This window comes from Lates calcarifer, linkage group LG8 (assembly GCF_001640805.2).
Source record: "Lates calcarifer isolate ASB-BC8 linkage group LG8, TLL_Latcal_v3, whole genome shotgun sequence".
NCBI lineage: Eukaryota > Metazoa > Chordata > Actinopteri > Centropomidae > Lates > Lates calcarifer.
In genome coordinates, this window is record NC_066840.1 from 19,926,396 (window position 1) to 20,057,636 (window position 131,241).

General features: G+C 38.1%; 1 long non-coding RNA gene across 1 annotated transcript; it reads left to right on the top strand.

The window, feature by feature from the left end:
* The first annotated feature begins 53,486 nt into the window (after nt 1-53,486).
* On the top strand, nt 53,487-120,685 carry LOC127142741 (uncharacterized). The gene is made up of 7 exons (XR_007813774.1): nt 53,487-53,575; nt 53,654-53,713; nt 56,272-56,355; nt 75,700-75,845; nt 118,211-118,274; nt 118,754-118,939; nt 120,159-120,685. It is a non-coding gene; the product is annotated as an uncharacterized LOC127142741 (long non-coding RNA).
* The last annotated feature ends 10,556 nt before the right edge of the window (nt 120,686-131,241 follow it).

The following is a 131,241-nucleotide window of genomic DNA, read 5'->3' on the forward strand; positions in this document are numbered from 1 at the left end:
ATCAGTACCACCTGTGCTTTTATTGTTAGAACAGGTCAAAGTGTCTGCGGTGAAAAAGGTCCATGCAGGTGTTCAGCAGGTGCTGGTCCAGGATGAGACTCACAGCCCTTGTTTTATAAGAGACTGGACTGTGGCTCTCTGTTCCTGTTTCCTGAAAAAAACTTGCCAGCTATTGGAGAGGAGAGCTACAACACTGTGCCCTCTGAGTCTGTGGTAACACAATTTTAGTCAAGCCAGGTTGTCAGTATTGTATTTTTTGCAAGACATATCCTTTCCATGTTTCTGTTTCTTTACCATCAGAATTTTAACTTTAAGATGCATGTATGAATCAAATTATTCTCTAACATGTCAGTTAGATGTTGGTTAAATGTCAGTAAAGATTAGCTAGTCTGTTAGCTAGCCATTTAGTTAAGCTTCTACCTAACATAAACCCTCAACTGAAAATTTCACACCATGCCAATAAGACAATGAAAGTGGATGCAGCGTGTTAATCTTCATTTTACTAATGTTAAAGTTATCAAAGGGACAAATTGTAAGTTTTCTCTGCTGACAAATGTGGTTTCTTGTCAGCAGCGGGGGGTGAATCTTGCATTCATGACCATTAACACATTTATGTTAAGTTACATTGCTGTTATACCAGCTGATAATTCATGAGAAAAAAACTACAACAAAACAAAGAAAAGGCAGGTAGATCAAAGTCTCAATGTCTTAGACCTAACATGCTTTTTTTGGATTCTCAAACAACCCTGTCCCAGTTTGAAGCAGCCTCAAGTGATCCAGCAGTGTGCAGGGAATAATCGACAAGCATCAAATTCAGGTGAGACCTTTGCAACAGTGAAGAAAAAAAAAGGAGTCAAACAGAAGAATGCCTTGCTGAAACTGCTTGTAATCTTTGTTGAATGCATTTATTTTCATTCTTAGTAAGAAAAAGAGTACACTTACCAGCATCTGCTTGTATGACCAATGAATCATGAAAAATACCGTATATATGTGTACATTTGTTATTGTTACTTCTGCTTTCATGGCACAGGGAGAAATATTTACATCCACATGTATAAATGCAAAGGCTGATGCATTTGAATGGATGGATTTCTGAATAGCACTCTGCATTCTCAAGGTTATCTATCATGCTCCTTATCATACTTGTCAAATCTGCTGAACTCGCTGTTTGCTTTTCAGAGCTTTTTCAAATGGAGCTGAAGGTTTTTTTTTACGTTGCAAAACCCAAAGCCTCAGCTAAATGAAGGAGGCAGTTTCATTTTTATTCTTCATCCAAATGCATGTATTCAATCTGTAGTTTTTGGGTTGCATTACTGTGGAAAGCTGTTAAAATGTCACTATAAATCAAGTCCCCCCCACCCACCTTTTTTTTACATTGCAACAATAATGGGTTATATACATTAATAATATCAAATGACTAGATCCAAAATCACATCAGCAGGACAGCCCCATCTTACTTTCATGGGTCATTTTACTTTGAAACAAACCTGTATCCATGAAATAGTGCAGACAAAATGCCTTAATTAATTCCAGTGTAGTTTCTATGTAACATAAAAATATAATAACATCTCATATATGGAAGTCATGACCAATCAAACACTCTGAAGACACTGGCTGTTAATAGTTTGCAATAATTTTCAATTGTTAAACTAATATTTCAACAACAAATAAACAAAATTATTTTGAATTTTCAAAAAACACTGTCAAAGTGCATATGCGGTTTCTTTAACCCCACTTCAGAGAACTCAGTGCTGGATGCCGGAACAGATCATACACAATCAATGTCTATCCTGCAGGGAGTGAGAGGGTGCAAGGTCAGTCAACAAAGTAAACATCCCCTGTTCTCTCTGCAACGGGTGTTAGAGCCCATTATGTGTGGAAACTCCCTTTGGATGTGTCCTGCTGTCCAAGACTGTGTGCCCTCTGGCCCTCATTTAAAAGAGGGACGTGACCTTCAGGCTGAGGACTGAACACAGCAGCACTGAGCCTCATACATTTGTATTATTCATCACAGTGATGAAGCAGAGGAAATCGTTTCTTATAATTCTAAAATGTACAGTGTGAACAAATGACACAAAAAACCTTAACATTTTGAGGTGAAGGCATGTTTAAAGGCAAGGTCATGTTGAGGTTAAGGTTATGGTAAGGGTTAGGGTTAGGAAAGTAGTAGGTAAGGTTAAGGCTATAGTCCCCTGAAATTATGTGTGTGTTTACTTAATGCCATTGTAGTCACATTGTAAGGATTTTAATCATTAAATTTCATTGTTACGATTTTGGTTAAAGTTAGGGTTGGGGCATGTAGTGGTAGGATAAACTGTTGGGAATTAAAGTAATCAGTTCCAAGTCTCTGTATGTGCTTTGTACTTAACAGTAGTATCCTGTGTTTAAAAAAAAAAAAAAAAAGTTCATCCATCCACCCCAGCCATCTCTTAAAGCAACCTTTGTTATTCTATAAAATCTGTCACCTAACTTCCACCTTTAAGAATGTATTTCTTTGATTGTGTTAAGGCTGTCTGTGTTTGTGTGTGCTTGAGCTTGTTTTGGCCTAGTGTTGGGTTTGCTCACCCCTATCCCAGAACAAATATATCTCAGTTTAGGTTCAGTGCATCAGTGCCAGTTTTTTAAAATGCTTATTTTCTACAGTGTCTGTGTGTGGCAACTGTGATGAAATTAACAATAGGGAAATATTGTGGCTATGGAAAATAAAATTAAAAAAAGGCAAATGTTAAGTGCAAGATTGTGAAGGGACACAAACATGAAAGTCAGATGTGTCTCCCATCCACCAACTTTTTTTCAGCCAGGAGTTGGATGGAGGAGTGACTACTTTTTCACATCCTCTGTAACAATCAGGAGTGATAATAATTTTGTTGTATTTATTATATATTATAACATATTGTCCAGTGAAGGCCTGGCAAGTACTAATATTTCTCAAAACAGACTTGAAAAGTTTACAGTTAGCATATAGTGTGCAGTCTTCAAATAGATATTTTTCCAACAGATCACGTACATAATGATATGTAACTTAAGTTTAAAAGTTATTGCATGCGTGTGCAATATGCAAGTTGATTCATTTCTTCTCAACAGATTTAGTTTCTCAGTTAGTATCCATGTCACATGCTCAATTCTGGATTTGCCCTTTTAGGATAGTATTAATCATTTTATGGAGGAGGAGGAGAAGGAGGAGGAGGAAGGTGTCACTTTTTTGAAATGATATAAAGCTCTTCACTGAGTCATATGCACAGTTTACCAGCTGTAAGTCTCAGACAGTTGGTGAGTTGCTGTTTATCTTGTGCCATGTTCTGCATGCTAGGCACAGCTCAATGTGGACTGTGTTTTTTGTTGGGCATATAGTATATCTTTTGCCAACTCTATTGAGGTGACTTGTTTTATGCATTCTGAGCTTGGCAAATACAATAATTCAGAATTTGAAGTGGAGGAAAAGGGGGAGACATCGCGGACAGCAAGATCTCATCAAGAAGGTTGACAGGCAGAGCAATCAACCTTCCAAATCATTCAACATGATGGACAGCTAATTTTCTTTTTACATCTTAATGATTAATCCCCCTGCAGTGTATATTTATATTTTCTAACAGCCATGCGGCATTCATGCTGATGTTGATAGTCAGACTAACAGTGGCACTTATTCAAATTAGCCCTGATGTCCCACTTCGACACCAGCATCAAAAATAGATGCTGGGGGAATCTGCAGTGGCAATCCAACAAGCTCATGTGCTACAAAAGCTACTAAGAAGAGTTACGTTTGCTGCCACTCCAAAGTCACCGCTGGGTATTTTTATTGGCAGAGGCATGAGCATGAAGGCAATTATACAGAGCCGTGGGGTGAACACTTGGTGTGACCCTGGCTCACATCTGAACAAGGTGTTTGTTTTGATTAAACTCCCCTTCTCTTTTTACTTCAGAATATTTTTGGCTGATACTCTTAAAGGGTGATTGTACACCAAGTGTCAATTGGGATGTTGCAGGCAAAGAAAACATTATGAAGACTTTCTGTATATATTATAGCCTCTTTATGGCTAATATCAGTTTTAGCCTTTTTAAGTGTTTTTCTAGACACATTTCTGGCACATCTGAATGTGTAAATCTGATACAGTAAATTACGATTATAAGAGTAAAAAATACTTAAGGAATTGATATATTTTTTTGTGTGTGGCAGAACTGCCGCTCTGTATTTCATGTGATGTTCTGCACTTTAAGTTCTTTTTTCTAATCAATTCAGTGTAATTCCTCTTTACTACACAGGAGACAAAGGCAAAATATATCAAGTAATCTCATGTAAAGATTTATTTAAAGCACATTAACACATAAAAGTGTCACTACACTTTATAAAAGGCAACAGAAATACTGACAGTTTCTTTGTTGTTGTTTTTTTTTTTTTTTTGAAGCGGTAACAAATGCAAATACTTTGACACGTACTACACACAACATAAAAACAACTACCGTCTATTATGAGCAACTGGCAGATAATGTGTGAGAATTGGACCACTATAACTCTTTAATTGAAGTGGTGTTAATATGAGAAAAATTATTTTGATTCTCTCCAGAATTACACCTTCCACAGGTGAAAACAGGAGAGGTGACATCTTCAGCTGAATCTGAGATGTCTGTTGCCATTTGATTCAAGTGAAAACAGGCCTAGTGAACAGCTGCACAAGTGCCCCTGCAATCAGTTTGTCAGGTGAAAAATTACTGCTGTGCCTTCAGTTATGTCGTAAGTATGTCACCCCCTTCGTAGTATTTTTAAATTGCAATAAAACAAGATCCATGACTGTTATGTTTGGTATTAAATAATAAAATCAGCATATAAGCCCATGAAAAGATTGTATTCTTAAACAAAACTGAAACATATCCCTTTTTTGTATGATTTTTAGAAGCCAACTACACTACTACACAACTAACATGTCTATGAAAGAAACACTGCAATGCATCTCAAAGTGTTGGGTATCCACACTAATGTTTAAAGTTGTTCATTCAAGTATCAGTGACATGGCACACCAGTAGGGATTGGCAACACAGTGAGTTGAGCGCCTGTGCTAATTTTCAAAGCTGATGCCCAGAGTGGGGACTCAGAAACTCAGGGAAGGGGTGAATGAGTGCAAAGGAAACTTGATGGTGTAGCTGCTTTGTTCATTAGTGATATTGTCACCTGGTTTGATGCCTTTCTGTTGCTGATACTTTATATATTGGGAGCTGACTGTTGCATACATACTACATAGTGCATTATATAGCTAGATGATGTGTATATAGTTAGTAGTATTTTAAACATTTATTGGATACGTGAACCTGGAGCACAGGCAAAACTAAAGTTAGGCTGGAGTCAAAAGCAACATGAGGAAAGATGAATTCAAAGCTTAAGAGTTTCTGTGAGGAGCTGGGGTTTACAGCAGGAGCTTGTTAAGTAGATGAGCTGATCTGAAGCAGGTGTGCAGGTGGTTTGGGAGGAGCAGGGGTACAGAAGGCCACGCCCAGAACACACACACACACACACACACACACACACACATACACCAACGCAGACAAGGACAAACTGGGGACAAACATAAGGAAAGAGGAACAGCAGGAACAAAAGGGAGGATAGGAAAGGCAAATCTGATACTTATCACCGTTGCGCTGTGTTGGTACAGTAACACATCTATAGGACTTAATTCAAGATTCAGTTTAATTATCATTATGCAACACAAGGTCATACAACAAAATTGAAAATGTAGTCCCTGTATGCTACTCACAGACAAAAGTTATAAGAATGTATGAATAATTAAGTCATAAAAATAAAACTATTTTCATGGTCGAGTGAGTGACTGTGGAGGATTCAGCAGTCTCACCGCCTGAGGAAAATAAGCTGCTCCAAAGTCTGGTGGTACGGCAACGGATACTTCCGTGGCACTTGCCAGACAGCAGCAGGGTGAACAGGCTGTGGCTGCGGTTGGTATTGTCTTGCTATAATCTTGTACTACTGAACTCGTACAACTTTCTGTGAATGATAGTATCAACTAAATGCTCAAGATGGAAACACACAGCTATGTTATAGAATTTATGACAAAATTTCAGCTGACTTATAACCTCATTTTCTCTATTTCTCCTAGATTTTACATGTTTCACATCATCTCATTTAACATAGTATGTGATGTGGAGATGATCTATGAGTCAGAGTGAGACAGATACAGCACTGTGTTTTGTGAGATGATTGAACTGCACAACAGACAAGGCTGAAATGCTGTTTCTAAACTCTGCTTAGATCCCACTTATATTACCTAGCCTAGTATATCACCTTGCCATTATAATTAGTTAATAATAGTATTTAATCCAACATTACAAAGACAAATGCTCTGTTGTAATTACTGTACACATTAAAATAAGTTAATTAGCTATGATCACATTGGGAGAATACATTTGTAATAAATTGCTGCCATTTCAGAGATGATGAATAAAATGATTATTCATTTGAATTTTTAAAAAAGTTTCTGTCCTAATTGTCAATTCTGAGAGGAGATACCTCAGTACTTTGGGTGACAGATCGCAATATTCAGTTAATGAACCCTCAGAAAACCAATCTTGTTGTGAATAAAATTTAGATAGCACCAACTGTTGTAATATGGGGATCATCACTGGTGTCACTAAGATGCCACACAACTCTCTGCTCCCTGTTGATGAAAATCTCCAAGAAGAAAAACAATATCTAGCAGCTCATTGCAGAGATGATAATTGTTGTTCCTAACAGAATGTGCAGTGTGTGGGAGTGTGATTAACCAGCTTGGCTTGAGAGCTGGCACAAGGGCCAGCTTCAGCTCAAAAACAACAGCTATAGAGTCCAGTGTGGTTACAGGTTATTCCTGTGAACAGGGCAATTTAGATCAGTTACCTACAGAACACAGCATGGTTTGATTCTGTATTTCTTCCAGTTCAAACAGCTGGCCAGTGTTTTGTTGAATGAAACAATATTCAGGTGAAATAAATGAGAAGCAGATCACAATCATTCAAGGCCTTCTGGTACTTTCCGATTTCAGATTTTTAATGATTAGAGAATGAGACATGAAGCATGGACAATAGCTGTGTCTGTTCTGCAGAGGTTTCAAACAATGTTGAACATTTTCCTTTATTGGAATTGTTACCAGCTGCCACTAGCATCAATTCCCACAACACAATTTTTACAAGCAGTGAAAAATGTATGTTGTATTTTAGCGGAACCCAAACTGATCTTTTACCAAACCTAACCAAGTAGTTGTTGTGCCTAAACCTAATCAAAATGTGACTTTTCCATAAGTTTAACTGCATGTTTATTATTGTAACTATAATGATGAAAGTCTGCTACCTGCCACAGGGGACGCTATTTCAGGAGACGCTCTTATGCGTCACATCAGAGGGTGTGGACAAACAATCCTTTTAGTCATTAATGTAGGAGGGCTTGTTGGTAGTTACATGAGGCAGGTACATTGTTGATGAGAAGTTATTTCCGCCCCTTACACCCCTCCAAGTTCTCTGCAGGAATCATTACTTCTAACTAACTAGAAATATCTGAAACAAGAGACATACATAGTCTTGACCTTCAATAAGGTCTTTCAAAGTTTTTTATATAAAGATCAAAACTGACCTTGTATATATTGACAGAGGACCATTACCTTATTAAATATTCTCTTTATTAGCAGTGGTTTTAGTGATTCATCCCTCCTCTGCCCCAGAGCTCTGTTTACCGTAAGTGGTTCGTTTGTAGTTCTCGGATCAGATGGTCTTGGACATGAACTCCACAGCTGAATATTTTCTCTCTTTTACTGGAAAGATGTGGGCCTCTGGCCTGCTTCCCACCTCCTGTAGGAGATACACAGGGAGAGCCAGGTAAGGCTGGAGAGCCATCTGGAGGAACCGCTTGGCTTCATAGTGTGAAGACTCTGCTGGACATTAATGACGGCATTGTCTGGAGCCATAATGAGCCTGAGGTCTGGCTACTTTCAAAATGTCTTTGGCACAGTTGCCCTTGTAGGTGTGAACAGTTGGTAGGCATAAACACGCTTTTAGAGAAGGCTTCAAAGACAGAAAAACACTTAAGTATTAAATCTTAGTGTGAATGTTTTCCAGACTAAACTTATGCTCTTTAGCAGTGAGCTGCTCATTAGCCACACACAGATGCATTATTCTGGGGACAGAATGCAGAGAGTCACACTGAGTCTTGCTGTTGGCGGCTGTGTGGGTTTTATAACCAGTGGACTTTGTGGACATTTACTATCTACAGACAGCTAAGACATAAAACCCTGTTGTAAAGAGTTCACTGGTATATGTGACTGAGATCAAAATGTAGTAATTCTTACTCCATCTTTCATAAAGCTTTTAGTTTTTTCAAAAGTTGTTCTGTGTGGTTAAAGCCTTCTAACCATTTTTTCTCTGAAAAAAAAAAAGAAAACCGTCTGTCTTTTAGTGCATTACAAAGGGTTTCTACAATGCTCCCACAAAACCTCTCCTCCAAATAGGAGTTCTTAGGGGAAAGTGCTAGTCTCAGCCCCCACTGTTGCTATGCAACCACAGAAAACCCAGTTAAAGCATGGCACCTTTACTCAAGTTTGAGTGTTTTATATTTTTTTAACTTTCAGCACCCACTGTGTTGAGTTTTTAAACACGCTCAGCATTGTTAGGAAGTTGCAAGAGAAAACTCTTTCTATTGAAAAAGAAATGTATTAATACAGAGGGAGGCCCCCAGCGGACACAGAGGCATAGCTGTGTTTGTCTCTCTTTGGAAGATATTCTGTGTGAAAACAACAAGAATGTGCTCCCATCACCTGTTTCTCAATATTTCCATCTTTTTTTCTGTATTCTTTGTTCTAAATACCTGAAGGGGCCACAAAGGACAAACGCTGACACCAGTTTTAACAGTCATTCTTCTCAGAGCTTCACAGACAGAACACTACAACCATCAGTGACAGGAAAGGAAGCAAATAGTAGTGATCCTTGAAACATCCTGTTGGAGAGTGTCTGTTCATTTAACCAAAAGTCCCACCATAAGGTCCCGGAGGCCTCAGTTTTCATTACATCAAACAATTGTTTTGAGTGAAACAAACAACAAACTGAATATTTTTGCTATTTGTTGCTATGCGTATTGGGGACTAAAAATGTTTGCTCTGAAAAAATGATGCATATAAAACTTTAATTTTCCACAGAGTCTTCCAGCCAAAACATGTGTGAAGCTTTGGTTTTATTGTGATTATGTGCCATTTAAAGACGCTTGTGACTAAGTGGTCATTTTTGGGTCTAATCCCACTCCTTGTTGGGAAACAGGAAACCCTTTTAGTTCCACCGCTATACCAACTGTGAGCATAAATGTCTTTTATGGATTAGACTGGGGGATAGCATGGGACAAAACAATTACTCTAACTCGATCCCTTATTTACATGACAATAACAAACTTTTTTTATTTGGTAGCAGTTCAAATTCATTTGGCTTCATTTTATTCACTTTAGCACAATAATCTGTATTTACTGTAGTACAAAATAAGCTTGGTTATATGTGGCATAGGTGAAACAATGGAAACAAAGATGCCCTGTTCATCTCACATCTAAAGTCAAAAACAAAACTCACATCTCAGGATTTAATCCCCCACACATCCATGGTGCACCAACACAGGTGTTCTCAGTTATGGTGACTGATTAGACCTCTTCTCAGGACTGTGTTAGCATTTCCATAACTCCCCTGTTAATTTTGTTGTACCTGAACCTGTACCTGAGGTTAAAACATCTGTGTGGGTTTGAACTGTTGAACTGTTGAATGCTTCCTTAACCTCATAGTTTAATGCAAACATTTGTGTGCTGTTTACATGTGTTCCCTCTGATGGCACCACTTTCACTTTCACAAAATCAAGAAGGAACAGGTTCTGCCTCTAACCACTAAGCTCCTAACTGCAAGGTTGACACCTGGCAGCAGCACAAAAGAGTTCCACCCATTGAGGAAACAGTCGGGGTCTTTGTCCTTTCAAGAGACAGGAGAGGCTTTGACCTCTGGTATGCCAAGAATGCTCAAGGACTAACAGAAGCTAGCAGCCTAGCCTTTAATGTGCTCCCTCAGTCTTCTCACTTATCAGGAGACTCAGTTCGAGTCAGAAGAAATTGTTGCATTTCAGAGGAAAGTGGGCAGCCTGGCCACACTAGAAAGTCGCTCAGTGAAATTCATTCATGTGATCTTGCAGAGTAGCCAGTGCAGGAAGCTTGGCGTACTGAAGAAGTGACAGCTTGCATTCTCTGTCGCTAACCAGACAGAAAGTTAAGACATTTTATTCATGGGAACTTACCATCCACTCCTATGTCACAACTGACGAACTGATCTTTTTTTATATTCTGGCAGAGCAGGGTTATAAGTGGATGGTGTGACAAACTTCTTCCATTTTTGACTTTTTGTGCCTATAAAGTTCAGCACTGTCAAGACAGTTTGTAATTGGTCAATGTCATTGTATATTAAAGTTTACTAAAGTTGAGCACGATGTGAAATTACAATGCAGATTTATGATTTATGAACTGATTTTCATCAGCAATTTCACTGTAGTAAATGCTAGTGTGTCTGGACCCTCAGAATGTCTCAGGCCTTTGCTATCAATTTCAAAAAAACTATATTTGCTGTACAAGTCAGCATAAACACCCCAGCAGGAATGGGGTGGCATCTGGAACAGGGAACCTCTTTGCACCCAGGGGTGCCGGCGTCATGTTTGATCAGAAGCCAAGATCTAACCTGCAATGAGAACTGTGAGGGATTAATCCTCTGTGACAGTGACTTCCTCATCTCTCTCCACTGGCGCGAGAGAGTGGTAAATGAAGCATTTCTTTCTGTCTGTACTTCTCTACAGAAGTGACCCTTTTTGCCAGAACCCACATGTCTCCCTCCTCAGTGGGAGAAAGATGGCAGGTGGGCCCACAGAGCTTTAAACTCCTAACCCCACTGTGTACCCACTTTCACAGCGTCACTTTGTGTGGCTGGAGCTCTGTGCTTCACTCTCTTCTTGGCCAGACAGGATGGATATGTGTTCCAATTCAGCTGTCAACCATCTCCCTTATGGGTCGTCTTCCACACTGCTATCTCCAGCCATGCTGAGATAGAGGCACTGGAAGAGGAAATAGCCTCTCTCCTGAGGAAGAAAGCCATCACTGAGATTCCTCCCCAGGAGGTACATGTGGGATTTTATTCCTTCTACTTCCTGGTCCCCAAGAAATCAACAGGGATCATCCTGTCTTGTGCTTGTGCATTTAGGTCCATCATGGTGCTAACTAAAGACTAATTGCATTTTAATTTGCTAAAACGCTAATCTTAAGTGACAAATATGAAGGATGTAATGGAATGAAGTTTATGCTACATAACTCCCAGTCTCTTAGGCACAGGTAGGTGGCTGCACACCCCCATAGCTGGTGGTCCTTCATTGTGTAATCACCATCCAGACAGGTGCTAGGGCCCTGTACATCATTGTGTGTTCTGGTCCAACATCTGTTATGTCCTTCGGTTACAGCTAACAGTGAAATCCATCAGAGGGGCAGAGCATGTATGTATGAAAATTTAAAGGGAACACAACCACCTAATTGGGCAGTCAATGCATGCATCTTTCTTAGGTTGCTGAGCAGACCCTTATTACTGATTGATGACTGGACTATGCATATGCCCATAAAACTGGAGTTACATCAAAAGAACATCTATTTCCTCATTATTAGTGGTTTTAAAAAAGTAATTATCCATTTTCCCATTTTGTGTGAAATACATGGTCCTCATAAGTAAAAAACAATAATGGAACAAAGATATAGATACACATTATATAATGTGTATTATAAGAAATATGTTTTATTCTGAATGCTCCCACATATTGGAACACACTGGTAGTTGCGCACAATGAAGTGATCCTCAATTAACCTGTCAATCAAATGCAGCTTCTGCCACATTCAGGATTCATTTCTCCCATCAGTCCAAGGTGAAAGGTCTCATTTTGCCATTACTTTCTCAAAAGACTTCATATGTGCAGCAATTTAAATCTAACAGGCTTAATAAGGGAAACTGAGGACCACACACCCCGGAAACTGACAGACTAATGTACAATCCCAAAGCTTTTGGTGCTGAAACCGTAATTAATTGAGAATAATTATTGCTTTCACAGACAGAATTACAACAGAAAATGGTATCAGAACCTTCTAAATGACTTGGCGAGAGCTTGGTTTAACACCCCTTTGAATATTTTTTCGATGACTGGCGAATGGGATAAAACTTTACCACTTCTTTATTCATAACGCCTGGAAATGAGTTACAACTACATGGAACACTCATGAATACTGTTACTTGTCTGACCCCAAATGCTAATACAATGGAAATATAAAGTGACACTTTGTTTCAGCCTCTCTTGTAAGGTGATTTTTTACTTTGAGTAAACAAAATCAAAAATCATGGTTCATCTTTCCTTTGTTATACTGCATGTCATCATTTAAGGAAACCAGTAACTGTACATTATTTTACATCTGTTGTCTTTGCATTTTTATTATGCATATTTATGTTAACAAATGAGCTAACAGTTCAGAGTCAAGCAACGGAAAACACATTATGCAACCTGTATTTTGTAATAAATAGTAATAAAAATAGCTTGCTTCTGAGAGTGAGCAGCTATGAAAATACATAAGGTCACATAAGTCCCCACCTGCGTGAGAAGAATTAAAAAAAAAAAAAAAAACAAATATCTCTGAAAGTATATGCATGCCAACTCCCACAAGGCAGTGATTATGTTGAACAGTATGCTGAACCTTTATTCTCAAGTGAGCACATGCATGTAATTGCATATGGTGTTGACATGTACCACAGCCCTTGCTAAAAAAGCTAATTAGAGACAGACAGTAGACCTTGCATGTATTAGTGCACAAAACACCAAATGGAAATTAGATGTGTGCTTTCTAGAGAGGGCAAAAAAAAAGTTAATTCCGCTACCTTCAGATGCCTTTACCAGCCTACACCTCCGGCCCAGTCCCACTGCACCCACCTTCAAGGTTATTTCATCAATAGCCAATCAGCACATAAAAAAATTCAAGCTGTAAACATCACTCAACCAGACTCTCCCTCTCTTACTCATATTCATAGATGATGTCTCAGCCCACACTACTGTGAGGGTCAGTATGAAAAACCTGTTTATAGAAACAACCCTTTACAAGGATTTTTGGAGATCTAAATGTTTTATTTTGGCACTATAAAGATCTTAACACACATTGAGAACCTAGGAAGCTAAATTTGCTTTAGGAAGCCCTAAAATCAAGGTGCTTTTTATTTCATGAAATTCAATTACCTTGTTTTATTCATTTTAGCATCTAAGTAAGTTGTTGAAATGAGATAAACCTAGAATTTGGCAGCACATTTGGCATCAATTGCCATTCAAGGTGTCTGCCTGATTGGCCCCGAATAGATTTTCCATATAGCCTGAAAAAGCTGCAGAAACAAATCCTCGCTATGCACTGAAGAAAATTTAAGGCATGACCTCAATTAAGATGAAGATCTCCAGGAAGAAGAAAACTCTCATGGAAAGTAAGAACTCTGAACTATATGCAAATATAACTTACAAAGGATATCTGTGATCTCCAGTATATTTTGAAAATGGTGATGCAAAAATGATGTCTATAGAGTATATGAAAACTACAGAAAAACAAAGTATGTTGAAAAGGAAAAAGATTCAACATTAATCCTCTTTTCTGCCCAGGGATGTATTCAGAAACAGAGCGATGGAAATCACTCTTTGGCATGGCACAAAAGTAAGTTTAAAAAGAACATGCACTATTTGAGTAAGAACATTTTAGAAAAAATAGTAGATTTGGCTAAACAAGAAGAAGCAAAGAGCAAAGATGTGCAAGCAGAGGTGTAACTGGACATCATTGTTATTAAGACTTAAGTTGGAGCAAGCATGAGAGAAAGAAGTTCTCGATGGAAATAACAATAAAGCTTTGAATTTTTATTGTCAAAAGCAACCCAGAGTGACAAATTGCTGATTCAAACAACTTTGTTCAGTTCAGTTCAACGATTCATAGTCACTGACTAAGCTCCTTTTTTCCTGAAGCTAAGCTGTCTCATCACCATTCAAAGGCACTTCAGTACATACAGCAGTAAGTGAATGTATCATTGCTCACACAGCCCGACACTGAGTGCTGATTCAGACTGTCTTCAGTTCAGTAGTACATCCAGTCTGTTGCTAGTCTGAGCTGTTAAGTTCAGTACAAAACTAGCCTATTCAAGCACTGCATACAAGGTTAACAGCTCAGCAGCCTGTTATTTACAACAGAATTATATTATTATGATGTGTCAATTTTGCACTTTCATTTTTAAGATTTAGATTTGTTCATATATATATATATATATATATATATATATATATATATATATATATATATATATATATATATATACTGAACACCTCTACACAGAGACAATTAGAGTTATTTCAAATACAGTTGGTAATTGCAAGACTGACAACCATGGTAGCAGCTCTGTGAGGCCAGACGAGTACTTTGAGTAGTATGCTAACATTTAGCTCCAAAGTAGCTCCAAAGCTAAGGTGATGGGGACTCAGGAGATCACCAGTTAAAGCAGTTCGTCCTCTCTGGGGAACATGACAGTCTGTACCAAATTTCATAGTGGCTGAGATATCAAAACCAAAAATCTTAAAATGGTAGTGATGCTAGAGTTGAAGTTAAGGGCTCACCAAAGTCTTGTGTTAGACAAGGCAGAGTCTTTTAGGCTAATCATAGCAGAAAAGAGAGATGAATGATCATACATTCAATACATATTTTTGCCTGTTTTCATTTCAATTCATCTTGGAGCACTGTAGTAGATTAAATGGAAACACTAACAGAAATTTTGCTAATCAATATTAGTAAGACTGTTTTTGTATTAGTATATTTCCCACACCAGATTTATTGATTCAGATAATGCAGGTACTGCTCAGCCCACATTGATAAATTAAAGCCTTGGGTACAGATCTGTCAGCAGGATCATGATTGGTGTTTCAAACTAAATACTGGAAGAGGGAAAACAGATTTAAAAAACATGTTATAGATAGATATCAAAACCCAGCACTAACATCAATAGATCCTTGCTAAAAGCTGCTTGGTGTGATTTGCACTTAAATAACATTCAATATCTTATCTACACTGAAACACTGATTAGACAAACTGTGTGTGAAGTGAAATACTGTATGATAAAATGACAAGTTGTGGCGCACATAATTTTTTACAATAATTATAATGGCAACTAATTTTGAATAGCTGTCCTTGGAGAACATTTGTGTATGTACACATGGAGATAGAGTAGGCGTCCTTGTTGTAAGAGGATTGAATAAGCAACCTTTTGCAGACTAGGTGGATTAGCTCATCTGCCAAACAGTACTACACAGAGAGAAAGTGTCAGTCAATGCTGGTCATACAACTCTGCAAACAAAAGAAGCTTTCTCACACAAGTGAAAGGACATAAAGTTATAGTGACAGTGGAATTGTAGTTCTGACTTCAGTGAGGAGGACAGAAATGTTTTCATCTTTCCTCACTTTATTTGATAAATGAGGACAGTGACATATTTTTATTCACATACTGTCTGAAGGTTTAGTATGTCTCCAATCATGTGCGTGTCATATTTGCAACAATTAGGTGACATGAAGAAATCTGTGTTACATAAACAGATCTGAGCAGGTTTTTCCATGCAAAGAGGTATTGTCTCAAATGCTGTGTTAACTCCCACACAGATGTAAGACAACTAAACATCTCAGTTGTTGATGTTGGACAGCTATCACTAATGATTCAGTGAGTTACAAGTTTTCACTTAACGATGTGAACGCAGTGCAAAATCATATCTGAATGCACAAACTTAACATTCTTCATTATGTGTAATGATTTGTTCTTTTGGGACTGATATTTGTCACACATCACTTTAGGCACTCTGCATGTGAGAACTTAAATTAAATTCACAGCTGGACTTCTGAATGTTTTTACTGATTTATTTGTTGGAGTATATAGCTATGTTTTGTCTTTTTAACAGTATTTTCAAAGTGCCAGTGTGCTGCTGTAGAAATTACCAATTAATACAACAAAACAAATAATTCTAAAGGAACCGAGAGGTAAACAACAACAAGCATTTGTAAGGAAGGTAATAAAATAAAGGATGATCATGTCCATGGTTGAGAGATTAGCATCTTAGTTCCTTTGTATATGGGCAGGTATGTGCTTTTAGTTTAGTCACCACATTCATCTGTCAATGAGTGTTCTTGTTGCATTGTCAGCGACTGAATCAGCTTCTTTGAAGGATCAAAGCCAGATGCACTTTAATTCACTTTTGTTTACACTTAGCCACATATATCAGATTGCAAATCTGATTGCATCTGTCATTCTCCATGCTGACATGCAAATCAGCGCAAGTCCAACTTCAGTCCAGATGGCGGTGGTAATGCAACTGAGGCTGTTTCACAACTGCTTAGATGGCACAGAAAGAAGAACATCCTCTGCTCTCAACAAGTTTAGCTACAACTATAACACTTAAGCTTAGTAGCTCACAACCATCCATGAACTTAACAAACACATGGATGAATCACATTTATAGACTTAAGAGCAACAAATATTCTACTTGTCTCTAGTGGCTTTGATTCATGTCCTCTGTATGTTTGTCTATGGTGAAATCTCTGGAGCTGCTTTCCTGTCACCTTTATTCTAGGGCTTACCATAGTGTCATTTTAGTATTACTTCAGATGCCACTACCACAGGGGACAGACCCTGTAAGTTGCCTGTAACAGACTACTTACTAACATATTTACAGTTGAAAGACCTCTATGTATATGTCTTGGAGATACTGATGCATTTACACCTTTTTAGTACCTGGCTAGAATGCATGTCAAACGACTTCCAATCTTGAATGCTTCTTGACTGCATTTATCTATAGGTTTTTTGATATCCCATTGTCATCCAGTCCACTACAAATGACTGAATGCAGATGGGATCCTTGTTGGTGGCAATACATGTCTCTGTTTCTCTGTCTGAACTAGTTTCTGTTTATGCCTACGTGTCAGTACCTATATCATGGCCTGTAAGATCTTGTTGCCAGAGTCTGTTTCTAATCTTATACCTGTTTCTGTCTCTTGGTCTGAGCTGGTTCCTGTTTCCCTGCCAGAACCTGTCTCTGCTTCTCAGCCTGTGCCCACTCCTGAACCTCTTTGTAATCTTGAACCTGTCGTGTCCCTCTCCTTTCTCTCCAGCCTCAGACCCAGTCTCCTCTCTTGATGTGTCCCAAATCCACACCACATACAGTACTACATCTACACAGTATGTATTATACTGGTCATCCTAGTATTAATGTTTTAGTGTGAACACACTACATTTATAACCTGCTAAACTTAGTATGTAGAATGGATTTGGTACACACCTCATCTGCCTACACAGTTGTCTACAGTTTCCTCATGTACCTCACAGTATATTACTCTGTCTAGTGGTATAAAAATGCAGCATTGCAGTATAAATAGAGACACACACAATCCTGCTCCCTCCTCTGACTATGTGAAGGCTATGGGTGTGCAATGCATGTATGCATCATTCAGTGTGACCTTTGTTTCTGCAGAAACTGTCACTTCATATGCTGATAATTGAGTTGATCTCATTAGAGTCAGAGACCTCCCACCTTGTGGAGCATTCCCTCAACAGCACTTAAAGTTTTCTGAGGCAGTTAAAGTGGAGAGCATGCTAACAGGGAAAAACTAGAGAGGGAAAGATGAGGTTTATGTGTGTGACTGTGTGTCAAGTTGCAAGTCAGCCTTTACCTTGGCTGACAGTCTGGAGTGAGAATTAAATGGCCAATAGGTTCTTTTTTACTGTCTTGTTGTACAAAATCACCATAAATCTACATGGGTTTTAATAGGGTCATTGATTAAGTGGCTTGTCCTACAACAGTCAGACAACTAACTTTGGGCATAATTTACTCTCAGGGACCTGCCTCCTTATTAATCGGAGTAGGTCACCATAGTAACTATGCTGTATCACTAATCTAGTTCAATTAAAAAGACATTGATTGCATAAAATGCATCACCTGTCAGTCTTAAGGATATTGTTAGACTGTAAGTTCTACTCACAATTAGTAACGTTTCAGACAGTTTTTAGCTAGCATTGATGGCAACGACCCCCAGGGAACCTTTGCCAATCATATGAGGATTGGTCAGCCAGTGCTCTGGTCTTTAACTTACTTTTTACTTGAAATGTGCAAGAATTGGGATTTTGTGTTTTATAAAACTGCACGGTACAAAAAAAATGATTTAGAGATCCTTATTAAAAATCAAATAATTGTATAATTCTCTTAATTCTACACCCGCAATGTGGGCACAGATGGCGTAGCCTTGCTCCAGCTTTGTAAGCCGCCTTGTGTTGCACAGGAAACACATTAACACAGGAGCTGCCTGGCTTTTTTCTGGTCCTAGTTTCCCCAAGGGCTACGTTGAACAGTGGCTGCATCCTTTTGTTGTCACTATTAGGCAATCAGTGCACCATCATCAGTGTGGTCTCCGAGCCCCCTGCAAACCAAGACAGCATAACCTTTTAAATCACTGGTTAAGTATGTACTACAGCCAAAAAACAACCTCAGATAAGTGTTTGTGCAGCCAACAAACAGCCTTTTTAATAATCAGGAGAAAACATTTTAAGAAATGTACAAAATGAAAAAAGTGCAGCATACAAAAGTGCTCTTCAACAAATATTTTACATGCTACTAATTGCTATTCAACCTAACCAGCTTTGTAGCACTGTATGACAATGTTACTAAAGATTTCAGTTACGTGTTTATGCATTATTCTGTGTACTAATGTGCATGTGAGATATAGCTCATTAGCTTAGCCTTGTTGTAGTGTATATGGGGATACAAAACACTTTTCTATCTTAATTTAACCTGGCAGGATGCTACAAAAACAAGCTTTGGACTCTGATGTTTTCACTACCTGAGGCTGGATACACAGGAGCTACTCAATTACTTGAGAACCAGGCAGTTTGTTGGCACTGATAAGCTTGTAAGTAACTACACAGATGTCCAGTTTAGCTCAGGTAGGGCAGTTATATTGACACATTTATTGACCAAAAATAAGAAAGCAAACTGCAGTCTAGTGCTGAATGACACAGGGTGAAACAATACCCAGAGACACTAGCACAATACACCACCACATGTGTATGCAGGGTGATTGAGTTGAACTCAGCCACTGTGTGTGGCCAGGCAGGAACAACCGATGCTGTAAAAAAAAAAACATAGTTTTGTCCAAGGTTTTGACCCTGCCAAAAAAAAAAATAGCTCAAACTAAAAGTGGCAAAGAAGCCAGTCCATTCTCTAAATTCCCCATTCACGTACTGTCCCTCTACTAACACAGAATCTTCACCAAATGCAAAACCAAAACCAGAACACAAAATGGGCATCAGAGCACAGGGGCAAAGTAGCAATGCAAATGTCCTGAAACTGCAAGCAACTGAAACCAAACTATCCCACTGAGACACATAAGATTCATTGGCATGTGGTCCTGCATTCTCATGATAGAACTCAATGTTCTGCTAAAAGTTTTTACTTTAACATTGCAGTAATCAAAATCTCTGGTGGTATACATAGGGCAGTAACTTCTGTTTTAAACTTCTACCTGAACATAAGGACATCAGTCCTTAACAAGACATCTGCTTTACTCATAAAATCAGTCATCCAACTTTAAAACATAACCAATAGCTTAAAGTTCCTCCTAGTTTGCAAATAGGGCCCAGGAAATGTAAAGTCTGCTGATAACAGCTGTTATAAAAATCCATCCATCTATTTTCCAAGCCTACTTTTCCTGCAGGGTCTCAGGGGACTGGATTCTATCCTATCATGCATTAGGTGAGCGCACCCTGGACTAGTCACCAGTCTATCACAGGGCTAACACATATAGACAAACACATTCACACTCCCATTCACACCTACAGGCAATTTAGTTTCCAATTCACCTAACTTGCATGTCTGTGTGTGGACTGTGGGAGGAGAGTGAAGCACCCAGAGGAAACCCACGCAGACAGGGTGAGAACATGCCAACTGCACGCTGTTTTTGTTAAAATGTTGTATTAAAGTATCAAAGATAAAACTAATAATTTTCGTATCACTGTTTGAATCGGACACTGCAAAATGTCCTTTTAGTGTGTCAGTGCTATTGTCCACCATGACAAGCCATAATGAACAACATTAAATGTGCCAGTTTATTATATTCCACCACATGAATGCTCCTCAACAGAGACAATAAGACAAGAAAATATGTACAAATTAGAAAAGATGGTTAATACCACCCTTGCAAATAATGCAACATTAGACCATCCAAAAAAGGTGTAGTAGCTGTGAAGTTACACCTTATTGTGCCTATATCCTTTTTACAATATGTGTAAACAGCCCAGCACAATAAGAGATGCATTTAAAATAACGGGAAACATTCAGTGATATGGCTTTTAAACCATTAATGAATTGGTAGCCTAATTGTTTGTGTACACAGAGCCCATATATCTCACTCCTCTTTGCCACAGAGCACCACTGATGTCCACAAACTGTTAAAACCAAACCAATTAGCCGCACTTCCTGACATGTTTCTTCATTACCTTTAAATAGGAGCACTGTAGCTTGTTTTAGAAGGTCCCATATACACCACCCTGCTGTTGAAAATACCCATTAGAGCACGAAATGTGTGTTATACCGCAGCTGAAAATCGACACCTGTTGAGGCATTTTGTGAAAACTACAGTCCCCACCTGTTTGAGAAAATTATTTTCTTTAAAAAATGATAATAAAGAATACTTTTTTAAAATGTCTTCAGTAGGAACAAAAGGGCTAAGGGCTGAGTGCCACAGACAGTGTAGGGAAGTTGCAAAGTACTAAAGGCCTAAAGGTAAAAGGAATAATCCAGTGTTGTTGTTTTTTTTGTTTTTTTTTGTCTTTCTGTTGGATTTGTTGAAAAAAAGAAAAACAAAGAATATCACAAGCATTATCCTTTTAAAACACACCTCCAAGCAGAAGGAACTGGTCACCTAACTGAAAGCAAACAAACAAACAAAACATTGCAAAATCATAAAATGACATTCACATGTGCCCATTTTGAATTAGTACACTGTGGGTAAGTGTAATGTATTCAGATCAAAGCAGGTTAAAGTATGATCATGATTAATACCTTTAAAACCAGCTGTTTAAGGGCGGCATGGTGGAGCAGCGGTTAGCACTGTTGCCTCACAGATAAAGCCCCAGTTTGCCCAGGTCTTTTCTGTATGGAGTTTGCATGTTCTCCTTGTGCCTGTGTGGGTTCTCTCTGATTACTCCGGCTTCCTCCTACAGTCCAAAGACATGCAAGTTAGGTTAATTGGTGACTCTAAATTGCCTGTAGGTGCCAATGTGAATGGTTGTTGTGTATATGTACTGGCCCTGCTGACGATCTGTCCAGGGTGTACCCCCTTCTCGCCAAATGTCAGCTGGGATAGGCTCCACCCCCCAGCGACCCTTAAAGGATAAGTAAATAATGAATTAATGTTTAAGGGAAATGTTGTGATCATGGCTAAATAATTACATTGTGATTGCTGGCTGAGAAACAGAACCTGAGACACTGCTGTTTGAGGCAAACATTCAATTAAACAGAAATACATCACAATCACATTTTGACAGACAGGAACACACCAGTTATACATAATGAATTACATCCCGCAGTCACAACAGACATCAACAACTAACAATAAACGGTGTTATTGTGCTCATGGTTAAATGTCAACACTGAGTGGCATGAGATGTAAATACAAATTGTATAATTAAAGCTGGACCACCACATCTCTGTTTGTTACTGCATTAGAATGATGTCATCTCATCCCTGGAACTTGGACTGAACTTTGCCTTTACATTTACAAATGTGATACAGAATAGTTACAAATGAATGGTGTTAGGAGATAGAATAGATTTTATGTACAAGGAAAGAGAGAAACTGGTAGTAATTGAAACACAGGAAATAAAAACTTAGACTTGTCATCCAAATATGCTTAGACCAAGGAATTTTGGTTGTTCAAAAAAGACATTTGTAGTAATGGTATTTAATATTCGAGACAACCTGCCTGCTTAGGCTAGATATTAGTTTTTTAAAGTGATAACATTTCTTCTCCAGCACAAACATTGGCGGTAAACCAGCAATTACTCACTGACTTGACTCTTTCTACAAAACCTGAAATAAAATCAGTCAAAGTGGCAAATTTGGAGTTTCATCAGCTGTTCTGACAAGTTGAAAAAAATTCTTTTGCTCTACCTAGATTGCCAGTGAACTTCACTCGGCCACTCTTCTTCTGTCGCCTGCTTTGAAGTGCTCCCTCTCCATTATATTATTTCTGCATGTTTCCGCTATTTTTGGCTCCTTCTCGTTTGGGGACAAATTCATAGAGAACACTGTCAGGCTCTTCAACTTCAACAGTGAAGGGGAGAATTAATCTTTAGCTGAGGAGAGCAGATCGGCAGGCTACAAAGTAGCACAGCCATTAGGGCTGCGGAGGAGGCCAAATGCGCTTGTGGTCGAAGATCGACGCAAATGACTGCGCCAGGGGGACAACAATTCCCCTCCGCCGGAGCTTCTGCTAGATGATCATTAGTGTGCTGGGTTTGATTGATACGCCACATTTCCGATGGCAGGTGGACGACTCATCTCAACATGGCAGTCCCCGGTGATTAATCTCATTTTAAGATGCATCTGGAGGAGTTGACTCATTCTAGATGGGCTGGTGTAAATTAAAGTGTATAATAATGCAGCACAGCCTGAGCTATCGGAGTCAGGCTAAACTGGAATGTCAGCATTTTGCATCATTCAAATCAACTGTCAGGGCGGATTGTGGGTCCTGATGAATGTATATGAAGTGGCACAAAGCAAGTGTCGGATTAATAATTCAACCCACCATTGTGACACAGAAGTGTACAGTGTTGAGCCATGCAGGTGCAAACAACACTGAGAATGATTCATCACTTCAGGCCCGACTGAAGCAACTGCTCCCAGCACAGGCAGAGCATTGATTAAAGCTCTTGATCAGCCATTTTGAAATCAAACCTTTGAAGTATTCTTCACTTACAGGTAGGAGCTGATGGCTGAAGAGGTATTATGAAGGAGGCGAGGAGTGCACATCAGTGCATGGATGTGAAATATGATGTGAAACGGTAGTGCTGATAAAGAGCTTGTGTGGTCAGCAAAACAATTAACCTTGATAAATAAAGGTAAAAATATAACAGCGGAGGCCCGGGTGTGCAAGGTTAATGGTTTGGGAGAAAACTATTTCTACCCTCAGGAGATTATAGCAATTATAGGTTCTAGAATATGTACTGTAATTCCACAAGTGAAATTAAATGCTTTTTTGCTGTGGTCCCTATAATCATGGGACTATATGGAGAGGATAGAGAATCTCTTAATATGAAAAGCAGTATGCTCATTCCACACTGTCTAAAACGATTGGACTTGTTCTGAAGTCTTATTCAGCAGGGTTCAGTCAAAGGGCTCCAAGGCTGCAGAGTTCACTGGTAACCATGGATTCTTTCATTCATTTAATGCCTTTTGCTTGAAAGCGAAGTGCAGCCTAAGAAGTCATTGTCTGCGGCAGATATTTAATTGAAATGGAGTAGGGGGAGTTGTCATTTGCACTCTCATTCTAAAGACTTTTTCCAGTATTGTAAAACTTTCTGTGGAGACTTGATGTGAGATTATTTCTTCTTCTTTTTAACTAAGTCTGTCTCTAGGAGAACTTTATATTGAGCTAACAACCCTGTGTTGTAATGCACATTGTTACCCTGTCCTGGAAAAACTAGCATAATAATCTATTAACGGGGATGGATACTTATGCAGACCAGTATTTTCTATTTTCTATTTGTAATTAACTTAGATTAATTTAGATCAGATAGAAGGTTTTGATAGAAGCCACATTAAATTGACTTGAATCACTGTGACATGATAGAATATGAAACTTCAAAGAGTGAATAGTTTTTAAATGCACTGTTGCGATTGAACATGAGAAAAATGTTGGATCAAGACAAACTATACTGGTGTAAATTTGGATAAAGAAAGAATTGTTTCTGTCATCTTAATTAGACTTGTAGGTGTGTAGTATTTGTGTTTGATGTTATGTATATTCAAAAATAATTTAAGTGATGGAAAACAAACAAATAAACAAAAATCATTTTAGATTAATCATGAAAAACCTGTTAGTCAAGTAAGGTTCAGCATTTCCTTCTGTATTTTGATGCTGAAGCTCTTTACATTTGGAACAGAGATTGTGCTTTTATCTATGTATGTAGGTGAAAGTCTTTTCAAATCAGCAGAAAATGCTCTATGTGTCCACTCACGTTTTTACAAAGACAAACATCAAACAGAAACAATCTAAAAGTTGTGCACTCACAAACAGCTATACCTCTTTGAGAACACTGTGACACTTTGCTTTGTCCCACTTCTCCATTGTCCCCCACTTCATGTACTATACAGCAGAAAAGACAAAATATTAGCCTCTGAAATTCAATAAACAACATCAAAGACAAAATAAATTAGCATACTGTTGACATTTCCCAAAACAGTTTGCAAAATGCAACAACTTTTTAAAGTTAGTTTTTGCACAGCTGTTGTGTAGGATTGCATTAGATTGTATGTGTGTCCATATCCTGTATATCTGATAATATACAAGATAATAATGTAACCAGATGAACAAGACCAAAATTTAACATAAAGTCACTGGGGAATTTAGGAACAAATTTGTAATGGATGGCCATGAATTCCTAAATGAATGCACTGGGTTTTCAACAGACCTCAGGGTCCCAGAGGGCATGAAACTCCTGCAATACATTACTGACAATGTAAAATTTTAATTTAAAGCTACAATATGCAACTTTTCGCCTTCGGGCAGAGAAGTGAAATGCTATCCCTCTAAATCCCAAACCCTCAGTGGGGCAGGTTCATGCCCCAACACTTGTCATTCATCCTGATGAGCTGTCGACTTTGAAACAGTATCCAGCCTGAAGCTAAGGTAACTGGAAGTACAACTGCAGTGCAAATGTTGTACCTGTGTGTCATTACATGCCTTATTCCTGTGTTTTGTTTGCTTATTGTTGAGCTCCATTGTTGTTGTTGGCATAATTTCTTCATTAAGGGTCACCTTGAAAGCCATAGCCCAGCTCATCACAGAAAATGGCATGATCACTATAGCTAGAGGTCTCAGACATCATTACTTGAAAATATAATCTCATAAAAAATAAATAAGTCAGCAATAAGAGATAAAGTAGCACTAACAGGATCTTGATGCAGCTTTCATTTATACCCACAAGCTACAAAGTAACCAAAGATTTCTAATTGATTTTAGGGAGCCTACTAAAAACAATTACACTCCCTTTACAAGAAAGAGTCAATACAGGCTAAGATGCAACATACTGCAGAAAGTGTAGTGTTCATTTCATCACAGAATCCCTTCCATCATGTGTCTGGCACACAGTCCTAATCAATACACAGGGAGTAGGGAAGGTGCCCCTGATTGATCAGGTGGTCATATTGGATGTAATCAATACAAAGACTTACTGGATCATGAACTTAGGAGGGAGTCGCCCAAAATTAGGTCATGCATTTGCATCTCATGAATCCGCCAGAGATCATGTATTATATTGGAATCAATCACTTAATTTGCCCTATACAGTAAATGAGCAAGGACTTACTTTGGTGACATTGGTTTGATATTGACACTTTTCAAGGACTTTCAAGGACACACAGTGTAGTGTTAACAGACAGCACAATAAATATATTAAAAGCACAAAAGGGACAAGATGACAAAGAATTTAGTATGTGATACTGTGCTTGTTCTAGTTTTGTAAATAGTCTGTCTTGTGCAATTTTTCAGTCTGTGATTCGATACATTCTTTTGATGGTTGTCTTTTGATGTTTCTGTGGTGGCAGGTGGGAGGTTTAAACTATCATAAAAATATGCCTTACGCATACAGTAAATTGTAAAGAACATAGTCTAAAGTTGACATACACTATCATAAACTGAACTTCTTAGATTTTATGTATTAAATAGAAAGCTAATAAAAAAAATCATCATCTGTTTCCTTGACTTGCTTTAGGTCATGACTTGGGTATAATTATTATTTCATCAAGACATTCAGATTAAACACTGATGCAAAGAAATGAAGAATCCTGGGGGTGTCTATCAATGAACTTTATAATGTATATGAATATGAATCAACCATCAAATACATAAGAAAATATAATCATGTATGCTTTACCTAATTTTGTATTGTAAACTGTAATAAGTACAGATGTGTTAACCCTCAACCCCACATTGCACCACCACGCTTGTGGTCTCTTCTGGTTCTGGGGTGCTCCTCTGCATGCGACCCAACCTGAAGGTTGTCTAAGCAAAAGGAATTATCAGACACTCTGATCATATTCTCTCTAGTGAGTTCACCTTAATGCCATCAGGGCTCAACATTGACTGTAGTCTCTTTTCAGTGAATGTTCTTTTAAATTATACCTTATTTATTTCTTATTTATTTCCTATTTTGCATTTCTTTCTTGTGCACTATATTTTATACCTGTGAATGTTACCCCTCTTGCCGGACCCTTGTGTGAGTCAGTATGCACGAGTTGTCAGTGTCCTTTACTTATTGTGTCTGACACAGTCCACTATGCCTGTTTGTGTGTGTGTTTTTCTTTTCTTTTGGTTTGGGTGGATTGCAAAACTGAATTGCCCCATTGCCCCACAGACAAGTTGTCTGAATCTGAATCTGAATCACATCAGTCTTCAACTTTTCTGATTTAGTGTTTCTTTTAATGGTACCATCTTTTGCTGTTGCTCTTTTGCTCAATTTACTGTTTTTTGTTTGTTAAGCATACATAAATCAAAGAGATTTTAAAAATGTAAACTTAAATGTAGCTTTTCATACACTACAACTGATTGGCAAACCTTGATGGATTTCCTCTATCCTCTATATTTATTTCCATGCTCACAGGTTGAATAACTGACCTGATGTGTTCTGACACCGTGCGTATTGTATTTATTCAGTTGGACTAGATGCTTATCAAATTGTGAAATGGAATTTTTGGATCAACAAACAAAGACATCTGAAATGTTTTCAGTCCTAGTGCACATGACTGTAGCTTAAAACAACTTTGGTTTTCCTGATGCAGTTTTATTGGAAAGTTGAGCAGGTGAGGACACATCTATAAACTGTTTAACTTTTCTCCCTCTCACTCTCCGTCTACATATATAGGCTGTGATGTATCTCTCACCCGCTTGCACATACACAAAACCACACAATATACACTCAGCTAATGTGTAGTTACTTTACAAAGGATTTTTTTTTCTCTCTCAATTTCTCTCTGGGTTTCTTCTTTCAAATTCCTCTTATGTGTTTCCTATCCTTTCATGGTAGGTTGAGCTTTTCAGGCATTGTCAGGCTTGTTTAAATTTTTAATAAGCGGGGGGAAGAAACAAAGAGAGTGAGACGAGGAGAGAGTCCCTCATCTGAAACTGAAGGTATATTTCCCATGAAATGTTGTGCAGTGACGTGGAATAGTCTTCGCCTTTTGTGTCTTCTGATGCCTTTGGCCCCTTTTAACCAAATGGTGAAGACTATGCATGCTTGAGCTTTCACAGACTGGGTTGGTCCACCAAGAATAACTATGCCCAGGTGGTTTTCAACTGAATGTGCTTCTTTAAATTTCTTTAAATCCACTCCAAGTTGGTTTCTTTTGTAGTACTTTAAGAAGTATATCACCCCGGCTGTGACTATGCAGTTAGTTTTGTTAAGCTAAGTTTGCTCGTGCTCTAGGGTGATGAAATCTCAATAAAAAGAATTATGCTAATCAGTAACAATTTTCAGTTATGCCCCACACATGCTTGCCTTGATTGAAATGTAATTGGGTAAAATCATCAGCGGAAGATGTTGATCATGGATGGCCCAGCAGAAACAGCTTCGTGCTTCATGTTGTCTTCAACAAGGAGTCATCTAATTTTGTGACAGGTGTGAAGGTAATTGAACGCTGCCAGACATCAAAAGACAGACAAGAAAATGAACAACAGCAGAAAACAAACAACACAGACAACCATGCAAACCTGAAATTGAGTTTAGTGCCAGGCACACTTACATGAACAAAGCATAAAGGAAATCATATCAAAATTTTCCAGGAGACAGAGCGTAGCTACCATTGTAGGACACTGGGGTCATGTCCTTGCTGTAATTCTCTGGGAATTTGGGGGGTTTACAGCCTGAGGAGAGTTTATTTTACAGTTAAAAATGTGCATGTTTATTATTTTTGAAGCCAATTCCAGTATGATTAAACTAGGTATATTTAAAAAGAAAACTTAAATTTTGGCAGTGTGTAGAGGGCTTTCAAAAGGCACTTAGACCTCCAAGTGTAAGTCTACAGCCATGCTAGTGGTTCTGTGAGACTGTACACTTAACAGTGCTAACATGCTGACGTGGGCATGACATATTTATGTAATCATTCAGTTTTGTCAGTAAATATGCCATCATGCTAAACTGCGCTAATTATTTTTGTTGCAAATTAGTTGCATATAGACATAATTCCAAGGAGATAGTGTTTGCAGGGGACATTATTGTGTGTGCCAGATTTCATGGCAGTTCATCCAACATTTTATGAGAAATTAAACTTAAAACCACAAACGTGAAAAGTCATGGTGGCGCGAGAGGAAAGGTTTCACCAAGGTCATCCATCCTGTAGTTGTAATCCATCAGTCTGGCTCAGCACATTAGGTCATGTTTTTTATTTTTCTTATTTTAACACTTTATTTCCTGTTTTATTTTGGTTGTATTTACCTCTTGCTTTCATTTTAGATTTACTTCCTCCTGTCCTTGTGCGTTCCCACTCATGTTATTGTCAGCCCCGCCCTAATGTGTTGCACCTGTGTCTCATTGTCTTCCCTCTCCCAGTGCATTTAGTCTGTGTTCGCCCTTACCTCTGTGCCAGTTTGTCATCTTTCATTGTAGCAAGCGTTCTAGCATTTTCCCCTGTGCTTGTCTCCTAATGTGGTTGACTTGTTTCTCTGTTTTTGGACCTCGCCTTTGCTTAGGCCTTTTGGTTTTGACTGACAGTCTGCATACCACACTTGTTTCCAAGTAAAGTCTTTGATGAGCCTGTCTCGCTTCAGAGTCATGCATTTGTCTTGTGGTTCTAGACAGACCAAATGACTGACAGACTTTGCCACTGACTCATACTTCTAGTGTGGCTGAAATTCCAAATAATCATTTTAGGTCCAATTTTTCTAATGAGGGTAGTGAGTGTGAGGGGGCTTGGTTTATTTAGAAACAAAGATTTTAAGACTACAAACTCACATGCAATGTAAAGGGACATCAGAACCTCACTTTTAGGAGAATCCAGAGATAGGTGGTGCTCACCAGTGATTTTTAATTATGGCTGCTTGCTTGCTTTTTAGGCTTAATTGCAGCTAAAGGATCTTATAATAGATATAGAAGAGATGTCTATGATCCCTGTGAGATGTATTTGAGAGCATGCCAATGTCAAATGAAACACAGGGAACTACAGAGAGTTGGCAAACTGGCTCCATCTCCTGGAGGAGACAAGCGATGGGGCTCTACTGAATACACCCCCACCTTCACACAATCTCATTATGCTGATTACTAAGAGCTTATGGAGGGCTATGGCATGCTTTATTGGAATGTTTATAGAGCATATATACATTACAACTATTATGATGTTGCTATTGCAGCTGCTTCTCTTGTCAGACAGAAAGGCAAACTACTGCTTTTTATTGGAAGAATAATAACACTGATTCCTGCTGGAAGCACCAGTGTGGTCTGGTGTTGTTTTTAGATGTTGAATGAAAGTGCTCATGAAATTGAACATAATGCTGTGTAAAAGTGGAGAAAATAAAGATTGTAAGAGCACAGGCAATCGCTATCTTAGGGTGTGCATTAAATGCAAAACACTTAACACCCATACAAACAAGCAATACTCTCCTGACCTCATTCACAAGAATTCTACTCTGCACTGCAATTGAATAATAAACTATACTATAGTTCATTTGTTTCATTTGTTTGGGGATGTCTGCAGGTGCAGTAAAGCATGAATTGGTCATCCATGACCAGTAATCATGTTCCTGTCTATTAGACTGTGCTGCTGGGAAATAACAGGAGAAATAGGAAAGAGCTATGATATTCCTAGAATTACCACAGCTCACTTGTCACAATCCAATTACTTTGTCTATGTCTGCCGCAGATCTCCATCCTCCTCTCTCAGTTTAAATTAATTTCCTGAGGTTAACACCTTATTATTTTTGACCACACATTCTATAACCTGCACCTGAATAAGTTTTTTACCTTCGGACATACCTTGAATTGGAAAGGGGGAAAAAAATAATTTTGATGCATATTAAAATGTCAAAACTTTGATGCCTGAAATGATATATGCTCCACAGTTCATGAATACAGCATTGCTCTGTGTGGTTTCCAACAGTTTAGAAAACAAGGACTGATCCTTATTGTGCACCTTCAGCTGGTCCCTCTTTCTTAAATGAATTCGTTTAACAAGCACTTCTTGAGGGTTTGTGTGCCAAGAAGCACTGACTTACAGCTGTTCCACAATGCCTCTGCCACTGTCCATATTTAGCTGAATAGCTGGAAGGGAAAGTGCTCTCCAAGCTTGTTCAGGACCTTACATGAAGGTGCACCCAGCTACAAAGCACTACCACATTTCCTCTCCTTTAAGAAACAATACAAACAATATTTTCTCACCCATGACACAACATGACTACAACATGTCTGCAGGGAGCTGAAAGGCCTATTGATCATGTATTGACTCACTTATTTCTTTTGGTGTTGAGATTTTTGATATCCAAAGCTCACTTTACAGCAAATGTTTTGAAAGAAAAACCCCTACCCCCCCAGTGTCTTGAAGCTCCCAGAGTCATATCATTCAGTTACTGATATACAGTTCACTTGTGTCACGTATTGTGAGCATAATACACAAAATTACTTTTGTTGAGAAGTGTTTTTAAAAGACCCTTGGGTGTTTGTCTCGCTTGCCAAATTAGCATTTCTTTTATTCTTTCAGTTTCATGTACATGCAACTAAACTAAATTAAATATATTATAATAGTAGGAATAAGACACAGACTGCCCATCAGCACTGAACACCCACTGAGTGTTTATTCCCTTATGTGGTCTTAGCTTGTTTGCTAGTTTGTTGTGTCACATTTTTTCTGCATAAAATAAATGCTTCAGAACAACAATGAATATGAATTGCTCGAACCACATGTTCAAAGAAAACAGGATGTTCTGTGAACGTGTAGCCACATGCTGTATGTCCATATGGTTGTACTCTACTGATACATGTAGAGGTTTGGCTTCAGAGTGAAAATGTAAATGACTGTAACCATGAGAAACTAGCTTCCTGGCACACTGGCTAGGGGAAAAACGGGGGATACTTCATTTGCCTTCAAATTTCACTTGAACCCACTCAGTTATCATGGCTGTCGATGTCAGGCAGCCAGTACCATGGCTGTTCACCTTGAGGGGTTCCTGGGAGATTGGCTTCTCTGGAGCAAACTGATATGGACTAGAGCCCAATTTCCTTTTGGCTAATTAGCTTGGCTACAATACCAGTGGCAGTCCTTATCAGCCCCCAAGCCTTCTGCTCTCTGTCTGTGTTTCTTTCTGTCTTTCTGTTTTTTTTAGGTCTGGTGCACAGTAATATAGCATACCCAGGTTTCCGTATGCATGTGCATAATAGCAGAGGTTATGTATGTTAACAAAGCGCATGAGCATGTACCCATCATATCTGTTTCAAAATTCACTGGTACACACTAAGTGAAGTCATTCTAAGTAAAAACCCTGAAGCTCAGTTAACCCTCCAGAGATTTCTTGTCTTAATGGAAAATATTAGCGGAATGTTAATTCATTTTACCTTCTTCAATGACGCTATCGATTACTAGACTTATTTTGTGTAAACTTATTTTCCAATTTGCGGGCAGATGAGGTCCATAGACAAACTTGGCCTGACATTACAGATTTTGTACACTGAACAGCACATGCATATGTACTATTGCTGCTACTACTACTGCTATTATTGAAGTCTTACATGAACATGTTGGGAAATACACCCATTTGCTTTCTTGCCAAAGGTTAGATGAGAAAATCAATACCACTACCATATATGTTCATGAAATATGAAGCTACAGCTAGCAGCTGGTTAGCTTAACTTTGCATAGCCTGGCTCTGTGTGAAGGTAACAAAAAGGGGTTTTGCAGTCACTGTGAGTTTGCCAGGCAGCCAGCTGAAACTCAGGAAGTCACCAGCTAAGAAGTGATCATGTAAAATAAACAAGACATAGCATGGTAATTGGTGAGAATAAGAGGTATTGGTAGCCAGATTTTTTTTACCTTCTGACAGAGACTGGTTTTATTTAGAGGGACGTTACCAGCTTCTATTTTAAATCCAAACCAGTTCACTGCATGACCTCTGATTAGCTTTTTAAGAGTAAAGTTATTTTAGATGCTGTGTATTGTTTAACGTCTCATTTGCGTCATTAAACAATACACAACATCCTTATACTTGGCAACTATCTTGTCCACTCTGGACTGTAATGTACCCATTGAGCAAAACACTTATTGTGTGAATTTTCTTCAGTGTGCAGGATATCTTCAGCAAACCTTATTCTAATTCATGTAATCCTCAGAGATGGCTCAGGCCCAGCATGCAGCCATTCAGAATGCACCAGTGCCCTCAAATGCCTGCTCAGTCCCAGAACACAGACAGTAAGGGCCTCAGGGTAATTTCACACTCTGTTATGATTTTGTTCAGAAATAATATGGGTTTGGAGAGAAGTTCGGGTTGACTTCAGAGAAAAAAAAAAGGATACTGGTGTTGCTGAAATTGTACTTTATGTGAGTGTAGTGTTGATATCCTAGAAAGACCAGTACCTGTCAAATAAATGCAAATATATTTGCATATTAAGCAGAAAAAATTGCAGTGATTACGGCTGTGCAGTAACAATAAAGCTTTGTTCTTAGTATTAGCACTTGGCATGAGATAAGCAACCATTCTGCTCCATCTAATGAAACTAAAGAAACAGTATTCTTGCAATAAGAGCCAGTTACTGTGTTGCATGTTTCATGATGACAAGAAAAATGGACGAAAAGCATTTGAAGGAAAGCACCTAGCAAACACAGACTCTCTAATGTCTCCTTAATGTGTTTCTTTGCAACATTTTCGCTGCGGGGCATCACAGGGTGACACATGTACACAATAATAGCAGACTGAAAGAAGCATAGGACCATATAATAGCTTCCATGACCATTAAACTTTAATAGGCACACATAACTAATGCAGTTAAACCTGCTGCAGGTTTCCCTTTGTCCCAGACCACCAGACTCACGGATTAAATTTCTAAACTAGATTGATTTGCACAGACGTGACCAATGGCTTTAATGTGATAATGCATCATAGGTCAGTGAACTGTTATGGTGGTGGGGAGAATGACTGTGGTCACAATTACGTGACTAGCTTACTGCTCACCTGGCAAACAACACAGAATTACCACCAAGCAAAAGATGTCAAGGCAACCTGATGCTCTGTCATTGAAACCCATCTCAATTAAGCTGAGGCTGGACAGGAGCCTGGGAATTGACTGATTGGTTCTTCCCTTCCCCTCTCAGTGTGGAAATGTTCCTATTTTCCCAGTGGAAATACTGGGGATGTTGAGGAGCTCTAAATGAAGTTTCTCTGTGTTGTTCAATAAAAAGAAAGACAGTTACAGACTCTTAAATGTACAAGTCAAGATCGCTCTGTTGTGATAATAGCTACACTTTGCCTTTTACAGTACTTAACTGTTTCGTTTGATTCGATTTGACTGAAGCATATTAGTGCTGTTCTCAGAATTACATTACACTGAAAAAGCATGTCTCTCTTCAAGTGGGCCACCAATTTTATCCATTACTACTGATAATGTATACATTTTAAAATTAGCATACGCCATATAGTATTTTCCTCTATGAAAGGAAAAGCATGGTCTATTACAATGACTTCAACTTGGGCTTCTTCTTTTTTTTTTTTTTTTTTTTTTTTTTTTTACTCAGTCAGTTATAATAACACTGTACTCATCAAAGTAACTGCTGAAACTGGGCATGCAGCAAATATGGCTAAAAATAGGTCCAATGGGACAAGCAATACAATTAGTTAGACAATTACACAAAACCTGTCTCCTAGAAATTCTGTTCATTTTCAACCAAATTGCTGTCCCAATTACACTCTCTGAGAATGTTATTAGCAACACCTATACACCATCTTATTAATGCAGTTATCTAATCAGCCAATCATGCAGTGCAGTGCATAAAATCATGCAGATACAAAACAAGAACTTCAGTTAATGTCGAGGAATTTATAGAATGAGGAGAATGAACAATGGAGAAAAAAGTGATCTCTCATTCCCCACATCATCACATAAAGTAAAATAGTAAAAGCACAATGTGAAGAATAAATAGCATGTTCAGAATCATATTAATCAATATACTTTTTACATTCATCTTTAAATTAATATTTTCACTCTCTATAATCTCTTAATCTCAGTAAGATATTCCCTACTGATAGCTAAAACAAATTCCATTTTACTTAAGTATTAGTAGTATGTATTCATTTAAAGTGATGATGAGACCACTGCAACAGCCATGCTGTAATCCAATCACCAATCACACCATCTCTGTGGCCATAGTGTGTGTGACTAAATAATTTAAAGATATATGGTTTGACTATGACTTGCTAAAAAAAGATGTGATTAGCTTTACACTAAAACACAAATAAAACTACTTATAAAACTGATTTGGTTACAGCCTGAGATGCCCAGGTGCTACTATAATTCAGAATGGACTTGTATAAGATGTTCACTCTGTCATGACTCAAAATAGAGGTAAATGGTGTGAGGAGATAGCAAGAACCTCCACATGTGTACCACTCTCCCAGTGAAACTCCCCACTGTCGAGTGAAAAGCAGCAGCTGGCAAGTCCATATGCATTAGAGGAGGCAAATGGCAGTCCACACCCTGCCAAGGCTTACAGAGGGGTTGGCAGTGACAGCTTCACACTGGCAACTGGTGACAAAAAATCTTTATCATTTTCTTGAAAATTGTACTGTAAATAAGTTGTTTAGCTAGAGCTTAGACAGAGGCACAGAGGTCTTAATGATGCTGAATGTCACCACAATAACTGGCCAGACTGTTTGAAAACAATGGTCAGATGGCAGTAGTGATGCCACTCACGGATACAACAGAATTAGGTGGCCTCCAGGATGTAAACTTTCCATTTCATGAGCTCTGTCCCTGCAACTGGCTGATGGCTAAACCTTATCAGACATCAGATATAAGGAGGAGAGTTTCATACTGTTGGGTCGAGAATCTTAATCACAACCTGGGTGTTGTTATGTTTTCTCCCTCAAGATGCTGAACTCTTGCTTTGGATAAAGTCCATAAACAACATCTGTTATCCATGCTGCTTCTTGACCATTAACAGCAGATTTGGGTAATCAGCTCCCAACCCATACCAACTACTATCTGTCAATCTGCAAGATTAAATATTGTACTTTACAATAACAATAATGAAATAATACTCTTTTCTTTAAATTATGTAGAGCATTCATTATGTAGAATATTGTGTTTGCACTGCATTTTTTTTTTTTTTTTTTTTTTTTTTCTTTGGTATGTGCATAGGTCAATCTTTGACATAAACTGTACATGGTTTAATCTTTAAATAATGAGTTTCCATATTGAGCTTTATTAATTTAATAAAACAAATTATTGAGGTCCATAAAGGAATTTGTCTGTACACCACACGCATCACTGTATCATTTCTCTCTTGTACAGGAATTAGCCAAAACTTCAATTTAACCATCGGAACAATCAACACATTTTTAACTAAATAAATTACAGGTGTAATATATATAATAGAAGAGCTTGATTTAATTATACTGAATGTAAGTTAGCATTAATGATTTATTAGTGTGGTGTTAGCCTGTGTATTAAAAGATCTGTCAGTTTTGGAGTGACAAGAAGTCATCCAACCAAAACGACCATATAGGTCATTTATCCCCACCCTTTAATACAACCCATACAAGGATATGGGTGGCAAGCAAATGTAACCTTTGTTGTCATGGTTACAATAATAAACATGTGGTTAAGGTTGTAGAACATTCACGGACAAAAGAAACAATGTTGAGTGTTGGCTTGAAACACAAAATGAACAGCGGTCTTTTGAGTCCACGTCCAATGTGCTGTAGAATGAGCCATCCACCCCAATCTCCTCCCCACTCTGACTGTCGCTCTATAACAACATCACCAGCTCCCATCCTCCTCCTTTGCTCCCATCATAATCACTAAGACCACCAGAGGTTGTCTATAAAACTTAAGTATGGGCAGTAATAAGCTGCTTGCACAGACGACCAATGGGCTGTTTTTTTATGGAAGGACAGTCTTGAGTGACAGCAGGTTCCAATCCCATACGCTCATCTTTGGTGGAGGAGTTAACCTTTGGTTTTTACATTTAGACCACAGACTTCGCCTTTAATAATAGCTACCAGGATGTCCATGGTTCACTTCATTTCTTTGATCTCCTGTTTGCCCTTTTTTTGCTCATGGATTTTCTACATCATTCTTTACCAGCCTTATAATGGTTTTCAAAAGAGGCACTATCTGGAAAAAGGGCAGAAATTATGTTTTACCCTTAATTGTTTCATTGGAGAATAAGTGAGGAAGGGACAGGGTAAGTTCTACTGAAAGTGGAAATGTTATATTCTCAGAAAGCTTTCTAATAGGCTCTATGTTTCAGCCAAAAGGAATTGAAAGGATGGACTCTTCTCTGGTTCAACAACTGTACAAAGGCTTTTTATTTTCAGCTTAAATGCAAGCCCCTTTCATGTCTTATGCAACATTGCTCTTTTTGTAGGACACAAAACACCTCATGGATCCAGAAAGAAAGTCATTTATACTGTAGATTCAGTCATATTCAACATAGATACTGTTCAATATTCCACTTCTTTGCAAATGTTAAAAAAAAAAAAACTCCACATCTAAGAATGGGTTTGGCTCGCATAAGCTTACTCTCTAAAACCATCAAATGAAATGCTGCTTGTGTTTACAGCTCAAGTTCCATTTATTTGAACATTAAATTGCATTGTCTTACTTTTCTTTATTGCATGTAAAGGGCAATAACTCCTCAGGAATGAGCACAGCATGTAATTAAATGTTGCTTCCTCTTACTGTTAGTTAATCTGTCAACTCTCATGCTTATTGAAGAATGTTTATGGAACATTTGTTAGTGTTGCATTTAAATGGTGGTAAGAACTGGATCAGACAAAACTTATGAAGCCAACAACAGGGATAAAACCTCTGTTATGTTTAGCAAAGATGTGTGTTAGCTGATGCTGTACTAAGCATTTGCAGCAACAAACAAATGGAGATTCAAGTTTGTTGTTGGCAGAATTACATACATCCTGCTTATTTAGTAGCTTAATAAATCTCTTTACATGCCTTATATATATATATATATATATTTTTTTTTTTTATTATTACTGTCAATCATTGTTTGAACAAAAATATTTATGAATACAGTTATTTTTTTTATATATTTTTTACTGATTATAGATGTATTATTGAATATATATTTTCATATTTTATGAGCTGGAAAGCTGGAAGTCAATCTTTCCTTAGTTAGGATGTAACAAGTACTCAGACGGTATTATATTTTGACAGAGTTATTGAGGAACTCTATTTGTATTGGAACTCTTGTAGCTTTTGAATCGTCTGAGGTTTTTTTCTTTCTCAACGTAGTTTGTTTTTTTTTCATGGTAATATTCTTCACTGTCTGCACCTTAGGAGGCTAGCAAATAAACTTCATCATGCCATAGTATCTTCTGACTACTCCTGTAAGTTTCTTCTCTCTCTCTCTCTCTCTCTCTCTCCTCCCTCCAACTTTTTTGGGTTTTTGGAGGATAAAGAGTAGAACACTGTGACATATAGTGTCAGAAGTGGGGTGGCTAGCTTTAAATGATTCCACTGATTATTTATTTATGTATAAGCTATTGCGTGACTTCTAAAGGAACGGCTGCCAAACTCTACCTGATGTTCCATCCTCAGTAAACACACAAATGCAGCACAAACACACACAGAGACACACGCATAGAGCCTTGAACTCTGAAATACACGAGAGAGCCTGTGCATAAAAGGAAAGTGAGCAGCCTCAAGTGGCATGGACCTGTGCACCTGTCATTTCAATCCTGTTCTTCCTCTTGTGATGGTTTAATTCCCAGTCTCTTACAATTGTTCCATCCAGTCAGTCAGGAGGTCTGTACCCTCGTGGGATGGCGGGGGTGACCTGGTGGTTAGAGGCCAACCCGTAACCGAAAGGCCATGAGTCCGAGACGCTGCATCCATCCATGCCAATGTGTCAAAGTGGACTTGAGGTAGACATTGAAGTATTACTTACTCCTTTGGTATGGCATCCTGCTGACATGCACTGTTCCCTTGAAGTTTTAAACTGTGTTTTGTGTTAACTTTGATTACAAGGCTTAGAGGAAGAACTTACGCCATGTAACTTTTGTTTTGAAGTGAGTTTCATCTAAAAATTGTTTGCAGCCATGAATTGATGCACTATTTTACTTGTTTTCTATTTCCCCTTCCTCTCTTATACTCGAATTAATTTGTATGTGCCAAAAAAGTTATTGAGATTTGTCCCTACGGTGGACTGTTACTTATCGCTCTTCCACCCAAGCAGATTAGTCATAGTCATCCACTTTTTCTTCCTGTCCAGATTAATTTTAAATTTTTAAAATGAAGTAGCAAACTGAGTTGTGTACTTTTTCCCATCCTGCATTGTTAAAAAAAGACAAGTGACCCTGGTGGCAGAGCTTGTGTTGCTTTGCACAAATTCAATTGTGCTGACCTAAACACACAAAACCAAACCAATAAAAAGTAAATAAATCCTTGTTGAATATGAACTCACTTCCTATAATTTCAGCCACCAACTTTACTGCAATCAGTCTGTTGCTCTTGACATTAATGATGTCCCATTTTTTCTCCACTGCATTATCTGTAATTGCTGATGTTGTCAGGAACTCTTACTATAGACTTGGGGGTTTGGGGGTTCAGCAAATGCAGTCCACCCACCGAAGCCTATCTGCAGCAGGTACTTTTTCAGATGATGAGAAGCTTGGAAATTTGTCTTAAACCAGCTGCAAGAAGATGGAATTTTGGCACATCCTGCACATACATATGAGCCACTTGTATACCACTTTGTATTGTGGAAAAAAAAAAAAAGACTAAATGTAATGTATGCATTTACTTGCATCAGGTCATGAAATTGATGCTGATGAAGACATATTTTAATGGAGGTGCCTGGTATTCACAGTAAGAAGTGAAGAAGCAGCTTGCAATTCTGTGAATAGGAAAAACACTAGATATTTTCTTTTAGTGGATTTCTTTTTTTTATTGTGTTTTTCCACACTGGCACTTTTTCTTGAACTCAAGAAAAGTAGTTGTGAAGTACCGCAAGTGTTTTGTGTTAAAGTGGAGAACAAGTCTTTGGACTGTAGAAAAATAGCCTGCTTAAAGTGACTTGTATTAGCAGTGACCAGAGTGTGTTACCGTTAAACTGTACAGCAGATACAGTACTTATCCCGTTCTGTAAGGCCTGCAGGTTCAGTGTCAGCGATTAAGGCATAGCACAGTACCTTCCAAGGCCAACACAAGCAGACACTTTATGCCTGCAGAACAGCCATGATATACTCTTGAATGGTCTTTCATGCTCTCGTAGCTCCGTAACCTTCACCTCTCAGAATGCCTGAGGAGGAAGGATAGTGTTTCATGTTAACAGCGCAGAGTTCAACTGTATGCCAACTAAAAATCAAAAGACTCAGAATCAGAGCACGCGCAGTCCCCTCTGATATTGACTCAAAAGCTTGGGGTTCAAAAATGCAACTTAGGATGAGAAAATCTTGAAAAAACAGGGGGAAAGCAAAAGGAACAAGTTGTTGGTTATATTACATTGCAAGTTCCTTGTTGTTGCATCATTTTTTTTTTTTTTTTTTAAACCAGCAACAGTCACAGCTTATAGGAAAATTCTAAAAATAACAGAGCACACACACCATGTTGTACTTTTTGGACAGTTTATCTGATAATTCTGTACTCTAAACAAGTTACTGTACATGCATTAAACAGAAAACCTTCTCCTTTGTGCCTAAAAGAATATTTTTCTGATTGATGATGTGACCTATAATATAATAAAGCTCATTTGGGTGTGAAATACTACACATCATTTTATGAGTCCACAAATCATATCTACTGCTTCAGTGAGCTCCACTGCCAATGGGGCAACTCTGGGTTTTCCCTCCTCATCACATCACAAATTAAAGCCTCAGTTCTATTGTAGCTTTAGGATTGATTTGCCAAAGCCTGGAAATAACACAGAAGAGAGTTGATGCCTGCCATCAGATTGCTGCTCCTTAAATATACAGAGAACAGCAAGTATCAGGACCACCTGCTCTTGCCATGAAATGGACTGATAAGGTGAAGGTTATGATCTTTAATTGATTTCACTCCCATTTCACTCATGAAGGGAGATGTAGATGGAATCATTTTTAAGCCTGGTGACATGGCGGAAAAGGAGGCCAACATTAGGAAGATGTGTCAATATTTTGTGTAGTCAGGGTATCTGAAATCAAATGATTAGACCTGCATGGGAGGAAACATCTCTTGGAAATGGTTCTTAACATTTATGTTAGATTATTCACTAGATTATTGCAGCTGTCTATCACAGATTCATTTGTGTTGTAGTATATGTTAGGCAAGACAAGACCTCAATATATGTTGCATGGATACCAAAAAATCAACCAGAATAGAGCGCCCTTAAGCATTTATTAGTGATGTTTCAACCCAACATACTGTAGGTCTTCCTCAGGGGACGCAGGTCATCTTTGTTCGAGGAAAATCTGTGGTAACATGGCTAATAAAATCTTAAGTGAGGTACCTCTCTATTCTTGCAGTAGGTCAAATAGCATTCATCAGGCTTGTAAATCTGAAATTCCACTGCGGCACATGAATATATGCATGTCTTTCTTTTTTTAGTTCTAAATCTACAATGGTTTTCTGCACAGTTGTTCTTCACATCATTGTAAATGAACATTTTTAATCAACTTAAGTTACAATTATTAGATATTTCAAGGTCAAAAATTAACTTTGAAGCTCATCTGTTAAGCTAAGAATTGTTCAAAAGAGGAGATTTAAAGTTCCTCTCCATCAGAAATGTGTTGGCCTTCACTGTGCAGAATGATGCATGTGCAGAGTCACCACAAGAAGTTTGGCAGCTAATCGTGAACCAGGATGTAACCTGCACAAGTGTGATGTGGAAATCAAAACTTTAATTTGCAAAATAAAGAATATTTGCAGAATATATTATAATATTCGTCTCTAATAGTATTCAGATTCTGGATTTTTCAGTGAGGGAGAGGGAACGGATATAATTTTTTAGTTCTTTGACAAAGAAATAGAATTTTTATTCAAGTTAAACCATATCTGATGAAAGAAAGAATATTTTTTCAAAACAGATGTGATATGACCCAAAGCTCAAAAACAACCACTAAATGGACCTTGAAGTGAGATGATTTTGTCAAATTCTCTTTCCAAGGTCAAGAATGTATTCTGGAGCTCAAGATGTTTCTTGTCCCATTCCACTTAATGGTGTCTTTTAAACATACTAGTGTTCAGGTCAAAGGGAGGAAGGGATCCTGTTAAGCTCTGAGTCAGAATATAACCAATACCAAATGAATGAATAAATAAACAAATTGGAAAATGGCAGAATATCACAGTTTGTGTTTTCACACCATAAAACAATAGATTTATGAATTAGAAAAAATAAATAATAAAAAAGCTCTTCAGCTCAAAATATGAGATATCTTACTGTACAACAAATCCAGGCAACTTAGTATGCTGCATGACATCTTTGTTGACTGCCTCATTATGCCTAATTCATTGCACAAACACAGTGCTTCATATTAAACATTCCAAAAATGGAAAAAAAAAAAAAGTGTAGTGGTTGCCACTCGCAGAGAAGCAGCATGAACAGACTCTTATACACCAGATGCACCCTCAAGTGAGTAGGGACATAATCAGTGAGATGTCCCTCCCCACACGCACTCTTTCAACTCCACCATCTGGCTGATGCTACAGGTGGTTCAGAGGGAAGTCAAAATATTTCAACCATCACTTTTTTCCCCCAAGCTGTGCCAGCACTCATCTGTCACTGTTCATTTTTATTATCTGTCATTTTAACAATAATGACATCATTACAGTAACATAAAAGAGATGATTGTGGGTTGTTTTTGGAAGTAAAATGTCAATTATAACACTGTGACTGAGTGCTGATCTATGGAAATATAAACAAGTTTCACCTAAACAAACTCTACAAAAAAAAGACAAAAATATACATCTGGCTTCATGGCAGGCGATGCACAGCATGACAGGCAATTGTGTTATCATTCACTTAACAGCTGGATTACATTATTCTCACTAAAGATAACACTGGAAACTTAAAGGATAATGATATTTTATAACCTGGGCCTTATTTTCCCATGTCTTGGTGGAATCTGTGCAGTATTGAGCAAGAACAGTGTGCCTGGCCACCGCCAACAGCTGTTGCAGTGTAATCCAATGGGCAACTGTCCATGTCAAAGTAAGTCCACTAAATTGCTTGTTTTGCCACTGACAGGATCCGATTGTTGTTATAAGTGTATGACAACATTGTGGATTGGATTTCTACAAAGATAGAGTTTTAAAAAGCAAGATCCTTTTTGTTTGACAAGAAACATCACTTTATATTGCTACCACATTCAACTGACCAAAACAGTAATTTTAAAGCAGAACATGGTAGTTGCTGGAATACCGTTGCCTCAATCGGTTAGTTTGTTTGTGTTATTTTGCGGTACTTTTACTTATGTAAAGGATCTGAGTATTTCTTCCACCACTGAAAGTCACATTGATGGTAGAAATGTTGTATGCCGGTCTGAGTTTTTGCAGAATTGTCCATTATCAGTGCTCTTCCTTGGAAATAGAGTTGACAAAACACCAGACACTTAACAGCATTTTAGATGCACTTTTGAACCCTGAATCAGAAAATGGTCTGATTTAAAAAACAGACAGAATCACAGGACAGCATGAGCTTATGTATGAGGAAACAAACAAATATGACAAGAGGAGGAACAATGTTCTTAAGTCTTCTTTGTGATCCTTTAAAACTATGCAGTATATCCTCTGTTATGTGTTTACAAAACGTTGGGACACTGTTACACAACCACATAGTCCCACACACAAGATTAGATTGACTAAGACTGAATAGTGTCCCAGGGATTTCTTTAACTGAAGCAAAGTATAAAGGAGGGATAGATGGAAAGAGAAGAAAGAGAGAGGGACAAAGGGGAAGAACCATAGTGAGAGAGAGAAAAGAAGAGGCAATGAGTGTGAGAGAGAGCGAGAGATTTGGGATTGCTGCCTACTACATTGTGAAAGATATCTCTCTATTAGCATAAAATTACAATGGTGGAGGGTTGCCTCTGCTTGAGGGATTGTCTGAGATCAGCTTAATCTCCAAGTGCCAGCAAATCTGATGACTCCCCCAAAGTTTAATCATGCCACCAGGGCAAGAGAGGGCCTGACGAGTACCAAATGACACACTGGGGTATCTACTCCAGCAAACCGGTTTTCTTTATGAGCACCACATGATCCCACAATATCTCACACAACAGGACATCAGAGTTTTAATGTGTCTGCTGGCCACAGACTGCCCCCATAAATGTTATAAGTTCCATGGCATAAAGTGACAGCTATGAAAATTTATTTTTTTTATCTTGTCATTATCATGCCTTACAGTGCCCTCGCTGATAGACTTGTGGAAAAAGATCCTGGATTGAATACACAGCATGTTCCTGTAATGTGTCAGAGCAATTGAGGATTTATACTTGCCAGCTGCAAATCCAATGACTTTTGGCCGCAACTGAGAGCATTTTTCACAGGTAAGCACATGTCACAGGTTGGTTTGTGGTAACATCAATTTTGAAAATTTCCCAATATATACACAAGTTTGGAATCATTCTGAGGGGCGGCACGGTGGTGCAGTGGTTAGCACTGTCGCCTCATTCTGAATTGCCTGTAGGTGTGAATATGAGTGTGGATGGTTGTTTGTCTACATATGTTGGCTATCTGATGGACTGTGTACCCCTCTCGCCCAGTGTCAGCTGGGATAGGAGGATGAGTGGTATAGATAATGGATGGATGGATGGATTCATTCTGACATAATTTTGGATAACCTGAATCCTAACCTTAACTTCCTCTTCCTTATCTTAATGATGTACTGGAGACTGTGCGGATCACTGTTCTAATCTTGCTCTAAATTCACCAAATCTCATGCATGAAACATGAGCTCAATAACAAGTGTGTGTATTACAGCAGTGGTTCTATACAGGCTACGAACCCCACAAGGAATCATAAGAAAATGTAAATTCTGCTTCATGAAATTATTTTTATATTTATTCTCAATTCGCTATTCTCATTTTTTTCTATTTTTTTCTGTGTATGTGTATATGTGTGTAAAATATGAATAACTCTTCAGCTAGAATTTTCACACCACATAGACCTGCATCCATAACGAGTCTTAAGCCTAAAGTATACATTGCTTATATTAAGGTGCCACAAGCAACTTAATTTGCTAACAAATAATTTTGAAAGTAAATAATTGAAAATGATCTGTCTCAGGCCACTGCAAATATTAATTCAAATTACATTTTAGCTAATGCATTTTAAATAAATTAAAATAGAAAATGTTTTGGTAAAGTGTGTACACCTCTGGGTTATCAGGCTCTAATTATGGCACAGGCTCTGACTAGAGTAGTAATCAAGAGAAGGAAAAGAAAAAGCTGAAAACAGTTTTAATTTTCATTATGTCTTAAGTATCAGAATGGGTCCACTCAAAGAAATATTAATCAGGCCACTATGCTTTCTATACTAGCAGTATATTCAGAAAATGCACTAGATGGACAGAGAGATAAAGGACAGGAAGTGGGAAGTTAGGTCGTAAATAAAGTATATGTTATACATGAGACAGAGTCTGGAGGAATCAGCTGTTTGTGTGTTTATATACTGTATATAATATGATTTTAGATCTGGTGAGTTGGAATTTGCTTTAATATAGTAGTTCAACATTAAATGCTAATGGAAAAATGAAATTATTTTACAAATATCAGAGCTAATTTTTCATCCACCACTCAACATCAAGGGCTCCCTCCAAACATTAGAAGAATGTCTAAAAAAAATTGCATGTTAAGCAACTGTTGAATCCTTTTTGCAACATTTAACAGGAGTGTGAAACATTTGCCCTCTATTTACAAAATTTTTAAATAAATCCAACATTCAACTATCAAAAAACAACAAATGTTCAAAAACGTTTCACACATTGGTTAAATTCTGAAAGATCTCCAGCATTTAGTGAATGTGTGAAAAGTTTTTTTTTCACACCTTCAATTTATGCTGGGTTACTTCCAACATTTAACAAATGAGCAAAATGTTTTGCCACACCAAAAGTTTGTACTCTCTGTTTTCAGTTGCCCTTCAGCTGACGGTAGGAGAGCAGCAGCTAGAAAAAGGTAATATTTAACACCAAAGTAAGTGAAAGTTTGATCGTCATGGCAAAAAAGTAGGAAAATGTACATAAAGTAACACTATGGATGTGAGCTACCACGCCAAGCTGGCAGCAAAACCAAAGATGAAATACAATACATTAGTGTGGAAAGTTGTCTACATTCTCCTGATAACTGTAATTCCTGCTGTCCCTCAGGAGACCAGGCATATCTACAGAGACCATACTCATTAAGTATCATTCACTTGGCTTGTCAGCATCCCTGCTGTGCTGTGCAGGGTGTTTCATGACTATTAACATGACACTGTTGTTCCAACACTGATACAGAACATTCTGATGATTAGCTGCTATGACTCCAGATGTCTGCACATCACTCCATTATTATTATTTTTTTCCTTATCATGAGCCTAATGCCTTATTTGTTACCCATAATTGCCTGTGCTTCAACATGCAACCATTCATGGAAAGGCAAAACACTGAAGCACTGAGGAGACACTGACATTTTAGGTATTAGGCTTCTGTTCTCCTGCAAAGAGCAACTTAGAAGCTGTTCACAATGTGAATTTATCATAGTGCTAATTGTCTTTTTCTCAGCGCTTTGCAATTCCACTGAACAAGAAAAGGCATTACATCAGAATTATCTACAGACAAGTCCTCATGAATCCCTTTTTTCCTTCTCTCTGGCCTGGGGGTTCTTAGTTTGCATTCAAGGTCCAGTAAGACATGTTTGATCTTTACAATACAAGTGCCAGTAAAAGTTAAGCCTGAAGATTTAAATTCACTCTAAAATTCATCCTCTCGCCCAAAGAACAATACCTCTATAAGCTCCAACACTTTGTGCACTTCAAAGGCCTTAAAACTGGGGCTTCTTTGTGCTTAAAACAAAAAAGGCACTGCTTTCTTTCAGGTTTTGGAGGGCAATATCAACAGAAAACCTCTAAAGAATTACAGCAGAAAAATTCACCTGGAAAAGTTTTCACCCCCCTCCCTCCTTTTTTTTCTTCTCGTATTCTACTGCAAAGTTGTTGAAACAAACGACTGTACGGCTCGCGCCTAGACAAAGCTCGTAAAAAGCGCAGAGAGTAAGCGAATGTGCCCCGTCTTATCATCTGCTGCCACTGCACAGATTAGTGCTGAACGGAATAGAAAAAGGTTGCGAAGGAAAAAAAAAGAGAATAAAAGCTGCTCTCCAGTATTAGAACAGACAGTTGCATTAGCTTTCTAATAAGAAGAGACAGAGCAATACTGAGCCCTGAAAAGGGAGAGAGAAGCGTTTCCTTGCTCGTCGCAGGGTCCTCCACCCACCCACCCCCGTTACCACCCACCCACCCACAGTGCTCTGCTCTCCACCCACATTTTCTTCTCCGTCCTTTCTACTTAAATCAGATAGTGGTGGGTAGCAGGAGAAGCATGTCATAGGTTTAACTCATACAGTATTAATTATACTCCCATCCCCTGACCTCGCTTGTACCGATAATCTACTTCCCACAACCCTGCTCTCTGAATGGAGGCTCTTATCGTTACTAAAGTTGAACCCTTTAGCATCTGCTGCGCCCCAGTGCCATGTGATCCCCTTTGTCCTGTAGGCCTCGATGATTTATGAGGCTTCCAGCTGGTATTCGTGGTAATATTCTGAATGCGTCAGACAAAGCGAGGGAAAACTCCTCCTCACTTCTCATTTAGCAGACTGACTGTATTATGGTGATGAGTCTGCAGTTCTGAGATGGTGCGTTCATTTGACATACAGTAGTACCACAGTGCATCACATTCATAGTGGTTTTAGATGGACTCACTGTTGATGTAGTTACGGTATAGGGCTCATATATAGTCAAGACATAACATCTGTCAAAGATGTGAACTTACAGCTACAGTATTTTATTTTTGCTTTAAGGGAGGTAATGTAATATTCATCTTGTGCGTCTTCCTATCACTTAGTCAGCACAACACTTGTCACTCATCAGAATGAATTATCAACAGTGAGGTAACATCCATAAAGCCACCCATTGCCTTATCTTGCGTTTATCCAATGCCCAAAGCTAAGGCTCGCTGTTACCAGATGTCATCTGAGGAGGTCGACCAATTTACATCAAAAGTTGGATATGAGCATATAAAACATAAATGAAGAGAGACGTTTGAGGAAGAAAACATCCCTATGCCTATGAGCAACCCTCTCATGAATTTAAAGCAAGTTTGGAGGAAAACCTCTGTGCTGATAAATCCAGGATCTGTATTTAGATTAGATGATTCTGTAGTGCACAATTTACATCCTGTGTCAACATGCAATCACAGTACAGGAAGTAATGTGCCCTTGGTGTTGTGAATGGTTGTGTAACTTATCAGACCTTTATGCCAGAGACAGTTTTTTTATTTGTTTTTTTTCTTTTGCTGTTGAACAGCAAGAATTAATATTTCTATATGACTAATAGATCAGACTGAGTGAAACTCTAAGAGATTAAACCACATAGGTCAGGTGACCTCTTAACTGTTTTTTGCTCACTTGTTTGTTTGATTACCATTATTTATTCAGGGAAGTTTCACAGAGCGAGACTCTTTTACAGGAATACCTTAACTACACTCACACAATAACACACATTCATCCCTGGAAGCTGCCCAGTACAACCACAGTCTAACCTGCTGGCCACTGAGCATCTCAACTGAAGCAGTTTGGATTAAGGGCCTGTTGTTTTTTCTCATTTGTGTACCTCTGAGTGCACCAGTTGAGTGAGTAAATAAGTGGTTTCCGACCGATCAACACTTTCAGTACAGGAGCTAGTTGATAACTTACTCACTCTATGTTGTTACTCCAACAGCTGCTGATTTTACTAAACCACCTTGTTAACGTCTGTACTTTAGTGTTTAGTGCTAATAAGTTAATGCTAACATGCTAAAGAGTGACAACATACTAACATGGTAAACATTACACCTGTGTTACATCAGCATGTTAGGACCATCACTGTGAGCATGTTAGCAGGCTCCATTAAGCTCTATCCACCAGTGCAGCCTTACAGAGCTGCGAGCAGTGCTGTAGACTCCCAGTCTTTTTAACCTAGTTTACATGGTAAAAAAAAACAAAAAAAAAAACATTTCTAGTTTGATGTGTCAAAGAGCCAGAAAGAAAGGGCCTCCTCAGTAACTCCAATATACAGTATGTGCCTGTTGCAAGGACATAGTGGAAACCAGATTTAGCTAAATTGACTGCCATGTGACACAAAGGACGCTGTTTAAAATATGTCCTTCTTGTGTGTCAGCTGTCCTTCTCAGAATAGCCCCCGAGCTACAACTGCTGAATCACAAAAAGAATAACATGAAAAACTTTTCAACAAATGCCCTTCAAGTCTTGTGTCCCATAATGTAGGCCATAGGTTCAGAGGCGCACTTATGTAAAACACAAACGAGTTCATGCAGTTTTCCTCAACAGGATGACCGGTAACTGCAGGACAACAGGGCTGAGTGATCGCTAAGATCTGAGAGCCTTCAATTACTGTCACCACAGGTGTCCACTGGACTCAGGATGAGAGAAAATGGAGCAAACCACTGTCAGGTCTTGGTGTTAGAAAACACGTATACTCTGCCCAGGGAGGAAAGGGAGGGATAGTGAGCTGAATCCCAACACCTGGCTCTAATGAGATTGGCATGCACACCCCACAGCCATTAGCTGCAACCCAGCCGTGTGAAATGTAGATTCCTAGAGATGGCAAAACCAATAGGATTAGCCTCCAAGGGCTTTTGTCCACCTACTGTATTTCTCATTGCTGTATTATTATGTCTACCACACACAAGCATCAAAATACCAGGCACAAAACAGATGAAACACTGTGTGCATGTGTTTAAAGCAGAGGACCCATCCCTGTCGTTTTGTTAAGAAATGTGGAGGAGTTGACTATTCACAGCCAATTATGCAGAAGAGCTGCCGTGAATTATTTTTGATTGTGTTTTCACTGCTCTTCCTGATTTGTGGTGTGTCTAATGGTGAGTCTGCTTTTTCTCAAGATGCCGTGTTACTTGACATCAAGCAATTAAAACTTTAATTAGGCTGAAATGAGAAACTGTCTCTGATGCTTAATTTCTCATTTACTCATGTAAGAGTGAGGCTATGAAGTTTCATTAAGCTCCATCCACCAGGACGACCAATATAGATCTGCTACAAGAGCTGGAGCAGCTATCTACAAATTCTTTGATTTTTCCAAGCTTTGGAATGAGAAAAAAACATGACAAATGTGAACACTAAGCTGTAGATATTTTTACTGTATCAATGTGAGTGAATGTCACATCAGAGTTAGCTATTTTACACTACTATGAAATTAAAAATTGTACATTCAGTAATTGTGGTAATGTTTAAAAATGTTACTTTCTATCAGAGCGAACATGATATGCATAACAACAGACAGTTTCCAGCAAATTACTGGCAAAACTGTATGTTTTTGCAGTGAGAGAATGTCTTCAGAGCCTAAATTCAAGTCTTTCTGGACATTTGGGCTTTAAACCCAAACCCTTCTAAAGCTCGCCTTTTTCATTCATCTGCTGTGGTGCACCACAATTTACAATAATTTCATAGCTCTCCTTGAATTTCTAAAACCATTAGGAACTTCATGGGGATTTTACTCTTTGATTTTGATCCTTGAGATGCTCCAGAAAAGTCTGACCATGCTCTTGATTGCCTGGCCACCTTAAGATAAGGGAAGTTAAAAATTCAGCCGTGGAGTAAAAACTGTTTCTCTGTTCTTTGGCTCTATTTTTTGCTCTTAAATACAGTAACAGCAATGCAAACCAATTATCTACATGAATGTGCCCGCTTTTAACAATGCATCGACCTGAATATTGATGCAGTCTTGTGCAGTTGAATTTACATTTCCTCTGTAGGGTACTTTGCCTGAATACAAAGCAGACTGGATTCTCTCATTTTTAAGGCTGGTTCTTGCGTCTCAGGTTCAAGGACTGTGCCTACTGTTGCATAGCTTCAAAGATTTTGGGGGGGATGAAAGTGATAATCTGCTTTCGAGTCACTCCCTGGCTGTGCTTGCTTCTTAGGCCACACAGACACCCTTGGAATCAGAAATGAGGGTTGCCTTCCTGTCAGTGTCTGCCAGTCAACATGCTAAAGCTTTTGCCTAATGATAGGAGTCCTCTCTTAAAACTAAACAACTGTGCTGAGGGGAAACAACCCAGCTACAATCTGAGGAGTCAATCAGCATTCATGTCTCACATTTAAATTATAGAAAGTCAGCAACATGCCTGTCTGTTCCCTCTGCCTCATTCATAATCCCATACTGCCTCACAGATTGTTAGTGTTTTGTGTGCTGAAATCTGGTCTGCCCTGCATGTCACAGCTGTCATTTCTTCTTGTTATGTCTCTGTGCTTGCATTGCAGCTGAGACAGAATTCAAACAAAATGAAGGTGATAAAGAATATCACCTAACTGATGTTTTATTTTTGTTTCTTTGTTAATTTTACCAGGTGTCACAGAGATATAACACTAAGATGTAGCTCCACTGCAAAAATCTCTGCACATCAATAATATCTCTATGTGACACACTTTGAGTGGAGCTTGAATCTTTAATAAAAACAAACAGCTTGTAATTCAAGCCTCAAGTAAATACAGCTAAGTCATGTTCAATTTCAGATAATGCTGACTTTGAGAATTCACCATTTAATCATTTTCTCTTAATGAGCAGAAAGGGATTCAGTGTGTAACTGATGATGCACAGTAAACAGTGGTTGTTTAGAGGATCAAACCTATAACATTTGTTTTATTGAAGAATCTATGTAATCACCTGCAGTCTCAGTTTAGTTATTTTGTTGGCAACAGCACAAGGGAAAGACCTACAGCAGTTTTTATTCAGATAAATTCAATACTGCAAAGCTTGCACAATTAGCCAGCTGATACAATTCAATAATGTTTATTTTTTGGATGAAAATACGAATATAATACGACGTGTCACGGCCAGTGCTTTGGCTTTGATATGACTGGTTTGAGCAGAAATTTCAGTCTAACTTGAATTAATGATAGCTCATTTCTACTTGTAAATTCCAAATGCTTGGCATGTTGTAGGCAAGCAAGGCAAATCACCCAAGATATTTGAATCATGATATATCTCTGTGGGCTTTTTGAAAATGTTTAAACATCATGTGCAAAGCCAGTGGTTTGAGCAATAAGATCACCTCAGTGTATCTTGCATTCACATGTGTTCTTAATCTGTCCACCTGTGATCAGATCACCCAAGATGCAGGTATGATGCCCAGTTTATGAATGTGATCAAGTGGCTGTTCTTGAAGGAAGGGAGACATATACCCAGGCAACAAGGAGGAGATGAACAGCTTCAAAACCCAGTTACAAAAGTGTTTTTACTTTACTTTGAATTAAGTTGCCCTCGATCTTGTACACCTCCAAAAACTGAGTTAGTCTATACTAGTCTCACAGTTTAACATTTCAAACTGCACAGAGGCAAATGAAATAGAGTCGTAACATTTTCTGCCTGTAGGGGTAGAGGTAAAATCGTAAAATTCCCCAAAAATTTCTAAATGTCTTTCATGTTAAGTTTTTTTTTTTTCTAAGCTGGGTGAAAATACTTTACTTCTCATGCGTTGAATATTCAGCCAAAAAGACTATTCTCTTATATTTAGCCAACCAAGCTGCCTGGGAGCATATTTTTATTTCCAGCCCTGGCCTGAGGCAAAGAGTGCAACTGACACACAAATACAACTGAGAACAGCCCAGTAAAATTGCAGTGGAGCAGTTGGAGGTTAATTATCTCACTCAGGGGCAACACAGTCGTGGTGTTTAAGAGTGGATGTTGGTCAGTCTGTTCTTTTTAACATTTTTAATATCAGCCATACACTGATCTGGGAAGTGGATGTAGAGATTTGGACCAATAAACTTACAGCTGGTGACATAATATCCATTTGTGTTGTTAATGTGTCCATCTGTATCCATCTGGATTATAAAACACAAAAACTGTTTGTGTGGTTGTGTCTCTGTGTTGTGCTGCAAATGAATGATTGATTTTGTTGGGTTGCACCTGTACAGATTGACAATCCCAGTGAAGTCTGTTCAATACATCGGTTGAACTAAAAGTTTTAAAGTGCCCAGAGAGATCACTAGATCGTGGGCAAATTTTCCAAGTTTTGCAATGGCTAATTAGATTCCTCCACAGCAGCTCCACCATCTTCTTTTGTAGTGCAAACATCCTCCCACATCCATTAGATGGCTCACGTTGTTTATTATGAATGGAGAGTGTTGCAGCTCTGCCTCTCCCAAATGGATTGGGCTTATAGTGAATGGCCCATGGTGGTTCATTTTAGCCTACACAGGCATTAACATTTTATTGCATTTTAAGATCATTGTCAAGCCCTGCATTGCCAACACATTATCCCACTTTCACTAACCTGACAGCCAGCAACACAAACATAAAAACCACAACATAAAAAGGGCTATTAAAGCTATACCAGCTTGATTAGACTGAGCGGTGTGTTTGTTGACCTGAATGTCGTAGCAGAGACAGTAATACATTTGCAAAGCTTAAATCTCAACTAGCAACTTTTTATTAAGTTAGTATCCACAATTTTGTGCTGATGCAGTTCTAAGCTGATTGAACTGCTGATAAAAAAAAAATAAAAAAAATAGAAATCTGGTAGGTAGATAAATTATAATCATCTCCATCTCAAGAGGAACTCCCACAATAAACTTGACGAAAGAAATATTTCTTGAATGTGTTGTAGGGAACACTGGGAAACACTTCCCCCTCACTGCTCTTGAATGTAACCCTTGCAGCTTTACTAGCTCCACCCTCTCTATCAGTGAGGGCCAGGGAAATTCAAAATACTTGTTAGCATTGTGGCTTCTTCTTGCTCCTGCCATGTGCCATGGTTTTAGGTCTTCTCATTCAAACTGCAGAGGTATGCAGCCTGACACTTTGTTTGCTTTAGGAAGAAGCTACAATATGGCAGAGTTGCTAACTGTGGGCTGTGTTTCAGCTTCTTTGCCAAGGTATTCCACTGAGGCTTCCTGGTTTGAACCCTCTTCATACCATAATGGTAAGTAGGACCTGGACCACTGTTACATTGTTTTGCTGTATATGCAGATTGAGGATAATTTGAATTATATTGTGTTACTTTGTTAATCCCCACCTGCTGCTGTTTTTGCCTAGTTTTGTTTTTAAGTCTTTGCCATATTTTAACATTGTTTAGACACTGCTTCTTGTAACCAGCTGGTATTTTTACTTTATCCTGTTAAATTTGTTTGTAGTTCCTTTTTTTCTTCAATGTGTTTATTGGAGCCAGGTGCCAATCTACTGGGGAGGCTAGAGGTGTGCATCTCACTCCCTCTGCCACAAGTGGTCATGTAAATAACACAATCAGATCTCTCTTCCTCTGAGAGATAATTGCAAGACTAAAAATGGAGGTGGGGAAGAGGCAGGACACACCTTGGACACATCAGCAGTCTAGCAAAGAAAAGAAAAATGCAATTATAGTTTCCTTAACAAAAATACAGTATGGGTAATTTAGATATGCCAGATTATTCAAAACTTCACCTGTTCATCACAAATCACTGGATTGTCTTATGGATTCATAAGTCAGCCCGAAGACAAGGTAACAATTCATACTTACAGCCTCTGTGTTCCTCTGGGATGTCATTATCATACTTGCTCTGTGCTATCAATACTATAATTTAAAGTTTCCACATTCAAAATCTAAATTTTGTATAGAAAGTGACAGACAGCATATGCCTCAATCAGTGCTGAAGATGACAGCTGACCCAAGATCAACACAATTGTAAAAGATGTTATGAATGAATATGAAAGAATATGATTCATGTCAAGGACAGAGCGGATATGGAAGCACACATTTCACAGCTGTTATGGGTTTCATATTAAGTTAGATTCAGCAGTACCTCAATTGGTCGTGTTTTCCATCACTGTGGACAGCAGAACCATGTCAACTATAACTTTTTTATTGCTGAGGCAAGGTTGTTGTGAGAATATGTCTGTGAACATTGTGAGGAGAATATATGGAATTGGGCTGTCAAGATCACTGAGCCAGAATGATAGCTGTGTGTTTCAAAGAGCAGACTGTCTAACAGCCAATTTGTAACTGACTTTTGGAACCCTTGCCTGTGGTTTGTGTAAAGAGGGCATTAAGTGTGTATTCACTCTGATGTAAGATCACAGATATTGAGCTGAATTCATGGTCTGTAATTACAACAACCATTAAGTTCTAATTCAGGAGCTGAGTCCTCCCAAAGGATGCAACCCATAAAGGTATATCCATCAGAGGACCTGAGGGCCTAAACCTGCACCTCCTCCAGTCTAAATATCACACAGAGCAAAACTGATGGCATCATTGGTCACAAGTTTAACTTTCAAGTTTAACACCAGGTAGTTACACTGAAATTGTGTTAATATCAGTCAAATAGTGAGACAGATTTTATTTTACCAGTATGAGCTTGGAAATTTCACTTTAACATTTGATGGAGTGGCAAATAGTAAACCAGGTGAATGAAAAATATTTCCATATAACTTTTATTCCTCTGTGATTACCATACTCAGGCTGCTAAAAAGAACACATAGTGGAGTTGAAATATTTAAATAGAAGCAAACTGAAAAGTCAAAAATAAGTAGAGTTTTCAAACCATTGGAGTTCTTGCTGCTTTTTACTTATTTATAATGCTGAAAAGTAACATGCAAGCTCAATGTTTATCGCTTTTAAATGGGTAGATAGGGTCAGGTGCAAACAATTTAAAACAAAGTCATAGAAATGTGCCAAAATGAGCAGATTTGTTAGAAGTGTTACATTTGCCAGTGACTGATTGCTACCTGAATACACAAAGCTGGTAAATATAATGTGGCTATATATATATATATATATATATATAGCCACATTATCTCATATATATATATATATATATATATATATATATATATATATATATATATGTGTGTGTGTATATTAATTTTTGCCAGTATTTTATCTGAAGAGAACATTATGTACACTTTTTAACTCTTAACACTGTGCAGTAATGCAAGGGGTGAAAATATGTTTTAGGTGTGCTTGGGTGATGTATTTTTGAAAAGTGTAGGAGTGTAGTATTTCAGGAATGTAAGGAAAATGTGCAGAAAAGCAGTCATTAGCAGCAGCTTCTGACTGTGGGGAAATTAATTTGTGGGTTTAGACCTTTCCTGAGCAGTGATGTCGACTGAGGAAAAATAAAAAACGACCAAAACTGCACTGGTATTATCAGTTTACCTGGTATTATCTATTCAAAAATTATTGGCACGCGCTTTTATTTGGAAAGCAGTTCTTATTCCTCAGAAATGGATGTACTTACATGCTTTTGGACTATGCTTGCATGTTTGCTTCTGTTTTGTTCAGTTTTTGACACCCTGATGGGTCAGCAATATTATGTTCTGCAGCAAGTTATTTTGAGTTCAGATCCATAATTCTAATTATATTGTATTGCATAGTTGAAATATACTGTTGAACCGCATGTTTCAGAGGTCATGAGGAGTTCATAAAAACAAAAAAAAATTCAAACCAGTCGAAGCTATACTATGCATTGTTGTCACAATCCATTAACCAATATTTGAATTCACCAGGATACAGATGTGCAAGGGACAATCGGACATCAGTATCATAATGGATTCCATCTGAAGGCAAGGCATGGATGGATTACTGCACAGGTCAGTGGACTTTTAAAAAAAAATCATTTATGCTCAGTGTTAGATAAAAATGGATATGTATGGAGCCTTCTTTCTGTACTCTTTTCATTTTGTCTGTATTTACACACGTTTTGTGACTGAGAAAGGGAGCCACCTGAAATCGTGGGGGCAGTGTAGCCAACAGTTCAAGTAAGATACTATAGGACAGGATGAAGAAGTTTTTAAAAAATTCTTAAGAGGCACATTTTTATGACCTCCTCCACCATTATCATGCCATTATACTTCTGGAGATATTCTACAATTTCAGTTCAAGAACTGTTCAATGAATTGATCCTAACAAGAACTGACCATGTAGCCAAAGCCCAACGTAGCTTATTAGTCTGTGCCTTAGAGTTCCAGTGAGGCCCAAGAACTATTAAAAACACATCAGTGAGTCACACTGCTGACTCATTGACGTGAGCCAACACTTTCCTTCATTACAATTAGCATAGGTGCTGCAGTTTATTGAGCCAATCCCACATACAGCACGCTGTCCTGATGCTGTAAACACACAGCAGAGCATCAAATTTGTATTATTAATTGGGAAAATAATAGTAACTTATTCCCAAAAAAATATATAACTAGCACCACAGGTTGTTTTGATGGTTTCCTAAACTATTTTTGCATAGTGTCTAGATAGTTGATATGTTGATCTGCTATGACAGGAAACACTGGGGAGATGTCTAGACAATTTCTCTTCATCTCCAGCAGAACAAAATATTGTATTTGAGATATAGTTTTGAACCAACAGCAGCACTTCACAGTTTCAGTTAACCTGCCAAATGTCACTGAAAAAGACACAAACTGAGTGCGAGTGAAGACATTTTCTGGCTGCAGGGATAGACGGCATGAACACCTTCAAAACTTCAAAGCTGCGATGCCGAGAGACTCATACAAATAGCAAACAGAAGTGGATGTCTTGTCCCACAAATCAGAGTAGCTATGCTGGAACATCCGGTTATTTCCCACAGCATTGCACATTCCTCCCCAGAGGCTAATTCTGCGCGACTGTGTGCAATGAGCTAATGAGGAGTCATATTTTATTTCCTACTTTTTTAGGTTTACTATAGCATAAAACACTTAGAGGGAGTCAAGTGCACTTACTGTTTATAAATAGGAAAAAGCCATACTGTATGGAAGCAATGAAATGTTACATTAATATACATTATGACTGTCAGTATGACATTTTACCTTTTACAAAAAAACCTATCTATTAATATTCAATTAATTTAACTTCAGAATATTGCCTCCTCTTCTAGCATCTACCCTCAGAGACTCAGAAAATATGCAGATAAGATTTCAGTTCCCAAAGGCAATCATCACAAGCAAGGGGATATGAGATAAGACAGTAAGGTTTTAATCAGCCAGTATTGATTAAATGAAGCAACTAAGAAGCCTGCGTTACAAGATCGACTTCCTGTTGTAATGATATAGTGAAAGGAATAAACTTGTTTTAAAAACAATGACAGTTCAAACAATGGTGGTAGTGGTGTTTGTCACACCAGCGAATGCATCAGCTGGGAGTTGAAAAAAGAATGAATAAACTGGCCACAGCCCAGGCAGGTGCTTGTCATTTGGCATCTCATCAAGTGTTAAATTCTTCAGCAGTATTCTTACAACCACCCATTTGAAAACAAGCTGTCTTGTTTATATTTGCATATTGGGTCAACAGCTGTATTTCGTAAGGTTGCATGGAGTGTGTCTTAAAATAACCACATGTTTTTCAGGTGTGTGTGTGCGCTCATTGATAATAGATTTTCACTGCTCCCTTTTGAAATAAACTCATTATGTACCCTCAGGCTACCTGGAGGTATTACTCTAATCAAGTCAAATACTGTACTTGATTTGTAATTGCCTTCAGTCTCATTCCAAATGGTAAAGGGAACCATTACTCACTATTGTGAATTTACAAAGTGACCAGGATCCAGTGGCACCACAATGAAAGAAGGAAGCAGGGAGACAGGTTCAGCACTCTGCACGGGCTTGTATTTTCTCAAATAAGCTGAAGGTGGAGATTGCAGAACATCCCAGGGTGCCTAACCTCTCTCCTAGTTTGCGGTTTCCCCTCACACTCATCGAACAGCCATGATGCATCTATCACTGCACCTTCCAATAGACTGTCTGGATGCAGTGCTGATAGTGCAGAATATTAATGTTTGCAGATACCCTTTGGCTACCTATTAATTAACCTAGCTCATTTATAGTTGATTGATAAACTGCTCTAAGTTGTTACAGCAAAGGTGCAGTTAGGACTGAAAAAGTGATTTTTGGGGGGATTGTGTTGGCTTTGTATTTACTGATGGGCTCATTAGAGGCTGTCAGGCATTGGTGATCCTTTTCTATCTAGAAATCGCAGTAGTATTGCTCATATTTATGGTTTTAAAGACTTTTCAAATAAATGGCCAAAATAGAGGAGCAGAAACATTTTAGATTTATGTCAGAGAAAGACTTTTGATGCTTTCATGGGAAAACCCTACATGTTTTCTTCAGGCTTTCCTTTCCAAAAGACTTCATTCACCCATAACATTTGCCAACTCCCTCAAAGCGCGTTTCTTCCACAGGTATAATTATCACTGGGAGCAGTTATGTTTCTTGAAATGAGCTTGTAGTCTTTGATCACTAAATTGTATTTGGTGTTTGATGTTTTTAGTTGAGTTGAGTTGAGTTGAGTTAAGTTGTCATTACAACAAAAGTTGTTAGGAACTTCCCCTGGTGAGTTCATAATACAGCTGGTGCCAAAGGTTTACAGTTTAAAAGCTGACTTTGGTTTGGGTTCATTATGTGTTAAGACTCCCTGAGAGTCAACAAGTGTGCCAGTACTTTTTATAAATGTATGCACTCGTGTTTGATTGAAAAAAGGCTTTTATTGTAGAGTGCATGGAATAGGATTTTACTGTACGTGCCAAACGCAAACCATGGACAGCCTTTTTTCCTCCTTATTTTTGCCTTCTAAATGTGCAGCCAGACTGGATTTCAGCTGGCAAAATTAACTTTTGTGGGCTGGTGGAAAGCAGGCAAGACAGAAAGCAGCATGGGTAAGGTTGTAAACATAAAATGTGGGTGATAGCATGGCTACAACATCAGTCCACATAGCAGCAAATTACACAGTTGCTTATCAAAAAGTACTCAGTTATTAACCTCAGTCATTGTCCTTGTACTCATATTTTGACATGCATAATTTCAACATGCAGTCAGGTTAAGCAAATTGGGACAGTAGAGCAGCTCCTATCTCAATTTTCTCAATTATAGGTAGATGGCATTATAAAATATATTATAAATTTTGTGTATGATTCTGTAAATGACCTCTTGCAGAGGTGTTCCTATAGTAAATTCTATATGGAGAATAATTTCAACTTAGTATGTTAGTCAGAGATGCTTACTGTACTTTGGCTTCCTGTACTGTAGTTTACACCTACAGAGGTTTCTTCTACTTCACTGAAAGGCATTCAGCAGTGACAAAGACACTATCAAGAGGGATTATCCCCAACTTCATCAAAAAAGATTTCTGTTCAGCAGTGACTTTTAGAATCTTTGTTTAAACTAAAAGACAAACACTGCCCTGAATGGAAAATTTTGACATGCAGATTTTATGTTGTAACCTAGTTAAGTCTGTATTTTTTGAGAGCTTAGAACTTCCATTTATCTGATAGCTGGTTTTTTTTAGCTGTTTTTTTAAATAAATCTTACATCTAGCAGAGCTTCATACTGCATTGTATTGATTGTCTGAGATGAATATTTTAGTGACATAGAAAAAATCAGCTGAGCAAATCTGAAGGAAATTAGTGTGTGTGCTCCATGTTTTGCAAAGAAAACTCTGGTTCTGTCCTGTGGGTTTGCTCATTATATGATTTTAGATATAAACCTTCACACAATGGGCTACAAATGGATTAAGTGAAGTGAGAGATAATGAAATGACCTTTGCCATAAGAGGAATTGAAGTCCACTTTACATACAAAGCAGCAAATTAATCTATTCTTTTTTCTTTTTTAACTTATCTTTAGAATACAGGAGGGCCTGTTGTCTGTACATTGTCTAGTGAACATTGTTTCCTCAAGCCTGCAGTATGAATCCAATTACAAAAGAGTAGACATATGTACCATAAACTTTCCCTGGAAAGCTTGTTTCATCAGGAGCAACTCACCACGTTTAAAGGTTATCTCTCAACAGCCTTCAAAATCAGAAATGTTCAGTCTATTAGCTGACTGAAAGAGCAAAGTTGCCCTTTAAGCAGGTGCATCCAATAACGTGTGATTTTGCTCTGTTCATTATTTACCGAGCTGCAATGACTTTCCATTCCAGTTATTGGTTTGAAAAAGGAAACTATCAAAAGGCAGCCTTGAGATAAAAATCAGTGTTCAAGTATGCCATGGCGCAGTGTTTAGAGACATGTTCATCTCCAGCATTGACTGGGTAAAGCTCCACTTTTGTTTCACTGGCTTCTGCAAGGCATTATCGACAGCACTGCACCCTGGGCTTAATCTTTCAAATAATTTTCTTCTGAAAATGTCATTGATTTCAAGAGAGACCAAGCTAAAACCCCCTAAATCAATAATGAATTATAGCTAAAGCTAATAATAGCCAAGATGGCAAGGATACAGGGTTTAGTTGTGTTTTAATGTAAAGAATGTGAGTAAAGGATGATGGGTCACATCTAGATGACAGCAGAGGTACACCAGTCTTAGTAATGCATGATTCCATGGCTACAGAGACTGCGCAATATTCAACTGCCTTATAACTAGTCTTTAACTAGAAATATACAGATTAATACTTTAATATCCTTTCTGGAAATATTTACTACACCTTATGTTAAGGTGTTGTAAATTAAAATAAATCAGCTCAGTCTTCAGATGACATTAGATTTTTGAAACAGAGCCTGAAAAGATGTCGACTCTCTGACTCCTCATTGTAATTACGTGATCAGCGGTCCCTTTAGGAACCACAAGATATAATTAAACCATACACTTTATCAGATAATCAATAAAATCAATTTAACCGTCTGCATAATATGTGTGTGTAATATGACAACTGAGACTCTCTTGTCTTTGAATGGCAGGTTCATTTCCCAAGCGCTGTGACTGCCTAAACATAACCATAAAAATGTTTAAGGCTGCAGTTACTACTGGATATTGCAAGATTGGTTATTTAGGCAGAACATATTGTACAGATATGTTCAGTATCAACATATTTGCAACTAGCCAAATATGTAAATTAGCAACATATCCTTATGTTGTCTTAGTATTCTTAACAATAAAACAGGGTTTTATTTCTATAGTAGTGTAAAAACTGGGCAAAGGATAAGGATATAATATGAGTAGCACTAATTATTATTATTTGCCACAAGCTAAATGCTGGTTATTTTTTTGCTCAGTCACTCTGAAGTATAAGCAACATGTATTTTTGTTGCATATTTTCCTCTTCTGGGGGAAAGAAGAGATTTTCTCATTATCTTCCTAGTGCACTGGCTTTAACCCTGCCTTGTGTCTTAAACAATAGTTTTAGTTGTCTAAACGTAACCTTAAAAAGTAAGAAAAGTGGATATTCTTGGACAATCATACAAGCAACGGTTAACCCAGATTCATTACAGATTTGTTCATTAGGAATATTTTGTAATCATGTTTAAAAAAAATTTAATATCTGCTGCGTTTGGTTTTCTCCAAAATAGAAGAAGAAAAAAGGTTTAAATATCCTCCAGGCATGTCCTCAGAAAACACTTGACTAGGCTCGAGGACAGGAAGAACCTGACATGTCAGCATTGTTCAGCTATCATCACAGCCCTTGAAGTCCCAACATGACCTGGAAGATATGAGGCTGAAGAGAAACTCATCACTGACTAAAAAAAAAGGCCTCCAGTGTTTTAACTTCCCACCTTGCTGCACTGATGTAAGTTGTACTCTTAAGATGTATCAGTGTACCATGGCATCACTGTTTCATTGTGGTTGTAGATGCAATAGAGCATACTTCTGGGCTTACCCAAGGGCATCGAATCACTGCTGTCCAGTGTGGTGTAACAAAAGTTAACACGTGAACAGCATTTTTATACACATACATTTGGCATGGTTACAAAATATTAAATATTTTTACATCGTGCATATTTGACTTCATATAAAAACAAGACTTTTCTACTGGACAAAAGAGAAAGCTTTAACCCCTTGATACCTGAATGTATTTACAATTGTATAAAAAAAATTAATTATTTGTGTTTTTGCTTTCAAGCTGACTCTATCTCGGCTGCAGTCTGAATGCGGTACGATGCAAATTCGCGACAATCGGCGTTAAGGGGTTAAAATGAAATACTCATATGGTAGCACCTCAAATCTGAAGTGCCTTTCATGTAACCCAAAGACACTTTACATAATGAAAACAAGGAGAGATAATATATTTATTTATAAAACGTCCAGCTGTTGTTGAAGATAAAACAAGCAACTGAAATCATATACATTTTATTACTGTAGCATTATGTAATATGTAAATACAGCAAAGTTTGTGTCACTATTATATTTCTAGCCACTTTTTTTCACATAGCATCAGAAGTGTAGAGACTGGACACACAAACACAACATAAGCACCTAAAATATTATGCAAATCATTTGTTCTGCAATAAATAATAATAAAATAATAAATAATAAAAATATACTGTGGATTTTATTCAATTACAAGTCAAAGTCCACATTTTTTGAAGCTTTAGTTTGTGTTGTATTGCCTCATACTGTATGGAGTAGCTGTTACTTTTTTCATCTGTCATAAAAAATAACAGGAACACATCTCTGACATCATCAAAACTAAACATGATAACCTTTACAAAGGTAGCATGTCTTGCTGGGCTACTCCATTGTATTATATTTAACAGCTTCACCTGGTGAGACCATTTCTTGTCCATTTCACACAATCTACTGTAATTCCCCGAGTTGCTAAAGCAACCACCTCAGTACATACAGTTAATCAAAAGGTCCAAAAACGTCCCTGTGTAACACTGATCTTCTGATACAGAAAAGAAAATATTCGGTAAGCCAGTCACTGTTCTGTTAAGCTCAAAGAACCAAAGGGATATGTGAGGTGAAATTGAACTCCTTGGACCATTACACACTGAAGTAGAACACAGGACCCAATCCACGGGCTTGCCAGGAATACACTCTCACGGTAGGCATTATGCAGGAATTAGGCTTCTGACTGCAAATGACTAAATGGGGAAATCTAATTAAATACAGGATTTGTAAAAGTATCTGCGCTGAGGATTACAAAGGCTCAGCCTCACTAAATCCACAGAGTGATATTTCTCCAAATGGCAGTTACATAAACCAATGGACAAGGCGGACCTCTCTCAGAAGGCCACCTCTGCTTTTCCTTTAACACTCAGAAAGAAAAGGGTAAAGTTGTGTCTTGTGTTACTGGGTCTGTACCCTTCATGTCAAAAAGATACAACCACTCACTTAAGGTCCAACTGTGAGTCTTTTTTCAGATGGCGTGAAAGGAAAACTACTCCACAGGTCACTGCATCTACTACTTACCTACACTTAAGATGAAATAGTTTGAGGGGTGCTATTAAGAGGAAGGGCACTGTAAAGGAGAGACTGTGCTGTTGTGATGAATCGATGTTCACTGTCTTTTGATGTCCTAAAAAATAACTTTCCCTGTTGGTTTATGAGGCATAGCTGATCAAATTGACTGAGCTTACTGGATAATATGACACTATGACCTTAGACTGTAACCTTGCTACCATACAGTATTGCCTTTGAATTATGTTCATTTGCAAGTATTTTATTTTATCAAATGCAAATGTAGAGGAAATTATTGCTTTTTTTCTTAAATGGATCACTTAATTTTCATATTGAAAATTGATTGTTTGATTACTCCAACAATGTCTGGGTTCATAACTAAATTAAAGGTTAAATTAGCTGCAACTCTCACACAATCCATCGCAACCATTCGAACAGATGTTTGCTGAAGGACCTAGTGCTCTTCTCACTCCTTTACTGCCATGCCTGCTGCCTCACTGCTCACCTGAAAACCACTGTGCCACTTGCTGCTACCTCTGCTGCTGCCGCAGAGTCATGTAGCATGTCATCGTCCCCACCTTTCTCCCTGCGGTCTAGACTCCCCTAGGAGGGATGTTATTATCGCCATTCCCCACTCCCTGCTATGCTGGTTTGTGGTGAGTGACGAGGAAAGAGCAATTATCAAAACTGTACATATCCTTCATTCACATTATAATCCATTACATTCTATTGAGTCCGTTGACTGAACACTACTGTGTGGTTTTGTGATCAAATTAAAATCCAACAAATGTATTATTGTATTTTGTTTTAGTTAATGTTTAATATATGTTGGCTATTGCCTCTATGTCATATATTATGTATAATAGAATTAAAACATTCACTTAATAGTTAATTTGAGCCGATTAATTTCTAGTTTGGTTAACTCAGTATGATAGATAACATCTTCAGTATCCTCAATATTAAATAACCCTGATACAGCTGAAGCCCCCAAAAAATCTAAGTGCATTTCTTCAATGAAGAAGTTAATCTCATGTAAAATGAACTCATATCAGATAGACATCAAGTAGTTTTCTAAGGCCCGATGCATGCGTATGTGTGTGTTGGGAGGAGAGAGATTTTCCACACTGTGACCCTGACAAGGTGCTCTGCATCCTAACAAATGAGTTCAGAGCTTCAGGGGCTTTGGCCAACCCGTGGCACGAATCCATGTCCAATTATCTGCCTTGGAAATTGCTATGGCTTGCCCAATTTATGCCAAAGATACCCTCATCTGCACATACATATGCAGACACACGCACGCACACTCCATTACATAATAACATAGCTGTGGTACCCACCCCAATATAGAGGAGCCATTATATGTGAGGCCACCTTAATTTTCCTCTGCTGAGGGGGATGATTGCCTCCCCACTGTAGTCTTTAATGACCGATAAGAGGATCTGATCACAGAGAGGTACTCCGAGTGTTATCACAGCTCTCTCATCACATTGACAAAGACACAAAATCTTCAAGTGAACAGTTTCCAAAACGAACAGATACAGAATAAAATTACTTTATTGTGTAACCTATGAGTTCAGACTTTAAGAAAGGTGTGCGTTCGTGGCATCCTGATAAACATGCATAACAATTCTAATAACTTGCAGAAGAAAGCTCAGAAAACATCCAAATGTCAATTTATGGAATAAGTATTCACTACATCTCTAACTTCTTCAAGTTATTTATAAAAGTTTGTATAAAATGTACAATTTGTACAAATCAAATCAGTTTTTAAACCATATATAAAATGACAATTTTAAGAACTGATTTTATCACTTAAATCATATATGAAAATGGTAAACATGTGAGAATTTTCTGTTTTGCAGAATGTTGCTTTTGTACTGTTGGCCCAGCAAGTATCCCAAGTGTTCTGTGCCAATGCAGGGAATTTTATCTTCTTTTTTTTTTTTTTTAATCAATTTCAGTTGCCTAATGTAAACCATACTTAACTGACCTGTAGTTGCCATGCACAGATTTTTAGAAAGAGAGAATTTTGTAAAGCTCAGAGAACCAAACAGAGTCGCCCACTATTGACTTTTTTGTTTGGCAAAAGGCTTTATTGCCTTGTTGGAAAGGCCAAAATACTAACTTATACAGAATTGCCAATAATGAAAATAGTTGCAGTCCTACATTTTAAATCTTTATTGATCTTTGTGAAACGCAGAGGATGAGATGCTGAGGGTCCGCAAGTTTTTTTTTTAACTGTCAAACCATGTTCCGTTATCAGTCTTTTCTAATTGCAGATGTGTCTTTTCCAAGAGATCTTTCATTTAGCAGAGCCCAGTGTTGCATGCCTTTGTTGACACATTAATATCAGGAGCATTGTTACAGAACCAATACCTCTGTACACTTGTATTTTCCATCAGTTTGATGGTTTGGAGATAAAGGGATTGTATACTTGACATGGCAAGTTTAGGAAGAGAGGATCCTACCCAGAATAAACCACCTCCCAGCTCCTGTGGGGGCTTTAAACTTAAAAATAGGCTTCCCCTTATCTCTTCGCTTCTCTATCTCAGCCTTTCATGTGCCGTATCTCACAGTAAGGTATTTGTGAAAGGATAATTCTGTAGGTTATGGAAACACACTGAGGAGGTCTCTGCCTCTGGGGTGTAATACACAGTGTCAGTACATGATGATGGCATTCAAACAACACTTCAGTTGTTCTTCAAAGGAGACTGACACCTCAGCACTGCTAATACTGATGGAGGATTAGATAATTGGTATGTCCAATTACCTACTGACAGTGTGCAATATACAAACTTTATGGATAATGATCGATGGCATTCTTTCCTATTGTGCCACTCTCTATAGTCAACTGATTGAACGCAAAGTTCATCAAAGCTTTGATATTTGTTGTTGTGAACCCAACATATGTGACAGGTCTATCCTGAAAGGATCTGAGGTGATGTTTTTTTTCTCTGACATTTTTTGGAAACAGTGACAGTATCGGTTTCAAATAAATAAAGATTTGTGACACAAGACAAGTGACAGAGTTCCACTAACATTTGAACAGAACACATTTGATTTTTAAAGATCAAACTGATATTTTGAGCAATCATGCTTATGTATATGTAGATATGCTTTTGCATGTTAGTGGCTGTGTATGAGTATATAGTAGCATTATGTTTTTATTTTTATCACTTCTTCATTTTTATTTTTTTTATACATCCAATACATATTGTTTTAAAATTCTTGCTTTCTGTAGTAACTGTGCATGACACCTGCAGTGTGGTTATAGTTCAAGAAAGATTTTAGGTTTGAGGGTTAAGGCATATAAATGATAGTTAGGCAGGAGAAGTGGAGTGCTTTGCTTTTGAATCTCATTCTCATGCTAGCACTAGTTTGATTTCCAGAACTTGCATGTTGTAGCTTAAAAAGGGACTATAAAATATCAATATCTAATTCAAGTTTTATTAATTACATTTTTATTACTCTGAAAATAGATGCATACTTTTTTTTATTTTAGGTGCTCTATTGTTTGGGAAGCTTTTATTTTGAAGTAGTCCTCTAAAATGTATCAAAGGCTCATAGATTATTTTTACCACCCAAACATAAAAATAGACAGCTGGTAGATTTTTCTACATCAAGTGGCCATTTAGGTCTTCAAATGAATATGACAGACAGATCTGCCGTTTGAAGAAGGGAAATTGGAATCATAATAAAACATGTTGCCCCAAGCAAGAGTGGTGAAGAGGAAATGCATGTTTTGCTCATGTATGTTATCGTCATTTGCATACTCCTACATGGAACTGACGGAAACAAGCAAGATAATTTTTTTAAAGTGGATTTGCGTGACAGACTGCAACCCTCTCAGCAAAGTCTTTTTCACAATACACTCATGAATATATTTTTAAAAAAGACTGTCATGTGCAGATTATTTTTAACCCAGGTCTGTTTCAATTGACAGTGCTTGGATCATTGCTAATGTGATGTGACCACAAAGTTGTTCATTTGTTTGTTTTTTGTTTACACAGCACTAACCTCCAGGGGCTTTACACTACTATCAACACAAACCTGCATCATCCCTGTCATAATTCGTTTAGAAAGTAATTAGTCAGGTGGCCTCTGATCTCTAACTGTCAGGCGGTAGCAAGAGTTTAATTGGCTAATCTGACAGTCACGCTATCAGAATTGCAGGTGAATAATCTGATGTTTTATTCAAAGCATTAAAAAAAACAAAACAAAGTGCTTCGATGAAGTTTTTCAAGGCACTGATTGATCATGCATCCACCCCGAAGGACTCCTTGTAATAAAAGAAACAAGGGTAATAATGTTAACCATGAGTCAGCTGAGGCAGCCTGAGCAACTACAGTCGATGATTCAGATGAGCACACAAATGGAAACATGATAAGCAGATGAATGGTCAAATGAGCGGATGGATATGGGAGGAAGAAATGGACAAATAAATGGACAATCAGACAGATGGAAGTAAGTGATTATTCTCCGACCCGCAGATGGTTTCCGGTCTGAGTCCTGGTGTGATGACAGCCAAACCACAGACAGATCCGCTGAGCATGACTTCCTCTGAACAAAGCATTCAGTGTGGACACAGCAGTTTCTATCTGGTCTAATTTGCTCGGCCTACTCAATCATGTTTTAAGTCTGTCATGCACTGAAAAGATGGCTTTCCAGTGCCTCAGAGAAGCTGCTACAGGGTGTGAGACTACCCATCAAGTACTTTCAGTTACATTTCAAATGCCTCTTCAAGGCGTAGAAACTATGAAGAAGCCTCTGCAACAGCTTTGACTTTGTGACTTAAAAAATCCCTCTGGCCTTTGGCTACAGTGCATCTCAGTGATATACTGTATGTCAGCTATCGCCTGTAACAGCATGTGGGGATTATCACCTGATGGTTCAGCAGGAAGTACCTCGAACTCCCCCCTCCCCCAAGAGACTTTCTGTGACCCTTGCAAGTGTTGTACACAGCAACATAAAAAAAACCCTCACCTTACACAGAGTGCACAGAGCTGAGCAGAAATTCATGACTGTGAGGAAGTGTGTGTGCATTAGAGACAGAGAAGAGAGAGGTCACGGGTAGAGAGCACGGAGGCAACTCACCGTACTTGAACTAACATGAAGAGAAACAAAACCACAGTGTTAAGTTGACCGAGTTGACACCGACAACCCGAAACACTTCTTTACAGAGGAGCTTCTCTCAATATCCCTCAATCCTTTTTCATTTCAAAGTCTCTTCCTATAGTGCTGTTGGTTTTAAATCTAGAGACCTCTGGCCCTAAGCGCAGAAACACAGAAAGCATGGAGCGCTGGCATCGACCTTTGTGTGTATCCGTGTGTGTATGTGTGGACAGAGAACACTGAGAAAAGAAAAGGCTGTGAATTGATTCTTGCCACTAGATGCATTATGTCTCTCTATTATCATAGAACGACAGGGGCGACAGTGAACATTTATCATGACTTTTATCACACTAGGACTCATTAAGTGACAATACATTCACAAAGCTATAGTTTTGCTTACATTGCAATCCAGTCATCACAGCCAGATAAAGTAGTGGTCAGACTGTGATTGGGTTTGCATTCTTTTTTTCTTTTTTTCCTTTTTTTTTTGGTCTAGATGCAGTTCATCTGCGATATGTATGCAAGTGATGCAAGGGGATGGTGAGAAAGAGAGGGAAAGAGCAACAAAATTGACGAATTGCAGCCATTTGGTTTCAGGTGTAGACATGCAGGGTGATGTGATCTCATAAAATTACATTTTCAGAATCAGGTTTCAAATAGATGGATGAAATGATATTTGTAACCTTGCAGTATAGCTTCCACATGAGACTGTATGTATGCCTGATTATGTTTGTGAGCATGTGCAAGTGACTGGCAAGAAGACAGATACACACAAAGAGCTGAAAGAGTACAGTGCTACTGCACCTATTCCTGCAACAGTAATAAAAAGGAATTCAGAAGTATGTCATAAATCTGAATGTGATCATTCAGGGATCCTGTAATTAAATTCCAAGAGTGATTATTCATTTCAAGCATTTCTGGATTTGTGCATCTTGTAACAAACATGGCATCAAAAAAGTAGAAGACAGTGACAGCTAAATCCAGCCTCAGAGTAGCAAAATATGTAGCAGAGGTCACACCATTTTTTGTCATGCAAGAGCTAACATTTTATTATTCTTTTTTTTTTTTTGGCATCCTGTAATATTCCAGATGTCTGACAGGTCCAGGTCTAAAATTATCAGGGCAAGCTTGTGTTAACTGAAACACAGCAGCAGTAGTAAGCAGTCCAGTTTCTCTGTGGTGGGTGAAAAACACAGACATGGCTGACATGGCTGAACAGGATTCATGTACTGAATGTGAGTTGTACTGTAAAAACTGAAATTACCTGACCCTAGGGAAAACGATTTGGTTCAAACTGTGGCTGGAGACACCCTAAATCAGAGGACATGGATGTGACAGTTTATAACATGACATAAAGCACTTTCAAGGAATATTTCCTTTGTTTCTACAGGTATCATGAGGCTGGCAGTAAGTGGAGTATTATGTAATGCAGTAGCAGAATAAAAAAAAAAAAAATGATAGTAAACTTTGACAAAACCTTCATTAACATATTGTTATGCACTTTTATCTTTTACCTGCAGTTTGAATGCTATGAAAGTTTTCATTCTGTACAAAAATGAATGGCTGCAAACATCTTCTGAGGGGAGAGAGACAGGCCTTTACGTCTGTGACTGTGCTAACTGCCCAGACATCAATAATTGTAACAGAATGAGAGGCAAAAAAGCAAATAGTTATCACCATAATAATAGTGTGCTGTTTTTATCAATAACAGTATGCGGATGTCAATATGTGGAAAAATTTCTCTTAGGCATACTGGGAATCTTCAAGGTCCCAATTAGAGAAGAGAGGACACTGTCTTGTCAGTTGAAGACCCACTTTGCAATTTAAGCAGATAAGGGTGCCTTGTTTTTGCTGTCAGGTCCCTGTGGTGAAGGATTAAACCACAGCAGTGGACACTGAAGCAACTCAAAGGAAACACATGGTTGAAAATGCTTGGACAGATTCACTGCAATACCACACTTTAACTCGTACGCTGTGCTATACCATTCTGTGCTTGGCATATTTGACAAGAGCTATTTAGTCATCGCATACAAAGGCAGTCTTGAGAATAGCCATGGCAATTTTCCATCCAAAAAGATCAGCACAAATATGTATGTTATGTAGAATATATCATTACACAACATTTTACAATTGTTTTGTGGAATTAGTTCTGAATCAGCTATTCCCATGGTTCACTGGTAGTTTAAACAGATATGTTTGTGCATATGCTCAGAGCTTTTAAATGCCCAGTTGTCATGTCCACGATTTGGAACTTGTAGAACTGGAAGGTCAGTGTGTAAAGATCTAATCAGTTGTAATCTGCATATTTATGTTGATACTTGGTCAATCATGAGAGAAGCGCCTTTTAATTGTGACAGTCAACAATACTGTTACATAAATAACTGACTTGAAATTGTCTTTTTATTATTGCCAGTTTATTCAGAACACAATCTGGAAGCTTCACAGAAAATATAAACAAAGGAAACAAAGCTTGCTATGTTAATTCTAACAAAAAAAAAGCAGAAACAACTTGTTAAGTGATCCATTTTTGATGCTCAATTATCAAAACATAGATGTTTACAAATGTTTCACTTGTTCATTTGTTGACTCTCCACAGACAATGTAGTCTGGGCCCATTCTTAACCCCAAACCTAGTCTTGCTTTGCCAGAGCTGCCTTTCCATTCACACTGCCTTGATACTGTGCTGGCGCAGAGGAAAGTTCTGGCTGAACCTGCTGTCTTTGTAAGCACTGGGTTGAGATTTGGGGTTTAGAATTGAATTGATGTAAACTGTGCTCAGCTCACCAGCTCTCTTGTTAAATACACAGCCGCAGGTGCTGGAAATGTAGTTCATTTTGCACTTGGCTAATTACTGGCCTTATGCACACTTCAACTTTTGTCAAAGAGCTTCACAAAAATACATTTTATTAAGTATGTCAAATGCTTTTCTTTGGTGTTTCTTATTGAAAATGGCAATATTCATCCAGTGGGTTATTTTTTTATCATATTGTTGAGTCAGACTGCCGTAATTGTGACAAATTTTTTCACATTTCTAAACCCATCTTAGCTCTATTTCTTTAAGCTTACTGACTTTGTAGACAATTTTGTAAAACTTGCCTTGATTCTGGTCTGAGTATCATCAGTGATCTATATCCAATAGAAAGGCAAGTAAATAATATTGTCCAGAAAAATTACTTCAGTGATTTATCAAAATATGCCAGGAAAGTGGCTGGTGCAGTGAATTTGTATTGAATAGAGAAGACTACAAATTTTATGATTCCCTCAGAGCAGGACATCTGTCTTTGTCTCACCAATAAAAACAGGGAGACACACTCAAAACAATAAACATAACACAACACAAATCACAAATTATCAGCATCACATAATATCCATGCAAAAGCAAAGTCCAAAAGGGTGAGCCATCAAATCTTGATTTTAGTTGCTCTTTATAAGTTTGATGCATTCCTTCTATAGACATGGTGCATAAGCATCCGGTTGTTATATAGGATATAATTATCAGAACAGTATGGTTTTGCATAATTGCCACTTACTGCGGTTTGAACCTTTATGTTACCTTATGAGTAGAGGTCAAACAGATGCAGAGAAGAGGATGTGCAGATTCAGACTTTTGTACTTCCTCATAGTGGCTCCTTTCAATCTTGGACAATGTGATCTGAAAATAATGGTGCTAATAAGAAAATGTCAAAAGAATCCTCTTTGAATTTACAGCAAGACTAACATTTTCTCCTCACCTTTCACTTGTGGCATATTCATTCTAATGTATCAGAGACCTATTTTTTTCTCTCCTTTACCTGCCTGATGTCATTGGTTAATAGATGGACAATGTGCACCTGCGCTGAGTTGCTGAGTTGTACTCTTATTATTTATGATCCATTTGGTGTTGCACCTGATGAAGGTCACAAGACCGAGATGTCATGCCTCTTTTTCTTTTCTTTTCTTTTCCTTTTTTGAATACATTTCCCATTTTTGGCCTTGGGTGAGTGCCGGTGTTTTTCCTTTATCATTGACAGTAGTACCCATGGTAGATTACAGATTGCATATTCAGTAAAGACAAGGGACAAACAAAGTCTTGCATGTCTCAACAGCTGGAGTCCAGAAAGAGTCTAAAACATAAAAATTGAAAGAGTGTCCTCAAACTGACTCTGCATCCACTCCCAAAACATATAAATTTATTAACACCCACACAACAGTTGCCTTTGAGACATGCTGGATTGACGAAGAGGTGTAAATCAATTTATACACTGTAGACACATCAGTGTGCAGACTCCTCAGACAGAGCTGGAGGATTTTTTTCTTTTTTTCTTCTTCTTTTTTTCAAATTGAGCCTTGTATTTGGGATTAAGAGCATTTGTCCTCAGGGGAGTAACAGTTACCAGGGACTCACTAAAAGTCCTACCTTTTATTTGGCACAGTGTTTAAACAACTAAAAGTTTTAGGTTTTATTTGACATTACATTTCAGACATTTTTATTGAAGCTTATATCTTATCTATCTTATATCAGCTAATTTCCTTCTGTATATTATATATAATTTAACTTAAAATAGCCTGAATCATGCTATTATTTCTTTAAAAACAGCTGCAGTCAGTTTACAGTAGTGTATTGCAGCACACAGGATCAACTATCAGGTTGTTATAAAGTTGATGAATATTACAGAGAGACACATAAGACAACAACAAATATTACCCACTTCTCTGTTTTTTCTCTGTTTTTTTTTAAAAAAAAAAAACTTTAATTGTTTTCATTGCATTTGCTTCATCTAACACAACAAGAGAATAAAACATGTACATCGTGAGCCCAGGTCAACTTAGTGTACGTCACAACAAAAGCCATCAACATCAAAACACCAAATCCAATAGCTAGCTCATTAGGCAGGCCGCTATTGATGTATAAGCTCCCTTCAGCAAACAACATGAAGCCCCCACTGTTCCTCAGAGTCGATGAGTCAGAGCTGCACTGAACATGGGCAGCAGTGCTCACTGCTGTTATACCCGAGCTGTCCATCAATATTCTTTTCATGCTCATGATCAAAGCAGAAGATGGGGTATCTGCATGCTTGACATTTATTTGTGGCTACATACATCTCACCACAAATTATGTAACAAGGCTAAAACTCTGTAGCCACACTAGCGGCCCCGAGAGGCTGCAACACTCATTACACACCAGGAAATGAACTTGTTGGATAAATGAAAGATGGAGAGACAACTTTGTCATCCTCTTATTTTATTAGTTAGGTACAGAAAAAAATGCAGAGTAAGCTCAGAGGGGCAATTTTCATCTCTGGTCTTGTGCCAGATGTGAAACAATGAGTGAGGTAAGAAGGCTGGTATCAGAGGAAACAAGGACATATTTTGATACATAAATCACAGTGGTTTATGGTTTGGTCTGCTCAGTCCATGTGTATTGACTTGGACTGACTCAGCTTGACGGGTTCAGTTCTACATTTATCAGTCTGTACATCTTCTGTGCTTCTTTGTTTGTTTTTAGTCTATATTCATTTACATTTTGTCAAATTGGCGCCATTTGTCAAATGCTAAATTAACTATCAGCCGTTCCTGTTTGCAGTCCACCCAAGGAAGTACAGACAACTATTACTGGATTACTTAAATACTGAAGAAAACTGTAAAACACTATGATTCTCAAGTTCTGAAGTTATAAGGAGCTTTTTTTCATTTATTCACATTTATTCGTAACAGATGGATCAACCTGTTCAATCAAAGTGTTATCTTCAGAGAGTCTAAGTCCCACTGAATTTAAAAAGGAGTGTATGATGTATGTGTGTTCAGATTTGACAGAGATATGACTGTTTCTGAACACTGGGTGTTAGAAAGTTAACATGTTCGTGTCAGTATAGCTGAGACAGAGCAAATCAGTGTCAAGCAATGATCTGAAGAAGCATGTAGTGTATACCTGCATGGAAATTTCTTGCCAAACCATCCAGTAGTTGTGTGGATTGCGTGTTGAAACTGCTTAAATATCACATTTCTTGTTTCATCTAACGTGAGAGAAAGATATAATGGTCCCAACTGTTTTTTTGTCGAAGTCATGTTCCCACAATGCTGTGTGTCTGTAGCTTGCAATAAAAGGAGTAAGATGTTCCTGTGCCACATTAGGTCATCTAAGCAGGTGATTTAGAGTTATGGTGTTTACATGTGTCAACCCAAAAACACCTGCTGAATAGACTTCTCTGTGCATTTACATGCAGCTAGTGTCACTGATTGATGGTCACCTGCTGCATGTTCCACAGCAGTATTTTATGCCTTGTCCCTTGTAACTGTATGATCAGAGGCTCTTCTTTGATGTCCAGGCCCCATGACAAGACATGACACTGGGCCATCATACTGATGTTTTCATCTTAGTGTAATATCACTTGGATGTCTCAGGGACAACAATGGCCCCATGATGCTTGGAAGTATATTCCACATATTCATGCTTTTCAGTGATTTTGCTCTGTCTGAACAAACTTTCACTTCTCCACAGACACACACAAAAAAAGTTTATAAAAGAGCAAAGAATCATCCACTTTCTCTGCAGTGCGCTGAAGATTAAAGTAACCAGTTATTTTCAGGGAATCTTAATAGCACTCTGGATAGTATTTCCTCAGAGGCAATGACTGTCTCATGAGGCTCTTTTGGTCCGAAAAGACAGCAGAAACAACAACAAGGTGATTTCCATTATAATGTAATGACAAATCATTCACCAATGTCTTCTCCATCACAATAGGAAAAACCCAGAGAAAGAAGAGAGGCTGATTATTTTAGATGAAAGTCGACCATGCAGTCAACTTCCATCAAGCGCCAGACAGTAGAGGAAACAGTGAGATGTGACGGAAAGCACTCTGTTTGAAGAACAACATATTCCCCACGCAAGTAAGTACCTGCTCTCCTCTGCGATGTTTATTATAGCTTCAGTGTGAGAAGATTGAAAGGATTTATATTTGCATTATGGGCATTTATCTGACATGCTAGTTCAGGGGAAAGACATGACTTTAAAGTTGAAATCCATTACTCCCTGCGTGTTGTCACCTCTGAAGCAGCGAGAGCTACAGCAAAGATGGTGGCTCAGTTGTGTACAGTTGTGAAGTCTCCTGCTCTTTGTATCAATCACTCTTGAAAAAATGTAATAATGCTCCAGCCAGCGCAGTGGCATACAACTGTCTGCATGGTATTCCTCTGGTTTTTATACATAAAAATACAAATGTGGTGTAAAATGTGCCGGGTCCACTGTGCCAACTCTTTTTTTTCTTTTTTTTTTTTGACTTTTCTCAGGTGTCTGCAGGGCGCTGAGTTAATATGTCAGTTTGTGTGTTTGTTAGTCCAGAAAACATTATAGATCCTAGCTTTACAAACAAGCTTTACAGACAAGAAAAATTGCTATTGATTCATATTAATTGGGCAGAAGTCATGTGTATGCTTTTGTCTGTTATTCAGCCTCAAAGCTGTCTCAGGATGAACAGATTCTTTAAGAAACACTTACAAGCTTGCGTTTGATTCATTCTGTACTGATGTTGTACTAAAGCAGGCCTTTACTTACAGTTGATGAAAGCTTTGCTCATACAGTTCATTCAATTATTCCAAACTTACAGAATGCCAAAATTTTAATGATCTGATACAGAAGTGGAATGGTATGTAGACAATGAGGGTGCTATTCATGTGATGGTGGGTGTAGGTTTTTACACCTTTAAAGTCGCACTCTCATATCCAATACCTACACTTTTGTTCCACACATTGTCACATTTCCTGTGCATTTGGTACTTTAGCGCCTGAGAAGTTTGAGCTGAAGTATTAAGACTTTATGATGTTGGCTGTCACCTATGCGGAAAGACACACAGGAGAGAGTAATGACAGGGCGTGTCAGGTGTGTTGACAGTACAATTTTGGTGTCAAGGGTGTTGTGATTGCAGTGTCTGTGTGATCTATGTTATTTTCATGGCATGACCAAACTATTTGATGCAGAAATCCTATTCAAAATCTTTGCATAGATTTTAGTGTAAGTCATTGCTGCTGTTACTTTCATATAAATTCTTCAAACTGGAATTTATATCAAAGTAATTCAAGCTGGAATGTATAAATGTAGTATAGTAAGTGATTGTTTAATGTGTCTATTGCTGAAAGAAAAGTGAAGTCCTTGTCTCTCCACGTCTATTCCATACTGCCTCCAGCCGGTCCACAGTGCCACTACTTGCTGTACCAGGGTGTATCTTGCAGAAGGTCTTCAGGCCAGCGTTCACTGTTGTATTAGTAGTTCAGACTGACTACTAGGGACTGACAGAGGCTATGAGACAGCCTGACACCTCATAGATCAGCTAACTGTGTGAACTGTTTTATCCAACCATGTCTCTTAGAAATGATGTTTATATAGAACAAAATTGTTTTCTCGGTTACATGGTATAAGGAATGGGAGGTGGTTGGAGTGGATGGCAGGTGTGCAAAGTGCACAACTATCACATCAGAGGCCGGGTTTCAAATCCTGACTCCCACCCATAATTAGATTTATGCAACAAAAGCACTTCGGTAGTTTTGGTTAAATCATGTTATCTTGCCTCTGTCATATCAAAATTCAAACATCTCTGAGTCTACAGCATACATGGAGCAACTCTACTGGTAAACATTAAGTATTTATAGCGCTCTATGAGTTAAGTCATCTGTTCCATGGTGTTCTTGATATCATACATTCACCAAATAAATAACAGCATAATAACATATCAGTTTTACATACACAAGCATGTAGTTTTTTGATTTTGTGTTACATTTCTAAATTAAGGCTTAATGGACAATTTGAAGTTCAGAAATGTGCATATGTGCAAAGTGCTGTGCAGAATTCTGGGTTATGATGCACTGTGATCATTTTTGACAGTCTTGTTCACAGCAGTGACTTGTTACATCATTGCTGTGAACATTTTACTTATGCGTTCACTATCAACATATTTGCGACTTGCCAAATCAGTATATAGTATTTTCTGTTGCAAATCTTAAGGTTTGGCCTTAGCAGCACCTTAAGGCTCACCTCTATGGATAGGATATTCCATGTTATGTTTATTTCATAGTATACTTTATGCATGTATGCTGTTAATCATCCTAACAAGAGGGTCTCCAGTCAGTTCCCTTCAAATTGATCCCTGTGTTTGTTATTTTATTCATACAGTCTATCTATATTTATAAGTGCTATTGATTTATGACATGTGTCAACATAAACTACAGGGAAATAAGACATATTGTAAACGTACAGTAAACTAAACCAAAGCCAAACAGTCGTTACATCCCCTCACTTGTTGCTCTTGCCTGAGTAAATGGTACATTATGAGGTATATTTTCTTTTACAGTGGTTAGCTTTACTTAGAGGCCAGAAATCATTTTGCGAGAGAAAGCTGAACTTTTTTATATGGCAAGTCTCTCACCTTGGAGTGCAACGCCTCACATTTTCCTAAAAAAAGAATATTCCTTAAGAGAAGCCAGCAATAGCCCATTCAACATCAATTACACAAATTCAAACAGATCCATGCTCTCGCTCTCCTTCCCTGAAAGGACAACAGATTCCACATTTGCTCCCTGGTGTTCATGTCAAGAGGTTTGTCATTCAGTGAACTGTCATTCACTCGGGTAGCTTTTCAGTCAGTTAATGATTTGTCCTGAATATTCTGTGGCTGTCTGCGTATTTAGCCATAGAGTGAGGATGATCCTCTTTTTCCCTCCATCTATCCTCCCAGGGGTTTTAAATGATGATAATGCCACCCAGGCCCCCCTCTGCTGTTGCCATCAAACTCCCTAATGGCCCTCCTGGAGCACTGTTGTGAACTTACTGCCATTTTGTCAGAAACATGAGGAGAAAAATCTTCTCAGCATCATTCATTCGCCTGTCTGTACTCATTCACTTTCTTGGATGTCACAAAAATTATTGTCATCCTTAGTGCATCCAGCATGTTTGCTTAATTTGTTTTTGAGTAACTCAATTTAGAGGTTATCAACATGTGCACAACTGTTTGAAAGCACTGAGATGGAGATGCTTCTATAAAATTGGATTGGGGACAGCAAAAACATACATGATTGCGTCAAAGCTACAATTGCAAATCAACACCTCTCATGTGGGGAGTATTAAATTATTCCACATAGATAATATTGACTGGGAGTCACACAGAGCAGCTGAGAATATAAAAAAAACAAGAAAAAAAAAGAAAGAAAAAAACAAATAGAAAAGAAGCACAAAACCTGGCAGGAGAAACCAGCTCAGTGTGTATGGTGGCATAGTCCTTTGGTTTCCCTACACAGTCACCCCACAGTCAGTCTTCTGCTCCCCACATTAATGCAGCAACACATTTGCTTTAGTTGTGAGAAGCTCAGGCATCAGAGCGTTGCACTAACACTGCCAGGGTCAGGGGTTTGATTCCCATTACAATTATACATGTACTGTGTGCATGTGTGTGTGTGTGTGTTTTTTTCTTTTTTCTTTAAATCCTTTTGGACAATAGCATCCACCAAGAGGCTTATGATAAAGAAGAAAAATGTTGGGAAATGGTGATCTTTGTGATGCACATCAATGTTGAAAAAATAGTTTAACTTAACTGTTTTTGTAACCACGTCTGCTGCTGCTGCTGCAGAAAAATGAAGCAAGGCCAGTGTTGTCATCGACAGGCTGTGTTTATAGGAGTTATTTATGAAGTCTTGATTGCTCCCCAGACAACTAAGCAATGATGTGCAAGTTATTTATTGAGGTTGGATATGTATAATAAGCTTGTGATTAGTTCAGGTAGTGTTTTGATGGTGTAGCATGAGAATGTTGTCAGTAATTACATGTCAGAATGAGCTGCTGTATTTGACCAGGCCTAAGCATCGAACCGCTCTGCTCCCATGGCGTTCATACTACTGGCTATCTGCCCTTGTTATCTTGCCCTTTATTACTTCTCCACTATTAGTGGATTCCCTACTGAGTGAAAATAGGTGCTCGTATGTTTTTTGTTATTAATGACCAAGTGGGATAAAGGTCCAGGAATTTTTCCCTGAGGCTCAGAACATTTCATGAGGATTAAATTCTATATATAAATACATGTGGACTGTTTGGCTTTATAAGTCAAATGAGTACAAGCAAGATAATTTTTCAAAATATATCAAACCATATGTTATTCTATTCCCATCAAATGTCTTACAGTATATCCTACTGTTTTGCCTGTGATTCTTCCATATGTGCTGTATCTCTCATCAAGGTGCTAGTTCATCATGCTATATCACAAGCTTTTACGATTTTTGACACCATATAACAAACGCTCTGCGACAGCAACACCCACAAAAGCCAGTAACAATAGAGAATATGCATTGACTTCACTTTCACACACACTGCAGCACTCCTCACCCCTAATGAGAGGCCAAACAAACCTGCTTTGGTGGGAGGGAGAGATGTGATACTCAGGGGAAAAAAAACATATTGAGAAAGTAAACCCTTTATAAATCAAACATATCTTCCACATAGCAGACAGTCGGTGGCCTACAGATGTTGAAATGTGGCCAGAAATTGAGTTTACTGGCATGTATACTGTATGTATCTTATTTCAACATCAGCAAAGTCCAATAAACAAAGCCTGAAAATGATAAACAAAGCCTAAAGGCACCCAAGGGTCTAGATGCCTGATTTCAGCTAAATTACAACAACTGCAGTCAATATGGACTTACAGTAAAGCCTAAAAGATGGTTCAGTTTTACTCCTAAATATAACATAATTAAAACAAAATGGCAACTACATGTCCAAGGTTTAACACAAGAATTCCATTGCAATTGTAATGGTCCATTTGCTGGGGGGATGCACCCATGGCAGATGCTGAGTGGTTGTATCTTTGTCACACAGAAAAAAGAAATCACGATGATGCCTGTGCTTTTCCTACCTACTATGCAAGTAGTAGTATAACAAGTAGTACATATAACAATGCATGCTGTATGTTGCTTTACCATTTTCAATGCAGGGTTCTCCTTCTGTAGAAAGACTGGCAAGATATTTCTGAGCTGCTCAGCATTTCTCGCCATCTGTCGGCCATTTTGGTTTTGAGAAATTTGTGTTAGACTTGCATCAACTGGCCAGTGGGTGGAAGCGTATGGAACAACACTCTAACGCCCAATGTGGTGGCTGATGTGCAACTATGCCATTAAAACCCATGCATATACTAGAAAACAGCTTTTTAACAGCTGTCCACTGTAGATTGAAATATAACTGCTAGTGGGAAACAGCACTAATGTTAGCAAGCTAAGCTAACTAGCTTAAACTTTAAAAGTGAAATACAGTCTTAGTTTCTGCAAAATGTCAAACGTTACTAAGTAAGCTACGTAACTAACAATATGTGGGCTTGTTGAAAAAGGAAGAACATCATGTATCAACATTTGTAGACTAAACAGAACAGTGACGTTCCTGGGCTGGCCCTCAAATGTCAGTCAACCTCTGCAGAGTTCTGACATCTCCTCTTATGAAAAATGGAAAAGTATACACTATACCTGCAGTATCATTATAGTTTATATTTTGCAGGGAAAAAATGAGCAGAATTCAAATTTCAGTTCAACTTTAAATGCACAATAACCTCCTTGGTGAGATGTAAAATCATTAAAGATGCTGCTCATGACACCATGAACATATTCAAGCATGAACACAACAAATACCCATACGCACATATATAAACACGCACGTACACATTTGATCGTTATGTATCCACACACAACCTTGAATGCTGAACTGAGCTGATCTCCCTGTGCAAACAAACCTCTGTCTGCTGCATTCAAATGTCACATCGTCTCTCTGGGACACACTCTTTAACTGACATATGTCACCCTCCAATTTGCCAGTGGCCACTTCTGGTTATTTTCTCTTCTGTTAATTGCTTGAGGCATTTGCTACCATCTTGCTTCTTTTTTCTCTGGGATTAGAGGGGCATGGGGCCCCAAAGATGTGCCAGCCTCCCCTGATGAATAGACACAAGCTGGAATACAAAACAGACACACCAGGGAGTCCTGTAAGTGACACATTCATAAATGTCATAGAAGGACTGAATCAAATATGAACAAAAAATGCAGTTCTTGTGCATCAAATGGGGAATTTTAAACATTGAAAATGTAGATAAAATTTTACTTCCTATGCTCTTCTTCTTATCTGGTGCTTGTGGACAACCTTGATCTGACAAATGATTTCATCCTTTTACAGCTCTGTACAGTGACAAAGGACAAAGAACACAGAGGCGTGGTTGTCAAGGCAACATGGTTATGGAAGGCAAAAGGCAGATGCGTGCGTACACACACTCGCACATACGCACTCACTTACTGCTTGTCAATGACAGCTTTGCCTGTGCTTTAGGATATTCAGTCTGTGAGGTCTCTGGCAGTGTTACAGTATTGTCATTGGAGGCGATGGCATAGGCTACGTGCAAGGCTAAAGATACAGCTGCGAAGCACAGAGGACTCATGGGCGGAGAGATGTGACACATGAAAGCACTCACTGACCCTGCACATGTACAGCATGTTGCTGTCTCCGTCACAAAGATGATGTGCATGGGCAGTGTGTGCAACATCAAAAATGAAGTGGTGTCATTCTGTTTCTTTTGAAGTGGAACCTCTACTCACTGAATGACGAATGTCATGAAATTAAAGCCTCAGTTCATTTAAATCACATTATTTTCCCCTACTTACCTTAAGTGGCATAAAGGCATGCAGATTATTTGCACTGGTGTTTCAAAATCTTGACCACTGAGGTTTCTGCACCAGCTCAGTTCAACTGATGTAAATGGAAGTTATACTCAACAGCAAAAGTCCTCATACCTAAATGAATGAGGTTTAGGCAACAAAAGCTTTTGGTTAGATTGGGGAAGGTTTGCAGTTATGGTTAAATTTACACTATGTACATTTTAAAGTAGACTTTTGAAGGTCTGAGTGGATGTTTTTTTTTTTTTTTTTTTTTCATGTTTCTAGGACAAAAACTTTTTTATACCACTGGCAGGATCATCCAACAATATCTAATGTGACCACAGTAATATTTAACGTTTATGCACAGCAAAATCAGTGGTTTTAATTCAACACCTGTTGAGTTAAATTCAATACTTTGAAAGTGTGTATATTGGTCCACACTCGTGACGGAGGTTTATTTTTTTCATTTAACTAGGGAGTACTTGACAAGTTGATTAGCTAACACTACATAAACCATAAATTTGGCATAAACCACCAGCTAAAATAAATAGTACTGGGTAGGTAATTTAAGATAAGATGTACACATGCCCTGGTCGCAATTGGAGTGTTGTCTGGTCACATCCAGTCAAAAATAAAGACAATAGCTGGCTGGTCTCCCGCCTCAATGCTAGAAAAAACAGACACGTTGGACCTCTGGCAATAACAGTGGCTACCTAGTGAAATCAACTCTGTAGAGCTGTTAGCAGACTATGTCATTTAACTCTCTGTATCAACACTGACACTGTCTGAGGAATAACTATCTTGTAGTTGAATTAGAATTTAACAAGAGCTGCAGTGACTCTGTATTTTTACTTTCAACTCTAACACTGAAAATTTAACACTTTTGATTTTGCTGTGTGGATATGTTCAGGCACTGCCAGCACTTGGTTCAGATTTGGGAAGGATCATGTTCTGATTTAATACAGAAAAAGTCCAGTCTGTGGTGTTACAGTTGTGTGCTTTGTACGGCTGCCATCCACCCTGATCACCTCCCTTCAACACTGGTGCAGTTCATAAACACGGCAAAGAGAATATTTCCTCCCAGCAAAATCCAGCCAGTGCTTATGTTTGTCACCACAACATAATTGCAAAAACAATTTAGTAGTATAGTATGTAATGTAGTTTCTAGGCTTTGAATGGGCAGATATTATTTTTTAGGGCAGATATTATTTTTTTATAGTGAACAAATAAAGTAGTATCAGTATGAACACTTTGGAACTTGGTGGAGTTATTATTACATTAAGCATTTGATCGAAGGACAATTGCTGTCATTCTTGTGAGGACAGTTTCCAAAAGCAGTGTTTCTTTTGAAACACATCATAATCCATAGACTTTGCTGTGCATGGTTTTCATAGGTAGGTACTTTCTACTAAAAATTAAAGAATTGAGAAATTTGTCCACAGTACAAGTAAGTCACAATATAGATAGTACTAAAATATGCTAAATATATAGTATTGTCTTTTTGTCAGTGATCTTGCTAACCTTATCGTCCTGCTGTATGAGACACCCCAGAGGCACAGTTTGTCAAAATGCAACTATTTTCTTGCCACCAGTGTGTTTTTTTACCCTCAGCTACACTTTTTGCACAGTTTCTTAGACCCTTGCACTAAGCAGTGTTGGCTGTTTGTAATGATAATGTTTGGGAATACTGTTTAAGTCAGTGGAAGTCATACTGGTTAAGGTCAGATAAATTTATTCTGCCCCATTAAAAGTGACTGTGGCTCAGACAGAAATACAGATACCTCAAAACTTTTCTTTTTCTCTCTCGCTCTCTTGGTAAATTTTTATTTGATGTTGTATATCCATATAGTACTTTGTGTAAATGTATGCAGATACACACATATACACACAGAGTGGAACTTTTGAAGTAAGTGAACTTTTGAAGAGTTCATCTAGTCCAAAGAGTAAAGATGCAAGTAAGCAAGCAGATTGAGCTGTGCTCTCTCTCATATTGATCTTGTTAATTTGGTTTTCGTTACACCATTGCTGAGGTACAAAGTAAAACACTTACAAATAGGGGAAAGTCACTTAGTTTGTTAAGAACTTTATTGTCCACCATGCGGAAAACTGCCTCTGGCTTCACCACACGGCATTAAAAACAACACAACACCTGATGAAGACAGACAACACAGTAGCATTAAGAAATGCCTTTAATCCTGTTATAATTTTAAAAGAGACTTCAAGTAGATGGTATGTATTGTCTAAAAAGCTTAAAGTGGAGACACAGAAATGCGGAGACAGACACAAGGAAAATTGCATCATCTCAGGCCAGACACAAAGACATGGATCGTTCAGATGTTTCCTTTTGATTTTAAAAATGAAAGACAGAAAGAATCAATTCCAGAGCTGTTTTATTATTATTTTTTAAATGACAAGTGAAACCCAAAAATATTCAGTTAACTATCAGATAAGACAAAGAAAAGCAGAGTTTCCTCCCATCTGACACCAGAAATGTTTGGCATTTTTGCTTTAAAATTAATTTATATTAATAAATTATCAAGTAGATGCTAATTGTTTAGTAGTTGTTAATTAATTTCCTTTTAATTGACTGATATATCTACTGACCAATTGTTTAAAGGCTAGTGCTGAGTCATCCATCAGATAGAACTGCATTTAAATATCTATTTTACAACATAGTTTCAAGCAAACCTGAAAAACAAATTACTGATACAAATTATTGTATTAAGGAATAATGTTTTCTAATGACTTTTTAGCAATGTCTTACATGTTTTCCCATAGTGCAGATTAAAGCAAGTGGTGGGCATTTTTCTGCAGGCATGATTGCCAGAAGCCTGAAACTATGTTCTGATGTAGCCGGTGACTTCACTGTGAATAATTTAGTTGTACTGTGTATGACTTTGCTGCTAAATGATTTAGTCTGGGCATTGAAGTGAATTCATAGGCTTGACATAGACATAAATTCAGGTGGTGACAAAGTTAATGCTGCTGATTGAGGTGTATGTTAATAGAGTGTTCAAAATAATAGTGCTTTTTTGTAATGAGGGTTAATTGTTTAATGGCTAACAGCTATCTACAGCAGTGTAAAATGTTTTAATGTAAGCCTATATTCTGTGATGAACAATAAATTCTGTTCACAAATGAAGAGAATTAATCAAAATCTTTAAAATGAAAGTTTAATTCAAATGAAATATAGACTGTGTTAAATGTGTGATACGAGTTCAAAGCATTAGCACTTTTTTTCCTAGTTTTTCCATTTTTACTGCCCACATCCATGCTTAGTGACACATGTCCAGCATCAGTGTACACATTTACTACTAACATAATTTGCATCAGCTGTAACAATGAATTAGCTTTGTTTATAACATTTCTAATATTGTTGTAAGTGCTGATCTGCTTGACAGTGTGACAGATAGTCAGATGTTGAAGTGAAGGTGCAAAAGGGCCGAAGGCAGAGTAGCAGCTGTACTCGCAGTGACTACTGACAGTAATATGCATAGAAATGGTTACAGGAGAGGGGCCATGCAGCTCAGTGAAGTGTGAGGCAACAAAAACACATTTTGATCTGACAGCTCTGACAGTTAGTGTGTCGCCACAGGTTGGATAAGTATCAGATCGAGGATCACCTGTCCAAGTCACATGACTTTTTGTTGTTTTTTTACTTAAAACATTGAGTCAAAAGTCACATCTACTCACTACGTACTCTGAGACCACCATAGTACAACTAAGACTAAGGACAAATTAAAGGAAAACCCAGAATAAGGAGTTGTAAGTAAGAGCTTCGGTGCTCCCTGGCATAGATTCTAAAACTCTCTATGAACAGCATTCTTGCTTATTTTGTTAATTGTGGTGGAGAGCACTGTTTACTTCCATTGTATATAAATGTCTATGATGATTGTCGGACATTGGTGTGTTACAATACCTAGAGTCAAAGGCAGCTGAAGTGGATGTCGTAGACTTGAGAACTTTTACCAGGAGGCTTCATTAGATTGTCCTCCCAATTATATGCAAGTCCCACCCATCAGAATATTTCTACATATGTTAGCGACATGAACAGTCTCAGGGCACACTTACGGTGAAGACATACACCTAATAAATGATTCATGTGCTTGAATGTCATTTCAGCTTTCCCTAGCTGATTCCACAACTGGTCATTGTCTCTTACAGAATACAAAACAACAGTCTCACTAAGTTTAAATTCTAGCCTACATTTTAAACATTTATTCACGTTAACAGGAAATGTCAAGTATGTATTGCCTTGCAATAGTAAGGACTTAGCTATATGTATATTAACAAACATTACAATGTGAGAGGTGCATGTAAAGAACAAGGCATGATACTAATTACATACTGGTCAATAAATAACAGATGCGATGCAGAAATGATTTTCAATATTCAGACTTGGCAGCAGTGTGATGGTGCTGAAGGAGTTTCTAACCCCAACTGACTCTCTTAAATTTACCTCTAAAAGATCATAGTGCAGATGTATTAGGTCTTTTCATGTGTCTCACGTGTTAATAAATTCTCCAGTACTGTTGAAACAAAAATGCAGAGGCTATGTCAGCTATATCTGGGCAGCAGAGACATGCAAATACAGAATGATTATCGGATTTTGTATGCAACCACCAAAATGACTATTTCAAAAGCAGGTGTTTTTAGTTTCTGCTTGTAAAGCAATGATCAATTAATCACAGTCAATCTTGAGGCCTTTTTTGTGGTGAGTGAGATTTGTTAGAAATAAAAGTCAAACAGCATCCATTGCTTTCCTGTGCAGCACATTTCTTATGTTTGTCAAGCTTCATTAATCTCCCCATTCAACTGCATCCAGAGCAGTCCTTGAAAATACTTTCCACTTTCACAACTGGTCCTTTGAGGCACTCTGAGAAATGTAGCAGGAGGGGAAGAGAGGCTTGGTAGAGGAAGGTGGTGGGGGGAAAAATGACTTTCAGATTGATTCTCCCATCATGACTTGAAATAGCATATTTATTGATTGCTTATAGGGAAGGGGAGGGTTGAAGGGTGAAGGGTGAGGGTTGCTGAGGAATGGTGTGATGTTGGTAAAGGCTGTCAGCCATTTCTCTGTTATTCAGGTTGGCACATCTTTTGAGAGGTTGGGATGGTGACCCTTCTATTAGTGCTAGTACTTCAAAAACTACTACAATTTTTGTGTTTGATAGATTAGTATTCCTACACTGTGCAACTGTGAGATGATGAAAATACCTAACTGTAGAAAGACACAGTTTCCTTGCTAGGTGATATGTTAAGATTGTATGGCTTTTCTCAAGTTGACTACACTTTTGACCTCATCCAGCTTCAATGTCACATTGCGCCACAAGTGTGATACTACATTTCATCAGCTTTAAGGTGTAAAGATTTCCTCTTGGTTGGTTAAATGCAAGCAGAATGTTCAGCCTGTGTTCCATCTGAAGGCTGTTCTCACCAGCATCAAACAGCAAAATCCTGTAGCAAAATCACTGGCATTTAATTGTCAACACCAGTAGATTTGCTTGCAGAGGTTTAATGAATGCACATATTTTTCATGTTGTGTTGAACTTTGGTGAACACTAAATTTGTGCCACTTATCAGTAGGCAACATTTGACAGCAATGATCTCTGAAAGAAAGAGGAGCCAGGGGTTCCAACACACACTATACATGGTACCACTGCTGCCATACACTCCCATGGTTGTATCCAAGGGTATCTGACCTATATGGTTGTTAAATTTCTAGAACTAATTCTATATAGAATACGGAAGGGTCTTACCTCAGGAGTGTACATTTTATTTTCAAGAAAATCTACTGCACATTGCACATTTTCCATGTGCATGCACAATGGTCCTATGTCCACAGAGACACTCTTGACAACTTGATTAACTTATTTCCTTGTCAGCTCTCAATAAATGGATACAATAGACTGACACACTGCACCTCCAGCCTCCCTCTTAACTCATTCAAAATCACAGACATGACACGATAATCACTACTTAATCTCTAACGTCATTCCACATTGAGATAGAAGTCATTATTCCCTTCTTTTTTTAACTTACACACCCTCAGAAACATCTCCATCTATGTGTTGTATTTGACAGATATAATTTTAGAGAATTTCTGTCTTTTTCTGTTCTTTTTCCACATTCAGTCAAACTCTTTCTCACATGGTGATGAAGTTTCTAAGGTACTTTCCTGTAAGTTTCGGAGAGAGGATATAAAATCAAACTGACTTGTCTCCCATCCCTTCCAGCTGTTTCGTTGATGGTAAAATTAGTAACTTTTGCTTCGTGCATTCCTTTTTTACCTATGGATTTCTTCTGTGTGCAGAGTGAACTTGGACTGGCCCTTGGCTCCTGGCCTTTGCAAAAGAAATAAAAGCTCCACTCATAAGGATATTTGCATACTGAAATGACATTATTGGTTGCCCTGATGCAGCTGACTTAATGCTGCTCCTTCAGTCTCAAAGCCCCAAAAGTTTCTGTCAGTGATTGACACAGAGTGAATTGCAAAAAGCCTTTAATGCCAAAAAGGATTTCAAATATCCCAAAGCAACAGAAAACAATCTTTATAATCCCCAAATCATTTTTGCAGAATTCAAACTGCCATTTTAAGTACTATATATACCTCAAAATTCCAGCATAAACAAGGACGTTCTTCACTTTTTGTGCATTCCTGAGGCATATTTGTACACAGTCATAATGGCAAAACCTCAAAAGCATAAAATGTCTGGTAAAGACAGTACATTGGGGCTGATAACCTTTCATTAGGCAGCCACATGCAGTCGGTTGGAAGAAGTGCCTTTTCTCTCTACCTCAAATAAATCATACTGACTTCTCTTTGACTTCTATCTTGATGTGTAACCCAGGAATATGATTAGAAGATACTGTGCCTTTCATCTCCAGCCCAAAAATATTTGTACTACTTCCATTCATCTGCTGTGTCTTCATAGCTTTAATTATGGATGTGCTGAGTCTTTCTGGTATATAGGCCTATGATGACCAAACCAAACTCTAAACCACGTACAATATGTTATATTTATTATATTCTGACCCACATGCCACAGAAACCATCAAGTTTCCCTAACCATCTACCTAATTCAAAATATATTTTACAAAGAATATAGCATACTAAAACTCTTTATCTGATCCTCTGATCTTAACCTTCAAAGCCAATTACAATGAACATAATTTTGAAGCACTTACAATATAGGGAAGCTGAGTAGGAGCCTCAGTGAATGATAGCTTAGAAAATAAAGATCCATTGTGTTCTAATACACTTCCTTCCTATATTTGCAATTCAATACTTCCTTGATGGTGCCAGACGGTAGACTCAAATGGTGCTGTGACATCAAAGGAAGGTCAATTATTTTATGCTACATGTAATATAGGTTGGTGCAGTGATTGGAGAGTCCATCCTTGAACATATATAAGCTGGGATTCAAGGCCCATGACTGCAACAATCTGAGATGCTGAAGATATTCAATCTATCCCTGCTTCAGCTGGCATTTTGCTGCTGACCATGTGCAAGCAAATGACTAATTTGTCCCATGGGTGATGATGAAATTAAAAAAGCAGGGACTAATTGGCAATTGCAAGGTCTAGACTCAAGGCCAGAGGCTGTAGGGCCAGAGCTACCTAGCACATCCCATCTGAGGAGCAACTGCTTCTAAAACCCACATAATCCATAAAACCACCTCTTAAAACAATTTTTGCAGACATGCTTTTATAATTGTTTTTTTTTAAATCATGTTTGTCTCCTTTATTCCCTTTTAATCCTCAGAAAACTCATGACTGAATTAATTACTATAATTACTTACTTATAGACTTTGTTTATGAGTTTTATTTTTGTACTTTGTTCTTAGTTCAGTGCAAAACAAGAAAAACAGTCATTAAACAGAGATCACGGCTTGTTAAAGAATGTTCATACATTAATTGCCATAATTTTAGGTTCAATTACAATATGCCAAACATTTTGTTATTTTGTCATAATGTTCATATTTAACTTCAGAATGAAACTACCTGTTTGTTTTCTCATCTCTATTGCTGTAGTGTTGGTATGGGGTTCTGAACTAATCCATTCTCCACCAGCGGGAACCACCTGTCTTTCATATAATAAACCTCCATGTGACTTGTTCAGAGGTGTAGAATTTAATCCTCACCTCACAATCTTTTACATCAAGGCAGTTCACAGGTCTTCCCCAGAGAGGCGAGGACACTAGTTGGTGATGGGCACAGGATCTAATACAATCAGGCTGTGGTCATGATTCCCTCAGGGGCCTGCTTTATTCACTTGTTTTCTTCTGTTTGGACTCCCTGATATATGTGCATAGCGGAGCCCCCCAGGGGGGCGCAAGGCATTCAAAGAAGCCTTCTTGATATTCCACTCGTAAAGGTGCCCAGAGGTGGAGTGGAGAGGTGGATTGGTTAGAGGGACAGGATAGTTATTTCATAGTATTGGCCACGGATGTTGAAGCTCTAATCTCCCCAAGGTCAAAGGCAGGTTTTTCTGATGAGGAGCCTGATTCCCTGCTTGAAGTCTAGTTTTTCATTTGGCAGCCTCCTCTATTAAATAGACTGACCACAGCAGCTAAAGCATCTGAAATGGCCTCTCTGACTTCTTTGGAGGATGATCACTCACCCAGTGAGAGAGATATGGTCCTGTGTTCTTGTGTGTCTACACCTGATGCTTGTGTGTGCACTAACTCCTCTGTTCCTTTGTTTGCCTGTGACTTCCCCTTTAAAAGACAGAAGCCATTATGTTTGGTGGTGACCATGACACATCACAAATGGAAGGAGGTCACCATGAGCCAAGCAGGCTGGTGAAACTTCTCCACTTTGATGACAATGAAATGCCATTCCACTTCGGTAGGAAGGACTGTGCTCAACAATGTCAAATGCTGCCGTTATTAAATGAGCTTTCCTCTTGCGCGTGGCTCCGGCCACAGAAGGTACAGCGGGGATCAGAAATGTCCAAATCAAACTGGGAATCAACTACATCACCTGTGTCTTCTGAGCCTTATGTCTCCAGCTGATCTGATGGGATTACACCTTAGGAATGGGAAATTTCCCCAACCCTTGACTTACATTTTTCATCACATCTGATGCACTTTTGCAAGGAGAGAGAGAGAAAGAGAGAGAGAGAGAAGGTGTTCCTGGCAGAGGAAGGAAAAGGGGGAGAGATAGGAGAATGATAGAGTGAGGAGGACATAGAGGGAGGGAGAGACAGAGTGGAGATGGAAAATGACAATATAATATGATTTGATTTGTGGGGCAGAATGGATTCTCAGTGCCCATTTTCCGAGAGATGCGAGGGGGGAACAGGGAGAGGGAGGGTGAGGAAGACAGAGGTGGGTGGAAGAGGTGGGCGGAGTGTGAACAGTAGGGCCGTGGAGTTCATTTAGCACTGGAGCCATGAGATGGCTTGACAGCTGCTGGTGGAGGCATTAGGCTGCTCACTTTAGTCCAATTTTGCTCTCTTTTTCTGCCCGTATCCCTCTCTTTCTCTCTCACTCTGTCTCTAATAGCTGTCTTTGTCAGACCAGTAGTGTCCATCGCTGCTATGTACGGACCTGACTATAGCCTTTAGTGGCCGAGTAGAACTCATAATAATGACAAAAACAACATTTCAATTCATTAATGGTCACAGAATAGCTGCAGGCAATGGGACATTTTAGAGGTCGTAAATTAGGAAAGTCTGTTTCCTTAAAGGCAGTAGCTCAAAAAGTTTGGTGCCAAAGTGAGACACTATAACTGTCATTGGAGAAACATGACACCTGCTCTGAGAGAATGATTGACAGAAAAAAATTAGAATAAATTTAGATGAATTTGATATACCCACCATTCTGAAAACAACACACCTGCTTTTGCAAAGTGAGTGACAAGGAAAAAAATGACAAAAAAAAGTCATTTTCAAGGAGAGTCAGTCAGTCACAAAGTAATAGCTCTGTTAAAGGATGGATTGTCACTATATAGGGATTAATTACCTGGCATCATGTAATGGTTACATAATAAATTGGGGAGAATTAACTCTTTTTGCCTTTTTGTTCTTTTTTTTACATGCATGCAGTATAATAATCCTCATACAGCAGAATATGAAATCAAACTGCTCTGAATCAAACTGAATCCATTTTTGAGGCTATGCTTCAACAGAATGACAGTGGTTTTTATTAGCAGCTAAGAAGCAGCCATAATTACTTCTTTCAAGGACCTAAACCCACTCAGTGAGGAGCAAAACAACATTACCTGTCAACAAATCTGTCTGTCTCGCTCTGTTTCTATCTCTGTCTCTTTCTTTTTCTCAATTCTCAGTTCAGAGAGCATCAGGGGTGTAAAAAAGCTGAGCAATATTTTCAGGAATACTCAGTAAAGCATTGGCATAAAAATAACCATATAAAATGTAACACAAATAAAATATTTTTAGGTGATAATTATTAGCCTTGTCTTTGAGATGTGAGGAACAGTGGTGCTTTTGCAAACACAGTATGATGATGGTCTTTAAATACAAGTGAAACCTTCAAAATATGTAATACATATATTTAATGACTCTCACAAGGGCGAGCTTACACTAGGGGCCACTTCTGTGCTTTTGCAATGTTGTATAGAGAAGTAAAGAAAAGGAAATTTGTTCAACATTTTATCCGGACACTTACTTTTTCCATAAATGGTGAAGGTATAGCACCGAAGTGAAACTATTGTAACATCTGCAGCCTACTAGTGTCTTTATTCCACTAAAATTATTTTTTATAAGGCTCCAAGTCTCCACAGGCCACACATCTGCACATGATGTAACCTAAGGACACCTCCCCATAGATGTAAATATGATTGATGATGATAAATATGAGTGAGTGAATACAAGTGTTTGTTTCTGTGTGTATCTGCATCTGAGTTGCTTCCAGGATAGTTGCTGTAAAAACAGCAGACACCAGCACTGAGCTGAGCTTTTCTATTCTAATCAAAACCAGTTTGTTTCTTTATCTTGCCCCAACCATTCAGCTACTCTGAATATTATTATTACTGTATGAAGCCTAAGGCTAATGTTAGTTTTGTGCGAGTCTTAAAAGAATTTACCTCAGATTTATCTCAGATGTGCGCATGTTTGTGTCTCTCTTCACTGCATGCTGTACAGGAGTCTGTGTTGTCCCACGTGCCAGTATGTTGTTCAATTAGGTTGTGAGAGTATAAAAGTTCTGTACTAACAAACAGTGTTGTTCTACTTTGGTGTAAAAAGGGGTCGTGTCTGGCAGAACAAGAGGTTATTATGGCTCCTTTATGGATTATGAGGCAGGAGTGTGACCCTTATCTCAAGGTGAACGTCAGTAGCTGCCATTGTCGCAGTCCATCACAACACTGTTCCCTATTACATTACAGGTGATGGCCCTGGCAGCACCTCATTGCAAACAATATCCATCTTAACAAGTCATTTCACCTGGTAATGATCCTTGCAAATCTTATTTCCCCTTAAAACACGTGAAAAATTCTAAAAGTAAAGTGAGGTGATTTTATTTTCTTCCAGTGCTCTTCGTCCCGGAACAAGTGACAGTAGCTGGTTATAAAGTGGATCACTCAGTCTTGCTATCAAAGATAAAATCACTGCATTTCATGAATTCTCAACACAATGTGCTTCAGACCAGAAACAACCGAGGCTCCCACCTCACAGATGGATTGTTGACTGTCTCAATGGGAAAAAAGTATTGTGAGGCTAATTAGTAGACCGACAGTGCTGAGATGCAATATGCACACAAGCACACCCACACTGCAAGGTCTTTGATGCAGAACCAATCTCTAACAAAAGTCGTTTCCAGTAAATGTGGAGATTATCAGGCTTTCACAAGAAAATGTGATGCACACAGCCATTTATTCAAAGAAATACCACACACACTAATCAGGTCGCACACACACATGCACTCATCGGGTTTAATTTGTAGAACCTGGGAGAACTCTGTGATCTCGGAAGCACTCGTCTCTAATAAGAGATAATAATTAATACAAGGTATTTCTTAATGTGTGTCCTTGGCAACATAGTGCTGATACCAGGGCTTTAGATAATTAAGGATGAAGTTGTTCACCAAAAATCCTAATGTTAAAATAAATTGATATTTGAATTCACTAGCTCAGAACATATTTTTTTCCTTTTTTGCTGTTTGCCTCCCTCCACCACCATTTGGTTTCACTTAAACATTCTGTTGCTATAGTGACCACCTCTGTCCCTGTTCTGTATCAGTTTAACTGACATTGTTATGTCCACTATTTTGTCAGCTCTGTGACCAAGCAAATATTGACAAATATATTTTATCAACTCCCCAAATGCTCTTCCTACTATAGGTGTTTTGTTATTGCTGATTTGTGATTTGCTACAATTTTGTTTTTATGTGAACAGCTTACAGCTAACCAATCTAACCATACTAGCTGCCTGAGGGTAATGTGTTGCTGATAGGGCATTCAAGTTAACTATTCAAGTGGAACTGCACACATTTTTTTCCACATATTTTTTAATGTTGAAAACATTGTTTTCGCTGGTGATGCTTTTGTTAGTGTAACTAATCTGACTAGTACATACTTTTTTAAATTTTGTTTCCTCGTTGTTATACTTACAACTACAATGCCTTGGCTCTAGCTTTTGTGTTGTGTACGCTTGTCTTTTTCTGGTTTGTAATTACTATCATTGAATTTGTTGTCCAGTACTGATTTCACAGTTTAAAGTTGCTTGTTGTAAAAACTTCAAACTCATGTCGTCAGCCTTTTTTAGACATTTGTTTGTTTCAGTACATAGTAGTGCACCACCATGCACAGTGAGGGCAGAAGAGTCTGGCAGACTTTGAATTCTTTATAGGTTACTATTGCATGTATCATGAAGGTACTGTAGATGAGCCTCAAGATATTATATGCAATCTCTACAGTAGCCAGTAAGCCCCCAAAGGCAGAATAAATGCATAGTAAATAGAACAGAAAACACCTTTATTAACTTGTTATCCCTTTTAAAGGAGTTAGCTTTGACAGCCCTAGTCTGACATGATGAATGTGACATACATTAATATCTATAGCCAAAGTAAAATCCTAGAGCAAAGGGCTGCCAAGGATGAAGGATGAATAAAAATACTGCAGGTTTACTTGCCAACCAGAAAGTACCTCAGTAAGGATGTATTGAGGAGGCATGGTAAGAACAGAAACCCCAAGGTTCATTGTGAGAATGATTTATTACATCCAAGCAAATAAATAGAGCTGTTGTAGTTTGGAACCAGAAATCCATTAACAGTTGAAACAGCTGAACATCTGTGTATATTTAATTGTGCAACTTTTCTCAGACAGTCGATCTACATCTCAGCTCTCACATTCTTAATCAGTTCATTCTCTGTGAAGCAACGTGGGAAGAGCATTTTCCACAAGGACAAAAGTATTGAGCTAAACTTCAGGAATCTAATAACCATCTCTTGTTTGTTTTGTACATTTTTCATCCATCCATTGAGACATGCATCCTATAATTGTAAAATTATTTAACTCTGTTGACAAAGCTGCTATAGGGTGTGGTGTCTAGTTTAAAGTCAGAAATGTTTTATTGTGTGTATCCCACATTAATATGTGGCAAATAAAACTAAATGGACTTACACTAGACTGTCTAATAAAAGCTTCACCAATTTGGGAGTTGAAGCAAATAAATGCACCAATTACTATTAAAAGCCCTAAACTGCAGAAGAACTTAACTAATGGCTGAATTAACGGTACATAAAATCTAGTGCTTACTATCATGGTTTTTGCAGCAGGGCAATTACTGAAATTATGAAATTATGGTGATTATTTGGATATAAGTAGCAGTATTTTCTGATGGGCAGACTGCTGCCAAATAAGAAAAAAGCCAGTTTGCTGTCTGTGCAACTGTTCATAAGAAACCACATTTGGTTTTCTTTAAGACAATAAACTGCTCATTTATGTGGCTTATTAGGCTACTTATGCTATTTTTTTCCTGGCTTTTTTCTCTGATAAAGTCATCACAGCCCTTCTCTGTCATGCCTGTTAGACAGGACACAAATGCAGATATGAGGCAGCAGGATACCTAATGCAGGTAGATTCTTTACTGAAGATAAGCTCTCAGGAATACAGGAAGTCATGAGCAGAAACAGAAAACTACAGAGAGGCTTACTTCAGGCAGGAACACAAGGTAACAGACAAGACATTTTGTGTTGAATTGACTGAGGACATGCTCTATGGGTATAGTTGTACTTGGCACTTACATTATGTCAGGGCTGGATGCACACAAATCTGTATCTTATGAGGTGTACTTGGTTACATTGTGATTGGTAATTCTTGTAGTCCACGTTTGATGTTACAATAAAATCTGACACAAAAGCTTTGAGAAATTTGGACATAAATTAATTTAGACCAACTTTTATTAAGCAATGAGTAGTCATTTTTTGACACTTCTTGCAGCTGTTTCACAGTAAAAGCCTTCAGCTGCACCTCCTGCATTTCTGTGTCACAAACTATGAATCAGTTTCAACAACAACAACAACAGCAACAACAAGACAAAGCCCATTGTCAGCTCATCAAACTGAACTGTGATCTGATCACACAATTTGTACTGACCTGTCAAATATGGACAAAGAGTACCTTACACAGGCATGAGATTGGCTGTTGTGTACAGTGCCATGAAAAGACTGGTGCAACCATATTGTAGATAAGCCATGGATCATGAGATTATAAAGAAAATATTGCAAAAGGTAAACACAGGACTGCACTAAAGAGAAAAGGGAATACACTGGGAACATCTGCTGGACATCAAAGGTAGCACAGGAATACATGGAAACATGGAAACCTCTCCAGTAACAGTCGCAAGGCTGGGACATGCTGTTAAAAAATAGATAGGTAGTAGAAAGGTTGACATGATCATCTTCTCACAGCTGCTCAGCTTTGAAATAGAAAATAGTTTTTATAATTTTTTCAGTGGCCTACTATCAAGTAACCTGTCAGACCATTTGGGACCTCCCAAATGGGGGAAGGGTTGTAACTTGTGTTGCATGTATGGCACCAGTGGATGAAAACGTGTTACAAGAGAAAAATGCGCTGCATAATAATACCATACCATAATTCTACCATAATTTTCGACCTTGTAGCATGTTATTCTTAATGCAGGTACTTTGGAGTCCTGTGGGGTTGTTCCATTTATCAGCCCCCTCTGGTGATGACTGTGAAAGGCAAATAAGTGACATGAGAAAGAAAAAACTGTGTACCTGTCATTTTGTTAGCTACCATGTGTGAATACCAGACAGCAAAGAGGATATTTAGTTTCCCAGGTAATATTTTCTCCAGCTTGATTTTTCAATGCAATCACTTCCTGTTGATCCCATCATGGAAACCTGACACACATCTCCATGTTGCACGGTTGTTGTACAAGATTGCATACAGACCAAACAAGCAGAGGAAAAACACACCTCAGCGAGACCCGATGAGGTTGTGGGCTTTTAATCGACAATGCTCAATTAAAATGTCCCATGTGGATTGTGTGCCTAGGTGTCACCATGATGGAATGGCGGTACTCTCTAACCCCACAAGCAATAGTGTTCCACATCAATCCATGGAAAACCACAGTGTCTGCAGTTTTTGATTGTGGGCCAGTCAGACATAATGCTTGATCGAGTTGTGATGGGATTGCTGATGAACCTGCACCGTAAAATCTTTTAATGCTGGCTCTGGATCTGGCACCTTATTACAAGGACCAACTGGTGTTCACCCAGTCAAAAGGCCAATATCATTGGAAGATGGGGATGATATTAAACCCACACTGTTTAGCCATTTCACTTATTGCATTGAGATTTCAAATTTTGTTCTTTTGACCTCTTTGGAAGCGATATTTTTCAGAATAACACTGTGTGACAAAATGAAGGGCTTGAGGGTATTATTAGACTATAGTCAGTGGAACAAATGAGCAGTCAGCCTTCTCAATTTATCTTTCAATCAAAAGCTTGCTCAGCTCCGTCTGAATCCTCAGCAAAGGCAGCATTTTATTTAATATCATTAGGATTGTGTAAGCATGTAATATGTCTCTCAATTGGTAGAAACTTTCCTCTCTTTTTTTCAGGCCGGATAGATTTTTATACAGTAGTCACTGCCTTGTAAAAATCAGATAACAATCCCTATATTCTGAGGAAATAAATAAATAAAAATGTGTTTGAGTTCAGGTACAGGGCATCTTTGTTTCGACTGCTGTGTGGCTCTGAATTTTAGCAGCTGGCATGATCTGCTCTGAGGCTTAGCCTCGTTCAACCGTCCAGAGGTCTGGACAGCAGGCTGTCTATCAGTGTTGAAAAGAGAGCTGGCATGACTTTTTCCATCCATCACTGCTCTCTGATGCTGCTTTCTGTCCAGAAAGATGGGGGGAAAAAAGTTTGACTACATGAAATTAGTGTAAAGAAATCAGATGGCATTGGTGTAGAAATGTATTTGAGTAAAAATCCTGCCTATATCACTATAATAGTGTTTAAAAACATGATATTCATAATGTTTGGTGGATGTGATACTTAAGTCAAGGTCCTTACCTTTGCTTTGGAAAATCGTTGCTTTTCCTACTGTTCTCTTCAGCTGTGAATGCAACAAATTGACACATGCTCTTTGAGGATTATCACTGAAGTGGGTACGCTATGCAGGCACATGAAAGGATAAACACTGCAAACCGACAGAAAGATGCAGGATCTACAAAGAACATATCAAATACACATTCATTTTAATTCATGTTGCATGTTTGCAGCTGCTGTGGGGAACAGCAATGCTCCTGCACTGCATCTGAGCAAATGCAGCATGAAATAAACACATATAGAGCGAGATGAAACTCATTAGATGATTCATGAAATGAGTCATGAAACAAACTGTCCACATGCCTATTCCATTACATTGATGTGGATGCAACACCTGCATGAAAATCAGTGTGAGACATCTGGTCCAGAGAATGTTAATGAGACCAGAAAAATGTTTTTCTTTTTATCTACCGTGGATATTTGATATTAAACTGTGGGTTGTTAACAGGTTGTGAGGTTTCAAGAGTGAGCTACTTGGACATTAAGTAGGTAAAACCGAAGCTGCGAAGCATTCTTAGACGAATGCCAACACACAAATACACATTGTGCACGCTCACTGCCATAAATGAAGTAGATATTTTTTTTATATTAAGGAGTGTCATCAAGGACATCTTGCAAAAGGTTGTCACTGTGTGCTTACAGAAAAGAAACAATTCAAGGATGGAAGGGAATTTGTGTTGGGCAGTAAATGCCAAGTGACAAACATTTTGGAAAGAAACACTTCAAGACATGCTAACTAAGTAAATTAAGTTTTTTTTTTCTTTTCAATTAAGCTACTCAATGTGCTTACTCTGTCTTTCAATGGCCACAGGACAGAAGGAAGTAGCTGAGGAAGGGAAGTAAAGTCTTGAATGCAGATTAAAATCCCTAAACAGAGGCTGCCCTATGCCTCTGCAGCCAACACTTTTAACCTGAATTGTCTGTCAGTACAGTTTGGAGGACATTAGTCCTGTGTAGACAACTCCCAGGATAAAGCCCTAAGACAGCCCAGACTGTACACACTGCCAAGAGCTAAGAATGATAGAGTGGTCTGTGTATTCACACCGTCTCTCTCACTAGTATTATATGTTTATTAGTCTGTCTCAAAGCCAGCCTTATAAAACTGGCCAAGGCCCTCTCTGTCATACAAACCATTTTTCTCTCCACACCACCACAGGACAACTTTTATAGTGTTTCTCTGCCCTTAGAAGAAACGGTCAAAAAAATTCAAATGTTCTCTCTTTTCAGCTGTCAGGCGGCAAAAGGAATAGCTGAGCACCCACTTGTCTGCGATGTGAGGTCACTGTCGCAATACACTGCAAGTCTTCAACTCTACTTTATCACATTTTTAAAAGAATAGGTTGCAGCGTCTCCTGCAAGACTAATGTAAGATAGAGGCGTTGTGTGGGACCTTTACCTTTGCTATCGTTACAGTATTAGTGCAGTATAGATGTCGGGAGGCGGACTTATCACCACAGTTTTAATGCAATATTGATGCAGTATAGGCGACTTTTATCATGGTTGTCTGCCACTGTAGAAGTAATTAAGCACATATGCAGGGCTGAGTTGTGCTGTAATCGCCTTTTGGTTATAGCTTTTGGGAATTGCGTAGGTCCTTACAACAGAGAGTTACAGTACACTGGAGCTCCACTGCAAAGTAGGTGATGAAATTTTCAACACTATCAATTGTCACGATTGCAAAAAGCTATGAAAACAAGGCCCGAGTTGAAAATATCCCTTTAAAATTGACTAAAGATATAATCTCTGACCCAGGTCTAATGCCCAGCAAAGAGCCATAAAGCATTGTCATCCCGTAAATGAAAGGAAGGGAAATGATTTATCTTCTCTACATAATCCTGATCACCCACATCATTAGTTATAATAAAATGCTAATAATGTATCATATGTCTTCAAGGGAAACCCATTTGTCAAACATTCATTTAAATACAAGAATCTCTGCATACTAACCTTTTGCAGCTACAGAGATTATTACTACCAGCACTACAGCAGTAATACATGTCATTGGTGTAAAGAATAAAGAGTCTCTTTATTCACATTTCTGACTCTGTACTCTTTAAACATGACACATGAACAAATAAGAGTGAGAGATCACAACAAAGCATACTGACCAGACTGCTTCCTCCTGCTTTTTAGATTATAAATTGTGCAGACATTTGGATGTGTTTGCCACGAAAGGGAAATTTTTTATATGTTTTGTTTAATGTAAATGATTACAGTTGGCTGTTCACTCTGGCAATTGGCATGGCAAGGTTAATTAATGAATCATCACAACATAAGTCGTGTTAAAGGCAGTATAGGCACTACTCACAGGATTAGTTAGTAGACCGCTGTAGCTGGCAAGTTAATGACTAATACACTAGCAAACCAGGGCTGTAGTAGCACTGGTTTACATTTTTGCAATTTGTTTGTAATGTGGTTATTGAAGAGAGGAAATCAAGCTCTCTGAGCTAGCTAGTCAGTTAGGAAGCTTGTTAACCTGGTTGCTAAAGTTGTGCTGTAGTTGCCACAGTTTATCAGACCTTGCCCCCTAAAGTTGGGCAGCATGGTGCTGTAGTGCATTGTTGCCTCACAGCAAGAAGGTTCTGGGTTTGAACCCCAAATACAGCTGTGACTTTGTGGAGTTTGCATGTTCTTCCTGTGTCTGTGTGGGTTTCCTCTGGGTACTCTGGCTTCCTCCAACAGTCCAAAGACATGCAGGTTAGGTTAATTGGTGACTCTAAATTGCCCATAGGTGTGAATGTAAGCGTGAGCAGTTATTTGTCTTTATATTTCAGCCCTGTGATAGACTGGCTAACTTGTCCATGTTGTACCCCACCTCTCACCTAATGTCAGCTGGGATTAGTTAAACTCCCCCGCCACCCTCAAAGGATAAGTGGTATAGCTAATGGATGGATGCCATTATCTTGTGCCTCTAAACTATCTAAAAATAATACCTCTAACATGCAGATATTTATGGATTTATGTGCCCCCACAAGTGAAACCACTGAACATGAAGATTCTATTGAAATTAACTGATTTCACTCCAAAGTTTCAGTTTTTTAAATGCCTGTGTGACCAGGCCTTTACACTTCCACTCTTCTCTTGTATTTTGGCTCTGCATTCTTAAGTGCTGCTTACAATAATTGAACATTTTCTATTCTGTAATCAACACAGTGGCTGAGAGTGTGGAAGAAGGTTACAGAGGCACAAACTGGAGACGTAAGAGAACAGATAACAGCTGCTAAAATGTCCTCTGAGACCTGAGAAGACTTTATAAAAGATAATGTGTTGCTGCATTCAGTAAAATCCCCAGGTTACAAACAAGTACCACCTGCACTTGGTGCATGTGGTTTACCAGTGTTAAAAATGGAAGAAATCCCAGGTGCTGCAGCTTCAGTCTGCGTCGGACAGGTTCTACTGTATCATAGAGCCACTGGCTTCCCATTTGAAACCACTCGTTGAAAATGAACAGCCATGATAGGATATATATTGCCGACTCCTGCTGTTGTCAGTTTGGCTGGATGTACGGTCATGTTATGTGTTATCTCCTATAAATTCCAATTATCTCCCTCGTCAGATAAGATCACACATACACATACGCCCACATGTCAGCACAGCAATACACACACATAGCAGGAGGCAGCAAAAAATTCAGTGATAGCAATAAAATAATCCTGTCCTTGAATCTAATCTCTACTACCTCAACTGTAGACAAACTCCACTCCAGTGTAATTAAAGCTGATTTGGCATGATTTACACGCTATGGGCAAGATAAAATAAACATGATTAGGTTAGACAAATACTGAGGTCAATATTTTTGAAGGCTTGGAAATTAATAATACATTTCGTATGATAAACACTTGCACCATGGGCTCCAAGCATGGAATGCTAAACAGTTGCTGTGCCAAACAAGGATCTGGGGCCCCCTGCTGTTATCAACACAACCTCTTTGTTAATTGCTGAGAATTTGCCTCTTAAGACACTTGTTATCCCTAGAAAAAGGGGCATAGGCATAATGTGCTTTGACTTTGCAACATCAATGATTTTCTCAGAGACAATGTCATCTTTTTTTAATCTCAGTTTGGAACAAACATTTTTTTAGCTGCAACCCACTATTACTGTCTGCTCTTTCAAAAGCAAACAGCTTTATTTGTTCTGAATAAGTGCAGACATCACAAGCTTAAGTGCTAATTTTGTTATACACTGTAGCTTTACATATGTACCTTTAAACAAGAGAGAGAGAGGAAACAGACAGATGATGTATACCAGATGAATGCTTCAAAACTCAGGGTAATGATGCAAAATATGTTCTGCAATTTCTGCAATCTACAAGATCTGGGGCACGCTGTGTTTAGAGTGATTTCCACCTGAGAAGGACTGGAACCTGAGAGAGAATGAAAATAATGTCCCGCTCATTGTGAGCTGCTTATCGCAAGCACTCAGCAGTGTCATCCTCTAAAATTAGCTTGTGCTGGCTGAGCACTATCTGGTGAAGATAAAATAAGGAGGGATCAGTTATGCTGCATTATTAATCTTGAGATGTGGAGGGAAAGAAAGAAAGGAAAGAGAAAGGGAGGAGAGGAGAGAATTGAACTGAGAGAGGGGGAATGTGGTGTGAGGAAAGGACAAGATAACTTCCCTATGAACTCCTACTACAAGCTGAAGCTCCTGGAAAAGAAAAGAGAGAGAAAAAAACATTTAGCTAAATGAGGTTGCCACTCTCACCTGGCACAGCTGCAAATTTAGGTGGGTGTAGAGTCTGCCACTAGCTTGAAGTAAAGAAAAGTCAAGGAGATAACTGTCCCCTCGAGGCTGGTGGGAAATCACTGCAGCCAGGGACACACATATGTACACCAGCGCTCTCTCTCAGACACAATCACACACACCAGCAGAAACATGACTGGCTCTTTTTTATTTTCTGCCCCAAGAGAGATTTTGGATAGCCCCACTGCACCCAATCCCACCTCTTACTCGGGTCGCTGCCACATTGCAGCTCTATATCTATTCTTGAGGTCAAAATTCAATTACATCACAGTATAAATGCCTCAATTCAGTATAGTGTTTATTTTGTGATAAGCCGCAGCCATGAAAAGTTGATGTGTGGTTGTATTATACCTTGACTAATAGCTTGGGGTCTGAGGATCAACTTAGCTGCTTTTTCTCTCTTTCTAGCAGAGTATCTCTTATATAAGGCATTTATATCATTTGATATTTTGGTCATTCAGTAAATAGCTTCTTATCCAGCACAGCTATACAGGAAGTGGCTTGAAATGAGTTTGACTCAACTAACACCTAAGAGCATATAACCACGCACAGTCAATTAGTGATGCGCATGCATTTGTCTTCCCACTGAAAAGCATTTGCTGTGTGGCAGGGGCAAAATAAACCATGTGGGCTCAGTGCAGAAGATATGCAAAACAGTCCGAATATATGAAAATGTCTGCTTTTTTGTGCTGTTTGGAAACACTTACAGTATCATATTTACCATAAGAGGTGATGGTGTGACGTTCATGAGCCAAAATGACATTTTCCACGGTGAGCCATGTATGGAAATGTCATCAGAGAGAACAAGGGAGTCCATCAGTACCACATCCACAATTTATGAATTCATGCATCTGGGCAGGTCAGGAAAAAATGCCAGCGTGGCACTTCATCCACCAACTGATGAAAATCCAACCGTGATCCAGCAGGGTGGTTCAGGACAGGAGAGGGTTTTCAAGATAAAGCTGCCATAAAAAATGAATGACTATTTGCAACAAACACAGTGGCTCCTGAATCATTCATGGGTCATGTAATGGAAAAGTATGAAGGAACGAACGACAGAGGAAATCCTTTACACAGACAAACTTCCACAGAACAGGATTCAGGGGACAAATGTCACTGAACGGCTGCAAGGCCACTAACTAACATAGGATTCTGTCTATAGCATGTTGAATGTATAGTATGTTGGTGGGCTTGATGAATGCAATGACAAAACAGGAAAAGATCCACAGCAATATATCCAATCAAAAATGTCCTTGATCAAGATGCTACACATGTTTCATCCCCTTATAAAGCACAAGGTAAAGGTTTATAATGTAAACATTTCACATGCAAATCATAACATTGATTAAAACTGTCCTCCAAAGAGTTCAGTAAAGAAAATATTAAAAATCTTAACCACTACAATGAAAACATTATAGTGTTTGTACAGCACTGCTGCAATTTTTGTCTTCTTTTATCAACTGAGAATTTTCCACATGGGTCAATAAACTTTTGCTCCTCTCCTCTATGGTGTACCCTACCCTAATGTTGAGTTCATGATTTTGCACATTCTTCATTTTAAATCATCTCTTCATTTTATCAACTTTCTATTCTTTGTTCACACCTATTTTCTGAAAGCAATTAAAATAAATAGTAGAAGTAATGTGGTCATTACATAGATAACTTTCTGCTTCAAACTTTCTTCAAGGCGAGTCACTGAAATGGTTCAGTGCGTAAACCTCAGCCAAAAAGAAATTGCCTTCTTGTTCAGAAAGTGAAAGGATATAATTCAACTGACCAAAAGCCTAAATGCAAGAGATTAGATCACCATAAAGATCCCAGTCTCAAAGAGATGAACACCCCTCTGCCAACACAGAGGACACAGAAAAGTCTGAGATCTGCCTAAATCTCTCCTTCAATTATCAAAGTAGAAATGCTACAGGAGGATTCAAGGTCCTTCGATGATAAAGATGTCAGAGTAAGAAAAGCTCAAGTCACCAAGAGCAATGAATGTGAATTGAATTTTCATTCATGACAGTGGTGCAGGAACATACAGTGTACAACCATCAAAGTTACATAAAGGCAGGTACAACACGGCCTCAACTGTAGTGTAAGAGGACAGAGCATCAAACATCAAACAATAACTGCTGCAGTGGAGTCCATTCTTTTGTTTGTTGTGTATTGTTCCTGTTCCTCTAGTTACACATATACCACATGACATCACATTGAGCTAATTCTTGCACAGCAGCAACAGCGGACATTGGTTTTGTGAGAATCTCTGACTATAAATATTCTTTCATGGAAAAGAATTTTTCCCTGAGCAAATATAGGTGCTTTCACTTTCTGCCACAATGTCATTGTTGTAGTACCACATGGTGCCAAAGTAGGGAATTCTCAAATACTACATCTAGTGGTTTTAATCACAGAGCAAATGCAAAACTGAAATGAAAACTGAATTCAGTGGATGGATGGGTCAAAAACACAGGACTTTGACACAGGAGACCACTATTTGTTACCCATATGAAACCGAAAGTCATTGTTGTTTCTTTTGACCATTAATGTAACCATGATGACGAGGGTCCTCTAGCCTTGGGTTATTTTAATCCAAACCACAATTTTTCCCTAAACCTAACCTACTAGTTTTTGTGCCTAAACTCTGACCAAATTGTGACCGTTTTATAAGTTCAACCATGTCTTTATCATTGTAACCATGACGATGAAAGTCCCATTCAGCTGCCAACATGTGGGATGGTATTTCAGGAGGCACTCAGATGGGTCATATCAGAGTAGGGTCAAACTATATATTTGTTCAGGTTATAGAGGACTTCAATGGTTGGTTTTCAATTGTAGTCCTTGATTAGACCTCTTACCCAGACTGTGCAGCCGTGTACTGTGCTTGACATCTGCTTCATTCTCTTATCAGCGCAGGCCAACTTTCATCATTTTAGTTTATGAGCTTTCTGACATCAAATAGTTCCAGGTAAAGTAAGTCTGAGGCAGAGGAGTAATTAACCATTGTGGGTGTGGATGTTTTTTTAACATATTTGTTAAATCCACCTGTAGGTCAATACCACCTACAGCTACATACAGCTGAGTCTGACAGGTGAGGCTAAGATCTCTAAAATGACTATAGAGAATGAGCTTTTAAAGGAACGGTTCAGCATTTTGGTTATTCTTGCCGAGAGTTAGATGAGAACATTGGTAACATTCATGCCTGTGTGCAAGAGGACAATAAGCCTAGCTTAGCATAAGGACTGCAAGCAGAAGGAAATAGCTGGCCTGGCTCTGCCAAAAGGTTTAAAAACATGCTTACCAGCACCTCTAAAGCTTGCTAATTAACACTTTACTCGGTTTAGTCTATACAAAAACTTAAGTGTAAAAATGACAAGTTTTGGACAATTACATGCTGTAACAACTTCTCTAGCTACTCCTCTGCTTCCAGTCTCTATGGTAAGCTAAGTTAATCACCTCCAGGCTCTAACTCTGCACTAAATAGGCATGAGAGTGCTATCAATCTTCTGATCTAACTCTCAGCAAGAAGACTAATGAATGAGAATATTTCCCAAAATGTCTAGCTGAACACCAAAGAGGAATTTTTCATCCCTAGTTTTTCTGCTTTTGTCTTCTTAATTTACTTTTTGTAATGACAGAGAGACTCTTTGACTTGAGATGCAGTTTGATGTGTGATAAAATATAGGACTAAAATGTATGATAACAACAAATATGGCATCAAATAAGAAGTTTGCAATATAGGGCGACTGTCACTCTCTCAAACACATACCAACATTATGTGCACACAAACAGATATACAGATACCACACACAAGCCCCTTTTCAAGCTGAAGCTTTAATCCAAAGGGTTTTTGACATCCGCAGCTACAGAAAAAATATATGCATTTATATCATGTAGGACTTTGTTTATATCTCACTTCAAATCCAAGGTGGCTTTTTCCTTTTAGCAACAGAGGGAGAAAATCAATAGACAGAATAATGATGCTGTTGTCTGTACTGCTTCCACGCCTTTACATTCACTGTCATCAATTTACGACATAGCCTTTAGACATCAACCCTGGTTTTTATTCATCTGCTCTCTTATTTATTTGTAACAGCTGCGGTCGTGGGCCAAGAGAACGTGTGTGTAGTATGTGTGCATGCGTGTGAATGCCTGTGTGTGTGCGTGTGTGTGGGTAAGCGAGAGAAGCCAGGCAGTATAGCGAGAACATGAAGAAGACACTATCAGAAAATTAGAGAGGAGGGAGAAGAAAGAGAGAGAAGATGTGAGATGGAGGTAGTGAGAGATCACAGAAGAAGGGAAAGCGTCTTTTGAGGTGAGATTTTCTGACAGACCTTTCCAGCACACTACACAGCTACAAGCAGGAATGAAAAACAGGAAGGTTGTGGTTCAAGAGGTTGGCTAGTAGTCCTCCTGCTTGCCAGCCTGCATAATGATGGGAAAAGAGGAAATGTTCTTACTCCGAGCCAGAGATAAAAGGATTTGTAAGGGTATATAAGTACAGAAGAGGAGTCGAGAGAGCGATCAATAATTAATTTACTTTCAACAGTCAAGGGCAATTAACACGCTTTTTTGCCCATTACCCACCTAAAAGGGCCGACGCTGTGGCTCTAGCCCCTAATCTCGCTGACCATTGTCACAATCGAGGATTACACTAGCTAACAAATCGATGCACACACACTCACACGCAGACACAGAAAACACACACACGCTCCCCTGAACACTGGAGACTTGGATTAGAGGCAGTTTTGTATAGTTACAAATGTCGAACATGCAGGATTTTGTTGCATTAACCTCCATCCCGAAGAACAGCGTGGCTGGACAAGTTCCTGTTTGTTTTACAAACAATGCTGCGCCTTTGTTATCCATCACAGAAATGCAATTGCTCCAAATGTAATGGCATATCAATATCTGATGTGGCCTGAATATTTAGAGTAGAACGCAAAGAGAGTGTGCTGTAGCCAAATGTATCCTCCTTCAGAAACCATTTTTCTAGGTGAAATGGCAGCAGGGTAGTGGTGTCAGAGAGACCTTTCTGTACAAAAAAGGTCACACATTTGATCCTTTGATTTGTCAATTGAAGTGTCAATTCCTGTCAGGAAAATGAATCTTTACCTTTCTCATATAGGCAAGTGACTGTAAGGTTGTTGTCCCCTCTGCTCTCTCTAGTGAAAAGTCTGCATATTCACTACGTGTGTCTTGAATTCTAATACATTATCTGCCAATTGTGTCCTAAATACTAAAATATTTGTCCTTGGAGATCATCATCGTAAGCTCTTGCAACCAGTGAACAATTTTCTAGATAGAGATCTCCACTCCACTTCCTCCACTGTGTTCATCAGCATTTCTCATATGGAATATGTTGCCAGGGAAACACCATTTACGCATGACAAGCTGACCTCAGAGTCAAGATCAAACTCTGTGTAAGAAGCATATTTCAGTAGCTCATCCTGCCCCAGTATTACCTGATGTAAATGTGCTGCAGATTTTTATTTTTTTTTAAACTGGGTCAAAAACCCCCAACTTGTCCAGGAAAGCAGACTCAGAGATGGATGATACCCAAAGCTTTGGGGAATAGATTTAACCTAGACTGGATTCTGGAGCTGTGACACCAGTGATTACTGCTGAACCGACAGGAGGGAAAGCTCATTTAACTAAGTAACTGCCAGGGGATCTTTTTCCCTTCCCAAACTGAACATGTGTACTAAAACTGACGAAGGGGAATGAGTGCTTTTTTAAAGGAACTTACTCACTATGTTACACACATCCACATTTTACCAGATGGGTCAGAGTACAAAGCTGCTAGTAGCAGGTAGGAGTTCATTGTCTTGCTCAAGGACAAATCAACATGGATGGAAACATTGCTCAGAATATATTTTATTACAGATTTTACATAGTTTCATTCATTCTTTTCCTCAGAGACTGTAATCAGATTTTGTTACTGTTCATTACTGCCTGTTGTACTGAGAGAGGCTTACCGGTGGCTCTTTTACAGAATGCAAACAAAAATCTGTGCTATCACATTTCATTACATGCCATAATCCACATGATATAAACATTATGCAGAATCAAGAAAAAAAAAAGACAACAACATAAAGTAGATGTTGCGGAGCAAATCTGGTTACATGGTAAAGACAATCAAAGTACATTTCTGACAATTAACATGACTTGTGGTTCTTTTAAAATGTTCACAAGGAGCAGCCTATGCTTTGTTTAGCCAAGATCCATTAAGGCTTGGGTCCTGGGGCTTACTCATATTATTTTTCACTTTCCAACTCACAAGTATGTGATTTTCTTTTCTTTCGTCATGTAGGTTGTAACATGATGTTTTTCTTTGCATTTTTAAATCGATGCAACTGCCTAGGAAAGCAATGGTATGATTAATAATAAAATAAACCGGTTCTTCAAAACATAAATGTCTTGTTGATATAAAATTTTAAATATACAGAATGAAAAGTGATGGTAAGCCTACTGCAGCTATGTTGAATACAGTGGACATGAGTCCCAATTGATCCACCAGACAGAGTTTGGCACTGAGGTTCATTCCTGTGAATAACCACAGGGGAGGAATGGAAAATAAAGCTCAGTAAAATTTAATATAATGTAATGCATTTATCAATCAATTTCTTGTTTTTAGCAGATTTCCATTAGATTGATAATCATGTGTATTTGTTTTTATCAAACAAATACACATACGCTCAAGAAAAACAAAGAAACTGAAATAAAATACAGAACGTGTAGCTGTGTTCCATGACAACAGTATAGGCGTAGAAACAGCTGCTCATGTGTAAATTGTATCACCATAGTCAAGGGCGGCCATTGAGGACAAGCATACTGTACTCTCGCATTGCTCAGTGAACTGCTAAATAAATTAACTTACAGTGGTTGTTCACTTCATTGAGCAATGTTGTTCTGCAGGCACAGATACACATAGTCCATCTTTCTGGTGCAGAGTACAGGCAGCTTACTTGCACTGTTCTGGATTACTGACATGTTCATGTTTGCTACTTTACAGTCTGTTCACGCAAGGGGGACAAGAAATCTGTGAGAGAACATGGCTATAATTATCCCTTTTTAACACTTCATTTCACTTGTGATTAAAATATATTCAGGGTCTGTGATCAATTGCAGATAAACTGCTGAAAGAGCTAGCAAACTATTGTGGTAGACATTTCCTCCTTGGCAAAAGTAATAATGAAGCACAACACTGTGTGACGCATTAGACATGGACAATGCTGACAGCACTTCCACAAGTTGAGCCTTGTTTGGGTAGTAGAATGCCTTCCGCATACTTGGACGTGGCTCTGTTTGAAGCAATTACAAGAGTAAATATGAGTTGCACATCCCAGTGTTGGCTGCTTTTAGCCCTACAGCCTTTCCATTTCCAATTAGTCAAGCAAAAGTTAGCTATTTGCAAAGCCTTTTTCTATCAAACAAGTTTGTCATAAAGTGGTTTACAGAACAAAGCACATCAGTGCAGATTAAAACAGGAGACAAACAAAGGAAAGAATGAGCGAGAAGAAGCAATTCACACATTTTAGGCTAGGATCACATCCTTTTATACACAGTTTCAAATTATCTGTTTTTATGTCAAAATCACTTTACAGCGATATCAAAAAGACATGGACATTACAAAGCACATAAATTTTGTAGCTATTCTCATGCCAAATATTTTTTGTTGCCACATCTGCTGTGTGTCTCCAGGAATACCAATTAACTTGTCTATTTGGCTCTTTTTTCTGTTATAGTGTTTAGCAGTCCTCCATACTATTGCAGCTGCCACAAATGTCTAAATATGACAACAACAGTCTCAGGTAAAGGAATGGGAGATTTAATGAGTATCTTGACATGCACACTAATAACAGAATCTTGACCTAATTCAAATCTTGAATACTAAAATATCTCTGTAAATGTCATAATTTAAAACAGAGCTTTGTTGACGTGTCAGATTTTGTTTGGGATTTTCAGACCCACATATCAAAGGTCACCAGATGTCATGACCCAGATGTTGCATTAACAAAACAGTGCAGTGGACTGCCAAGCAGCAGATCGACTATTATATGCAAACTTGCTATATAAACATTACCAAGATACTTATTTAAACTGGATCATATCAGTAATCCTTTTTGCTTGCTCCACTGATTTCAAAGCTGCATCACCTGCAGTGTCAACTCTAGAGCTTGCACATGTCTGTGGGTTTGTGCTCACATGTATGTGTCTGCATGATATGAAGCCCCCTATATGCCACTTGGCAAATGAGTGGATTCCTTCCTCTGGCTCAGACAGAAAGATGACAAGATTATTATTGACTCTAGGACACTGTCAGCAGCACCATGGATAATAACCTACCTACTGAGCCTAGCTTAGAGTCTTCAGAGGCAGCTGCTAGTGAGGTACTGTGAACGAGAAATAGTTCAGTGACATGTCTGTCATGAAACACAGAGGGAATCAGCACCTCCTGCAGATGCAGGGAACTATCTGCAACCTTTTATGCTGCAGTTTCGTCCAGAATGGTGTCATGTCACTGGGCTTATAACTCCTGCACTTGTGCATAGGGGGGTGGTACAAAAACATCAGTCAAGTGAAGGGTGCACGGCTTGACTCTCCCTGTCCCCTTTTGTGTGCCGTACAGGGGCTGGTGAGCAGGAGGTTGACAGTTGCCTAAGGCGATAGGGGGGGAATTGTAATGTGGATTTTTTTTTTCTTCTTCTGTGGTGGGGGGTTTATAAATAAATAAGACACCCAGCTGCTATTTACAGATATCTTCTTTCCCTGGTGTGTGCAATAGAGACATACTCAGCGGAATCCCAATTTCCTTTACCAAAACAATTGTGGAGGATTGAAAGATTGGAGGCTTTAGTGTGTAGTTATACTGCCTCCTTGTGGACAGTTTGTGGAATGAAAATCACCACTGTCACGGTTACCTTTAAATGTGCACTCTTTCGTGAGTTATAATCCATAGCAACAAAAGTGAGCAGAGACAGATACATAGATAGAGAGATATAACATAGCCAGAGTATGCAGACACTGTCCAAATACTTAAGTGCACTGTTGTTTTGGTGATATTTTATATTTTAATGATACCATGCTTCCAACTTTGTGGCAAGTTTTTGATGAACGCTCCTTCCCTCACCCACAGAAAAACACAATCCATAAAGACAGAAAGTTTGGTGTGAGAGAAACTGAATGGCCTGCACAGTGCCTGACCTCAACCATCCAGCAACTTTAGGATGAATTCAGAATGCCAACTGTGATCCAGGTCTTATCTCCCAACATCAGTAGCCATCAGTAGTGGAGTTTAGAAATATTCTTGTTGCTGAATTGGAGCAAATCCCTGCAACAAGCTTCCAAATATCTTGAGGAAAGAGTGGACTGCTATAGCAGCTCACCAATGTTTTTAATAAGATGGAAATATGGAAATGCAGAACTGGAGCTTTATTAAGGGTATGCATGTTGGCCACATAATTTCACTTAGCATGCACACATGGAGGGGGAAAAACATATGCAGTATATCCCAAGAAGCTTGTGAGTGTGAGCTTTGATCTCTGCAAGAGCCAACATGCTCATGAACAGACATCTTATCAAAGTGTCCTTTGATTAGATGAGCAGTTAACACCAAGCCTACTCAGTCTAAGTCCTTCTCAAGAGCAGCATTAGCTGAAAACATAAGTGCAAAGTGACAGTGATTAATTTACTCAATACTCAGTACTCAGGACTTTCTACTTATAGCCAACAGGACCAGATGCATTAAAAGGCTGCTTAGTCATCAATGAGTTCACAATTAAACAATCTGAGTGGGAGTTTTTATTTTTATACACATTTATAATGTCAAATTTTAGTTTAAAAAAATGTTAATACAGCATTTTTGTTTCTGTGAAATGTTTTGACATTGACATACTCCTTTTACTTTAGTGAAGGATCTGAATAATACCTCCTCTGTCTGGCTAAAAGCCCAAATATAAATGTAAGCTCAATGTCTTCCTTGTACCTGCCTTTCTCTGGCAACCTTAAGAGAAGAAACACATTTATGTTGCCTCTGTCAATTACGAATATAGGTGTCAGCTTGGATTAGCACTTCCATCTGTCAGGAAATCAGGATAATCAAATCTATACACCTCAGGTGTCAGCTGTCACCACTAAAATGTGCTAATCAGTGAAAAAAAAGCATAGGAAGGAGAGTAGGTTTTGCCTAAATCAGTACTAAATGTTGCTGCCAATAGGTGATCAGGCAGCATCATCATCTTATTTAAGAGGAAAGGCAGACTTGTAATTGCTGGTAACATAAGACTAAAAACTAAAATTAATGCTTGTATGTTCTATATGATCATGGAGGAAAATATTTAAATTTCTATCAGAGTATAATATTGAATTATCAGACAGTTAATGACATTAACATATTTTATCACATTTTGTACTCATCTAGTAGGATATTTAAATCTGACACATAATTGCTTTACATAACACACACACACACTTTTATATTTCTATCTTTGTGAGGAGACTTGCTGACATAATACATTCCCTAGCCTTTTACCCAAACCTCAACCATCACAACTAAATGTCCAACCCCCTATCACAGCCTAAACCTGAGGTAAAATTCTAACCTGAGCCCTAAAACCATATCTTAACCCTATAACAGCCCCTTAACCTTGTGAGGACCTGCCAAAATGTCCTCAACTCTACTACTCAAACTGGTCCTCACAAAGATAGAAGTACACATACACACACTCACACTTCCGTACTCATACAATAAATGGGTAAATAATCTTACTGACCTGTACCAGGAAAACATCTGAGGCCTGAAGAATTGACTGTATCTGCAGTAAGTTAATTTACTTGAACTTGTGTTACAGCTGAACAGAAGAGTATAAAAAAACACTATATACAAAAATAAAGCCATCAGGCAAGCTTAACAGCTCCACAAATGTATACATGATCTGACATAAAATGTCATAAAAATGTCATGTCATGTCAAAAGAGCTCAACATTGTTGCTATGACCAAGAAATCTTTAGTTATTTCTTTGCTGGGACTTTTCTGTGCAGAGTTTGCATGCCCCCCCTGTGCATGGGTTATCTCCGGATACTCCAGCTTTTTCCCGCAGTCCAAAGACATGCAGGTTAGGTTAACTGGTGACTATAATTGTCTGTAGGTGTAAATGTGAATGATTGTTTGTCTCTATATGTCAGCCCTAAGGTAGGCTGGCAATCTGTCCAGGGTGTACCCTGCCTCTTGGCCAGTGTCAGCCCCCCGTGACCCTTAATGATACACAGTATAGATAATGGATGGATGGATGAATGGATGAATGGATGGGTGTATATATTACACAGAGTCAAAATGAATTTGACATGATCAATCAGGTTACGGATGTTTATGAATAAAGTCAACCAAACTGGGGTGAACCAAGGATGCTACAACTTCAATCAACCTTTAGCTAAGATTTGGTCAGACTTTTTGCATTACAGTCTATCAAAGATACTGGATTTTCACCACTTCTGTTTTTTTTTTTTTTTTTTTTTTTTTTTTTTGGCACACAAGACTTATAAGTGCCTGTGGCAGGGAGCTGTGGAATGAGTCCGCATGTCAGCCATCTGTACTTGAGCAGCAAAAACTATCACAAAATTCAGCCATGAAAGTGCCTGCACTTGGACTATCTGTTATATTTCAATCCAGTGAAGATTATTTCTGAGTCAGCTGTTGAACAGTGGCACATAGTAGTTTGAATGTTACAGTGAAATAACAAAAAAAGGGCTCCAAAGCTCTCAACAAAGAGACTGTATTTTGCATTGTGAGGTAAACCCCAACCTTGGAATCTTGTGAGACATTTCTGCAGAATTCTCTTCTAATTTTCTCTTAGTTGTCTCAAGTGTTAAGATGTGCCTTGATTGATTGTGTCAATTACAGGGAGGCTTGAGTAGCAGTCAATATATGTGATAGATTACTTGAAGCCCCTTTAAGTCCAACTGCAATTTGTGTGGCCTCATAAAGGTGAAGACTATAAATGACTGTAGCTGCAGTTATTACAGAAATCTCTAAATCTACCTTAATATGGTTGCAAAACCAACAAAAAACCTCAACATAAACCTAAGATTTGGCTTTTTCTCATGATAGTATGGCTACTTGTTTACATAATTAGTTCACAAAACAATAGCTGTTTAAGTGACATGGTTTGACAGCCAAACCTGCAGTGTCTGCCCTAAAAATACAGTCAAAATATGCCATGTTTAGACACTATCTGTCACTTTATTTCTGTACAAACACCCTTTTTTAATTCAAACCCTGCTGTAAAGCTGTGACAATGAAGAATGTCAGTGATTCTACCTAGAAAATGAAAACATGTTGGTTCGTATTAAAAGTCCATAAAAAGGAAGATTTGAATCAACCTCCGCTGATTCGACCAATCAGAAGCGAAAGGCGGAGCAGGAAAAAAACGACCAATCAGCGTGTGTTGGCTGGCGTTTGTCGTCATTGGCAATGAATCGGGGAAAACAGATGAAGACCAACGTTTGAACCATTACCTCGGTTTGACGGTACTTTGAGAAAACTTAAATATCAAAGAAGCGTCTGTGTCATGCTAAAACATGCTTTGGAGCTGCTTTTTTGTCGAACACCAGTGAGGTTGGACGCTGAATACACCTCCGGCGCGAAGGTAAGGCTAAAGAGCGAACTAGCTTGCGTTAGCATTTGCGTTAGCGTTAGCCTTCTCTTGTAATTACATCTTTTGATCCTATTTCCATTTTCAGTCGTTTTTATCACGCGGATAAGAGTGTGTTTGTGTTTCCGTGACTGAGTGGTCATTTTATATCGTTTTACGTCTCTACCGGGCTATTTTATATCTGGGTGTTGGTATTTGTGGCAAGCACTGGCATTAGCGTTGAGCGTTAGCATTAGCCGTATCTTTTTTTTTTTGTTCATATAATACAATTGAAAATAGGCACTTCAATTTCAAGAAATTATAATTGAATCAGTATTCCTAGGAACTGAGCTGAGGAACTGTGGTAATGTTTTTTGCAATGCCTGAAGCTCCATGTATGTCTTTCTATTCTTTGGGTTCATGTTTAGGTTAGTAGCCATGAACATATACATATAAGGAACAGGGAGAGGGTCTTTCCTCCCTTCTCTCTGTCTCTTGGAAAAAGTGAGGTCATTGAGTGAGAGCCCAATGTCTTGCTGTAAATCGTAAAGACGACTAACATATATATATATACTGGTGTTCAGAGCTGTTAGGGAGAGAGATCGGATCCTCTCACAGGCTACTGCAGTGCTTGTTCGATGCTGAACTACTTTGTAATAAACTTCTATATACAAGTAAGTCAGTGTCAGCGGAGATCTTCTCTTCATCATCTTCACATCAACATCACCATCAAATATACCACAGTAACAACATATATAAAACATATGTAGCTTTTTCCTGTGTGTCATCATTTTTATGTGCGTGGGTTAAAGTGTGTTTCTGTACCTGTGACTAAAGTGTCCCTGACGTGAGTTGTGGAGGGTGGTAACTGTTTAGTAGTCAGTTTGTCTGTTTACATCTCCATTTGCATCTCTTAACAATTACTTTGCAGACATTTTTCTGCGTCTTTGTAATTCTGTGCTCCATCTTGGAAATTTTAAGTCAGTTTATGTCAGATTATCATGTCGATGTGGTAATTTTGTATCTATTTGTAGTGGTGTTGCATGTTTTGCGCGTCTAGCTGGATGTTTTACATTTACTTATCGTCAGCTTCTTTGTAGTTACTTTACGTTGTATTGTGTCTTTGAGGTTTTGTGTCTATTCCGGATCATTTAACGTTTCTTTGTGGCCATTTGTGTTTTAGTGTTGTAGTTAAGCATCTCCTTGTGATTATTTTGCATCTCATTTTTTTTTTGCCTGTATGTCATTTTGTGTGTCTTTGTAGCTTTGTGGTAGTAATTTGTCCATTGCCATCAACGGATCCCCTGTTGTGTATATTATTGATTAGAAATTTCTTTCTGGTGACCTTACCAAGCTTAGTTTAGTATTTAATATAAGCTTGCAAACTAGATTTTAACTCTGTGCTCCTCCACAAGTTTAAAGCCTCAAGAGTAGGTCACAATGCATGAGCTGAAATTACTGTTAGAAGTTACAATAAAACTGTTTTAAAAGTCAATAAAGTCATATTCTAGTAACATCATTTATTTGTTCACCTCAAAACTCAAAGTATGATTGTCAAGGTTCTAGTGTTTAGTTTTCAGTGTTGTATTCTTCTACACTGTTCAAGTTTTGGAGGTGAACTTCTTTATTATTGAGGTTATTTGTTTTTCAAGTGTTGTACTTGTGTTTTACCAGGTTTACTTCTTCAGCTGCTGCGGCCTGGATGGAGACACCAGCTCTCACCTTACAAACCAAACAGGTATGTGTCCTTAAGATTTATCCAGTCTGAAGAATATGTATTGATGAGCGGAATTATTAATGTTAGTAACAGTGTTATTGTCAAAAAAAAATACCAGAAGTTAAACCCCTGCTTTCAAAATTTTACTGAAAGTTTTTATTATGCAGTTCACAGTAATATGCATGATTATTCCAGTGATTAATTGACAGATAATATAGAATATAGAAAATATAGAATATAGAAATGTAAGATTTAAGATAATCATTTAATTTTTCCCAAATATTTATTGTTATTGATTCTTTAAGATATGATGCTTTTTCTTGTCATATGTGACAGTAAACAGCCCATTTTCTGAGACACTCCTCTAATGTTTGTTAAACATTCTGGCTCAGCTGTAATGTTGAATATTTATCTGTGTTTTCATGGTTAAACTGTTGATGAGGAATAGGTAGTAGTGTATTGATCATTTCCTTTGTATGTTTTTATTTGATTTCCTCCAGGTGTCACCACTTTGTCCATGACATCGTCCGTTGAGACGTCGTCCACGATTGCAGAGACATGGTCCATGATCAGAGAGACATTGTTGAGGATGAAGGAGACATTGTCCATGATCAGAGACGTCATCCATGATCACAGAGTCTTTGTACAATGAAGAAGTTCTTTGAGGCCAGGACAGAGGCCTCCAGGTAATTCACAAACAGCCTTACATCAGCTGTCCAACACAGAGCACTGACATTAAATTGTTTATGTCCAGTATTCAATATATCAGAAGTGTATTCTGCAGTATAAAAATAATGTATAAGTAATCTAGATTAATAGAAGTAATGTAAAAGTAATTAGCAGTATCAGAAGTAAGATGTAATAGTCAAAGTAATCTGTTACTAGATGTAGTAACAGTAAATGTAATTTCAAAATTTAGTAATATGTAATAAGAAAAGTACTATGTAATGCTAATCTAATATTACAGGTAAAAGTAATCTGTAACATGAAAGTAATACAGAGGTTCTATTTTTACTTCAAAATGGAAGTCTGTCATAGTATAGTAAGGCATCAAAAAATGTAAAGAAATGCCACAGTATAGTAAGCCGTCAAAAAATGCCATAGTATAAATAAGACGTCAACAATCATCAAAACATGTCATAGTATAGTAAGGCGTCAAAAAACGTCAGCATAGTAAGGTATAAAAATGTCACAATAGAATAGAATGTCTTTATTGCCATTGCAGTGAAAACCATACAGTGAAATTTAAAACATAGTAAGGCTTAAAAATGTCATAGTATAATAAAACGGTCAAATATAGTAAGGAGGCAAAAACCGTCAGTGTAGTAAGGCATCAAAGAATGTGAGAAAAATGTTATAGTAAGGCATCAAAAAACTTTAAAAAGTATAGTAAGGCATCACTGATTCTGAATAATGAGTGTAGAACCTTTTAAAAGTTAAGTAATAAAACCATAAAAAATGGATGAATAAATTTCAAAATGTTTGAAAATAGGTCTAAAAAATTTAAACGACAATCATGACATTTTTCTTGCAATAAAATGCAATAAAATGATTTGTATAGCATCAGTCTCAAAATAGAGAAATACAACTTAAAATTTAGGAAGATATTTTTAATGATTCCAGACAACATTTAACAAATCACAGCAAAGATAATGACAGACATTTGACCACAAGGAATCACTCTAGAGCTGGTTAGGGTTAATGTAGTTATGAGTACATTTTACAATGTGTTTAATAAAGACGTATTAGTCTTTGAAAAAATGAGCCCATGACTACATTAGACGGTAGAGAAAAACAAAGTGTTTTCACTTGAACAGGAAACCAACACTGTTTACAGCAGTTAGATGGTGGTTTTTCATCTAATCAACAGCTTCATAACTCTTGGTTTTCTTTCATCCACTTCAGGTCTTCAGCTGCTGTCGTCTTCTCCTCCTGCAGAGACAAGAACCTGTGAATCACAGAAACTGATCAGTATATCTATTTTTCCTTTCCCAGGCTTTTCACATATTGTTAAAAGAACTATCTTAAAGCAGCCATCTTAGCTTTGTTTTCCACAGACACATATTCATACACTGACACCTCTACACAGTGTTAATTATTACAGTTACAATTGTTTTCCTGTATTTATTACATGGTAAGTGGTTCATGCACAGTACTTAAAAAGGCAAATGAACATTTAAATTTCAAACCTATGAGAAACAGTTGACACATTACTGTTCTAAGAATGTTTTTTGATGGTTTTTGACTCCTGAAGATAATATGACATTTTTTAGGCTTTTCACATAATGTTAAAGGAACTATCTTAAAGCAGCCATCTTACCTTTGTTTTCCACAGACACATATTCACACACTCACACCTCTACACAGTGTTTGGGAATTAGGTTAGATTTTGTGTTTGTCATTTAATTTTCAAATACAATCCATTACTGTTACATTGTCCTTTTTGTACAGTTCATATTATTTGTAATTTTATATATTGTTATAATTTTGTTGTACATCTTATCATGTTTATATCATTCCTTTTTCTATTTTTGCTGCTGCAACACTGAATTTCCTCTCTGTCAGACTAAATAAAGGATTATCTTACTTTTACTCAAATAAATACTTCTGGTTTGTTTAATATTGTATGAAATTAAATATTTTAGCCAGAGGTTAGGGTTAGGGTTAGGGTTAGGGCTTTAGTGTGTGTGTAAATAGACACACACTAGTGTACTATGACATTTTTTATGGTTGTTGACGCCTTGCAATACTATAACAGCTTTTGACTTGACCTTACTATACTGACATTTTTTCCACACATTTTCGACGCCTCACTATGACATTTCTTGACACCTAACTATACTATGACATTTTTTGACGGTTTTTGACCATTTTTGACGCCCTACTATACTATGACATTTTTTGACCATTTTTCATGCCTCACTATACTATGACATTTCTTGACACCTAACTATACTATGCCATTTTTTGACGGTTTTTGATGCTTATCTATACTACAGCCCTTGTTTTTGACCATTTTTGACGCCCTACTATACTATGACATTTTTTGACCATTTTTCATGCCTCACTATACTATGACATTTCTTGACACCTAACTATACTAGGCCATTTTTTGACGGTTTTTGATGCTTATCTATACTACGGCCCTTGTTTTTGACCATTTTTGACGCCCTACTATACTATGACATTTTTTGACCATTTTTCATGCCTCACTATACTATGACATTTCTTGACACCTAACTATACTATGCCATTTTTTGACGGCGTAGGGCGACCATTTTTGACGCCCTACTATACTATGACATTTTTTGACCATTTTTCATGCCTCACTATACTATGACATTTCTTGACACCTAACTATACTATGCCATTTTTTGACGGTTTTTGATGCTTATCTATACTACAGCCCTTATTTTTGACCATTTTTGACGCCCTACTATACTATGACATTTTTTGACCATTTTTCATGCCTCACTATACTATGACATTTCTTGACACCTAACTATACTAGGCCATTTTTTGACGTTTTTTGATGCTTATCTATACTACGGCCCTTGTTTTTGACCATTTTTGACGCCCTACTATACTATGACATCTTTTGACGCCTAACTATACTATGCCATTTTTTGATGCTTATCTATACTACGGCCCTTGTTTGTGACCATTTTTGACGCCCTACTATACTATGACATTTTTTGACCATTTTTCATGCCTCACTATACTATGACATTTCTTGACACCTAACTATACTAGGCCATTTTTTGACGGTTTTTGATGCTTATCTATACTACGGCCCTTGTTTTTGACCATTTTTGACGCCCTACTATACTATGACATTTTTTGACCATTTTTCATGCCTCACTATACTATGACATTTCTTGACGCCTAACTATACTATGCCATTTTTTGACGGTTTTTGATGCTTATCTATACTACGGCCCTTGTTTTTGACCATTTTTGACGCCCTACTATACTATGACATTTTTTGACCATTTTTCATGCCTCACTATACTATGACATTTCTTGATGCCTAACTATACTATGCCATTTTTTGACAGTTTTTGATGCTTATCTATACTACGGCCCTTGTTTTTGACCATTTTTCATGCCTCACTATACAATGACATTTCTTGACGCCTAACTATACTATGCCATTTTTTGATGCTTATCTATACTACGGCCCTTGTTTTTGACCATTTTTGACGCCCTACTATACTATGACATTTTTTGACCATTTTTCATGCCTCACTATACTATGACATTTTTTGACCATTTTTCATGCCTCACTATACTATGACATTTCTTGACGCCTAACTATACTATGCCATTTTTTGACGGTTTTTGATGCTTATCTATACTACAGCCCTTATTTTTGACCATTTTTGACGCCCTACTATACTATGACATTTTTTGACCATTTTTCATGCCTCACTATACTATGACATTTCTTGACACCTAACTATACTAGGCCATTTTTTGACGGTTTTTGATGCTTATCTATACTACGGCCCTTGTTTTTGACCATTTTTGACGCCCTACTATACTATGACATTTTTTGACGCCTAACTATACTATGCCATTTTTTGATGCTTATCTATACTACGGCCCTTGTTTTTGACCATTTTTGACGCCCTACTATACTATGACATTTTTTGACCATTTTTCATGCCTCACTATACTATGACATTTCTTGATGCCTAACTATACTATGCCATTTTTTGACAGTTTTTGATGCTTATCTATACTACGGCCCTTGTTTTTGACCATTTTTCATGCCTCACTATACAATGACATTTCTTGACGCCTAACTATACTATGCCATTTTTTGATGCTTATCTATACTACGGCCCTTGTTTTTGACCATTTTTGACGCCCTACTATACTATGACATTTTTTGACCATTTTTCATGCCTCACTATACTATGACATTTTTTGACCATTTTTCATGCCTCACTATACTATGACATTTCTTGACGCCTAACTATACTATGCCATTTTTTGACGGTTTTTGATGCTTATCTATACTACAGCCCTTATTTTTGACCATTTTTGACGCCCTACTATACTATGACATTTTTTGACCATTTTTCATGCCTCACTATACTATGACATTTCTTGACACCTAACTATACTAGGCCATTTTTTGACGGTTTTTGATGCTTATCTATACTACGGCCCTTGTTTTTGACCATTTTTGACGCCCTACTATACTATGACATTTTTTGACGCCTAACTATACTATGCCATTTTTTGATGCTTATCTATACTACGGCCCTTGTTTTTGACCATTTTTGACGCCCTACTATACTATGACATTTTTTGACCATTTTTCATGCCTCACTATACTATGACATTTCTTGATGCCTAACTATACTATGCCATTTTTTGACAGTTTTTGATGCTTATCTATACTACGGCCCTTGTTTTTGACCATTTTTCATGCCTCACTATACAATGACATTTCTTGACGCCTAACTATACTATGCCATTTTTTGATGCTTATCTATACTACGGCCCTTGTTTTTGACCATTTTTGACGCCCTACTATACTATGACATTTTTTGACCATTTTTCATGCCTCACTATACTATGACATTTTTTGACCATTTTTCATGCCTCACTATACTATGACATTTCTTGACGCCTAACTATACTATGCCATTTTTTGACGGTTTTTGATGCTTATCTATACTACAGCCCTTATTTTTGACCATTTTTGACGCCCTACTATACTATGACATTTTTTGACCATTTTTCATGCCTCACTATACTATGACATTTCTTGACACCTAACTATACTAGGCCATTTTTTGACGGTTTTTGATGCTTATCTATACTACGGCCCTTGTTTTTGACCATTTTTGACGCCCTACTATACTATGACATTTTTTGACGCCTAACTATACTATGCCATTTTTTGATGCTTATCTATACTACGGCCCTTGTTTTTGACCATTTTTGACGCCCTACTATACTATGACATTTTTTGACCATTTTTCATGCCTCACTATACTATGACATTTCTTGATGCCTAACTATACTATGCCATTTTTTGACAGTTTTTGATGCTTATCTATACTACGGCCCTTGTTTTTGACCATTTTTCATGCCTCACTATACAATGACATTTCTTGACGCCTAACTATACTATGCCATTTTTTGATGCTTATCTATACTACGGCCCTTGTTTTTGACCATTTTTGACGCCCTACTATACTATGACATTTTTTGACCATTTTTCATGCCTCACTATACTATGACATTTTTTGACCATTTTTCATGCCTCACTATACTATGACATTTCTTGACGCCTAACTATACTATGCCATTTTTTGACGGTTTTTGATGCTTATCTATACTACAGCCCTTATTTTTGACCATTTTTGACGCCCTACTATACTATGACATTTTTTGACCATTTTTCATGCCTCACTATACTATGACATTTCTTGACACCTAACTATACTAGGCCATTTTTTGACGGTTTTTGATGCTTATCTATACTACGGCCCTTGTTTTTGACCATTTTTGACGCCCTACTATACTATGACATTTTTTGACGCCTAACTATACTATGCCATTTTTTGATGCTTATCTATACTACGGCCCTTGTTTTTGACCATTTTTGACGCCCTACTATACTATGACATTTTTTGACCATTTTTCATGCCTCACTATACTATGACATTTCTTGATGCCTAACTATACTATGCCATTTTTTGACAGTTTTTGATGCTTATCTATACTACGGCCCTTGTTTTTGACCATTTTTCATGCCTCACTATACAATGACATTTCTTGACGCCTAACTATACTATGCCATTTTTTGATGCTTATCTATACTACGGCCCTTGTTTTTGACCATTTTTGACGCCCTACTATACTATGACATTTTTTGACCATTTTTCATGCCTCACTATACTATGACATTTCTTGACACCTAACTATACTATGCCATTTTTTGACGGTTTTTGATGCTTATCTATACTACAGCCCTTGTTTTTGACCATTTTTGACGCCCTACTATACTATGACATTTTTTGACCATTTTTCATGCCTCACTATACTATGACATTTTTTGACCATTTTTCATGCCTCACTATACTATGACATTTCTTGACGCCTAACTATACTATGCCATTTTTTGACGGTTTTTGATGCTTATCTATACTACAGCCCTTATTTTTCACCATTTTTGAATCCTTACTATACTATGACATTTTTTGACCATTTTTGAATCCTTACTATACTATGACATTTTTTCACCATTTCTGATGCCATAATATACTATGACATTTTTGAACTCTTACTATACTATGACTTTTTTCACCATTTTTGACGCCATACTATTGTAGTATACAGGATGTCTTATGTATGTTTTTGCCTTTTTGGAATGTCTGAAGGTTTCCAGATGTCTTCACTTCTTATGAGTTTCCTATGTCTGAGTTAGCCCTTGGGGTTTATGTTTAGGATAAGGGTTAAAAATGTGACCCCTAGATTAGTAGAGGTTAAAGGTGAGGGTTTCCTCTTATCCATCATCTTCCTCTTAACAATGAAGACATTGAATGAAGGTCCAGATGTTTCTCATGAACCATGTAAACAACCAATGTATATATACTGGTGTTTCAGAGCTGTGAGAGAGAGAGATCCATATTGGCTCGGATCCTCTCACAGGCTACTGCAGTGCTTGTCCGATAGCTGAACTACTTTGTAATAAACTTCTATATACAAGTAAGTCAGTGTCAGCGGAGATCTTCTCTTCATCATCTTCACATCGACATCACCACCTAATATACCACAAGAATTTGGCGTCACGAACTTCGGACGTGTTGTGACCTGCGGCGTTCCTGGCAACTTCAGCGCACCTACTCCCGCACCGAGCTTGCAGGATACGGTGAGCATTTCTCGCTTCTGGGGCGCTGGTTCGTTTGTTGAGGTTGTGTGTGTTTGCTGTATGGTCGCACCGAAAAGAATTGTGCTGTGTTGATGTTTGGAGTGATGCTCCGTTCTAAATTTGATTTTATTGCGCTGTGGACAGCGCATAAAAAGGGGGGAGAGTGACAGAGAAGTGAAGTAAATAAGAAGTTTGAAGAAGTGAAGAAAATAAGAGTTTGAAGTAAAAAGTGTAGAATAGCTGAATTAGTAACGATAAGGTGAGCTAGATAAAACCATGCAAGATTAATGAAGACTGGGCCCTTATCTTCTTAACGGTAAGACATGTGTACATCAGTCACTGCGTGAAAGTCGGCTTCGAGAAATAGTTAGATTAGAGAAGAAAGAGGAATAGAGAGATAAAGGAAAAAGCCGCAGATTTGGTTAAAACCCTCTGGGAGGTGGTTTTAGACGGGCCAAAAATCCTGGAAAATCACTAGGTGAATTTCAGGTCAGTTCAAGGAACTGGGGGTGTAGAGTGTAAAATTCAATTGTAAGTTCCCACTCGAACGCTAGTTGACGAACAGTGTCTGAAGCAGCCTCTCATTGAATATCTACACCTCATAAGGTAGCATAAATTTAGAAGGAAACTAAGAGAAAAAGGAGCGGCAGAAAAGCATGCTATAGGATAAAGTATGAATGAGTAGATTTTTGAGAATGTAGGATTGGATATTGTTTGTGTTTTGGGATGAAGTTTTGACTCTGCTGTGTGTTTTGAGAATCCTTTTTGTGTCCCTGTTGAGTGAGTAGTGTCTGTGTGTGTGTGCGCGTGTGTGTGGAGCTGTGTCTCAGCTGTGTATGAAAGGCTGCAGCATGGGATGGTTTATGGGGAGAGGACGTTTTTATGATTAAAACCTATGAGCCTCTTTCAAAAAGATGTTTTTGTTATTGATAAAATATATGAGCCTCTTTCGAGGGGACTTTTGATATTGTTAAAAGTATATGAGCCTTTTTTGGGGGACAGTTTGAACAAAAATCTATGAGCCTTGTTAAAGGACGTTTTTGAGAAAAAGAGAGAGGAAAAACTTATGAGCCCCAAAAAAGGACATAGAAATTTAGTGTAAGAATGTTTGTGTGGGATTTAAAGAGAAATAAAGGAATAGTAGGATATATAGTTTGAGGATGATAATTAAGGGGGAGTTAAGATTATATGGAGTAAAATAGATTTTTATGTTAGTGAGGTATGTTGTGAAATTATACTTTGGTGTTTAAAGAGGAAAATATCTGTGTGCTGGTAGATAATTGGGAATTGAATTGAATTGTTGTTAGAAAGATTTAGTGGGTTTATAAGATATTAAAATCTTGTCTGTTTCTGTTCTTATCCACTTGTGCTGTGTGAGAATTGGGGAGAAGAAAAAAGAGGTGGAGTGCTCCAGGATGCAGAAGGATGGCAGCTGGCCAAGGTGTCATGTGGATTGAGGTTTGCTGACAATAGTGTGTGCAGCTTCTGAATCCAGTCTGCTCAAGGCCAGTGTAGTTTTATCCACAAACTCTTTTCTACAAATACCTGCATTTTAAACATATGCGTTATATAGGTATAACATATCATATGTTGTAGTTGTTTAAAGGAGAAGCTTGGCAATGGACTGACCTGTTAATGTATTTAATTAAATATGATTATTGGGTTAAATGATGTTGAAAGTAGAGTGGTAAACGTGGATTTTATTTTTGTTTTATTTTGATTTGAGGTGATTGTTTATTGAAAATAGGAATACACTTGGTAATAGTTGGTCCCTTGTAGGAGCAGGTGATCTTTTGAGCCTCATATAGGATTGGACTTTTGTTAATTTGTGGAAACTTTACACATAATTTGGAGGATTAATTGTGTGTTTAGTTGATATCATATGTCGACTTAGTGTTGTACATCCACTGTTATAGTTGATTGAGTTTTTGGTTCCTTTGGAGTTGGCAAATTTATTGATTATGGTAAAATAGTGGTTTAAAATAAAATAAAATAGATAAATAAAATAGGGAGAAGTAGGTTAAGTATTTAGAAGTAGTTTTTAGTAATCAGTTTAAATTTACAATGAAGGGAGCTACTACAATGTCAGAGAAGGATATTAAAATTCAGAGAGTAATTAACCCCTGTTGATGTAGTACAGAAGAATAATCCTTTAGTCAAAGATATTGCGAAGATATCGGAGAAATGGCATAAGCGTTGGCCTGAAATTGACCAACCATGGCCAGTGGTAGGACTCTTAACCCAGATGTAATTAAAATAATGCATGTGTTGTGTCTACATATAAGGGCGGAACAAAAGAAGGGTAAAAAGGGGGAAAAACGTAAAGAAAGAGACAAGTGGAGCTTGGTGTTCTTCAGTTGGTTTGAAAATGAGGGACAGAAACTGATAAAAGCTGCAAAAGAAAAGAGAGACAGAGGTGTAGAGGAAATAAGAAAGAATGTAAAGGAAACAGAAAAATTAATGGCAGAGATTAATGCACCCTTCTCACACGTGGATTCAGCGAAGAAACCCCCACCTTATGAGAAGAAGGTGAAGTTTGAGGAGGTTTTATCCCAGCTCCCGGTGATCTCTCAGGGGGTGATTATCAGATTAAAGATGAGAATGATATAAGTAATAGAAGTGGGACAAGCAGACAAACGACTATAATGATGCATCCAAGCTCTAAAAGTAGGAGGAAAACAATTTGTGTGGGAGCTAAGGATGATCAGAGTGACTTGGGAGACATTGTGGGTAGATATGATCCTGAAGTCAAGAGGATGTTGGCTAGAGCGGAAAGAAGAGGAGAAACGTGGACGACAGAGGACTCGGAAGATGATAGTTCTAGTGAAAGTGAGAATGAAGGCAGTGATTGGGAGGAGCAGATTCCTTCGCCTTCAAGAGGTTTTTTCCCTGCGGCAACTAGTACTGGAATGGAAGAGGAGAGACGAACGGCCTTACAAGAGGTTGAGAAAAGTATAAATCAATGCCTTTCGCATCTCTATGAGTCGTTTAGACCAGAGGATCAGAAATATGGGAGAATCAATTAAAGTGGTTAAAGGCACAGAGGAAAACCTTGCGGAAAAAGATTTCCCAAAAATTAGGTAAGAGATATTCACTGCGCCCAAGAAAAGGGAAAATGTGTCCAGTGGTTGTTCGAGGAGAGAATTTGGAGTACAAGCCTTGGCAGAATACAGATATGTCAGATATACTTGAGAAGTTACCTACTCTTCAAGATGGAGCACATCCTTGGATTTCAAAGTTGGAAGAGATTATGGTGGGAACACAAGCTGCCATGGGAGATGTTAAGAGACTCTTGGCTAGTCTCCTAGGGGTTCCAGCTATGGAAGAGATTCTACAGAGAGCGGGACTTGACCGATATAGGGACTGCTGTGAATGATCCGGAGCTGTTTGCAGCAAGTAGAGGTCGAGTGTGGAGAGTGTTGAAAGATACTTTTCCTACTAATGTACATCCTGATAATATCTTTATTGAGCCGTTAGGACAGGAAGAAAATCCGAGGGCCTATGTGTCAAGAGCCCATCAAGTGTGGAGAAATGTCACAGGAAATGATCCGGATTTGAATCGAATGGAGCAGTCAATTTTGCGGGCTAAAATACAGAAGGGGCTGCCCTTACCAGTGAGGAGCAAATTGGCAGAGGTGGTTGGTCTTGGAAGTATGACAAAGAATGTCTATGCGGATCATATAGCCCATCAAGTGGAGCTATATAGGAAAAAGGAACATGATCAGAAAGAGCAGGATCGAGAGATCCTTAGGAAACTTAATCAAATAGAGGTTAGCGGAAGGTAAGCGAGTGATGAGATATACATCGATTCCGCATATGCACATAATGAATGTCATTTGTTTGGATCAGTGTGGAAGAGCTGAGAGTTCAAGAAAATAGATGGTTCTCCATTGTAGTATTATGCTCAAATAATGAAACTGTTGTATGTGATGATAAATCAGCTGAAGGTCAGAGATCTATGTTTAGGTTTTTGTGTAGAGAGATCATAAGCAGGTGGGGACTTCCAGGTTGGATACCCTCAGATAATGGGAAATAGTTTATGGATAAAATGGTGAAATTGATTTAGTAAAATTGGGAATTAGATGGTTTGGAGCAATTTATCATCCACGAAGCCAAAGGATAGAGAGAGAGGAGTGAGATATGCAAAGAAGATTTTGATGTGAAGGTTGTGTTTATATTGAATTCTGAAGGATTGTGGTATGTGAGTTGTTTGAAAGAGAGTTGAAGCAAGTTTTATGAAAGAGAAGGGAAGTGATATAGATGGAGATGAAAGAGTATTGATAGAAGGTGGACTGTTGGAGACATATCTGTTTTGAATATTCATATCTTCTCATTATAGTTTTGATATTTCTTATTGTTTTGTCCTTTCACTCTATAGAGTGATATGATAAAAGGGGGGGAAATGGAAATGTGATTTATAATCTGAAATGATATGATATTGTGAATTTTACATTACTTATAGGATCATGATCTGCATTTGATGTTTTAATTTACATCTGTTGTGTGGTACAAGATACTGGTTGGTGTTTTCTTTCTTCCAGAACAGTATTGGGGAAAGGATCACTATGGGACAATAAGAATGGACTGGAGGACTCTGAACAAGGATACTGTGATGCAATATTCGGAGTCAACACTTCATCGACACAACAGTGACAGTCGACGTTGCTGAGGAGTTGTTGTGGGATGTTTGATTTAGTTTTTGATTTTCTGTATTGTATGAGTAATACTTAAATTGTGTGACATTTTCTTAGGTTGAAATTGTTGAAGGAAGATGTCTTCTGTTGTGGGGTAAATGCATTGGGACCTCAGATGTTTTTTCTTTTTCTGATGCCTAGGGAAATTGGGGCTAGGCAGGGAAAGGTCCATTGGAAGGTGCGATGGGTCGACCAGCCTGAAAGTGGACGTTGTTTGGATTTTATTTTCTGAGGGTTCCATATGTACTTGCTTGAAGTTATATCCTTGTATTAATGATGAAATTTCTCCTTCTAATTGGTTTGGAGTACTATAAAGTGGTCGCCTGGGGCAGAGGGGCCGTGAGAGAATTTTCCTGTCTAGATTGTTTGATGGAAATTTCAGGGAAGATAGCTGCTTGAC